General features: G+C 33.9%; 7 protein-coding genes across 18 annotated transcripts; 3 read left to right on the forward strand and 4 right to left on the reverse strand.

The window, feature by feature from the left end:
• Positions 1–7,393: 7,393 nt before the first annotated feature.
• Positions 7,394–40,232, forward strand: LOC132696409 (uncharacterized). The gene is made up of 7 exons (XM_060661225.1): positions 7,394–7,482; positions 21,185–21,434; positions 34,771–35,145; positions 37,271–37,563; positions 39,427–39,671; positions 39,722–39,858; positions 39,913–40,232. The coding sequence occupies exons 2-7, from the start codon at positions 21,185–21,187 to the stop codon at positions 40,053–40,055; spliced, it is 1,443 nt and encodes a 480-aa protein (XP_060517208.1). The 5' UTR covers positions 7,394–7,482; the 3' UTR covers positions 40,056–40,232.
• LOC132696419 (cilia- and flagella-associated protein 298) lies at positions 13,897–19,866 on the reverse strand. Its single transcript, XM_060661235.1, has 3 exons — positions 19,448–19,866; positions 17,256–17,512; positions 13,897–14,614 (listed from the first exon to the last, which is right to left on the reverse strand). Exons 1-3 carry the CDS (start codon positions 19,836–19,838, stop codon positions 14,378–14,380), a joined length of 885 nt encoding a protein of 294 aa, XP_060517218.1. The 5' UTR covers positions 19,839–19,866; the 3' UTR covers positions 13,897–14,377.
• On the reverse strand, positions 21,625–32,301 carry LOC132696430 (calmodulin-beta-like). Its single transcript, XM_060661246.1, has 3 exons — positions 31,993–32,301; positions 30,909–31,030; positions 21,625–21,808 (listed from the first exon to the last, which is right to left on the reverse strand). Exons 1-3 carry the CDS (start codon positions 32,287–32,289, stop codon positions 21,625–21,627), a joined length of 603 nt encoding a protein of 200 aa, XP_060517229.1. The 5' UTR covers positions 32,290–32,301.
• Positions 40,233–49,521: 9,289 nt separating the features above from the next.
• On the reverse strand, positions 49,522–80,245 carry LOC132708241 (ribosome-releasing factor 2, mitochondrial). Of its 8 annotated transcripts, none has more exons than XM_060680426.1 (12): positions 80,113–80,245; positions 79,844–79,914; positions 79,524–79,790; positions 79,285–79,473; positions 78,961–79,211; positions 60,766–61,113; positions 59,720–59,996; positions 59,328–59,668; positions 58,212–58,307; positions 52,189–52,335; positions 51,366–51,544; positions 49,522–49,627 (listed from the first exon to the last, which is right to left on the reverse strand). In XM_060680426.1, exons 3-11 carry the CDS (start codon positions 79,765–79,767, stop codon positions 51,383–51,385), a joined length of 2,055 nt encoding a protein of 684 aa, XP_060536409.1. In that variant the 5' UTR covers positions 79,768–79,790; positions 79,844–79,914; positions 80,113–80,245; the 3' UTR covers positions 49,522–49,627; positions 51,366–51,382. The 8 variants fall into 8 exon arrangements, 7 of the variants coding, with proteins under 7 accessions (XP_060536409.1, XP_060536410.1, XP_060536405.1 ...); XM_060680427.1 differs by having other exon boundaries at positions 79,627–79,790; positions 80,113–80,244; XM_060680422.1 differs by lacking the exon at positions 80,113–80,245 and having other exon boundaries at positions 79,524–79,613; positions 79,677–79,790; positions 79,844–80,069.
• A 2,478-nt stretch (positions 80,246–82,723) lies between these two features.
• On the reverse strand, positions 82,724–84,138 carry LOC132702146 (adenosine kinase-like). The gene is made up of 3 exons (XM_060670609.1): positions 83,757–84,138; positions 83,538–83,702; positions 82,724–83,490 (listed from the first exon to the last, which is right to left on the reverse strand). Exons 1-3 carry the CDS (start codon positions 83,909–83,911, stop codon positions 82,785–82,787), a joined length of 1,026 nt encoding a protein of 341 aa, XP_060526592.1. The 5' UTR covers positions 83,912–84,138; the 3' UTR covers positions 82,724–82,784.
• A 1,506-nt stretch (positions 84,139–85,644) lies between these two features.
• On the forward strand, positions 85,645–95,735 carry LOC132704279 (optineurin). Of its 5 annotated transcripts, none has more exons than XM_060674179.1 (9): positions 85,645–85,763; positions 85,919–86,116; positions 86,168–86,358; positions 86,419–86,527; positions 86,587–86,717; positions 86,790–87,407; positions 89,333–89,617; positions 89,670–89,876; positions 95,277–95,733. In XM_060674179.1, exons 2-9 carry the CDS (start codon positions 85,951–85,953, stop codon positions 95,385–95,387), a joined length of 1,818 nt encoding a protein of 605 aa, XP_060530162.1. In that variant the 5' UTR covers positions 85,645–85,763; positions 85,919–85,950; the 3' UTR covers positions 95,388–95,733. The 5 variants fall into 5 exon arrangements, with proteins under 5 accessions (XP_060530162.1, XP_060530153.1, XP_060530171.1 ...); XM_060674170.1 differs by having other exon boundaries at positions 85,727–85,829; positions 85,890–86,116; XM_060674188.1 differs by having other exon boundaries at positions 85,729–85,829.
• Positions 95,736–101,276: 5,541 nt separating this feature from the next.
• Positions 101,277–109,678, forward strand: LOC132708834 (uncharacterized). Its single transcript, XM_060659754.1, has 4 exons — positions 101,277–101,459; positions 107,647–107,751; positions 108,009–108,181; positions 109,586–109,678. Exons 1-4 carry the CDS (start codon positions 101,372–101,374, stop codon positions 109,676–109,678), a joined length of 459 nt encoding a protein of 152 aa, XP_060515737.1. The 5' UTR covers positions 101,277–101,371.
• The last annotated feature ends 10,670 nt before the right edge of the window (positions 109,679–120,348 follow it).

Below are 120,348 nucleotides of genomic sequence, written 5' to 3' on the forward strand. Positions count from 1 at the left end.
AATTTATTATTCTAATAAATTTCCGGTAGTAACGCCGCTGCCATATCACTTTCATTCACAAAACTCGTCTTTCTGTTACATACAAATTAGTAATTTAGTAATTTAGGAACGATTATAGTCGAAAACTAACGTAAACTGTAATATGGAAAACTATCATTGCAATTTATCTGACGTTTTCGATATAACCTTTAAGTTCTTAGGTTCTAGGTAAAATATATTGCAAATAAGGGCGGATAAATTATTGAAATGATTTCACAAAGTGCCAAACAAATTGAAAAATTATTATTACAGTTTTCTGCTAATAGATTTAACGGACAAGACAAAGAAAAGTCAAGTGTCTCTAAATAAAATTTGCTTCTCAAAATCGATATTGGCTGCAGAACATACATTTCCTCAATTACAAACACCCGTCGTCATAATAAAAGCACTTATTTCTTTAAATTTAACTAGATGCACGAAAAATGGTGGAAGATGAATGTAAGGATATATTAAAATAGTGAGATAAAATTGAATTAAGAACAAAGTATTTTCGCCATCATTAACATCCAAAAAAGAATACTTTTTCCTTAACCTGAATAACCACTTATCGCCATTTATCCATAGCCTAAAATAAAAGAAAAATATGTGTTTCTGACTAAGAATTTATATAAACGCCATTTAAGTCACTATTTTTATTTGAACTCTTGATTAAAGAAGTTTATCAACGTCTTGCCTTTCATACTTTTTATACGACCATTACTTTTTGCATATATTTTTGCAAATCAGCATCAATAGAGTCACTGACTGTGAGTCACACGACCGTCAGAAAACATCCGATCGCACCCAAACCAGTGACTAAAGTACTGTAAAAGTTCGAAGATACTGTCCGTACTCTTGATGGTACATAATTTTTGAGTAAAAAATTGTAAAAACTTTATTTTCTTATAGATTTTCAACAAAATTATTACCACATACATAACATAATTGTTATTTTAAAAACTGTAGGGTAATGGTATTCGTAGATTTCAACAAAAAAGTTACTTATGGTTTTGTGAAAGTTCCGAATCTATAATAAAATGTTCCGTTAGAAATTTTATTGTTTTTTTGATGAGATGTGGATATCCGGCATTTGGTAGATATATTTTTTTGATACAGATACATTTGGAACAGATCTTTGTTAATAATCTTTCCTTTTCGCAAAGGATCTTTAATACTCAAAAAACTTTAACTGTTATACCGATTTATACTTTTCTACTATCTTGTTATCCACTTATCAATTCCTTCTATTTAAAATAAAAATAATTTGAGCATTTGTATGTATCATTGACGTATTTTGTTTATTACATTAAAATAACTATAATTTTGTCAATACTAGTCTAAATATTGTGCAGGGTGTTTCTTATCTACAATATTAAGGTTAAATATACTATTATGTAGATAATATTAAATAGCATTTCATGTTTCTCAATTAAGTCCTTTTAATTTGTTCTTAGCATTTTTAAACTTCCATGGTTAGTCAAATTATTCTTAAAGTTTCTCTGTGATGGCGTTCATGTTTTTGATCTTTTTGCTGCCGGAAATAACAACTTTGGAAAAACGTTCAATTGCTTGCCTTTTATACACCGTGATCTACTTTACCTAGAAATATTGTATTTGTTGCTAATATCATTTATTATTGCGACCTACATATTTTGATCTCAAATGAATTGAAAATACTTATCTGTTTCCCTCGAAGTTTACTATAGGATTTATATTCCACGTGTTGAAGCTAATCCGTAGCCTACTATTGGCGATACTTCTTTTAATATGTTCATAGATATTTTATCGGTCATTGGACGTAATCTAAGAGTGAATTTAGAGTTGACTTTATATTAGCTTTTTTACATGGCACCTTACTATCGTGGGAGTGGTATTACCCGTTGCGATAAAATTAATAAATCAAAATAATTTGCAGTAATACTGAGTGTTCCAGTAAAGGCAGCGAGGTACGGCATGTCTCAAGAAAATGCTGAAAATTATTGTCAAGTTTTTTCAATGACCACCAATGGGCGTAATTGCCAAGTTGATTTTTAAAGTCCGTTTTCTGCAAAACGTTCTTAGATTAACGGTGATTAGAGTGAATCGGTGAATATTAGGAATGTATTACTGTTAGAAAACCACACTTTCTGGATGAGTAGACGGGATAGAATTAGACTAGAACTATCATTCTTCTTAACTAAATTTAAGGAAAAACTTATGCAATGTTTCAAAAAATATATTTTTTTATTGAGTGTTTTATTTAGAACCTTTTGTTTCTTGCAATTTTTTCATAATACTAATAAAAAAAAATTCAAAGCACAGCATAACGAGATTATTTCTTTTATGTTTTTGTGTTATTTATTATATCTTATCTAATAATTTAATTGTTCAATTATACAAATTTTAATTGAAATATAGTAAGTCAAAATTGGTTGTGGATATCAAGATGTCTGGGAAGTTCTTGGGTTCCGACTAATAATTTGCATCAATATTTCTAGATAAAATCACCTTTTATGGAGACATCAAAAAGGATTTTGCAGTAGTGAGCTGCACTGTAAGATAAATACATAGTCTTTCGAGATAATGTTTTTCCATCTACTGTGTTTATGTAAATCATTGAAAATGTAGTCTACTAATCTACTGTCTAAATTAATGAAAGCCAATTGTCATAATATATATATATATATATATATATATATATATATATATATATATATATATATATATATATATATATATATGATGACACTATATTCCGGGATATCATCCGTTCGCTCGTTGAACTCCGACTGGAATCCTGCATCCGACTGGAATCCTGCAGACGTTTCGCCAAAATCGCACTTGGCATCTTCAATGCTCGCGCTCCGAAAACACTTCGAACACTCTAAATCCTGCATCCGACTGGAATCCTGCAGACGTTTCGCCAAAATCTCACTTGGCATCTGAACACTCTGTGTTCGAAGTGTTTTCGGAGCGCGAGCATTGAAGATGCCAAGTGAGATTTTGGCGAAACGTCTGCAGGATTTCAGTCGGATGCAGGATTTGCAGGATTCCAGTCGGATGCAGGATTCCAGTCGGAGTTCAACGAGCGAACGGATGATATCCCGGAATATAGTGTCATCACATTTTTCCATCCGTGAATCAATACGTGAAAATATATATATATATATATATATATATATATATATATATATATATATATATATATATATATATATATATATATATATATATATATATATATATATATATAATATTTTTAACACTGCCCTGATAAATCAGTAATAATTCTAAGGTCTTTACTGTTATTGTAAGTTAAGTACTGTAAGATTTTCGATTTCAAAACTTTATTAAAAGCTTTTTTATAGTCTAAAAAGCATATGTATAGATCCTGATGTCTGTCGATGCCAGTATATTTAAGGTATATTGTTTCCCCAAAAAAAAACTTCTCGAAAACCATACTGCGTCTCGCTGATATCCTGTTCCAATTTTTTATATATTCTGTTATGGATCATTTTGAAGAACGCTTTGAAAGTATGCCTGAGACACTTATTGTACGATAATCCGCACACTGTTTAGAGATTGGGACTTGGATCCGTTTTTCTCTTATTCGCTGATCAATTCGACGTTTTAGATTATGGTCTCCAAAAGGCTCCTCCATGTATTTTTTTCAAGTCTTGAGCTTTTCCTTTATTCCAATGAATATTTTTTCACTTTCATTTTTTAGTAAATTAGCTTTTTACTTTTTGTATGTTCCTGCGACTTTCTTAATCCCTTTATAATAATTAAAATAGTCATGTTTCGACTTTAGTAGAGCCTTAGCATTATTACAGACAGGACAAATTGTACAATAAGAACTTTATAAATATATTGCTTGGCGCTTACGAGCTCGCGATTAGCACCTGAGCACATTTAAAAAATTCTTCGTTAAATTATGAACAACCATTAAGTAATAAAAAATTATAATTTGTGTGGTAAAAAGTCTCCAAAGTTTCATATGGAGTACCTCGGAAGCATTGATTTTTTTGAACTGATTGTATGTATTGTATTGATTGGAGTCTAAGACCATCTCTTCGGTAAAATCTCTCTGGCAAAATCGATTTCACATGATAAAACAAGAATTATGTTAACTTTTGCATTTTTTTCTTTTGTACAAGCGCTAAATTATTTTGCGCTTGTTACTTTGCAAAGCTTATCATTGACTTCCATTCGGACAACTATCTTATATTCCATTTAACATTAGATAAGAAAAAGTCTGGTTCAATATGTCAAAGGAACTTCCACAGGCTGCTCTAATACTATTTACAAATCTTCTGGATTCCTTCTCCTCAAACTTGTTTGATATATAAACAACCGATGCAGGGGGAATCCAGAAGATTGGTAAGTAATAAATCTCGTTCAAACTAACACGGTGATACGCATTTATAAGCCAGATTACATTTCACAATACTTTGCATTCGTGGCGATTTCCGATTCAAGGCGAAATATGTTATAGACGGTACATTTTAAAATATAAACGTCAATGTCTTGAGAATGTCCGGAAAGGGAAATAAAAATTACGTTCACTTTTCTGGTTTTTAGTTTGTGTAAATAACTAAATAGAGAATTGTGGGAATAGATATTTCACTGGATTGAATTAAAAAATATCTAATTTCCATTACAGACAGGACCAGAGCAATTATAGGGAAAAAAAACACTAATGTAAAAATAAATTACCCTTACTATCTTCAAAAAATCTAGTAAAAAATTTGCCAAAATAGTCTTACTTGGTTCAGTTAAAACAGCAATAAAAAAAGGAACAAAAGAGGAATACAACTTATAATAGTTGTCTCGAATCTTTTAAGCCATCATTTAAGCCAATAGTTAAATTATATATAAAGTACAGGTACAGATCGAACATAATATGCTATAATCTTGAATACATACATCTGTCGTTTAATGCGTGTAGTCACTATTTCATAGTTAGGTTAAAGAATTACACGCTTTTTAAAGCTGGCCTTTATTCGATTGTTTTTAGTTTGACATCTTTTTATCCATCTATTTAGATTAAATGGTGGAGGGTGATTCAATGTTGTTCTAAATAAACAGTTGTAACTGAAAAACAAATCAACAGATTTTAAAAATCATTTATTTCTCCATCAATATCTAAAAAAATTAAATGCCATGAAACGACTTTTTTTTTTCATTAAAATTAAGTGATATGATATATAAAGAGAAAATCGTATCTCGATATCCTATAATTAGAATAAAATATCGAAGCAACAAAATTTAGTGTTCATCAAATTTTAAAAAGCTATTAAGATGTTATTGTTATTTGTCTTTCCTTTAATTTTATAATTTTCAAATCATAAAAGTATTTATTGTTCAAAATTTAAAAAAAAAACATGTATGGCATAATATGCTAGTGTAAGGAATAGCGAAATATTAAGAATACGTCTGGAAGGGAAAACAAATACATAATCAAATTATACACTCACCTAAAAAAACGGACAATTTCAATATCGGCTTCCTAGTGCATCGCAGTTTAATTTTTTATAAAAAAAATTGTAGATTGGCTACTCTGTAACAAAGCGCATTATCTGCGAATTGTACTTGGGAATTACATTTCACAAGAATTTGTTATAAATATGATGAATTCAGTTTAGCACGAGTAGGCCACACTATATATTAGCCTTAGACTTTAAATGTTTTTTTATCTTTATGTCTTTTAAGTTTTTAATTAATCTATTCTACTATTAATTTTACAAGTCATTCCAAATTTCTGAAAAAATAACTTCTTCTCATTCGTCTCCTATATGCTCCAACTGAAATCAGAATAAACGTTTCTGACAGCATCGTTACACCATAAAAGCAGATTTAAACTAACGCCCCAGACAAATAGACCGCAACCATCTCGACATTTGTAAAAAGCTAATAGGGCTCACTTATGTGTGCAACAAATAAAAATTACATTTTCTGTAGAAGTTTACTTTTATATTTAATTTTAGGCATTTATGTTTCGTTTCTGACCTACTCTTCGTATTCTGTTTCGCCTTGAAGTTGCATATTGAGCATTGCTCCTTTTTTGAAGCAATGTTGTTATTAAATATTAAAAAAAAATAGTATTTTAAAATTTTTAAGAACACTCAATATTCTTTCTTCGATATGATAGGCTAGTTGCCACTAGCCTATTTAAGTATCATCTCAATACATTTTTATTTATATTATTGAATTTATTTTTTAAAGAATATTGCAATTCTTTGATATTTTGTCAAAAGACGTGCTCTAGTGGCATCACTAAGAATTCAAAGACAGATCAGATGGGTTCGATGAAAAGATAAATACACTTTCCAACGAGGCCAAGTGTTACAGCTATTAATTAATTACCCTACCACTTTACCTTAAACCGTAGAAGAAAAAGTAGATATTTTTTAGTATATTTACTTGGTGGCTATCAGCGAAAAACCACTTTAAAAATGTAAAATGCCGGTTACAACTTTGAGGATTTTCAAAGAAACTTCCACAGGCTACTCTAGTACTTCTTACAAAACTTCTGGATTCCTCCTGCATCGGTTTTTGCTGAGTCGAACTGACTGACGTTTTGCCAATCATCCTGTTGGTTTCAGTTTCAGTCAAACTTTGAAGAAGCCAACAGGATGATTGGCGAAACGTCAGCAAGTTCAACTCAGCAAAAACCGACGCAGGAGGAATCCAGAAGTTTTATAAAAAGTAACTTTGGGGATCTTCTTAAAAATCCGAAAATACCTTTCACGATCTTCTTTTCACTTATTTCGCCAACCGAATAATAGCTCGTTCGGATTTGACTTTTGACATTTTATAAACACCTTTATCAAAAATATATTTTAATAGCTAAATTAAAAATATTAATTAAATCAAATTAAAATTTAGTGTTTGGGTTCGCAAGGAAATCTGAAAACTTTTTTTTCTTCGTATGTGGAAAGTTTCGGTTAAAGATGTCAGCTTCGTTACTCACTGTTGCGAGCCATTTCGGGTGTTTCCGATACTTTAGTCATGGATTTAGGAGCGAGCGGATGTATTTTGACGCTTGTCAATTCTGGCAGTCACGTTGCTGTCACAGAAACGCGTTTAAATTAAATGAATAATATTTTGTAGATGAATATTTTGTAGAATAGGTGTTTATTCATGAATGTCAAAAAAATAAAAACACTTTTTAAGTATAGTATATTCCTTGTGAGCCCATTTAGCCATGAATATGTAATTATAAGCTAGTATCTAAGACCATTCTTCTTTGTGCAGCAAAACGCAAGTTGACCAAAATGGCACAATGAGTGCGATATAAAATTGCTGAACAGCAATTTCAGTAAGCGTTATCTAAGATATTATATACATATATAGACCACCGGTATCAGCCAAATTGTTCATTGCCAGACCAGAACCTACAAAATCGGTACCGGTTGTGAGTGTGTGCGTGCATTTTTCGTTATCAGCCGATCGAATCGATTTGTACACTATCTTTTGTTTAAGGTACGTCGCTTTTGTCCTGTTTCGTCTATTTACGAAAAGTAATGCAAATACTGAAATTTTGGATTTAGTTAAACTATTAATGAGTAATATAATTTGCTGTAAATATTTTGTGGAATAAATTTTAAGTTTAATATAATTTATTTAAATTCGGCTCTACTATATACCAGGTGATACAAGAAAATGACCAAGCCTTTTCCTTTTCAACATTTTTCAAGATGGGGAAAATTAACTTGAGGATATCATGTGACGTCAATTTTTGAGGTTTTTCTGCAAGGAAAAGAGCCTCATCAATTTTCAAAATAGACAGAGATAATACATTTTTTTCAGATTCAAAAATTAATATTTCTATTTCAGTTAACTTAATCTTAATAAGTCGCCTTTTTATTTTTGGAAGCAGCATCATTAGAAAAAAATTTAAAACTGTCCAAATTTTATATCTGGGGCACGATTGGACGTGGAATTTTCCAAAAAATTGAAAAATGTAATAATCTGTTTACCGTGTTAAAAATTATTCCTGGTAAAACGGAATTCATCGGAAGTCACGGTATTTGTCTTAAAAAATTGTCAAATTTGACCGTAAGATGTTATCGCTTGGATCACCTTATACAGGACAAAACTAAAAGTTGACCCAGATATTCTTCATATCTTATTTGCAATTATTTGGTTGCGTTTGAAAAATGACGTTCAAATTTATTTAATTTTACGAAATAAATTATTGGGCAATGTGTTTTTCGCATGCGTTGTCCTAGTAAGGGCAACGAGGGACGGTACAGTATTAGCGTAATATATTAAGAAAATCCGCCAAGCGAAAATGTTGAAAATTATTTTCGACTTTCTGAAATGGCGTTATTGCTATCTTGATTTTTGTATAATTCGATAGTCAAATAAGTAATTTAGGTATTTAAAACTCAAAAAAACATTCTCCCTTTACTGGTTGTTAATGTGAAATTATCCGGCATTTACTAAATAAAACGCAAATTTTATACATTTTACTTTTTAAACAATTCAAAATTGTTTAGTTTTGGTTGGTTGGATAAACCCATTTTTTAATGAAAAAATAATAACAATAATTAATGAATTAAAAATGACAAACGAACAATGTAGATTTTAAATATCATTTAGCATTGGCATTGAGTTATTGAAATTTATTTGGAGTCAAGAGCATTAAACAAAAACCATTTTAGGTTGTCGTTGGTTTAAAACTATGGTTTATATAAGAAAATTTTGCATAAACCCGGTTTAAAAAATTGATTAATTGAAAAATTTAAATAATGTAAAGTAAAATAATTGACAGCATTTTCTTTAGCCTGATTTACGTCACGTGCGGGTTCAGATCAAACACTTTTCGGTAGCCTTTTTATCAAACTTTGTTTCTTTAATATTTCAAGTTGGGTGCTGAAAAGTGCCGAACTTACAAAAAGTAGATAAAAATAGAATAGCAAACTGCTTTTTGTTTGATATCCCTGCTTAAAAGAGGGAAAATGTTATTTTATTCTTGATTAGCAAAGGTAATTCAGAATTTTCAAAACACTCACTGGGAAATTTTGACTAAACACTTTTGACTGAACATTTGATGTTTCTACCACCTCAAAAATGGTTAGTGTATGTATTGGTATTTCGTCGATATAAAAGAAAAGCGAAAACTATTTTGAAAAGCGATTTAAGGTGGCTTTTAAATTACGCGTCCTTTAAAAAATGTTCCAAACTTTACTTTTTACTTTGCGAGGGCCAATGGATTGGATTGGATGGAATATCGTATTTTGAAGAGATTCTTTTTTTCTGTTTTAAAATACCAAATTATGCATTGGTCAGACGTACGACGTATGTATTTGTCACTTCAAGACGTTAACTTAACGTTAACGTTAACTAAAGTTTTCAATAGATTTTACTTTTGATAATAAATTTGAGGGTTTTTATTTGTCATGTCATAAGTCAGTCAGTAAATGTATTCGTGCTTTTTTTGCAAAAATCAATGCAAAAATTAATAGTCGGATGAAAAGTAGGGTATGAAAACGTCACCGGTTCATTAAGCAGTCGCTCGGCTCGCGCCAAATTAAAGTCTTGACTAAAGTGGCGTTTATTAGACTTATTCGATAATATACTACTAAAGCATTACTTGTATGTGCAACAAATACAAGTTAGCTGATAAAATTTTCAGTATTGTTGAAAAGTTTAGACATTTGTTCTATCCTCCATGGGACTACTCGTCAAATACTTTATGCCCTTCCCACGCATATTGATTATTATGCTACTACACGTTTTTTTTTTTAATTTCAACTAATAATACTTTTGATGAGATGAATATATGAACTGTAATCATTGTACCTTAAATAAACACTAATTAATAAAAATAAACAGCGCTGTAATAATCGGTCATATAGGTAAATGTAACGCAAATGCAAATGTAGCCAATAGGTAAAATTTGTGAAAGAAAAATCATTTAGGCGAAAAGTACATAGTACTGAATAAATTTTTGAGCAGCTGAATTTTGCCAAACTTTCGCTAGCATATATTTTTTTGGTATATTTAAAATTTTTGAAAAACTTTTTGCGGTCTCTTACGTCTCGATGGTGGATACCTTTTGAGAGACCGTACTTTGTCAGGTTTTTTGGTCACCCTGTACAAAGTGATCCGTACCTAATTCGATACAAAATAACCGTCTTCTTATTAGGTTTAGAGTATTATTATTAGTAAATGAAAAATACTTATTAAAACCGAAAAATCCTCTCTTTAAAATTTGATAAACATGCATTTTTAATTTTTAATAACATACATGCGGATACCTTTTAAAAAACCTGACTTTTGAAACATTGTAATGTAAGTTAAGTATAATTATAATGGGATAATAGAAAAACTGTCTAGTATACCTTGATTATATAAAGTTTTGTTAATTTTTTCGCCCTTCTGTTTATAATATCAAGTTAGGGCTGTGAGACATGAGACACCCCATATAATACAAACTAACTTCATGATATTCAATGTGATTGTAATTACGATATCCAAAGAAATTTTCGGTCGATTCGCTACTTAACAACTTTTACGTACATTTCTGATGGGCTCATATTTCTTGTGTAGATAAGCTCACTTCTGCCAGACTAAACATATTCGGCACAGTTGAAACCAATCTGGGTACTCCGACTTAAAAAACACTTGGGTCGTAGGCAGCATTAGCATATAATGTTTCCTGGGGCACATTAAGACATCCTGTGAATGGTACTACTGGTATAATGCAATTTCCGCAGAACGACTCCCGAATGTGTTCTCTTGTTCACGTCAAACTAGTTCCGGATATGTTTTAAATTGCTTTAGATAGCTATTTTTTTAAATAGTGACATGAACAAAAATAAATACTGTATAAAATTAAAATTTATTTTAAAGAGGGAAGTTGTTCGTTGTTGTCCCAAGATAGAAATAGATATTTCATTCTTTCATTAGTTTAAATTACTTGCACAAAATTTCAATAAATTAAGCGCTTCAGGAAAAATTGTTTATAATTTTTTTGGTGACAATTTCTTAAGGTTGGAAATAAGCGGGTCTGTGTAGACTAACTAGAAAGCGATTTAAATAATCTTGGGTATAATCATTTCTTGAAAAATATAATCTGTACCTTTTAATGGCTTTATTTTTTTGCCTGTTCACACAGTTGTCCGATTGGTAAAAGAAAAGAGTTTATAATTTAAGACTGGTAAATTAAATCTTCTTTCTGTATTTATTGAATGCCTATTCACACAATTGCTCCATTGTTAAAATAAAAGAGTCTATAATTTAAGACTGATGAATTATGAGCGGTAAGGGGCATAATGTAACTTTCTCCGATGATAATTCTTGGAGTATAATATGAAATCTTGTGATTAAATTCAAATCGATTTTCGCAATTTCAGATACATCATCAGAACTACCGAGAATGTGCTTTGATTTCCCCACAAGTCCAATTCTAGAACGTAATACTTTTTTTTTAGAAATATTTATTTCTATGTATTGCAAGTTATGCTAATATGTTGACTGCCTAAAGTGGAGGTAAATGGAATTAAACTTTGTATTTGTTGGGCCATATTTTTTCCACTTTTAGAGTTAATTCCACAGATCCGTTAAGAAATTGTAACACAATTCAACTGAAAGACAAAATCTTTCTATAATTTTACCACACCACAAAATTTTTGATCAGTAATTTTATTGCGGCAAGAGGTGTAAAAAAATCACTTATGTTTGAACTCATATTTCTGCCTCAAACTTCTATTCTTCTATTCCGAGTGTGGCAATTGTATTTTAATATATTAATTTATAAATCAATAAAATACTATTGTAGCATAAAAAACAAACAATACAATAGTATAACCGTGGCAGCCGTAAATAAACCTAAAATTCATTGTTAATACATAAGCTGCAGTTAACTACTAACTGACTCATAATTAATTAATTAATAGAACGCAAAATTCAAAACTTGATAAGATTTAATTAATTTATAACAAATGCATATTCAAAAATTGATTTAAATTGGTGGCGAAAATTTGCATAAAGTTGTATTTCATTTCCCATAACTCAAATTAAAAAAAAGGTTTAGCACAGAGAAACTGATGGGACAAAAAAAAATCTAACATAGCATCATTACAAAGGATATAAAATTAAAAAAAAATCATTAAAATCAAAGTAACGGTTTACGAGGAAGCTAACTCGAAGTTGTTTGCAGTTTTTAGTGGCCGGTGACGTCGATTATTAAAATAGATGCAGTTAAAATGTGCAACAAATCAATAATTCTTATTAATAATAACCCCTCTTGTTATATGTTATTCAAAAAATGCCAGTACTTTTAAATGTGCAAGCAAAAATTGTCATAAAAATATTTTCTTCGTTTTTATGTAGGTATCTAACCAAAACTAACCAAACCTGTTTTTGCTAGATCATTCATATCATGCGAAGCCTATAGACTATGTCATTTTTTATCTTTGGTCCTGTATCTTTATCCCCGCGATAGGTAATTTATTTACTGAAAAATACAATATTGTTGAATATAGAAGAGTTTTCGTTTCTATTTCCCTATTACATTAACAAATTTGTTGCAAAACGCAATATTGAAGTAGGATAAAACGAATGGTGATTTCCGTTGATATGCAATTGGCAACTGATGTGATTCCGATAGCCGGTTTATCATTCAATAAAAAATAAGGTTAAACAGATGTATCGTAAATTTTTTGCTTATCTTCTTTAACCTTGAATATATGTATCGAAAATATCACGTTATTTTCCAAAAACCCCCAGTCTTGAACTGGCAGACGAATGCATTCTTTGTTTTTTGCTCTGGCGAATATCTAAAATGAAGGAAATAAATTTTTTGTTAATAATATTAATGTGTCTATTTTATATGCGGGGCGTCATTTTCTTTGATGACCAGTATAAACGTCATCTTTGCTCTTCCTCCCCTAAAGGAGGAAGTTCATTGGTAGTTTGGATAGTTCTTCACACTGAGGTCGATTACTAACAAATGGGTTTTATATAGTCCATTTATGCCTTACCTGTCAGGTTTCTGTTTATGCATTTTTTTAAAGTTCAATTTCGTTTCGTAAAAGGATTTTTATTGACTTCGCCACATTCATTTATGAACTATTTTCTTAATATAACCATAACTAAGGTAATCAAAATGAAATAACTGAATAATAAGTTTCACTATTTTTTAAATTTTATAAAAATCAATATACTTTGCTGGCAAAATAATTTCAAATAAAAGGTGAGGAAAATGTGTTGTGCAAATACAAACTGAGTAACGTCTCGGTCATATACGGATCAATAATACAAAAATAAAGTAAAGTCAAAAGAACGAAAGTAAAGTGAAAGTGAATTTTTTTGTGTGACTCTGCATATAAATCTGTTTTTTCGATGAAAATCATCAGGAATGACTTCCGGAAAATTAAAATTTTTGTTCATCAACCGGTTCGTCATATCCGGAAAAGATCATCACCACGACTTAAAATTGGGGTTTGTGCATTCAGCACTTCCCCTCATGGGCAGTTCAACTGGGATACATTTTTCCATATACAGAATCGGTCGAAAAGATGGTTCAACCCGTTAATGCTGTAAATCTTTGTGTAAAATTATTGAAACTCATATTTTCGATGAATTTTGAATAATTGTTCCTGTCTTGTTAATTTTAGATAACAATTGTATTTTCTTACCAAAAAATGCAAAATTTTGGTTTTTCAATGTGATAAAACAAATATTAAATCTTGTTAAAAATAGCATCTTATTGGCAAATTCGGTCTACTCTTACCTTGTATATGACTGTAGCTTATAAAAAAAGCCATTAAAGAGTTCACGTCGGCACACTTATAAAGATCTGTTCTACAATATTTTTTATTATGAAAGGCATTTAATTAAACAAAATGTTAATTTTGCATATTTACATTGTATATTGAAGCAAAATATCCTGTTGTTGGGACAATTTTGTTTTACAAAATAGTAATTAACATTTCTATTTATGTTCACTAAGCTATTTTACTACATCACCTTTTTAAGGAATCTACTATATCTAGCTTAAACGGTGCCAGCCATAATGAAACACGCTGTATGGTGTCTCTGCTCCAGTTCTAACAAAATCGTGCCAAGGATTGGCGTCGCCAGGCTAAGCATTAAATATTATCTATTTCCGTCAATTTTCGATTTAGTTAAAAAAATTAATGGCCTCCAAAATCTTAAACAAATACAGTTTTTTTTTACACTTTCACAAAACTACGCAATTGCAGCAATTTGGGTCGCGAGTAATTCAGGAATTTCGGTAAACAAGGTAACGCATCACGAATCGATAAGATTAGGCCTAGGACAATGAGAAAAACATTAACAAATTCGATGCTGTATGTACACTGATAAGGCGCTGATCGATCATGCTAATTGACAAAAAAAAAGTTCAACACTTTCTCCCCACTCGCCAGGATATATTTTGCAAGCCGTGGAAGGATTTCTTCAAATTGGCGCCGTCCGCCCATTCGGAGTTTAAATACTCATCGTCGTCATCTTCCGTCAATCTCTTTAGTTCCTCTTGACGTCTATAAGAGTGCAACATCAGTTGTTTCCTTTCTTCCTCGGTCATGATTGGCTCCCTGCCTGGTGGTCCCTCTCCCCGTTTAGTCAACTTTATAATAACCTAAAATAGTAGTATTATGCAACAAGTTTGATAAAAGGCACGAGTTTAGTTTGGCATGAGCGGAGCGAGTGTTAAATAACCGTCTGACTGAAGAACTTTCGCATACTGTACTTTTCCTACAATCATTATAGTTGGAGCAGTACCTAAAATCTATTGGTTTCTATTCCAACTATTCCCTAGATATCAAATAATGTTTTCTTTCGAAGTAAGTTCGAGTTAGTTTATGGAAGATTTTTGTAAAACAGGATTCCTTAGTGAGTAATTTTTGGAACCTGAAGCGATTAGAATTGATTTTAAGTCAATTCGACTCAGAGGTTTGGTGGGCACTATATTTACTGGCCGAACTGCTTCGCAACTCATAAAAACCAAAAAGTTGCGCAAGTTTAGTCATTTTCCTGTCTCTTCGGAAAGCTATGTTCAAATATGATGTTTAACTAAATAGGTAAAGAAGTAGTGTAGGCGCGCATTGAAATTGAGCTGGCAAGTGCATCTCCTTTCGTTGCTTGTTCTCTGTAGCGAGCAGGTGTGGTTCACGAATAGGCATTTCAAAAATGCATGTAATCTAGGCAGCGCATTTGATATTTTTTCATCCAGTGCATGAATTGCAATTTTGTTTACTTGAATTTGCAGAGCACTGCAAGCCCAAGCTTTTACAGTTCATCACCGTCAGTGCTCTGTCACAATCTTTTTAGCACTGTATATGACATTTACTTACAGCAACATGAATCCGTCAGGCTTCTCCATGTTGTTGAATGCACTTCTGAGGAAGATAACCTAATCTTTCTCTAGAACTGTCGAAATGTACAAACACAAAAGTGTTTCTTACAGAGTCAATCACAGTCACACATCACAGTGACATATTTGCATGGCATATAGAGTGCTTTCTTTTCCATCTTTGATATTTGGGTAACTGTAGAAATCCCATAACAATTCTTTCTTTACCTTTACTCTGATTTTACGTTCTACAGAAAAGCCGCTCTATCGAAAATTACCGTATCACTTGGATCTCATCACACTGAAGCTTTAGTTTTTATGAGTTGCGTAATGATTCGGTTACCATCGTTAAATATAGCGAGATGAGTCTAAACACAATTTTGAAATCCGGATACTGCGAAAGGGCGAATTTTTCTTTTCAGTATACTGCATACCCGTTTTAATCGTGTAGAGTATCCTTATTCTGTACATCGCCAGGGATTTGGGTTAAATCACCCCTTCTAACCAAGCGGGGCTGGGGTTGCTTCCAAGGGCACCGTAAGGAAATCGGGCTTGGCTGGATCAACTGGGGAGCAACAGAGAGTCTATTCGCCTATTATTAAGGGCCTAACTTCGCGTACAATTTTATTATTTCGCCCCTATCCGATTTTGTCGGACCATGACCCGCTAATTCTTTTTACCTAGTCGGGATCACAAATCACCACATTTCACACATTTCACTGAAAAGCAATTCTAGTTGCTTCAGCGACCAGAAATTACTCGAAAATGATTCCTATTCTACAAAAATCTGTTTTGAAAAACGATTATCATTGAATTCCTAAGGAAAATATAACTATTTTAGGTATCAAGAACCTCTTCAGCGGCACGATATGCCACATTTGTTAGCGATTTGGAGTGTACCGTAGCAAATATTACGTTTGAGACGTGACTCAAATTATTTTCATATTTTTTTTAGTACCAGCTCGCGGGCCACTAATACTCATTTGCACCAGAGCTAAGCTTAGCTATTTGAGTAGTTTTAAAACTAAACATGTATAAAATTTTATTAGATTATTTGATAACAATAGGCTCGGTATGACGATCTAAAATTTTTTTTTTGAGGTTAAAAATTCATAATTGTTTGGTGGAAATGACAATGGGTGTGTGAATGAGTGAGTTGCTGTCTGAACTAAATTAATTTAAAAGCGTAAGTGAATAGCAGTCACAAACATCTTTTTTAATCATGCTGCGATTTATCTGAGAATTACAATACGAACGCTAATTTTCTTGTTACCATGAATATATAGTTTTGTGTGAAGGTTAAAAATGACATAAAATGACTAACAGCGGGAATACCCGTTTCATAAGAAAAGAGTTTTCAACAGAATTTATAGAAATTTATAAAAGTGCTCTGTGGAAAATAAAATCAATTGGTTCCGTTCACAAAAATTTCAAGAATGAAGGTTATGAAGTTCTGACCTAATATATTGGAAGTGCAATCAAATTTCAGGTAAATACCATCCATCCATCCATCAACCAAAACTTACCAATTTTCCACCAATTTCCTTCGATATTCTATAGTTATAGTACACAAAGTCTTTGTCATAAGATATATTTCAATAATACTCAAACACTTTTTATAATTTATATTTCTCCTGGACAGAAAGGATAAAGATCTCACTAAAACTTTTGTCAAAATTGAATTCCATTGAAAGATTTTAGCTAGTAGCAGACAGATTTTTTTGCGACAAATTAAGTACGCGGACATCTCTTTTAAGTTAGTGTAGTCTCTGATAAAACGGTTCGTGTGTGGCACGTTAAAATCTGATCATCAGGTGACAGGTCCACCATCATTGTCTTAAACTATCACTTTCCGCACGCCCGATAAGTGCTTAATTGCGAATTTTAGAGTAGGGAATAGAAAAACTTATTTTAGATGTTTACTTACTTTGCAGCATTCTATTTTCCCCACGTAATCACCGACAGTTTTCCCGTCGCGATACATTTCCTTTCCACTGAACCATAGCTGTGCCGTACTTGGGTCGATAACATCCAAAGAGGCCTGAGTACCGGTCAAGTCTTCAACGTTCTCAAATTCCATACGGATCACGTCGTGTGGAGGCAATTTCATCGGGTAGACGATGAGAACTGCTCCTTTCAAGATATTGAGGGCTTCTTGGACGATTTTCATTGTTAAGCACTTCCCTATCCATAGATATGGTACTATTTAATATTTTACTGCAGGTGTAATTCGAAACAACGCTACTAAAATTTAAGCGAGATACATTCCAATGATAAAAGCAAAAGGAAAATTTTGAACCAATGAATTCAAACTGGAATGATTCCGGTCATGCAGCGAATATTAATTTTATAAGGAAAATTTTATTTAGAGGCCGGGTGTTCTATTCTTTGTCATAATACTGACAACAGATTTTTTGCTAGAGGATACTTTGTGAAATAATTTTAATCGTTCTTAAAACTATGAGGTTGGTTAGTTGTATATTAATTTAAGTTAAAGTTATAAGTTATATATTTATGTATATATTTAAGTATATTTTGACTATTTTTGGGAATGAAGGAACCCTACTACTCATTTGAAAGAGAAAATAAACAGCCTTGTCCGCCTCCATATCAGTAACAAACATCTTTTTATTGGTAAATTTTTTGTGTTGCATGTGCTTGCAGTAATGTATACGGGGTGTTTTTCAACATCAAATAGAAAGCAATTGGGAACCAACATCGATATAAACTTTTTTTCTTAAGTATATAAGAATTAGCATCTTATTATGATGTGCCCTGTATATCCAACAAACCAAATTTTTTTGTTTGATTGATTACTACTAAATAATTTTTAATGGCTGGTAGCCTATGGAAACAATGTCGGGGTAGTCTAATTCAATACCCTCCATTCATTTAAACAATATAAAAAAATTGCAAGAAGTGTGTTTCTATTACAATAATACTTCGAGATTATTTAATTGTTCTATCTATTTTCGTTTTTAAAAACATTATCTTTTGGCCATATTTGTAGCGCGATATCTCCCTAATAGTTGTTTATATATCAAATTACCCTTTATTTAAACAATCATTCGCCTTCGTAAGTTCGCATTTGTTTTGAAACTCCCGTATAGTCAGTCCATTTATAAAACGATAGTCTTTTGTTTTTTATTCAAATGTTTTTTGTTGAAGTTTATCAAATCTACCGATGACGTTGATTGGCGGACCAAACTGTTCAAGTAAATGTGGAAATTTCGGATTTCCCGTTTCGACATACAAACATTTTCTTTATTAATACTTATCAGTAGAATTGACTCTGTCTGGTACCGATTAAATATTGCAAAATAAACTCGACCAAATTTATCAAAAAATAGATAAAAATCAGACGATTTCCATTTTTACTAAGAGACATCACCTGCCCGGCGAGTGTATCCTCACCACCAAATATAAATAATTTACTCAAATTCTAATCGTAATAATGAAAGACACAAAATTTAAAGTTGCACTGAATTTAAGGATGAAGGACAAAACAAATGAATGAAGAATCTCATTTTGAACCCAAAATAATTTCTATAACTTTTTATTGGAAAATTAAAAATATATGTACTAGGAAGGAAATCCTATAATGAATCGATTTGATTTTTGTAAAATATTTGTTAGTCTACCTCTGCTCATTGCCCTTTGGTAGCTTCAAGATTCTGTATTATCATCATATGCAATTTTTTTTAAGAAGGGTCAATAAAATTCTTTTAGGCGATTGTTTTTAACCAATAAGATCTGCCATTTCAAATCCCAGCTTCAACCAATAAAACCTGTCATCTAAAAACCTATCTTTAACCAATAAGAGCAGCGGCGTAGAACAACCAACATGTTGGCTAATAGTTCGACAGTTTTCAGTTCAGTCATTTTTACCAGATCCCATTAAATGTTCTTTGAAAAACGAGTTAAGGGTGTAGATCTAGATCACGGTTTAGAACGAAAATGGCGCAAAGCGCGATTGAGTGAGCCGAACATCATTCATTCCCTTCTTTGACCAACCCTGTGACAACTATTGCATTAATAAATATTTAGGTAAGACAGATACAAAAAAATGTGTATTTTTCATCAAACTATAATTTATTCGTCAGTAGCAGTAGAACTCACCCATCACTATCAAATTTTTACTAATCATCTCCTTCGCTTCGTTTATAGCCTTATGCAAAATATCCCCCATTTCTTTTTTAGGTGCTTTTCCGTTTCTTCTTCCAATAGGATCCTTGCTAAAATCAAATCCTCCACTAGGTATGCACTTCTCGCCCCACTCGTCCTTCAAATTCATCTCCTCCACCTGTTCGTCGGTTAAACCCAGAATTTCAGGTGGTAGAAGAGTTCCGTGTTTAGCCAATTCTTCTATTTCCATGCACACGCGCTGAATCTTCAATCTGCCGTTATAAATTGCAGCAATGGATTTGACTACCTCGTCGACGGACATCTTCAGAGTTGTCTCGAACAGAAACTGATTCTGATCTTTGTGTTTTATATGTATAATCACCATTGTGTTAAAAAAAGACCTCTTTAGGGACAGCAACACACTGGCATTTAATTGACAAAACGCAATCGCGTCACCAAGGAAACTGTAGTGCACTTTCCTTTAGATTTTGTACCGGCTGTCATAACGACTGAGTAAAATAAGTTTTCAACGATTTTACCAGTAACAATGAACAATAAAGAAATATAAAATTCGAGACGTTGATCGTGCGCTGACGGAATAAATATGTGTATCAATAAGTCACCTATTTGAATACTTATTAAGACCTAGTGTAAATTAAAAACTTGGTTAATTATATTGGCTCTAAATAAAAACTTAAAGCCAGACATACTTATTCTACAATACAATTTACAATCCAAAAAAAAACAAGCCATTTGAAATTTCTAGATACACTGACGATAGGTAAAGGACATAATCTATTATTTATTATTATTATATATTTTTTAATGTGTGTATGTCACTGTGTTAAATCGATGAATGAATCAACTGTTTACACCAGTGTATATTTCTTAAGTCACTTAGGAACAAAATCACTAATTTTAAAAGAGCGATAAAAAGAATACTTGAAATAAATTTTTCAAAAAATATTAAAGTTATATCCTTAAATCTATTAACATATTTTTTTTGTCCAACGTTTCGTTTAATTCGTTTAAACTTGTTTGGCGACTATAAACCAAAATACAAGAATGTCGTTGAAAATATAAAATTATCGGGTTTCAAAATATCTACTGTAAAAAATAAATAAATAACTTAAAAAAGCGGAAATATAACTAAATGTGTTAAAGTCCCTTGATAAAGCTGGAATAAATTTTGTTTAAATAAGAACTAAAAGTTCAGATTTTCACGAAATGCTCGCCATCAGAACCCGCCCCCCCGGGTTTCAATTTCTATTTAATTATTTTAATCATATTTTTTCAATTATTTCTTAGGATCTCCGACATACATTTACTTACACTTATACATTTAGCAAAAACTTTAATACTGTTTAACATATCCATGTCATGTTTAGCGCGAATTGTTGATACAGTATACCCTACTGGACAATAATAAATAAACGTTTCTGGCTATTATCCGAGGAGAACCACAGAGAAACGTTTCTGTTTGACTCTCTCCAAATTCTACGCCAGTGGCGGGATTGCCATTTTAGCACAATTTTATGATTCAGCAACACTTTGTGAGTAAATAACAAACACTTTCAATTGTAACGATAAAATCATTATTATACTTATTATATGAATATGTTCAGTCCAAAATTCTACTGTTAGAATATTTCCAATTGTTAATGAAACCTTACTGTATTTTTTCAACCTAGCACATGCCGCTGCGCTATAAAATGATTTTATTCATTTTAGATGAAATCTCTATTGCTCGTGCTTGTGATATTTACTGTGGTAGAGATACAATGCAAACCAAGTCCTTGTGCTGAACTAAAAGCCGAATTAGAAAAACAATGTCAATCCACCAGGCACGAAAATTATATCGAATGCATCAGGCGGCACCGAAAGAAGCGATCACTGAGCTGCAGCGATAGTGAAGACAACGAAGTTCCTGAAGAACGATGCGACTGCGATTGTGATTCCTGCAGGTACAGTAAGTGTGGAGGTGAGTGTATTATATTATTAAAAAAAGAACATTCAAAACATTGTCCTATATTTATAACGTAATTTGAATGATCATATACAGGTGAATTCACTGAAGCGATAAAGCAACTGACATAGGAAAAATGCGATAAGCCAAAAATCGTACCATACTGTCACTAGTTCAAAAAAGACCAGTTTTGTGATAAATACATTTATTTATTCTTCGAAATCATCATTTCAAGAAAGTCAGCAAATGATACTTGACCATCTTCATCCAAGTCAGCGGCCGTGATCATTTCTTCGCATTCTTCATCGGTCACTTTTTCACCAAGGCTAGTCATGATGAATTGAAGATCATCGGAAGAAATATGGCCTTTTCCATTTCTGTCAAATACTCTGAAACGGAACTATTTTAAAAATCATTCTTGGCAAATTACTTTCGATATAAGTATAATATACTATTTATGCAACAATAAATGATGAACACCACTTTAGTCAAGAGTTTGGTAAGGCAGGAGTAGAGCTGATGAGGCCTAGTGTTTATTAGACATCTTGCATACCTATACCCATTTTACGACCATTAGGTTTTGGGTGCATTTTTGCAAAATATCACGAATGCATTTGTAGGAGACTCAATGTTTCCTAGACTTCCTTTTAGAAGCCGCGTGTGGAATAATAGTATACAAGTTCATCGAAATAAATTTTTAATTTAAAATTTGATCACAAACAAAACAAAACTACGGATAAACCCTCGAATTATAAAATAAACGGCCTACCTTATGTGCACTCTAGTGTAAGACCCCCGAGGCCTCTCGGATTTTCTTTCTCCACACCATGTCCATGGCAGCAATGTAGTGGGGGTTACCAATCGCAAACACGCGAAAACTATGCGCGGTAATTCGGCCAAACAAAACCCGAGGGCTCATATTATCGCGGTGAAATGACACGCGTTTTTTACCATAAAGTATATAAAAATTAAATTAAAATAAAAATTGATAAATGTATTCGATTAACCCCGAATCATAAAGAAATCAATATATAGAAAACCCAGGTAATGAATTAATATTTAGTGTCAATATACAAAATAAATAACCAAAACTGAACATACCGCCCACCAAATACAACGGTATTTCAAAAAACAACAAAAAAAAAAGAAAATAAACAAAATATGCTAATATTAAAGTTTATCAATTGTGATTAATTGGCCGGCAGAGGACATACCTTAATAACCGGTCGTTTGATTAAACCGTTTTGGGTTCTGACAGTGACTACTCGTGGAACACCGTCAGCACCAGGGTGAATGGAATCAATCCGTCCCAGTCTCCACTGGAGGGGAGGTAAATTATCCTCCTTCAGTACAACTAGAGTACCCGGCGTGATAAGAGTGGTATCTTTATCCCATTTAGCTCTCTGTTGTAAAGAATGAAGATATTCCATATGCCATCATTTCCAAAATGATTGATGCATTTTGGTCAGTAACTGCCACCTATCAAGTCTATTCATAGGAACACAAGTGAGGTCGTGATCGGGAATAGCTGATAAAGGAGCTAAGGAGAGAAAATGACCTGGTGTTAAACTGGATAGATCGTTGGGATCACTACTCATAGCGCAAAGTGGTCTAGAGTTGAGTACGGCCTCAACTTGAGTGAGAACTGTGTAAAATTCTTCATAGGTAAGTAATTGTTCCCCTATGATTTTAGTAATGTGGGTTTTGACGCTTTTAATGCCAGCTTCGTGTAACCCACCAAAGTGAGGCGCTGAAGGAGGGAAAAATTGCCACTCGATTAATTCCTCAGCGGCTGCTTTAGCCATGCAATCTGCTAAATATCGAGCTGCACCAACGTAGTTGGTACCGTTATCACTGTGCAGTTTGGAGCATCTACCACGTCGACTGATGAAGCGACGCAATGACGCAAGAAAGGCAGAAGTGGATAGGTCTGATACCAGTTCCAAATGCAGGCACTTTGTAGAACAACACACAAAGAGAGATAGATAAGCCTTTTGAGTACGGCAACCTCTATGTCTTGACATCAGTATCTGAAAAGGGCCACCGAAATCCAAAGAAGTACATTGAAAGGGCTTGGCTTTGGTAATGCGGAAACTAGGCAAATCGCCCATTTTTGGTTCTATTACCTGAGGATGTGTTCGAAAGCAGCGGAAACACTTATGGACAATACGTTTTATAGCTCCTTTAGCACCCAAAATCCAAAACCGTTGAGATATAAAATAGCGCAAGGCCTGCTGTCCACAGTGAAGGTATCTTTTATGAAAATCCTCTATTATAAGATCAGTCAACCTATGTTTGTTGGGAAGCAAAACGGGATGCTTCTGATCGTAATCAAGTTGAGAGTGAGTAAGGCGTCCGCCTGCCCTGAGAAGTCCTTGTTCATCGATGAAAGGAGCAAGCTTTCTTAACGGCTTGGAACAAACACTCTTGTTCGAAAGATTGGAAATGTCTTCATAAAAGGCTTCTGCTTGTACTTGCTTCACAATGCGGAGAAGACTCTGAAATAACTCGTACTCCGTGAAAGGACCCTTTTTAACCACTGAAACCACTTTAAAACGAATGCCAAGAAAACGACGCCAATAAGTAATAAGGCGAAGTATTTTCTGTAAGCATGAATACCTATTCAAAATATCACCAACAGGATTATAGCCTTTTATTACCGTGAGAATGGTCGCTCTTTCTTCTGGTAGTGGTTCGTCCAATTCACCAAGTTCGTGTTTGGGCCACTCTTCGGAGGGACGCGACAACCAAGCTGGTCCCGCCCACCATAAGGGACAGTCAACTAAATCAGACGGAAGGACAGGGCGACTCGCAAGGTCAGCTGGATTGTCTTCTGATTTGATGTGAAACCAACGTTCAGGTGCTACATTGTCTTGAATCTGACTCACCCTGTTTGAGACGAAAGTGCGCCAACGACAAGGCGGTGACCTTATCCAACCTAGGACTATAGTCGAGTCAGACCAAGCATAAATATTTTGTACGTCGGGAATGTTGTAGACATTTAAGGCATATTTAAGCAATTTGGAAGCCATTAATGCAGCACTTAATTCCAATTTAGGAAGACTCAATCTCTTCAATGGAGATACTTTACTCTTAGCATAGAGGAGATAAGTAGAAATTTGGCCATCTGGAGACACGAGGCGAGAATAGATACAACTTCCATAACCTAGCTCTGAAGCATCCCCAAAAGCATGGAATTCTAAACTAACATACTTTGAAATAAAACAATAACGGGGTATTTCTAATGCTGACAGACTTGGCAATTCATTTTTGTAGTCGGTCCACCTTTGGGCAATATCTGCGGGCACTGTCCCAGTCGATACCTCTCGCCCATAAAGATTGCATTAGCTGCTTAACTAATAGAGTTATGGGACAAAGTAATCCAATTGGATCAAAAATTCTGGAGATTTCAGAAAGTATAGATCTCTTAGTACATGTCGAGTTGAGAAATTGTATGGCGTATGAGAAGATATCCTTCTCTGGAGACCATCTGAGACCCAAAACCTTCAAGTAAGGATCGGATTTAGTGTCAAGTGCGAGAGGTTTCTGTAGAATATCTGAAGGTATAGTAGCTAAGAAGTCAACACAATTGCTAGACCATTTTCTAAGGAAAAAACAACCCTCATCCAATAGAGCAATAAGTTGTTGTTTGATATCCACAGCATCCTCTAAAGATTTACAAGATACACATATATCATCAACATACACTTGGGACGCTAAAATTGCTGCGGCCCTAGGAAATCTATCTCTACCCTCGGTGGCTAATTGTAAAAGACATCTCAGAGCAAGGAAAGGAGCTGAATTTAGTCCGTAGGTTACGGTTTTTAGGCGAAAATCTTGAACAGGTTCTCGAGGGGAGAATCTCCATAAAATACGTTGGTAGTCTTGGTGGCTGTCATTAACAAGTATTTGTCGATACATCATTTTGATATCGGCAGTAAATGCTACAGGAAACCTTCGAAAACTTAACAGAATACTTACAATTTCATTTTGTAGTTTGGGACCAATCAACAAAGTGTCATTCAACGATCGATCCCGCGGACTGCAAGATGCGTCAAAGACTACGCGCAATGCAGTAGTCGTACTATTCGAATTAGTAACCCCATGGTGAGGGATGTAGAAGTGGCGCTGGGTAACGTCAGAGACAGGAGCAGACACGGGTTCCATATGATCCAGCTCTAAGTATTCCTTCATAAATTTGGAATATATCTCAAATAATGGAGGATCCTTAAGAAGACGGCGCTCTAAGCTATAAAACCTTTTTAGGGCTATGGAGCGTGAGTCAGAAAATAATGGCTCACCACTGGAAAACGGTAGAGTAACGATAAAACGTCCTTCAGGAGTTCGAGAATGAGTCTCGTTAAAAGAAATTTCAGCGGGATCGTCAAGGGTTAATGAAGACTTGCTACTTGGAACTTCCTCCATTTCCCAAAACATTTGAAGAGTTTTATTAATATCCCGGTTTTCTTCCAATAGTGTGCAACAGGAATATGAGGACTTGCTTTTTATACGATCAATTTTACCCATCACTACCCACCCAAATAATGTATTGAATGCGACAGGTTCCAACTCTTTACCGCACACCTTCTCAGGCAACAAAATTAAAGGGAATAACTTGCACCCGATGAGAGCATCTATAGGTCCAGGAGTATTGTAGGTGTCATCAGAAACGACTAAATTCTCCAAATGTGACCAGTTCTCGCGACTGAAAGATACAGAAGGCATGTAGGAGCAAATCTGCGGTAAAACGATACATTCTATGGGAAAAGAAGGTGTGTTCTTACCCACCGGGCGGACCGTACAACAAGTAACACCATTCGACGATACAGATGTCATATTACCTAACCCATTAATTGGAATGTTCAAACGAGAGCGGGAAAGTCCTAATTTCTTAAAGCATCTTTCGGATATAAAATTGCCTTGGCTTCCACTGTCCAGTAGTACTCTAACTGTGTGGGAATAACCTTGGCTGTCCAGAAAATCCACTTTTGCAGTCGCAAGGAGCGTAAATGCACTATTAGAATTTATGGAAGTGGTGCCACAATGTGGTTGATCTACGGAAGAGTCATTAGCACTGGGCAAAACATCGTCATTAGGTGGACTACGTTCATTACCATGTGCCGACTCGAAATGTAGTAAAGAATGATGGCGTTTCGTACAAGAAGAACAGGTCTTATTAGAACGGCATTTCGAAAATTTGTGAAACGAACTCAAACAATTCACACACAAACGGTTGCGTTTAACTAGTAAATAGCGCTCATGAGGAGTCTTACTTAAAAAGACGGAGCAGTTTATAATGGAATGCTGGGTCCTACAGATACCACAATTCAATGTAGGAACGTTATTAGAAGGAGTATTAGTAAAAAATGCTTTGGAGTGATCACCATTATTCCTAGAACCTGACTTATGTTGACGGTTACTGGCAAAAGACTTACTATTATAAATGGTTCCGGCATTTTTTGATTTATTTTCTTCCTGAGTATAGGTCAACGTATCTAAAACCTTACACCTGTTATTCAGAAATAATTTCAACTGCGCAAAAGTGGGTATATCAAATTTTGCGTGCTCCATTTCAAATCGCTGTAAGGTATCAGAATCGATTTTCATTAAGAGTAAATTAAAAAGCAAAAAATCCCATTCCGCAGTAGGAAAGTTCAATAATTTTAATGCCTCCACATTTTCACAAAACTTATCAACAACATTACGCAGTGCTTGATTCGATGGATTTGAAATTTTGGAAATGTTCATTATTTCATTGAAGTAATGAGTCGATAAAAGCCGTTTATTGTCGTATCTTTTTATTAAAGTATCGTAGGCTACTGCGTAATTGTCATCAGTTATAGGAATATTTCTCAATAAACTGAGCGGTTCTCCGGTTACGAGAGTAAGCAGTAATTGAAAATTTTGTGAAGCGGAAAAGTTCATATTATGCACCGAACTCCTGTATAAATCAAAAAATGTCGGCCACTGTTTTAAATTGCCTGAGAAAACAGGTATATCTAAACGGGGAAGATTAAAATTTAGGTAAGGCGGCAAATTATGGCTCTGGCCTGGTGGCGAAGGTGGTACCATCATGGATATTTCAGATTTTATACAAAGTTCACTATAAATGCTTTTAATTGAAAAGTATTGATCATCAACTTCCGCTCGAATTAGCTCCTGCTGCTCAAGCATTACATCCGTTACTCTTTTATCAGAAATTATGTCCAAATGCAACCTATCAAACTCATTATATGTTGATTCTAACGCCGAATATCGTATTTTAAAATCATTAATTTTAGCTGGGTTCTGTGTAGCAGCAGTAGCTAAATCGTAGATTTCTTTCAATCTTTGTATAAAAACGCTTCTTCTATTTACTTTTGAATCTGCCATGGTATTAAAAATATTTTTAGAAATTTTCTATATCATAAAAAAATGGCAAGAAAGAAGAAATTAAATTCAATTATATTAAAATATGCGAACAACCTCGTAAAATCCACCAAAACCACAATTGATAACAAAAAACAATCAAAATATCGTACACAAAATCAAGATCGCAAAAAACTCTAAACGATTTAAATTCTTTACCTGTTTTCCGATACTTCGTCAAATTTATTCAAGGTCGTCTTATTTAAACGCCTTTATAGTGAATGAAATCAAAATTATTTTTACCAATTTAGTATTAGAAAATGAATTTAGAAAAGACAAAATAATTTTATTTTTGAATTACTGATTCTTTAAAAATCCGGGCTCGAAGACCATATGTAAGAGACTCAATGTTTCCTAGACTTCCTTTTAGAAGCCGCGTGTGGAATAATAGTATACAAGTTCATCGAAATAAATTCTTAATTTAAAATTTGATCACAAACAAAACAAAACTACGGATAAACCCTCGAATTATAAAATAAACGGCCTACCTTATGTGCACTCTAGTGTAAGACCCCCGAGGCCTCTCGGATTTTCTTTCTCCACACCATGTCCATGGCAGCAATGTGGTGGGGGTTACCAATCGCAAACACGCGAAAACTATGCGCGGTAATTCGGCCAAACAAAACCCGAGGGCTCATATTATCGCGGTGAAATGACACGCGTTTTTTACCATAATGTATATAAAAATTAAATTAAAATAAAAATTGATAAATGTATTCGATTAACCCCGAATCATAAAGAAATCAATATATAGAAAACCCAGGTAATGAATTAATATTTAGTGTCAATATACAAAATAAATAACCAAAACTGAACAGCATTCTCTCTGAGTGCAATGTTACTAAAATCTACTGAAAATATCCATCGCCCCCAAACCCGTGGCCAAAGTACCGGAAACGTCCGAAATGGCTAGCAATCATGGTAAACCAAGCTGACGTATTAAGTGACACTTTGCGGACACTTTATTAGGCACCTGTATCTTTTCTCAGGAACTACTGATTTTAGGAAAAAAGTTTATACAAAGCTTTTATGGTTTAAAGTAAATTTAGTTTTTTTTAATATTTTCAGGGTGTGCCGAAAGTGCTGGACGGACATAAGTTTTAAAATTTTAAAGGGAACGCCATAGATATTTGGATATTTTTAGAATCCATGCCAAAAATAGAGGTAACTTTTATAGAAACCACTTATTCGAATTTTGTGTGGTTTAGATAGAAATTGAGATTATATAATTTTTTATGCAAAATTATGGTCGTAGTAAATATGGTCTTCCACGGCTGGCAATAATGACTGCTTGATCAAATTTTAAACCCATTTTTGGAAGAATTCCTTCTAACGATATGCGATGATTGGGAGGACATTTTTTTTTTAAATGAGACGCCAATGTTTTTGATCTTTTTTCTCAAAGCGGGTCAAAAAATTTTTTGGTATATATATGTCCATTACTTAAATCTAATGGTTTTCGAAATTTTTAGGAATAAACTCGCTGGCGACACCTACTAATTTTAAATAATTTTATAATTCTTTCTTATATCTTATTTAATTTTAATTGTTTCAAGAAAGGATGGGACAATTTATTAAGATTTAAATTTTAAAATATATTTAAATAAGATTTTCATTAATATTAAAAAACACCCATTTTTTTAAAAGGCATAATAATATTATTATGAAACTTAACGCGAGTAGGCTGCGGTAACCACATAAGTGTTAATAATTTTTTTAAGTGAGGTTATAATAGTTAGAGCTAGGCAGATGTGATTTTAGTATTATTATTATTACTTAACTAAAAAATGTATGTAAATGCTTAAAAGTTTTTTATCGAATTTGAAAAGTCCAGCTTTTCCTCTTACAGAGTATCAAAGAAAGTTTCCTGTACGGCGGATTCCAGAGAAGACGCTGTTTCGAAAAATTTATGCAAAGTTTAGGCAAGATGGTAGAATTCTGCCAACGTCAAAGAAAAGGCCACGACAAGTTCTAACAGATTTGAAGCTATTGGATATAGTATTACATTTTGAGAATATACCAGAATTCTCCACTCGTCAAGCCGCGTTGGGGTTGGATGTTAAAAGAACTAGCCTCAGAAATTGTTTAAAATGAAATAAGCGAAAAGCATTTTAGTTTTTACCAGTGCAAAATCTAGAGGAACGGGACTATGACGCAAGATCATACTACTGCAATGTTTTAGTGGACATGGACCAATTTTTATTCAGAAAAACACACATTACTGGAGTAATGAAGAAAAGGGTGTTGAAAGTAAAACGACAAGGTACACGATCTGTGAAAGTGTGGTGCGGAATATACCGATCAAAGGTTATAGGCCCAATTTTCTTTAATGAACTCTAGACGATATTTAAATATATATATATATATATATACATATATATATATATATATATATATATATATATATATATATATATATATATATATATATATATATATATATATATATATATATATATATATATATATATAAGATCAAAAACATTGGCGTCTCATTGAAAGTATTAAAAAATGTCCTTTAATTTAAGACACCCTGTATAATTATAAAATACATAGTGATAGCAGATCGTTAGAAGGAAGTCTTCTAAAAATGTGTTTAAAATTTGATCTACTGCCGGCCGTGGAAGACCATATTTGCCAAGAACATAATTTTGCATTAAAAAATGTATTACTCAATTTCTGTCCAAACTGCACAAAATTCGAATGAGTATTTCTATAAAAGTTACCTTTATTTTTGGCAAGGATTCTAAAAATGTCAAAATATATAGAGAGTTCCGTTTAAAAGTTTAAAACTAATGTCGATGCGGCACTTATCGGACACAATTTTTAAATTTAATTTAAATCATAAAACTTTTGAATAAACATTTTTTCTAAAATTCGCAGTTTCTGAGAAAACATATAGGCCCCTAATAAAGTGACCATCCTGTAAGCTTGTTCTGTATTGAGAGTATAATTTTCCGTGCTCTCATAAACAACATATTTTTTGAGTTATAACTAAATTTTTAATTTTGATTTTTTGCTATTTAAGTAATAATAAGAATCGATTGTAGAAAAAATATACTTTATTTATTTATTCCTTACTTGAACGCTGCTTTAATATCATCTTCATTGTCACATTCTTTCATAACACCCTTCATAATGCAAACAAATTCATCGAAATTTATTACACCGTCCTTATTTTTATCTGCTTCTGCCACAATGTCCTGCAATAAACATTTATCTCTATTTGGCATATTTCGCATAGTATTAAAACGAAAGCAGTATAGTATGTCTCAAAATAACCTGCTGACTACAACAAAACACTGTTTTCTTAGGACAACACACCTGATAGGAACTTAAGGATGTTTTAAACTTAAGTACCGATCCTACTCTAGGCGCAAACAACCAACGGATGAATACTCGGATCAACACTAGTACACATACTTTCGTGAAGGACCGCACACAAATATTATGTACGTTTTTGTCCAAAATCTAATTTTGTTGCCCTCTCAGATGTCATAAAGATTAATTAGAATGGACTCTAAGTAATTGTGTATGCAAATATAAGCATATTCAATTTTAATTTATATTTATTTTAATTTTAAATAAATGTATTAGACTCGAAATTTTGATTTTCCCTTTCTAGAGAAAAGAATGGAATCAACTTTATACACTTGATATTAGTGTAATCCTGTGAGAGTGTGCTCCTCAGAAGACTGTGACGGGCATAGTGAAAAAATGAAGTAAGTAACATTCGTACAAGCTGTCAGAAATTTATATACTGGTATGATAATAAGCTAAAACAACGTTGCGTTTGCCGATGGCCAGGTTAGTAAAAACCAAAATCAGAATGTGTAAGACCAATGTAGAGAGTATGGGAAATGATTGAACATTTACTAAAGACATTGCCGGCAACGGAAAAGGTATACTGGAGACGCTGTCGTAGACTAACTGCAAACTAGAATGAGTAACTATGAAGATAGACAGAACTGATATTGCTGAAGCTAGAAATGACAAAAAATGTATTTAACTGGGTACAACCAGAAAAATGGAAAAAAGGACGCCCTGGAAAACATAAAGAATGGTATAAGAGACGCAATGATCCAATATACAAGAAGAAGACTGAAAAGACAGAAATCGTGGAGGATGCGAGAAAACACTCTAAGTTGTATTAAATATAACTAACCAAAAGTTCGGCTTCTGTCGGACTCTGGCCCAAAGTTTTCATGACCATTCCAAGTTCTTTGGTGGTTATCACTCCATCACCGTCTTTATCAAATAGTGAAAATACTTCCTTAATTTCCGCCAATAACTCTTTATCTGTGTCATATTCTGCTTCACTGTCTGTTCCGGATATAACTGATTGTTGATGAACGGCGTTCAACGGTTTTTCATTTTGTTCAGACGTAGGATTTTGATTTACTATTTTGGTCGTGTGGGTAATCCGATTGCCTATATTTGGGGAAGTAGCGGGCACGTCCATTTTGTTGCTTTGAGAAATGTCATCAGACCGATTACAGAGAATTTTCAGTGTCAAAAAGACATTCTCTAACAAGTCCCTTTGTTTTTATACTTGTTTGACTATTTTAAATTGTTCGTGTTCGTCCAAAATCAGCGTTTCGAGTTTTAGGTCGGTCTCGTGGTTTGCAATTTATTTTTAATAGCAGTTTTTTAAAAAATAAAATGCACTACCAATAGCAGATAAAAAGAGGGGATGGACTTGTACGGTTTTTTAACTCAACCCCCTATATAAGAAAAACTAATGACTATTTGTTGATATTTTTAATGTTTATTCGGGACAAAGAAAAAATACATTATCAAAACAGACATCTCAATCATCATTTTCAGCATTTGTGGTATTCCATAATGTCATGTCGTAATAGAATTCCAAGGCTTCACCGTGGGTATACGTCATTACCTTCTTTGATAAGCCTTATTATTGGGCAGAGGTGGGCTGGTCTTATGTTCTATGAGTAATTTAAAAATATAGGAGTGTAAACCATCTATATACTCCCAGGTTTTAACATATCCTTGATTAGCACTTTCATAGTTTGACAATAGTTTCATACAGCAAACGTTTCCTTATTGGAACCGGTGCCTCGAGAGCTACACGTTTTTTTACAGTAATTAGTCCACCAGTTCTTAAAATCAGTAATGTCAGTGTGTCGGATTCGCTTCACAGTAAATGATTGCCTTTTTTTGGAACTCAGTATTAAATTCTCATATTCTTCTGGAGTGTAAATTCGGTCATGTTTTCTGAAATTCGGTTTTGCATATCCGAAATCTCGTTCGCAGGACAGAAACGAATGTCCTCTTACTGGAAAGTAGTGATAGATTTTGTCGAACTTCTTGGTTGTTTGTAATGCTAAAAGGAAAGGAACCATTGTTCGGTTTCGGTTCTGCCCGGCACATCCATCGGAAAATAAACCTCGTTCAGTGATTTCACACACAGAAATGTACACACTTCATTAGGTTCCTTCTGACCTTCACTTTCATGGTAAGCATAAAAATGACCAATATTCTCCATAAGATTATTTATTTGAAATGTAAATACTCAGAGCTGAGTAAAACGAAATATTTCCTGGACTGGAATATCCGGTAGTGGCATATTCTGCATATAATCAAAAGCTAGTCCATTACTTCTGGCCGTTGAGTGCACAGGTTTTGCACTTCTTTAATTTTATTGTAAAATTTCTTTGCTCGCCTTTTATGGACCATTAGTTCCGCTGCAATCAATCTTTTTTTTTCTCCTTATTCTACGGGAGCAATCAGCTGTGCTATCTTAACGACTATGTACCTAGTACAGTTTTTACGCTCAATTGATGAAGAGACAAATTTTAAACAAAATGGCTATCTTACCTTACAATGTCCAATTTGGGACTTGTACGGTTTTCGAACTCACTGATTCAATTACCGACTAAATACACATCTGCTTGTTTGCTTATTGCCGACAATTTACAAAAACGAACTACTCTTAAAATCAATTCAAAAACTTGAGCACACAGAAAATGCAAACGATGGCCTACTACTTAACAACACAAGTGAGCTACTACAAAGAAGCAAACAGACGCTAATGGATGCTTTTTTCCCTTTGTTGTATTGGCTGGTAAAACTTATATGACCGAACAGAACATCGTTGATATTTCAAAGTAACTAAATTCATAATTTATAAAAAAGTCAATATCAACAAACATAAAATGTTATATTTTGATTAGTTAAATTGTAGAGAAGAGTTGATATATAAAAGGTTAATTCTTGTGCATTTTAAAACGCATTTTTTTTCTTAGTGTATTCCCTTCGATAATAGTATATTTTGTAACAAGTGCGGTAAACAGCATTGGACTCAAAAGTTTATTTGACACGAGCGGAGCGCAGCGGGGCCAGTGTTTAATAAACGGGTGACTTAAAAAGTTTACCGAACGTGTTGCATACTATACTTTTTCTATGACCGTTAGTTTTTGGGTACATTTTCCCAAAACAACACGAATACATTAACGTGAGAATCAGAATTACGGTAAAATCCCGGATCCCGCTCGGATCCATGGAAAATGAAACTGACGTGGTAAAGTGACGCTTCCCGCAGGCTAGGTCGGTGTGTAATTAGGTATTTTACAGACGGGAGTAGAAAAAATACCTAATTGACACCGATGGTGGGTGCGGAAAGTGTCGTTTTGGTTAGTTTCGTTTCCCACGGATCCGAGCCATTTCGGACATTTCCGAATAATACCGCACGGGTTAAATTTTGACGTTTCTCAAGTCTGAAGGTCGCGTGCCCAAAAACTAACGGTCGTAAAAAAAAGTCTAGCACAACACGTTTGGCAAACTTTCTAAGTGACGAGTTTATTTTTTCACGAACGAAGCGCAGTGGAGCGTGTGCTTAATACACGAGCTGTTTACCACACTTACTGCATAATATACTACTATCATTGACGAAATGCCTGCTCTTACAGTAAGCTTTTTCTAGGTACCTGCAACAACTGTTGTAGCCGCTGCTGTGACGACTTCGTCCCTTGCCGCACCAATCACTGTTGTCACAAAACCTGTCACGCTGAATGCCGAACGTCTTCCTGTAGGAGTACTTGCAGAAAATCTTGCTATGAAAATCTTAGCCAAGGATCCTCCGTCAACGCCGGAAGCGCGTCTGGAAGCGTATCCGTAAATGCCAGCAATATCAACAATAACTTACCGAACGTCACGACGATAATACATGTGCAAAATGTCATCAATCAATCAAATATCATCGATGTGCCGATTAATTTAGGCTACACGAGCAAAAATAATATTTCGATCATCGACGGGAGCGGAAACGGAACTTCAGAAAACTGTTGCATCGTCATAGGTAAATGCTTTTTATATTTCAGTTAGTTTCTCTGAGCTTATAATATTTTGTTTATTAAAACAAATTGTAGATATTAATTAATTTCTTAATTAGCACGAAGAAACAAACCCTAAATTGTTTCAGAAATGATGAGAAAAAACAGGGTGATTATACCTCGAAAAATTAATATTAAAGTTCATATGGTATTTTTTCAAAAACTCAGAAATAATGAAAATACACATATTGCTAATGCTCTTTAATTTTTTTAAAAAACCAAATTTGATGTAAAATGCCTGCTATGGTATAAAGGAAAAGCTTTTTTCTGTTAAGTTTCTACAAATTTTAAATCCTTACAAATAAAGACCAAAATTGTCATGAACTTGATTTAACTGAATTAAATGTAAATTAAATCTATCGGCCAAATTCTTCAGTCGGTCATCAGAAGTTTCTTGTGCCGAGTTAAATTTCTTAAGTAAATGGTATTTATGAATACAGTCTTTATTTTTTTCCGATCCGATACAACCTTTTTTATTTTGAAAAGATCACTCTATATAATGCTACATGTTGACACGTTCTGCGTTTTGTTAAGTTACTCATTTTTTTAAATGTCACCCCCTGTATATTACCTTACAATTAAGTTGAGAATTAAAAGACCATTTCCACGACATTTAGTAGTCGACAGGGGATTAAAGTCTAAGATAAATTTTGGTTAGTTTGACAATAATAATAATTGAATAATTGTGTTTATTTCGGAACCGATTATTTTTGATTTCCTGTTTCTATTTTTTTAGAAGAAAAACAAAGCGATATAGGATTTGCATAGTTGTTATAGCCAGCAAAAAGTCATTTAGAAATAAAACTTAATTTACAAATAAAAACATTTTATGTATAAACAAAAAAAAATGCTAACAGAGATTTATATAAGTAACTAATAGTAAAAATTAGAACACGGGTCGCATATATATATATATATATATATATATATATATATATATATATATATATATATATATATATATATATATATATATATATATATATATATATATATATATATATATATATATATATATATATATATATATATATATATATTTATTACGTTTGTTGTCGATCTATTTTTCCACTGCTTTTATTTTCTACTTTAATTTTGCAAATTATTGCTTCTATTTTTGTAAACTCCTTTTTTAAAAATTTCCAGTAAAAAAGTTTACGAGTGCCGGATCTCTTGTACAGACCCAATTTTAGTGCCGCACTATCCTATCCATGTATTAAAATTATTATTTAGACCGTTTACTGCTTCCGCCACTGCATGAGAAACTAGCAACCTGTAATACGAAAATGTTTTATTGCTGTAACATCCTATTCCAGAGGCTCAAATGTTAGACTGGTGTTTTCTAATCTAATATATCTAGATTCGTGGTGATTTTCGCTATTACCTTTTTTTGTTTCACACGAAGTCGTTCTCTTTCTTATTATCTTTATTTTTGAGCATGATTCGCCCTCACTGTTCAATTTTCCTGGGCATATTTTGCATAGAGTTGTTGCATACTTGCCTACTTTCTTCAATTCCACTTTCAATTTCGTCACTTGTATGACTAAATCACGTATCAATTCTCGGGTAGGTTCTTAATCAATACCATTCTTATTTTATTTGCGGACGATCAACACAAAGCCGATCTCTTTCCTTATGATGTGATTAAGTCGTTAAGGCAAATAATTATAACGTTACTTTTAATTGTGGTTATTGACTTATAAACATGTCGACAAAACCAAGGTCTTCGACAACAAAATATAAAATAAAGTAATTGTGCTTCTGGGCAATTTCAGGCATGAACTCCTTGCCCTAAAATTGCTTAAAACATCGTGTTCGCGATCTATTAATAAAGCCTCTGTCTAGTTCATTTGTCGCACCGTGCTGCCACACCCTCTGAAAATTAAAGGGGCCACACTCGTGTACTACAGGGTGTTGGACTTGCTAGGTGTAGGATCTTCTAGGTGGTACTTTGAACAATGTGTTTTTAATTACCCCAATTGGATTTATGTCATAGTTTTATCATAAAAAAAGGATCAAACTAATCATTATACAATTTGAGGATTCTCATTTGATTCTTGTAACTAAATTAAAAACCATTTATTATTCGAGGGCCCAGGCAGTGCTTCCCGACCAACACTTATCCATTTACCAAATGCTACCACACTCGAGCCAAGCAGTGCGGATGGTACTGCACAGCTTCGATAGTGCATGAAGAACAGCAAGAGATTTGTCAACGGGACGTACTAGGTCAGCCCATAAATTGCCAACAAGAAAAGACCTACATTCCGCAGCCTCAACCGCGTTGTACTTACACGTCATCGTGGCCATACGTGTGGTGTGGAATTCAGAAACCAGCATCATGTGAAGGTTGCTACAATCACTACTTCAATAGCGACTCCAAGGTAATTTGATTGATTTTTTTTAAATTAAAACATAATAGAAAGTGACACAAAATAAATGCGAATAAAGTGACCTTTGTGATTTCGATATTCCGTTACTACTTTGTTTGCCAAACGTGATGCATACTATTTCTACGATCGTTAGTTTTTGGATACATTTTTGTAAAAATACACGAATAAATTCACTGACATGACCGTCAGAATTGACAAACGTAAAATTCAAGCCGTGTGGTAATATATCCGATAACACTGCATGACAGAGTACCCGTTCATGGTAAAAATTTTGTTGCTTACATAAGTGAGAACGATCTATCGACAGCAATGCGATGGTTATTTTTATATAATATCTCCCCTATACCAATCTTTAACAGTTTTCGAAAAATTACTTATTTTCTTTACTGTTGGTTCAAAACTTACCTGTTTTTTAATACAGCCATATTTGAATTCGTAGAAAGCTGAACTTATGACCATAGTTGACGCAGGTTTCATGCAATAGTTTATTTATAGACAAGTTAACTCTGTATCGTAGAGGGGCGCTCAAAATATGCAATTTAATTGGTTGAAACAAAAATAACGAAAATTTATTTTTTCTAAATAGGACATCATCCTATATTTTATGAATTTTTCTGAAAGACAATTAAAAATCCTCTTCAAATGAGATATCAAAATGCCAAGGACTCCGAAATAGCAAAGTTCTTTAAAAATGTGACAATTTGGCAAATTAGACTTAAAATGTATTATTTGTCAATGCAGTGACTATGGCTATTGTCAATTTTTTATAAATACATCCACCATGATATTTCATGGCAATCTCTCAGAATATTTCATAATAAAAAAATACCCTTTTGCTACTTTCATGTAAAACTGTAAGTTCAGAATTTTGTAAACAACCTTTACCCAGGATACTGAAACATTGCAGTTAACATTTTAACTTTCCAAATATGTAACTTAATTAGCAATAATAATTTAAATTGGGGGTGTTTCAGTCGAAAAATATGAAAAATAATTAATATCTCAAAAACCGCTAGAACAACAGAACAACAAAAAGGTTTTCAGCAAGTTGCGTTTATCCAAAACGTTCCTGCAAGCCTCACATACAGTGCAAAATAATATTGTGGATGGATGTCCTATGGTCGTACATCCATGTCCAAAGAATGTCCATTTTTTTCTCTGAGGATGCTCCGTGGACGTTCGTTCATTGTCCCGATGACATACATAAGTGGACCACTGATGGACATATATGTATGTCTGTATCTGTATGAACTTGAATAATTACACATTAAATATAAATAAGCATTTATTAAAACACCATTTTTAGTCAGAAAAAAATCCAGCTTTATATTTTTTCTTTTTTTGCCTTCTCAGCACACCTTCTCAACCATTTCGAAATTACCAGTAGATAAAAGTTTTCCTGGAAAACCCTAAAAACATAAATCTATGTACAAACTTTGCCACATTTTCTTAAGGCAAAAGTATTTCTAATCTATTTATAAAATTTGTATTTTTTTATATTAACAGTTAATTTAAGTTTATTTATGCAAAGTTTTTTCTGTAGTCCATAATAGCTGGAGTCAGTAGGAAACCCCTTGCCTGTGGTTCTGCAAACACACATTCATTCTGGAAGCTAGAATTGAAAAATGATATCTTTTTCCTTTTGAATTTTGACTAATATACAATTTGTTCAAAAGAAAATATTTAAATTAAACCGGAATAAGTAAATAATATACAAGCCCGTGAAAATACAAAGTAAACTATTAGTATTGTTAAGATGTAGCTGTATATTAACAATTCTCCCTTAAGCCAGTTTTTAGTTTTCACGATATAAAAAGTTTGTGAAGACCTGAATTTCATATATTTTTTTAATAGGAATATCATAACTGTTCACCGCAATGCTACGACGAAGGGTTTGGTGTGGGTCCATATTACAGACAAGGACCATTTTATCAACAGTCTTTCTCGCACGTCCCCCCTTGTTCTTATTCCCCAAGTGGATGCGGAGCTTACGGAGACTACGGAGGTGCTCCGGTGTTCGGAGGTTATCCAGGATATTACGGAGCTGCTCCGAGTTACGGAGGTTTTGGTTTCCAGCCAGGATATGGTAGTGGAATGGGGTAATGTTTCTAGTCAAAGTTTTTATCGCACATTGAGTGTTTATTCGCAGCTTGACTTCGGGTTATGGGTATGCACCACAAATAAGAATGCCAGCGGGACCTTTTTCCGCAGGATTCCCTTCTGGGCCACCATTGCCATGGAATTTCGACAGTGTTAAAAATCTGACGGCGTTTAATAACAAAACCGGTAATATTTTCGGTCGATTAATTTTTAACCATAATAATACGATTTAACGCGCAGGACTATTCAATCCAATTATAGATACAATGCCCGTCAATGGTGGCGTTAGACCGTTTTACGATCTTCCGGACAAAGAGGTGGAAATTGACGTGGATATTGCTGGTCCAACAACAAGAGCTCCCGATCAACCACCGCCAGCTTGAATCGGCAAAGAAACTGTTACAATTCACTGCCTACTGTCAGTTATAGCTAATTTTTACTTTTTTTTAACCCAAGTTGTCTCTAAAATCCCAATCCGCAATTGCTCGATTTCGCTTTAAATTTTTTGAATGATTCTCAAGTTTTTTATTTTTGTATTTGCTAGTCCTTAATAAAAATTATTCAGCTTTTTTCTACTCATTCTTATTGATAGTCTAATAAACTATGCTCCCTCTAAAACAAAATGCGTTACCCGTCATCAACCAGAAAATTGACCCTCTAATCAAGTTGTGCCGGAAATATCTTACTTTTTTTTAGCAATAAAGCACTATAACCAGAAAATGTAAACATATACATAGTGTTCCATTTGAATTTACAATGCTGTCGTCTGTTTTAAGTTAAATTGGCGGCACTGGAGGGAGGTGTGCATTAAATTTGAAAAAAAACCATTACAGAATTTATAGAATTTTTGAACTGACGATGCAAAATAAGACCTAGGGGTCTTCAACAACCAATATGACCATTGACAGTTCGTCAATTCGTCAGGTACCAATTTAGATGTAGCATTTTTAAGGCAGTGTTTTCTTAAAATATGCCCACATATCGTTAAATGTTCTGTGGAAGTGAGTTAAGTGTGTTGTGTAAAGTGTGTAAAGTCAAACGGTATTAAGTGTGTGCATTAATTTTCGATATAACAAATGTAATTAGATAAAAGCGTTTTCTAATTAATAATATTACATAATAATTACAAGCTTTTTTAAAGCTGACCTTTATTCGATTGTTTTTGTTTTGACACTTTTTTATCCATCTATTTAGATCAAACGGTGGAGAGTGATTCAATGTTGTTTCAAATAAACAGTTGTAACTCCTAAATAAATTAACAGATTTTAACAAGCCTTATCTCATTGGAAAAAGCATTTGTTGCTCGATCAATCTCTAAAAAAGTGTGCAATAAAATGACTTTTTTTTTCATAAAAATGTAATGAAATGATAGGCCAATGAAAATCATACCTTAACATTCTATAATTAGCCTAAAATCGATATTTATTTATATATAAAGTTTAGTGATTAATAAAATTTAAAAAAATTATTAAGCTGATATTGTTTGTTAATATTAAAAAAAACGGCTAATTTCAAATTCGGCTTCCTAGTTAATCGCAATTTTATTTTAATAATGTTTTATTAAAAAAATGTAAATTGATTCCTCTGCAATGAAGCAGTACTTCGGGAAGAATACTTTTTTTTTTTTAGTTTTCAGAGTTTAATCCGAGGCGCTCACTTTGAAACAATATATATATATATATATATATATATATATATATATATATATATATATATATATATATATATATATATATATATATATATATATATAATAGTTCTACCACCATTGTTTCATCCTACAAGTTATTCCAAATTTCTGGAAAACATCTTCGTCGCATTTTTGCATCTTATACCTTGCAAAATTTCTGAAATTGCATCGTTAAATCGTAAAAGCTGATTTAAACTGATGCCGCTTATCAATATTTGTAAAAACCATTTTAATATGTGTGCAACAAAACAAATAACCTTTTTTTTATAAGTATAATTTTATTATTTGATTTTAGGCATTTATTTTTCCCTGCTAGCCTACTCTTCAAATCCTCCCTCGCCTTGCCATAGCATACTGATCATTGCTCACCTTTTTTATATTTTCATTTTTGAACCAGGAATCCTTTTGTGATTTAAATATTATAAAATTATGAAATGTTATTATGCAGTCTTCAAAAAAAAAAATTATAATAGCAATAGCGTATTTTTAAAAATTTATGAACACAAAATTTTATTTTTTCGATATGTAAGACTATGAAAAAAATATCATATATTATTGCATTTATTTTTTACAGATTTACTAAGAACTCAGATACAGATTAGATGGGTTCGATGGAAGAATAAATGCATTATTTTGTAACGAAACAAATGTGTTAACATCCGTTTAGTCGTTTAGGCGTTACAGCTTTTAATTTAAAAATATATTATTACCCCAGCACTTTATCTTAATATGTAGGTGCAAAAGTGTTAACGGAAAAAGTTAATATATTTTTTTATATTTACTTGGCAGATTTCAGAGAAAAATCACTTTAAAAATTTAAGATGGAGGTTACCCTCTCGCCGACCAACTTAAAAATCAGAAAATCTCTTCTACGGTTTTCTTTTCACCACCTTAGTCAAAAAATTTCCTAGATGCAGTACTATGCACACTTATTTGGCCAGTCTGCATATACATGAATAAGAGCTCATTCGATTTGTTTGAAGACTTTTCACATATTATAAACCGTTAACTCGGTCGCGAGACATTTCGTGTGCCCGCTATGGTATTTGACGCTTGTCAGTGTCAACAAAAACGTTAAATTGAAACAAATAATGTTTTGTAGATGAATATTTTGTAAAATGATTATTTATGAATGTAAGGGATAAGAAAAATAAACAATCATACATCAAAATAAACACACAATCAGTGCGGCATAAAACAGCTGAATAGGAATTTTCAGTAAGCCTTATATACATAAGATAGGCCAACAGTATCCGCCAAATTGCCCATTGCCAGGCCAGAACTTACAAAATCAATACAGGTTGTGCGTGTGTGCGTGAATTTTTCGTTATCAGCCAACCGAATCGATTTCTACACTATCTTTTGTATAAGGTACGTCGCTTTTGTCCCGTTTTGTCTGATAACGAAAAATAAAGCAAACATTTAAATTTTGAATTTACTTAAATTACAAATGGTAAAAATTATAGCCCTAGTCTAAACAAAATTTTAATCCACCCTGCTCTTTCTACGCATTTTTCAAGATGGGCAAAAGGAACTTGGGGATGACATCATGTACCGTCAATTTTCAAGGAAAAGAGCCTAATCGATTATCAAATTAGACATATTAGATATATATAGGCATATTTTATTAACAAAGCAAATTTTGACAGCTTCAAAGAAAAAAAAAGTTTTTATTAGGAACAAAAATTAATATTTATATTCCAGTTAGTTTAATATTATTTTTGTTAAAGAACCAGCATCATTAGAAAAAAAAATTAAAACTGTGAAAAGTCTATATCTGTAAGCAAAATTTTCCCAAAAACTGAAAAATGTAATAATCAGCGTAGAGCGTCAAAAATCGTTCCAGCCAAAAACCGCAAATTTGACCGTTAAACTCTGGGAATTTATCGCCTGGATCACCTGATATAGACCAACACTAAAAAGTTGACCTTTTATGCCGGTATTGTTCATATCTGATTCGCAATTTCGCGTTTTTTAATTTATTATTGGATAATATTATTGCAATATCTGTGTTTATTTTTTTCTTTTTTTCGCTTGCGTTACATACTGGGTGTCCCAGTAAGGGCAACGAGGTACGGTATTAGAGAAACGGACGATCCTAGAAATTTGAAGAAAAATATATTAAGTAAATCAATCAAATGCTTTAAATTATTTTCGACTTTCTGAAATGGCAAACAGGGCGTAATCGTTATCTTTGAATTTGTAAAACCAAGTTTCTGCAAAATTTTCTTATATTGAGTACTACTTTAAAGCAGACCAATTAACATCTTTTTTTTAATGCTCTTTGCTCTATCGCGACAGGGAAAGTTTTTGTTGGTGTTGGAACATTTTAGGAAATAAATAAATAAATAAGTAACGGTCAAATTTTCGGTTTTTTCTGGAACGATTTTTAACGCTGTAGACTGATTATTACACTTTTCAATTTTTTGGAAAATTTTGCTTACAGATAAGGAATTTTCACAGTTTTTTTTTTTCTAATGATGCTTCTTTAACAAAAATTATATTAAGCAAACTGGAATATAAATATTAATTTTTGCTCCTAATAAGCTGTCAAAATTTACTTTGTTAATAGAATATGCGGAGTGTCTAATTTGATAATCGATTAGGCTCTTTTCCTTAAAAATTGACGGTACATGATCCTTCCTTTTGCCCATTTTGAAAAATGCGGAGACAGAGCAGAAAAATTGTGTTTAGAAAAGGACTATAATTTTTAACATTTGTTATTTAACCGGTATTAATTTTGTAAGTTCTGGCCTGGCAATGGGCAATTTGGCGGATACCGTTGGCCTATCTTATGCATATAACATATTAGAGGCACTTATGGTGTGTTTATTTTTCTTATCTCTTACATTCATAAATAATCATTTTACAAAATATTCATCTACAAAACGTTATTTGTTTCAATTTAACGTTTTTGTTGACACTGACAAGTGTCAAATACCATAGCGGGCACACGAAATGTTTCGCGACCGAGTTAGGGTTTATAATATGTGAAAAGTCTTCAACAAATCGAACGAGCTCTTATTCATGTATATGCAGACTGGCCAAATAAGTGTGCACAATACTGCATCTAGAAAATTTTTTGACTAAGGTGGTGAAAAGAAAACCGCAGCAGACATTTTCTGATTTTTAAGAATTCTTGATAATGCTTTATGATCTTGCTAGTTTGCCATAGACATGCTTGTCATTTTAATTATAAATTGACTTACTAGAAAAGCGAAGACTATTTTGGAAAGCGGTTTTAAGTGGCCATTTAATTACACTTCCTTTAAAAAATATTTCAGACTTTAATGATTCCACTTGCGGTATATTTTCACATTTGACACTCAGTGAATGTAGGTGGGTATTCGTGTTCATATACAGAAATTTACTCAAAAACTAATGGTAGTAGAAAAAGTGTAGTATAGTATGCAACACGTTGATAAACTTATTCAATCACTCGTTTATTAAGTACTCACTCCGTTCCTGCCAAAACAAACCCGTTGCTAAAGTGTCGTTTATCAGATTTATTGCTATTATTAACCCACCAAATCCATCTTGTAATACGTCTAATTATTAGCGATGCCGATAGAGCGCGCTTTTTGATAACAAAATTAATTAATAATACTAATCCATACATATAATACGCAAATCTGAAGAGTGTGCGATGCACGGAGAAACTATACTTATATAGGCAGTATACTTTGTATTAGTTTTTGTAATTATACGATATACGAATAAATTGTTGGTAGTTTCGCTGCGTGGCAATGTTTACGTGCATTTCTGATGGGCTCATATTGCTCGTGTAGCTCACGTCAGTGCTTCCAAACTAAGCATATTTGGCACAGATGAAACGGACCATAAAGCTCTTGGGTTGTAGGGAGCATTAGCATATGTTCCTTGGAGACCATTAAGACATCCCGTGAGTGGTACTAGATACTTCGGATGGTTCGGATAATAATCGAAAGAAAATAATCAAATAAAATAATATTTGTATTAATAACTTTAAATAACTAATTTAAATCGCATGATCCTATGTTACATAAAGAAAAAAAAGTCCTATATAATTAAAATTAATTTTAAATAAGAGAATTCTTTTAGTTTATTCGTTTTTGCGCTGAAAGAGAAAGAAACATTTCGAACCATTATTTAAATTGGAAGATTTTAATAAATAAGGAAAATTTTACTTTTCTACATCATTATCGTTTTCAGATACCTCATCAGAACTACTCTGCCCATCAAGCTTAACAGTTTTGAATGCCCATTTTAAACCCTAGATGAAAAAAGTCAGAAAAACGTATTCAAGCATGTATTATAGATCTATTTTGTTGAAACTTACAAAGTTACACTTTTCTAAATTTTGTAAATAAAAACGGCACGTTATGCAGAAAGGAAGCGCTGTCTTGTACCCCTGTCCCATATTCTCCATGTATTTTGCATAATTTTTTGTCTCTCGTTTATTTTAGATAACAATTCAATTTTTTTTTCAACTCCGCCTGTGGTACTGGTTGGGTGGGATGAGTAGCCCAGTTGGTGCCACTGCCAGTCCCAAACCCTGATAAAGGAGGAGGGTTGAGCATAGGGCTAACAACCCTATCTCGTAAAAAGCACCCTTGTTATGACAACAAACGAAATGTCTCGGATCAGGACTGGACTGATACACAACAACGACCCCGGCTAAAGAAAAAGGACATGAAAATAGGAACCCTCAATGTCTTAAGTTGGTATCGAGCCGCAGCAGCTGCTAAAACTATAGAAAACCTTGAACAGGCCTTCATGGATATTACAGCGATACAGAAAATACGATGGACAGATAATGGGAGCCAGAAAATTAGTAAATTAGTAGTATTCCATAGTGAAAACCCTAACCAACAACATACATTTGGAACGAGCTTCGTAGTAAGATAGGATTTACTAGAATCTGTTATTGAATTTAAACCAATTAGTAAACGTATCTGCTATATAAGACTCAAGTGCACGCCCCTAGCGAACTAAAAAGAGTTTTTGCTACATTACCAAAGCAAGGAGACTAATGCCAAAATAGGAAAAGAAGAGGTTTTTAGACCCACCATTGGTAAATTTAGCCTGCATGAACAATGCAATGACAATGGACTCCAGGTGGTAGATTTTGCAACATCAAATAATCTTCTTATTAAATCCACAATGTTCGATCATAAACAAACATGGGACTCAAGTGATGGCGTTACAAGAAACCAGATTGATCATTTCCTGATTGATGCCAAGACACGATAGTACCGTTATAGACCTGAGAAATCTTCGAGGGTTGGATGCAGACAGTGACCATTTCCTGGTAAGAGCACGTTTTTAAAAAATTACAGGAGAGTAATTTTAAAATTAAAGTATGTGTGCCAATTAAGTTATCCAACTCATGCTAATAAGGGGTGTTTTTTTTCGATGTATAGAACTTTAAGTTGCAATAAAACAACAGTGGATTATTCGATTGACATGAATTTTATTTATCCGAAAAATAATTTTGTGGCATTACATTTTAAATATGATTTCTGGCATATGACCGCCACGGCTGGCGCGGATGTAGTCCAATCTGAACGTCCAATTTTCGATGACTTTTTCCAACATTTGTGGCCGTATATCGGCAATAACACGGCGAATGTTGTCTTCCAAATGGTCAAGCGTTTGTGGCTTATCCGCATAGACCAATGACTTTACATAGCCCCACAGAAAGTAGTCTAGCGGTGTTAAATCACAAGATCTTGGAAGCCAATTCACAGGTCCAAAATGTGAATTTAGGCGGTCACCAAACGTGTCTTTCAATAAATCGATTGTGGCACGAGCTGTGTGACATGTTGCGCCGAGAAACCACATCTCCTTGACATCATAATTATGATGAAAGAGTTAGTAATCATAGCTCTATACCGATCATCATTGACTGTAACGTTCTGGCCATCATCGTTTTTGAAGAAGTACGAACCAATGATTCCACCAGCCCATAAAGCGCCCCAAACAGTCAGTTTTTCTGGATGTAACGGTGTTTCGACATACACTTGAGGATTAGATTCGCTCCAAATGCGGCAGTTTTGTTTGTTGACGTAGCCATTCAACCAGAAGTGCGCTTCATCGCTAAACAAAATTAGCTTATGAAAATCGGGAACGACAATCTCGTTTTGGGCCCATTTTTACTGATTTTGATGGAGAACAAAAGATTTCCATAGACGACGTAGGATCTTTTTTAAGTTGACGATAGGATCCGTCTGTAAGAATTTTTTTCTGGTATTCACTTGTTTTCATAACCACAGCAGCATTTTCTTTTTTAGATTTTAGAGCAATGCGATCTGGCTTTGGAATATTAGATTTAGGAGATTTATATTTTTAAACGATTTTTGTGGTTTCAAATCGAATTTCATTAGCTGATTGAAGATGGCAGTTTATTTAGGACAGACTCGACATTTAAAATGATCTCTTTTGGTTAGAATCATGCGCTCATTCCCATCTCTACGAAAATAAGAAAGGCAACCGAGGCGCAATATAAGGTCAAAGAATTTGTTTTCTCCGTATCAAAAAATTAGGGCAATGATACATTTATCACAGAATTTGGTTGTTGAGAAAAGTATGACGTGTTGATGTTAGTTTTTCAAACAAGAAGAATTTGAATTTATTGATTTGCTGAATTTCTTTATGGGTGTGATGACTTCGTTCTCGAAGTATGGTAAAAATACAGGGTGCTTCAAAAAAAACGTATACACACTTTAAACTTCCATAGAAAATTTATTTACCGTTCTACAAAGTTAAATTTCAGGAAAATAGAAAGCTGAACGTCCAATGTAAATGAAACATAAATTACAAATGTTAATACTGTTCAAATTGGTGACCTGCAGCATCAATACAATTCTGAGTACGAGTCACCACTGATTCTGTACATTGTATCAAAACGTCCAATGAGATTTCTCTACACACTGCTTGAATCTCATTCCAAAGAATGTCTAGGTTACGTGGTTTATGTTTGTATACCTCATCTTTTACTGTGCCCCACAAGAAGAAATCCAGTGGTGTAAGGTCTGGAGAGCGTGCTGGAAACTCGAGTGGCCCCCTGCGTCCTATCCACCGGCCCGACAAATTTTGATCCAGGTAAGCTCGTACGTCCTTGTGATAGTGCGGCGGAGCACCATCTTGTTGAAAATAAAAATCATCATTACAGTATAATGCACGAATGGCAGGAAATATGCAATCAGCAAGCATTGTTAGGTAATTAATACCAGTTACAGTGCCTTCAAATCGAAAAGGTCCAATGAGTCCCCTTGAAGACAAACCGCACCACACATTTACACCAGGCAAATTTACAGCTTTTTCAATTGTAATGTGAGGATTTTCTTCACCCCAGTAAACACAATTGTGCTTATTGACAGTTCCATTAAGTTTGAATTGGGCTTCATCCGACCAAATGATGCTACCCATAAATCCCGGTTCACGTATCACCATCTCCTGAATCCATTCACAAAATTGCAACCTTCGATCTGGATCGTCGTCATTTAGCTGTTGCGCCAGCCTTGGAATGTAAACACGATACTTGCCTCTCTTCAGAATGCGTAGCACGCTGCTAGCACTTACATTACTTTCACGTGCCCCTTGCCTTGAAGATTTGTTAGGAGAGCGTTGAAACAGTTCCAAGACTGCCGTTGATGACTCATCACTTGTAGCTGTTCGAGGCCGACCTGAATGACCTTTATGCACATCACACACTGTTCCATGAACTTCGAATTTGTCTCGTATGCGTGTAATTGTTAATCTTGAAGGTGATTCTGTATCATACTCCCTTCTCCACTGTCTTTGAACTTCATTTACATTCTCAAACTTCCAGTACCACTTAATAACCTGCTTACGTTCTTCAAAACTCAAACGTACGTTCCCCATGTTGATATTACAAATTCCAACTGATAATATAACATAGAGGGACGATTATGCTGGCACCTGGCGAAGAAATATAACATTAGCCTTGTAGAGCGGGAAAACTACAATAGTTTAAAGTGTGTATACATTTTTTTGAAGCACCCTGTATATTTCAGTCGGTGGTGATTTTCTAACTTTCTTCTTCTTCTTTCTGCTGCTTCTACTTGATATCCTCTACATAGAGACTTGTTAATTTTTCAAGGAACGTTCAACGGGCTACAGTAATACTATTTACAAATCTTCTGGATTCCTCCTGCGTTGGTTGTTGATGACTTTTCGCCAATCACCCTGTTGGCTTCTTTAGAGCTGAACTGAAACTGGCTCGCATTCCACCTGCTTACATATTGTTTGAGAGTGGCGGAGCTAAAGAGAGACCGGACGAAAATATTTAACTAGGCTCAAACAACATGAAAAAGCTTTAAGACTACGACAAATAAACTCATCAGCAGTTACACAATCGCGAAACCGGACATCAAATCTCCACACAAAAATCCGAGTATCTATAGAAATCTATAAGCAACCAAAGAATCTTAAAATAAAACTGAGTGAAAATAGCACGGTGCATGTCCAACTAATGGTTGTGGTTGTGCATGTTGTGTTTGGAGTACTATACTTAATTGGTTTACTAACGTGATATCAACAGATTAAATGCAGACTATCAAAAAGTGCTCGAAATTTTGTTATATTATTGGACTGTTCAGATTATTTCACCTTTCATAGATGGCATATGTGCTGACCAGCGGAGTCATTCGCCGGTGATAATCTGGTCTAAAATTATTTTTGCTTATTGCTAAGCGTCCCACAGATCCGAACTTCTTCGGACATTTCCGGGATATTACCACGCAGGTTTGGAAGGAATCGGATATTTTCAGAGATTTTCCTCACGGCTTGAACTTTAACGTTTGTCAATCCTGACGATCATGTCAGTCGTGTTGTTTTGCAAAAATGTACCCAAAAACGAAGGATCGTAGAAAAAGACTAGCATGTAACGCGTTCGGTAAACTGGTTTTTCTACTCCCGTCTGTAAAATCCCTCATTACACACCGATCTAGCGTGCGGGAAGCGTCACTTTACCACGTCAGTTTTGTTTTCCACAGATCTGAACCATTTCGGGCATTTCCGGGATTTTACCACACGGGTTTGGGAGCAATCGGATGTTTTCGGAGATATTTCCCACGCCTTGAATTTTGACGTTTGTCAATTCTGACGGTCATATCAGTAAACCCATTCGTGTTGTTTTGCGAAAATGTACAGTCGTAGAAAAAGTATAGTATGCAACACGTTCGGTAAACTTTTTAAGTCACTCGTTTATTAAAAACTTGTGACTCAAATGCCGTTTACCGCACTTGTTACATAATATACTATTTTCATTTGTCTTTTCTGTTTTGTTTTGTTTTGCATTGTATTGACTATACTACTTTAATATTTTCAATAACATACATATTTCCATAGGTAAGGTACATTTTCAGAAACTTCAAAAATGAATAAAAAAGCTAAACATCTCGTGAAATAAAAATTGCATTTTTATATTTTTTCGTGATAGCAGGTACCTAGTTTTGGTATATATACTTATATACGCGGACACAGATGTTATGGTCTCAAATCGTGTCAAAAATATAAAAGAAAACATAAAAACAAAAGATGTGTGGATGCACTTACAGGATGCTGGAATTTCTTTACACGAGTAACACCTCCTGGCCCTTTTTTTTTAAATATTTTTTCCAGGTTTTGAAATAATCCCAATTTTTCCAAAAAGGTTTCACAGACTACGGCAATAATATTTAAAAGTGTTTTGGATTCCTGCCGCGTCGCTTGTTGGTGTATCGAACTGTTGCTTTCTTCAGAGCTTAACTAAAACTGTTGGTGAAACGTTATTTGGTTGGTGATACCTTATTTCAACCTGGGAAAACTATCGAACTGAATAGTTTCAGTTAAGGCCTGAAGAACCCAAGAAGAGAAACGTTTCAATATATCGAGTTCAATACATCCACAACCGACTGATGCAGAAGATTTGTAAATAATAAAGAAGGTATCATCCCATAATAAAACAATGGTGCCAGATTTAATACAAGAGAATAATTAAGTAGTCATATTTACTAACAATGTAATGTTAACATTTCAAAATCCTCTGACTTGCTTGATAGCGATATGCTCATCTCCTGAACTCATTTGCTGGTATTCGAAAAATTCGGCTGTGAATGTGGCAGTCCCCGAAGACAGCGTTCTCAAATAAGTCGAATAACCCATTAGTTCAGAAAGCGGCACTTCTGCGCTTATCACCTATTTAAAACCAATGACGTTACAGGATAATCACCATCTAGCTACTGGTTATGTATACATAACTCATTCCAAATAAACTTTTAGTCACGTCGTAGATGACACGATTCCTAAAACCATCCTCGCCAATCTGGAATTTAAAAATCCAGCTCGCGATTCAGTTGGTAGCCCTACTTTAAAAAAAGTGGGAGGTTATAGTTGTATCACGAGTTTTTGGTTTAAATGAAATTTTTAATCAGGGGGCTTTGTAACACTTTGTTTTCTTGCATGAGAATTTAATTTTTCAAAATTAACCGCTCTTAACAATTAAGTGTTAAAACTTCTAAAGTTACACTTCAAATATTCAAATTTTCATAGTATCCAATTATTAATATTTAGAAGTACTGACTGTTATGTTTTTTTGTTATGAATGACAAATAAGAAAATAATATCGATTTGTTCATCAAGAAAATCAAGATTTGAAACATAGTCTATTTTGTAAGTCACAAATATTTACATGTTTATAATATAAAATATTTTGATTAAAGGAAAATATGAATATGACGGCAACTCTGTGTCGACCAAGCTTGATGAAGCGGTTAAAAGTTTATTTGGTATTATTTCATTAAGGTCGTTAGGATTTACGTATATCAACAAAATAAACTTACTCGCGTGTTTCCTTGGGTCGAAACGTCTTTTACGACCGCTCGCCTCCTTGCCAAATCGTGCAGTATGCCTGACGCGTGTTCAGATGGCGCAAGTATTTCCAAATTCATAATCGGTTCTAGTATATTAGTTCCAGATTGTTCTAAGAGCTGCATTAAACATAACAGAGTGACATAAACAATGGTATAGCCTTTTACTTATATTAATCTATTTGTGGAAAAGAGTGTAATAACAAAGCTTCAGTTTACACAATATACATCGCATAAAATTACGGGCGACATGGGCAATGAAGATTAAAAAGAAGAGATGCAAAGTGTGGCAATTCCAAAGTAACCACTTTGTATTTAACGCTTATGTGTCGGGAAAGAACGAGCAGTTTTAAAGTTGTTAAATTATGATTTTATATTTTAAGAGTTAAGTTAACAATGTCTATTTTGTATTCTGTGCCTTTTGGTTGTGGTCTGTGTCTTTTGTTTTGACCAGAAACTAAGAGGAACGACGGAACTGTGGTGGTGGTGCACATGTTTTAAGGAATAAAGATTAAGTTAGAAGAATTCCGTTTTTATCATTTTTTAACATGGTAGCAGTCAGTGGTTGTTGAAAAATCAAAAAGTAAATGAAAAGAGAAGTAAAATGGCTACTGAAAAGAAAGACGAACTGATCTTGCAAGTGTTTGATGGATCGAGGGACAAATGGAAATTTCGACTTATGTTGCTGCTGCAAATGAAGGATTGTGAAGATGTAATTAAAAAGCAAGAAAGACCTGAAACAATCACCGAACTGGAATGGAACAAAAAGGAATTGAGAGCAAAGAATTACATAGTAAGCAGTCTCAACAATACACAACTGGAACTAGTTATATCACAGCCTACGGCAAAAAAGATGATACAAAAATTAGACGAACTATATTTGGTAAAGAGTAGTGCTATTAAGCTGTTATGTAAAAGAAAGCTGTTAGATATAAAAATGAATGAAAGAGATAACCCAACGGAATTTTTCAATGAATTCGAGAAACTATGTAACGAACTCAAAAATACAGGAGAAGACATAACCCACGAAGACAAACTAAACTATTTACTGCTTGCGCTGCCAAAAAGTTTTTCTCATATAGTCGACATTGTAGATGCTTTACCTGAAAAACAAAAATCGGTAGAGTATGTGAAATCAAAACTAAATATAAAATTTCAAAAATGAAAGAGTGACAATGGAAATAAAACGTCACAAGTGTTCAATGTTTCACGTGGAAGACATCAGAGAAACACCTCAAGAAGTCAAGGAAGTTCAGCAAATTACAGACAGAGTGAAAATCTACCAAAATGTTACAAGTACAATCGGATAGGGCACATTCAAAAATATTGCAGAAGTTATTCACGAGGCCGAGGTAATTATCAACGAAGAGAAGAAGACAGTCGACATGTTGCAAGTACATCAAAAGTAGAAGCAATTACACATTCCATGTGGAGGTTATGATGACAAAAACTGAAGAATCCCCAGCAAATGAAGATCACATTGCATGGCTGCTGGACAGTGGTTGTTCGGACCACATAGTAAATACTGAAGTATTTTTCAGAATTCATAAAACTTACAAAACCAGTAAATGTCAAGGTAGGTGACGGTTTTTCCTTAACATCGGAAAAGGTAGGTAATATTAATGCTTTGCAGTTTGTGGCAGAATCATAAAAATAAATATTAAAAATGTATATTTTGTGCCAAATATGAAAAATAATTTGTTAAGTGTGTCTTGTATTACTAAGCAGAATAATTTTATTATGTATAGAAGTAAAGCAAATGATATACTAGAGATTATTCATACAGACTTGCACGGTCCAATAAAACAGTAAGGTTATGAAGGTGAAAAATATTTTGTAAGTTTTATTGACGATTTCAGTAAAATTGCGGTAGTTTATTGTATTAAACACAAAAATGAAGTATTTGATCGTTTTGTGCAATATGTCAAATTAGTTAAAATCAAACGGGAAAGGAAATTAAAGAAATTCATTGTGATAATGGCAGAGAATATATAAATAAAGATTTTTACCAGTTCACTAACAAAGAAGGTATATATCTACGACCAGGACCCCCTTATACTCATGAGTTAAATGGCGTAGCGGAAAGATACAACAGAATAATTATGAATCGTGCTAGATGTTTACTAGCTGAAGCAAAACTTGATAAATCTTATTGGCCAGAATGTATTCGAACGGCTGCCTATATAGGAAATCGTTTGTTGGCAAACACAAAAGTTCAAAAAACACCTTATGAAATCTTTTTTATAAAAAACCCAATGTATCTAATTTACGCTTGTATGGAAGCACCGCATTTGTTAGAATTCCAGAAGAATGCAGAGAATCAAAATTAAATCCAAAAGCAGTCAAAGGAATCTTAGTAGGATACACCGACTTGGGCTACAAAATTCTAGTTGACGGCAAAGTGATAATTAGTAGAAATGTACAATTTATTGAAAGTGACACAAAACATATAAGCTTAAGGAAAAGTATCTCCTATGAATGTGACAATTCAGAAGAAAATGAAGAAGTTAAAGAAACGGACAGGGATAAGATTCAGGAGGTAGAAAGCTCACTGAACAAAAAAGACAATGAAGAAAGCACAGAAAGATTAGATTCAGGTCGACCAAAGAGACAAGTTAATCTACCAAAACGATATGATGATTACGATGTTTATGTTAATTTTGCAAACGTTTTAATTCCAGAAAGTTATGAAGACGCAACAAATGGTGCAGAAGCAAAGAAATGGAAGAAAGCAATGAGTGAAGAAATAAGAAGTTTAGAGGAGAATGAAACATGGACAATAGTTGATATAACCGAAAATAAGAAAATTATCGAAACTAAATGGATATATAGAATTAAAACAAATGGACAATATAATGTATGAGTAGTCGCAAAAGGATTTCAACAATTATACCAAGAAGACTACTCACCGGTAGCAAGAATGTGTACTTTAAAAGTTTTATTGTCAGTAGCATGCAATCAAGGATGGAATATAGAACAAATGGATGTGCAAACAGCCTTTTTAAATAGAAAAATCAAATCAGAAGCTTTTATTTATCCACCAAACGGCTACAAAGTGGAATCAAATAAAGTATGTTTATTAAAGAAAGCTCTTTATGGTCTGAGAGAAAGTCCACGAGATTGGTACGAATGCTTTCATAATTTCCTGTTAAGTTTTATCTTTGTTCGCTCAAATTATGACTATTGTTTATATCCGAGAAAAATTGATCAAAAGCCAATATATGTAATTTTGTATGTTGATGACTTACTAATTTTTAGTCACGATTTAAATGCAATAAACGAGGTTAAGAGTAAATTAAATAAACATTTTAAGATGACAGATTTAGGCAAGATAACAAAGTACTTAGGTATTAAAGTGACATACATCAACCCGAAGGGAAAATGTTTTTAGACCAGCAAAATTATATAGAAACTTTAGCGCAGAAATATAATGTTCATGGATCAAAAACTTATCACACTCCAATAGAAATTAATTTAAAATTAGAACCAGCAGAAAATCCAGAAAATCGTTATAAATATCAGTAAACAACAATTAAAAGTAACAAATGTGTTTGGCAATTAATGAATCTCTTTTTTACGATATAAAATCAAGGAGGTATGTTAAATTATGATTTTATATTTCAAGAGTTAAGTTAGCAATGTCTATTTTGTATTCTGTGCCTTTTGGTTGTGGTCTGTGTTTTTTGTTTTGACCAGAAACGAAGAGGAACAACGGAACTGTGGTGGTGGTGCACATGTTTTGAGGAATAAAGATTAAGTTAGAAGAATTCCGTTTTTATCATTTTTTAACAAAAGTAAAGTCAAGTGATAAGCCCAGTATATAAAAACTATTACAGATATAATAAAAATAACGGATTCCAGTTTACAAGTGAGCTTTTAATACATATTGCAACAAATATTGTAGTACTGGTTTCATAGTTGGATAATTATTGAGTTTCTTAACCGGGGATTTGTCATAATTACATGAAGACTTTATCCTGTCAGAGGACTGAGGCCTCTCGAAAAGCTTACTTTCTTCAGGCTGGCAGACAAGCAACACTGTTACTAGCTATTGAGCTAGTGAGAAAATTTTGTCCGAAATCATATGGATTGAAACCGATGCGCCAAGGTATCGAGCCATACAAAGAAACATTTACAGTGAAATTTAACAGAACTGTCCATTTCGAGATGCTTGTACTTAAAAAATGTTCTAACAGATTTTGTGGGAGGAATTGGGTTGAAAATTTCCAGACAAATTATTGAAAATTTAGCGAAGCTGCCACGGAGTCCGATTAGAGAAATCTTTAAAGCCTTTTGCGTTGTTGACTTTTTTTTCGTGGCTTGGTCTTCAACACCACATTCATTCAGCACCTTTTTTCGGTGCTATTTTATATGATGTATCATCATCATGTATAATTTCGCTGGCATTAAAAAATCTTGTCACTAAAAAATTTGTAGATATATTTAGATTTTTATATTATAGTTCATTATGATTTTCAATTTTGTTAGTAGTATACAGGGTGTCCGGTGGTTGATATCTCGGAAACCGTTGGCAATAGAAAGAAATTAATATATACGGACGTTGTATCACCAACGTTTCTAAGATATCAAACGCTGACGCACTATTGGGGCGGCCTGCCTAGCAACACCTAATATAAAAGGCAATAAAGGACATTCTACGGCTACGTGAAACGATTCTCAACGACGCGCCGTATAACAAGGCAATGCAAATGGCCGGACATTGACGACATTTCAAGTTTGATTCGAATGGACTAATTTTACGTTGTTGTAATGTAAACAAATTGTTCTTTTTAGAAAACACTATAGCAAGTTTTTGGATACCTACAGAGTGACAAAAAAATATAACGTTTTTAAGGTTACGTCTATATTGCTTAAGTATGGCAAAATATTTTCTTCATTTCAATAGTACAAAAAAATTTTTTGTTTTTGGAGTTAAAGTTTACACTTTAAGACACATTGAAAATTTATATCTAGGAATCATAAAGTGCATAAATATAATTTTTACACTCTCTCTGAATTCCGTGATACAAAATTTTTTCTACTAATGATTTTGAATTCTTAGGTTCCTAAGTTTTATTGATTTTTTAAAAAAATGACTAAAAATGGCTAAGCTGTTTTAGTAAGATCAAAACTTGTAAAAACGATTTCCGCAAAGATTAGCTGCGACAACTTGGGACCCTGTGAAATAATACGTACACAGTGTGGATCCGGTTACTATTGTATGTGACTTAACCAGAATGTATTTAGTAAATAGATATTAACTTTCAAACGCCCAAATTGCCAGAAAAATTAGAAGTATGTTCTCTACTTTTTTTTGTTTTAACAAAAATTCCTTGTACGTTTAAGGGTCGACTTCCCTCCGTCCATGGCAATTTTTGGTTTTAGGAATTTTTTCTTAATAACGATTCACTAACAAATAACATAGTTCCCTGTTTTAATGTTTTTTTTTATTTGCTTTCAAGATATACTAAAACAGAAACTTGTTGGAAACATACTCCAAAAGCGTTTTAAATTTGCTTTTTAATGTTTGCTATTACGTTTCTATAGCAGTCTTTGTTATAATGTGACAAATCAAAGGGGGTCCTGGATTTTAAATTTTTTTTAATAAGATTTGTAGTATCTATGTCTATCAGTAACAAGTTTCTATGCTAAATAAAAATGAGAAAACCGTCGTTAGCCAAGTATCTTCAAATTTGGTATAGAGGTTTAGAATCTAAACCATTTGTTTTAGTAATATACCGTACATATAAATAGGTTGGTCGAAAACTGAATGTATGAAAGTGTCTTTAACCCAAGCCGGATTAAACCCTATTAGTGAAGAAGTCCGGATTTTCCTATACTTCGATCCACTGTGCGACTCGTCGTAAATCCCAATATTAATTTTATTGTGAGAGATGCTTGCCGCAAACGAATGTCGAGTTTTTTTTTCGGTAACCGTACATTTGGCAATTCTCGACGCATTAATCCTACGAATATGGTGAAGTTGTGAGAAATACCTTTTTAATGAGCTGCGATGCAGTGGCCGACAAAAAAGTTTCGGAAGTTCCTCGCCCGACCTCTAGCCAGTGTAGTATTACTTGCGAATTCATAACCTGCAATTAAACATAAATATTTTTAATAATTCAGCAGCCATGTTCTTGTTCGAAGAAGCTGCTTTTGGGACTGGTCAAATAAAATGCCCTACACATTGTCTACAATTAGACAGAACATGAAAAAGAAATAACAAAACAAAAAAGTATATACAAGTTACAACATATACAAAATTACGCGCCCTAGAGATATTCGTAATGATCTGAGCTAATTTATTGTCAAAATTTTTTGGTCAATATTGCGTGTTTGCACTGATAGTTCCAGTGGATGACTGTGATACTTGGCTAACTGTTCTCGAGTTGTATTTTAATCTGAATTGTGCAAAAACATATTTTTCATTGCTTTTCATAGCACTATAACACACAGTAAAGAAGTATTTATAAGCATACGTAAATATACGAAACTGGCGTTTAGAATCACCCCCTAAATAAGTAGTGCAAATTTCCAGGCATGCTAGGTTTTTGATTTCCTTTTTTACAGAACGGTTTGGTAATTCAGAAAATTTCAAATTTATTTCTTTTTAAGAAAGCCATAATGAATTTTTGCAGTTTAATTATTTAATTATTTTTAATTAATTATCCTATACTAAATAGTTAATCAAAATATTATTACTACGATTACAGCATTATTTTTCATAATAAAAACCAAAACATATTTGCGGAATTTTCTGAGAAATCTTAATTGAGTGGTTCAGATATTTAAATTCCTCAAAATATTGCAGGACAAATTAATTTATTTGAATTTATTGAATTGTTAAAAAATCACTTTGCAAATAATCCACTTGCAGATTGATGTTATAGTTGGCTCTTAAATTGAACCATCGTAGATAAATATCACACATTGTAGGATTTTCTCATATTAATGGACCCATAATTAGTCTATCCTCAAATTGCACAAGTATTTTTTGTATTATTATTTTGTATTACTTATCGTTTGCCACTAATTCATAATAAAAAGAAAACCCTACAACGTTTTCAAAAATCAATATTTTGAAAATGAAGTGACGTTGTATGACAATATACCTGCGAGCTGATTTTGGGACCATGCGTTAAACCAATTAAAATTCCATGTTTAAGGGCCACAAGCTGTTTGGGAAATATAGCGGCGATGTTGCTGGCGTTGTCCGGCGATTTATCATACTTTAAAATATCTTTGTCATTCTGCGTTGCGCCCGGAACTATTGATAGATGGAGTTTTACATACTGACGGAATTTCCCTATTTTAGATTCGTTGACGTAAACCTCTGATACTTGTTCGACGGGTGTTTCGCGATAGGCAATTTGTAAAGGTCCCAGGTCTACATCGAGCTTGTATTCCTTAACTATTCTATCTCTTATTATGTCCAAATGAAGCTCGCCCATACCTACAACACAAATTAGCTTCTGACTCTAGACTCTGATCTTCAATAGTTCACCTGCCAGAATTGTTTGACCGGTTTCGGAATCATAAGTCACCCTTAAACTTGGATCCTCCCTTTCTAACTCAGCCAAAACATTTTCGAGAACCGTTTGCGACGCCATGCTGGAAGGCTCGATTGAACAGAAAAACACTGGCGGCGGAATGTAAGTCGTACCACCGAAAATACTATCGGACAGATCTGTTTGTGTTTCTTTGTATAACTTTGCGAAATTTTTCTGTGCTTTGTGATATGTTGATAACGAGGAGGTTAATAAATCGCCAGACATCGTTTTCTAAAATCCATTAAAGCCCGAAAAAATGTACAACAATCGAATATATACGATTTAACGATTTAAAAACTCAAAGAAGTTCAATTATAAAACATAATTTTGTTATTTGTTGCTTTCCACCAAACTAGAACTATTTACAAACAACTTGTTTTGTTTGAGTTATGCAAGTGCAAGGTAGTTTTCACTTCGATGGGGTGTTCCCTAGACACTGTGAGTGTATGTTTAAAAACCAACCAAAAAAAAAAACTAACCAAAACATTTTAATTGAACACATATTTTGACGAAACACGATCTTTTTGGTGAGTGGCAGAGTGTTCGAAGTGTTTTCGGAGCGCGAGCATAGAAGATGCAGGATTCCAGTCGGAGTTCAACAAGCGAATGGATGATATCCCGGAATATAGTGTCATCATATGTGTTTGGTAAAATATGTTGATATGTTGATATGTTGATATACACTGACAGTGTCTAGGGAACACCCCATCGAAGTGAAAACTGCCTTGCACTTGCATAACTCAAACAAAACAAGTTGTTTGTAAATAGTTCTAGTTTGGTGGAAAGCAACAAATAACAACAAAATTATGTTATATATATATATATATATATATATATATATATATATATATATATATATATATATATATATATATATATATATATATATATATATATATATATATATATATATATATATATATATATATATATATATATATATATATATATATATATATATATATATATATATATATATATATTTAAATTTGATACCTACTTTAAGCCCCGAAACTACGGCGATGTTGCCAGCTCCAACCGAAGATGCTTCTTGAAACTCATCCGCGTACGCTATGTAAACTCTACCGGCCGCCTCAGATTTCTCTCTTTGTACATTATAGATGGTTTGGTTTTTCTTAATCAATCCGTTATATATTCTCAAAAAAACCAAAGGTCCTCTTTGTTTGTCATGCCTAACTTTAAATGCCCGTCCGCAAAAATTATCTTCAAATGCTGAATAAAAATGTTTCGTTTGAGAGGGCGAGGGTAAATAAAGTATTACGGCATCCATCAACGATTGGACTCCAATATTTTTGTAAGAACTTCCCAAAACCACCGGAACGCCAGTCTAAAAATCCTCAAAAAGAAAATAATATATAATGATAAATAATATATAATACATATATATATATACACACACACACACACACGCGCGCGCGCGCGCGCACGCACACACACGCACACGCACAAGCACACGCGCACACGCAGCCGCACACACGCACACGCAGCCGCACACACGCACACGGAGTCGCACAAGCACGCACGCGTACACTCACCCGCACACACACGCACACGGAGCCGCACAAGCACACACACGCACGCGCACACTCACCCGCACACACACGCACGCGCACACTCACCCGCACACACACGCACGCGCACACTCACACGCACGTACACACACGCACGTACACACCCACACACACACACACACACACACACGCACGCACGCACGCACGCACATCGCAAGCACGCACACACACACGCACGCACACACATACGCAAGCACGCACGCACGCACGCACCCCGTTTAACGCAACATAAACTATATTCAGTCACAACGCGACGACGGTACAAAGCTATGGCTTCAATCTAAGTCAAGACTCTGTAGATGTTCGAAAGTCAATACTGTGTTTCCGACAATCCGCTTTCATGACACTTTCCCAAATGCCACTCCAATGTAGGGAACTTGGGAGTATGAATCTCCAGTTTATTTTGTTGGAAGCCCAAAAATTTCGAATGGAGTTTACATTATCTTTATTTCTGAAAAATTGATAAAGTTCTTTGAGGTTATGTCTGGATCCTTGGAAATTAGTAGCGTGATCACTAAATATTACAGATGTTTTTGCTCGTAAGGAATATCAACTTTTTCTAGTCTGCAACCGACTATGAAAATATCATTATCTAAGATCGGATTCAATGATAAAATTTGCTTAATTGAAATCCGCTTTCCAGATTTAACATCAGAAATTTCCTTGAAGAAATTTTGTTGTTGAATAATAGTTACTACTTTGTCTAATGCACGATTTGATTCTTGAATGGAGACGGGTCCAACGTGTTTATTTTGGTTTCGCGTAAACAAAAAGCAAAAGTGCGATGTAATTTAAAAAATCGTGAAAATTTTGAAAAAATTTGGTACCAAAAGTTATTTACTAAAGATTTGCTTTCGGCTATTAAAATGACTTTTCTCTCTTCTGGCAAATCAAATATGTTGCAACCAATATCAAACTTGTTTAATTTTAATTCGGGATTTAATAGGAACTTAGGGCCACTCCACCAAAGGTTGGATTTTAGAATGTCTTGAGGACCTAAACCTCTCGAAGCGATATCAGCAGAATTGTCTGCAGATGTTACGTGTCTCCACTCATAGATTTATGTCAACTCTTGAATTTAAGATACGCGATTGACTACAAATGCATTCCACAGGCTGGCGTGCGATTTGCGCCAGCTTAGAGCAATTTGGGAGTCTGACCAAAGACTGACAGAAGCAATGTCTAGTTTATTACAGTAAGCATTCACAATTTGCTCGTTTAATTGAGCTAAGAGCAACATAGCACATAATTCTAATTTTGGAAGTGACAGTGACTTGATGGAAGCGACTCTGGACATGGAAGATACAAGACGCACAGAGACTGCGTCATCATAATGCACAACTTTTAAATAAGTACAGCAGCATAAGCTTTCATGCTAGCATCGGCAAAACCATGCATCTCAATATTCTTGATTTTTCTATCCAAAAAGAGTGGTCTTGGTATGTTGAGATTTTGACAGAAGTTCTTCCATTCAAGAAGTATCGACTCTTCTGTGACTTCCGCGTCCCAACTCGACTTTTGAAGCCAAAGTTTTTGCATGAGAATTTTGCCCCTGACTATAACGGGATTACCCAGTTAGTCAACACACTGTGGCTATTGTGGACAAAATTTTTCTTTTGGTTATCAGACCTTTCTATGAATTCTGTGGGGTCGAAACTAAAAAACACACAGATACAGAGTTCCAAGTTAGACCGAGAATTTTGCTGGGGGAATCGTCTAAATTCATGATGAGAGTCAGATCTGCTGTGTCGGGAATCTGATTAACAAAATTCTTTGAATTTGAGGACCATTTGTGCGATTCAATAATATATTAAGTTTGTTGATCAAAATTGGCAAGTCTTGTAAACTGTTGCAACCAGAGAAAATATTGTCTATATAACATTGATTCAACGATGCATCAGTACCTAATGGGAGGTTACGACCAGAACTCATGGCTATTTTTTTAGTACACGAGTGGCGAGAAAGCCGGAGGGATTCATACCGTATGTTAAAACTAAAAGCTCTAAACACTGAAAGGGGAGCGACGGTTTCTCACGCCAAAGAATGTTCTGTAAAAAGGATTATTTGGAAAGTTAGCACAAACTTGCAGATTCTGAATTTGCAAAGTATATGATAAAGTTCCGGTTGTACTCGATAACCTTTCAAAGTTGTATCGTTTAGGGATATTCCAGAAAAAGTCGGACAAGAGGCGTCAAATACGACTCTTAATTTGGTAGTCACGCTTGAATCTTTCAAGACGCACAAATGAGGGATAAAACATTTGTTGTAACCTTCAGAGGTTTTCAAAGTTAAAGGGATTTTCCTAGCGTGTTCTAGTTGGACAAATTCATCGATAAACTTCTTGTATTCCAAGAAAAGAGAGGAATCCTTTTCGAATCTCTTTTCTAGGGTCATAAATCGTTTTGATGCTCTCGAGAAAGAATTTCTGAGTTTCTCGTATTCTGTGGGAGATTTAAGGGGAATACAAACTTGATATCTACCACTTTTTAAGATTTCAGTAGTCTAAGTGAATATTTTTTCGGCAACGGATTCTTCTTCATTTAAGAAGGTTTAGACTGAATTTGTTCCAGTTCCCAGAATTTTGCGACTGTCTTTTCTAACTCAGAGGTTTGAGCGAGTATGGAAACTTTTCCATGTACAACGGTCGTAAAGTTAGTGGCAACACTGAACGAAGTAGTCGCCGCTGGAACGTTTCCAGCTATCAAATAGCCTAAGTGGGAATTTTGAAGAACTGGCAGGTTAGATCCTAGCTTAATTAATCCTTCATTGAGAATGTCGTAATAAGGGTCTGCTTCAATGAGCATGTTTATATTTTCGGGGATATGAAAATGTGGATCTGCAAGTTCGATGTTTTCTAATATTTTTAACTTTTACTTGGGGTAATTTGCAAGTAATATTTGGAAGAACAGCACACGTGACTTTAAATTCCACATCAGGGTTGACGTCAGAGTATACACCATATACCATATATACCATTCTATGTGACGCTGCACAATTTTCGGGAATTCCGGAAATCGACAACACTTTAGCCTTGAAACTAACTGTTCAGTTACAAAAGAGCTTTGACTGGCAGAATCCAATAGAGCCTTGACTTGAATAGGAGTTGCATCTTTTGAATATACTGTGACTAAAGCCGTAGCTAATAGCATTTGAGAACTTGATGTTGAAGCGTGTGAAAGAGATTGATTTTTTTGGAGTTCTCGCGTCAGAAGATGTCGACGGATTCCAAGAGTTGCTCTAAAATGTTTGTTGGACACTGCTAGAGTATCTAGAAGTTTCAGCAATAGGCCTTGAAGCATTTGATACGTGTAAAAGTGTATGATGATTGGATTTTTGGCATATCAAACATTTTTTTGTTAGTCGACAATTTTCAGCAACGTGTTTACTGTATAAACAAATAGAACAAATATTGTGTGACTTTACAAATTCCTGTTTTTCAGACATCGGTATGTTATTAAATCCGTAGCACGTATAGATACGATGACCTTCCCCAATGCAATAGATGCATGAACTTTGATTTTGGAATTGCGAGCATTATTATTTGTATAAAAACTAGTTTTATCGTTTTTCTTTGAAAATTTAGTTTGCACAAACACTGTATAAAATTGGAATTATCTCACCAAACTTCCGAAGCACGACGAACGCATGTCCAACTCGTGTCGGCGATTTTTCGAATATCAAACGAACTTGCAAGTGGCTCCGCTGCAAACTCGTCGACGCGTCGACTCTATCGAGGAGTTTATTTGGTTGTCGGATTGTCTAACTATCCGACAATTCGGCTCGAAGGACCCAACTTTTCCCTTTGCTTCGCCATAAAGAAATATATTAATAGTGAAAAGGGCTTAAAGGGGGGTTTAGCGATAGGGCGATTGTCACGTGCCCATTGTCAAGGGCGGTCGTGATGGACTGGCTGCTTTTTGCGACGCATGTCTGGGAAACAGCGCCGTTGGGGCGGGTAGTCACGTCTATAAAGCGTAATCGAGGGAGGCGCTCGACGTTGCCACGTCTGACGCTATGTTAGCGTCTTAGGGTATTAGGTTGTTTCATCAACAGTCAACTATGACAGCCATATGTTTTTTTGAGAGATCAGGCATTTTGTATTTCGAAAAATGTTAAAAAATTTGACAAAATATTTTATTATATGTATATATGCAAAACGGATAAACTAATTAACTTATAATACATATAGTATAATAACGATATAGTGTAATTTCCATGATTCGTTTACTTTGTTTTGCGGTAAATGCCAAGAAAGTCTAGTAACCTCCCTAGGCATTACCAAATACATTAAGGTACGACAGAAATAATCAGGTAAGGCTCAAAAACTCAAGAAAGAGTACCGGGTCGCATAGGCGCATGATCGGACCAGATCCCTTTTGTCGAGTAGCTAAACCCATTGCAAAATCAGCAATTAAAAAATGTATGGAAAACGAATCCTGGAACTGATATGCCAGAACAAAGAAACGCCAAGGAATTCTATCTATAAATCTATAGACCAAATTTACAGCAGACCACCTGAACTACAAAAGAAACGTTGGAAAAATTACTGAGAGTGGAAAAAAACAATAAATGCCGATTCTGCCAAGAAGAGGAGGAAACAGCTACACAAGTGCTATGCCAATGTGAAGGTCTGTCGAGAGTGCGTTTTGATCTGCTGAGCGTAACCAAACCAGAGGCAATGAATTACACCAATGGGCCACTATGGAATCAGAGAGACGAACCTAGATAAAGCCCTATAGCTATGGAGCGAATCCCAATAGATCCATTGGATCGCAGTGAAGGTCTGGGAGAGTTATCTCGAATCTCGCACAGGGCATATCACATTAGTGAAGATGGCATCAACAACCTCTCGCATGCGACATGCCCTGTCGAGATTCGAGAAATCACCCCAGAAAAAATTGCTAAGTTTTTCAACTTTAACTCTTGAATCTTCCTTTTTTTAGAGGGGAACGGGGACTAATGGGTTATCTTTTCTTTGTCACACACGTTAATATTAATGGCAAATATATGTAATGAGAGATTGTTTTATATTATTTCTCAATTTTCCTATCTGGCTGCATTTTTTGGGGTTACATCTTTTATTAACGAGTAATTGTGGAATCATTTTAATGGTTTATCCGTGGTTAAAATAGGTGCTTGTGGTATATTTTGACCGTTACTGACGGTGACAATCTTGTGTATGTAAAATTCTATTAATTAATAAACGTTTCTTAAAATTGACTACTAGTTAATAACTATAACTAAAAACATGCTTTATTAAAAAGAACTTAAAGACCATTGGCAATGTATGGAAATGAAAAACGGCGATTTTTTCTTACATCCTACAATTCCGTTATTTTTCAGTTTTATAAAAACTACTATATGAACTCTAATCTTAATTTCTCGAGTAAAGCCCTTAAACTTGTTGCTAATTATTTCCGAACACCCTGTACATGACGTATAATAAATAATAACTCAGCGAGTTATTATATAAATAAAAGATGTAAATATGATTATAAAGGGTGTTTCAAAAATCGTCAGTGTGCAAGCAGCGTCAGTATATTGATGCTCTAAGTTTTAGCAATGTTTTAACATTGCCAACGCAACTGTTACACCATGAAAAGCCGATTGAACGAATAATCTGAAGATGCCATATTTATCACTGAATAAACGTGAAAAGTATAATTTAGTTCCTAGCGTAGACCGTGCGCGGCGCTACCGAAGATTATGTGTATGTTTACATTGAGTATATTGTATGGACACTTGTTCGCGTCTAGAGCGTCACACATCTTGGCATCAATGTTAAGGGTAAAAGATATACAAATCTGTTTTAATCATATACTTATTCGCGTATGAAGCGTCATTATTAACTTATATTATTATTTCGGTTATTTTCGCCAGTTCTGGTGTGCGTTGAGTGCACCAAGCGTCAAGTATAAAGAAGAATAGGTAGGTACGTATAATTTTCTTCCAGTAGGGGGACTTTTCAAATTCTCGTGTTTTTTGGCATTTTTCTGTTCTATTTCTAGATTGTTTCAGAACGAATAGGAGTAGCAAAATTATAATGCTTGCTCGTAATAAGATTGATAGTGATTGATTGACATTGACATTGACATTTTAGAAGTTTTAAAAGTTTTTAAAAGTTATAGCGTATTCCCACTTTCATATGGCACCCGCATATTGAAGAAAATATAGAGAATTATTCGGTTTTTGCTTTTAGCTTGCAGCGCTTTGCAGCTTTCATATTTTGAACACAACAAATTGTTATATAGAGAAACGTAGAAAAACCCCAAAACATGAAAAGTTATTTGGTCTTTTATAAATAAAGCGGACAGCGCAAGCACACTCAAAATCACCTAAAACAAAAAGTTTCTATTAAAATTGTATACAGAATACACAAAAATAAGGTTAATTTTGGAAAAAAAAAAAGGTGCAAATACTAGAAATAATTCTGCAAAAATGGTCATTTATTTACCAAAAGAACACCTTTGCTTAGCTGTGTTACTCTAATCTTAGCAGGATTTATACACCGTGCTTAAAAATATTTTTTTTCTGAACATCTTGTATGAACGATATTTTTAAAAGATAAAATAAAAATTGATCTACACGCAAAGAACGTATATTCCCAACTGCTGTAATAAATAAATAAAAATCTTTTTTTTTTGGATACTTTCAAATTGTAACCAATCATATATGGAAAGTGCTACTATAATCGAAATATTCGGAATTTTAAATTAATAAAAATTAAAACAATTTTAAAATATCAATAATAGACAAAGTTTTTCCAGAATCTCGACTTCACTAACGAGTAGACGCATGCTTTTTTTGTTCTATTTCTTAACATTTAGGCCATTTAATTGCTGTAATACTTCAAACGTGCATTCACCATCTACAAATTCAATTAATTTTTTTTAGCATTAAACAAATTAACCAATTTAACAATTAGCAAATTAATTCAATTTAAAACTTTTACTGCACATAACAGAACCAAAGTTTGGCTAAAATTTTAAAACCGCTAAAATTTTTATTTTTGAAAAGTAACTAATTAATTCAGTTACATGCATAATAATTATTTTCTTTTGTAGATACCGAATACCGCTGAAGAAGAAGCGGCTTCCATTGGTTCTCGACAAAGCTTAAATGAAATCACTGAATCCAATCCATCACAAAATTTGGGAGAGTTTAAGCAAAATGGGGAAAGAAGGAAAAGAAACACAATAAAAGGACTTTTGTATGTATTCTGAAAGCTATCTATTAAATTTTGCTCGACATGTATGTAGGGACACATACTAATGAAAATAGCGTGCAGAAAATTATCTCTTTGCCAGCTAGAGATCCTGAAAGAAGAAAATTGTTGAATTTCTTAAGAAGAAAGGGCAACTTTTTAAATAGTAGTGTGATTCAGAAGCCTGTTAGAAAACAACAATCTAGCCAAAAAATATTACCCTGCACAAACTGTAAAGGTTTTTTTTGCCTCAAAACAGCTTTGGCGTCACAGGAAAAAATGCATGGGAACATCGGATTAATTACACCAAGCGTATAAATAAAATGTCAACCTCCCAAATAGTTGGAATGTTTAGCACTGAAAGAAAAATATCCAGGACTGTTCGACAATAAAGACTGGCCAAAAATCAAAGCCTTCGTTCAAAATGAATATATAAAGAAAAGGAGTTTAAAGTAAAACCGCAACTTTTTTGTTTGCAAATGCTTTTATGGATGGATAGATCACTGACGAAACAAGTGTAAATTTTATTTTGTTTTGTCTCTAGCTTTAGTTTTTTTTAATAAATAATATTTTTGTGGAACAGTACTAGTTTCAATAGTGTGTGTGTGTGGGTGTGTGTGTGTGTGTGTGTGTGTGTGTGTGTGTGTGTGTGTGTGTGTGTGTGTGTGTGTGTGTGTGTGTGTGTGTGTGTGTGTGTGTGTGTGTGTGTGTGTGTGTGTGTGCGCGCGCGCGCGTGTGTGTGTGCGCGTGTGTGTACGTGCGTGCGTGCGTGTGTGTACGTGCGTGTGTGTACGTGCGTTCGTGCGTGTGTGTACATGCGTGTGTGTGTGTGTGTGTGAGTGTGTGTGTGTGTGCGGCTCCGTGTGTGTGTGTGTGCGGCTCCGTGTGTGTGTGTGTGTGTGTGTGTGTGTGTGTGTGTGTGTGTGTGTGTGTGTGTGTGTGTGTGTGTGTACGTGCGTGCGTGTGTACGTGCGTGCGTGTGTACGTGCGTGCGTGTGTACGTGCGTGCGTGTGTACGTGCGTGCGTGTGTACGTGCGTGCGTGTGTACGTGCGTGCGTGTGTGTCTGTGCGTGTGTGTGCGTGTGTACGTGCGTGTATGTATATATATATATATATATATATATATATATATATATATATATATATATATATATATATATATATATATATATATATATATATATATATATATATATATATATATATATATATATATATATATATATATATATATATATATATATATATATATATATATATATATATATATATATATATATATATATATATATATATATATATATATATATATATATATATATATATATATATATATATATATATATATATATATATATATATATATATATATATATATATATATATATATATATATATATATATATATATATATATATATATATATATATATATATATATATATATATATATATATATATATATATATATATATATATATGCGAAAATCCTTACGTCATATCATGCTTGCAATTACACTGATGGTGGTCATTTTCAACATATTTAGTGTTGATTTTTAACTTTTTAAACTTTCCTGTATATCAAAGGATCCGAAAAATAAATGTTCACCAAAAATACATTTTGTTAATCTTTTGATTTTTATTTTTTCGCTCGGAAACGAGTTAGGACACGAAAACAATTTAAGAGTAGGGGAGTTAGTATTCAAAGCAATAATATGTATTTTATAATAAATTATTATGCGTTTATGATGTTCGATGTACCTATAATCCTCTTCAAAGAATATCCAAATACGATACTTAGCGATTCGGGTAATCCCTATAATAATATCGGCTCCATTTAGTTCTCAGAACAAAGCGACGGCGACGTAACGCACATATAAATAAATAAATATAAAATTCACTGTATTTTTAAAACTATTTCTATCAATTGATAGGTCAGTTGCCAAATGTCAACACAATCGAGAAAAAAAGAATCAACGCATTGCAAAAAGATTTTTTTTGGATGATTAATGTTGGTGCATGTTTTCTGAAACGCTCTGTATAAAGTATATTCATCTAACGAAAAGGATTTTATGACATGGAAATGCATATTTATTGATTTAGTTTAGTTTTCAAAAAATAAAATATGTTGGTTAAATTTACATAATATAATTATATATATACATACTACGGTGGTTAAGTCTTCCTTCAATAGACCTTTTACATTGAATAGCTCCTCCGGTTGCGTTAAGTCCTCCGTATACGGAAGACCTAACGCATCCTACGTTAAAACAACCGAAACATCGATCTGGTTCGTTTACCAAAATTTGAGAGGGATGAGTTTTAGCTGTTTTTCGGCTATTTTGTATATATTAGTTCAGCGGTTTGACACCTCGACGATCGTCGCTAGCGGCGCTCGTATATTTTCATGCGTATATGTTATAACTACACTTCGGTGAATAGGTCCTCCCATGTATACCAAATTGTCGTTTTACAGTATGTTACTCCTCCATAAAAGTGACAACACTGTTTGACGTGGTATACTTAAATATGCATCTTTTGTATTTGTTATTTACATTTTTTCAAATTTTTATTGGTAGGTATATTGTTATTTAAAGTTTAGAGACGAAATAAAATGAACTAACATCTAAAATAAACGAATCTTTATTTAGAATTTGTTTGTCTTTGTAACACAATAAAAAATAAAATACAGATATCCTTTTGGATTTTTTGGTGGCTAGGGTATGGTATATAATAAACGTACCTATAATATGCCATATAATCCAAATACAACACATATACAATATACCGAGAGAATAGTTAAACTGAGGCCATATATTAAAAAAATTGCAGAACTTAACATAAGTACTGTTGAAATGAAAAATTCCTCTAAATTAATGGGTTTATAGATTACTTTTTTGTATATTGATTCTGAATGAAAACCTTTATTTTTAACCAGTTTTTATTGTGCAGAATTTTAGGATTTCTAGAAATAAGATTTAGACATTCACCTTTTTTAGGAGGACATTTCATTTTAATGTAACCTTTAAAAAAATTCATAACTAAATTTTTCTGCTCTGTTGTCCATGGAACTAGCTTTCGAATTTTTGGTTTTTGAATACTGTCCGAATCCAGCTTACTTTTTTCAGAATTTTCAAGTAGATCCTGTGCATTTGACGTGTCTAGATGTGTCTCGTCATTTTGTTTTTCAGTAGCCTCCCAATTTTCGTTTCCATGCTCATTTTCTTTTGATTTTGGTTTATCAGACATATCCATTAAATTTTCTTCCAAATTTATCTCAATCTCATCTAGCGATTTGCCTTTAAAATGACCAGCTTCACCATTTTCCATAAGTATAAGTAATTTGGAAATTCTAGAAGTTTGATAAATATCGTCGGGTAGGCGATACGACTGTCGATGTATACCCAAAGTGTGACCCATAAATGAGGCCAATTGCTCCATGTCGTTTTCAGACATGTTAAATAATTGAGTTAAAGTTGCCAAATGTTTTCGAAGTCGGGTACAGGTTAGAGCATCCGGGTTTTTAGCTCCACAGAGTGAAGCGTGTTTTCTTAATGCTTTATAACCCACAATTGGCTCAGATGACTTAGGATTTGCGAATAAGTAAATATTGGACATTTTCAGAATCTTACTTCTACACCTTAAAACTATGTTTAAGTGTTCTTGTAATTAATATTGGCACTCCCCTTCCCCTTTTACCTCTTATGACAATACGCTTAAAACTGCTCATTAGAATTTTTTCAGTTCTTCATATGCCTGAGAATTCTCATGATGAATTATTGATTTGTAAGTGTTTACTAAAAGTCTCTGCAACTCTCCCGGACGTCGTCTATTCAGTAAAATTATTCTGCAGTAGATGGTTTCTATTAAAGTAGTATATGATTTTTCATCACTGGAGTTTTCTTGCAATTTGTAGAGTGCATCATCAGTTTTTTTTATCAAGTAATCTTTTAGTAGTTTAAGTTCAGTGGCAAGGGGTACTAGAGTGACTTTATTCCATTTATTTATATTAAGATCACTAGAAGCTTGGTTGGAAACATCAAATTTCCAGTTACCATTTATTAACTGTATTAGAGTTTTAAGGTCAGCCTCTTGTGTTGCAGAATATGTAGATGCAAGGTAATCAGATTTTTTAAAGCTGTATACTAGTGCGATATCGCAACACTGTTTCAATGTAGTGCCCATATTTAATGCAAATGTTGGAGCTTGATATGTTTTGGAATCCTTGTCAAATCGAGATGCAGCTTTAGTTGCCGAGACTAAAATATCGTAGTTATCCGGTTTAAGGGCCTCAAAGAGGCCCTTAATAGCGGGTTTTATTTTTTTTATCTCCAATAATAATCTGGCTAATTCTCTCATGTTTCTTGAAGCCACTAGAATGAAATGGTTCTCTCTGTGAATTTTTAAATATCTAGATGCAAATGCACATATTAAGGGATCCTTCTTAGCAACTAGCGATATCTTATCGGCCCTCATTCTTGGGAAAACATTAATTTTTAGTTGAGAGTCCACTTTTAAATTCCGAATTAGAAAGTTTTGAGCTTCAGCCTGAGAATTTCTCATAGAGTATCCTTTATTTGGATTTTCGCTGCAATTTTTGCGGTGTCTCCATAAATTTTTCATTACCTTTTCTAACTGGTTTACTGATATCGCGACTACTCTGCAGGTAATTTCCTTTCTTTCTTAAAGCAAAGAGTTATTTTTTTCTGTCTTTGCTTTGCTTATCCAGTGATAATATTTTTTGTACATCAATTTCAGATTTATGGTTTCTTTCGATATGTCTAGGAAAATTTAAGACCTCCGTCTCGCAATAGTAACAAAACGTACTTTTTTAGATTTTTTTTAGAAGTTGTAACAGTAGTTGGAGTCGTATTGCTAATATCCTTATCTAAATTCAAATCTTCGCAGATTAAGGGACTGTGGGGTGGCGTGCAGCAGATTAAAGGGGAACTAACGTTAGAAAATATTTCCTGAAAAAACATTCATTTGATTTTTCTTACAACTTATTATTACTAATGCTGCCTAAAAATTTGGTAAAAATTAGTTTAGGACCGAAAGAGGATTGAGCTGGTATTTTCATGAAATACATAAGATTTTCTAAAATGAAGATACTTGGGTTATAGGTTACCATGAATTGCGTGGGATGGTTTTATTTTATACTGCAAATATTTTTTTACTTTATTGAAGATTTTATTTTTCCAATTAATTTGTTCAGACGTTCCTTTTTATACTTTTATATTTAATGAGATAACATTTTTTGTGAAATAATAAACGCCTTCTTAACATTTTAAAATCTGAAATAGATGTAGGAACGACAAGTTTTACAACCAGATCAGCATAGTAAAAAAAAGGAATTCGGAATTTGTTTAAGAAGAGAGACAAGTTATTATCCAAGTATGATTGAATAATTATGAATATTATTTATTCGACAATTTATAGTACCACCATAAATCATTCGATTCTTGTGGCTTCAAAAACAAATTGACAAATTAGTCAGATTTTAGTTGGAGACAAGAAGAGCAAAAGTACATACAAATTCCCACCTCTGCGTTCATTACCGACCACTATCTCGAAACTATGTTGCGCTATCAAATTTTATGCTTCTAATCAAGCCTTAGTATAAATAAACCTTAATATTCCACGTCAATATTCTTCAATATTTAAATATTAAATAAAACTGATTGTTTGTAAAAGATGTAGGAAAACTTTCTTTAGTGCAGAATAATCTAACGTAACAGATTACTCCGGGGAAGCAGGGTATGCAGGCTAGTTTGGTGAATATTTATAATCACTCTGAGAATATTCACGCAGATGAAGGATTTGGTGAAATTATTTTAGTGAAATTATAGAAAATTTATTAGATATCCCAGCAAAAAGGAAAATTTCATCTACGAGAATTGATGTGGTCTATTAGAAAACAACAATAAAAGTCAAAAAATTCATACGTCAAATTAAAAATTGTTCCCAGTATTTTCTTATCGCTCTCTGTCTAATGTGTATTTTAAAGAGAAACCTTTAGCCTATTTCTAGTAAACGCTCTCCAACGTGGCTTATTTATTGTAGAGAAATGAATCAAGGCGCCTATTACATTAAAAAATGTTTCCATTTTAACAAAAGCGGAGAAACATAAGTCTGAACAGATTAATTATATAAGGTTGAACATATCATAAATCTTCCTCCGAAGATGGTAACTTAGTTTTTAAGTAAAATTTGTAGAGATGCGCATATAACTTCAAGAAATAAAATATGTTTTTTTTTATTTTAGTAATTTATATCATTTCATGCCTTTTGTTTTTCAAGTAGCATAAGTTACTAACCGACTCATTATCACTAGGAAGATATTCTGGATCTGCTTTGGAATTATTTGAAGGCAAAGAATTAGAAGAGGATTCGTTTTCCTAAAAACATATGAAGCTCCAAAATCCTGCATTGGTTGCTGGTTTGATAATCTAATTTCTTCACACTATAGCAAAAGTAATCGCTTAGACGCAAATATAAATAAAAACATACTGTGTGTCGGAAGAGAAAGCAAAGCAAAGATCTTTTGAAACGGCATTCGGTGTAAGAGGTGATGGTTCGTCCAGGGGTTTGTTACAAAACCACCTATTTTTTTTCTTTATTGAGTTTGCACCACAAACTGCATACTATAAAAAGTTATATTTAGATATGGATATTTAACAATAATGTAATACTTGCGTATTCTTCAGGAAATAACCTTCGCGCCATGCTGAAATAAGTATCCCATTAATATTTTTTACTTAATAAAAATCATTCAACAAAAAATAGCAAATTTGCAATGCCTAAATGGAGATCACAATCTCAAATTTTAATTACTTACCTAACAATTTTCCTACTACGAAACATGCACAGAACCGTAAAAACACGTGAAAATTAAAGGACGCACACAGCTTCAAACAGAAGTAACCGCCTTCGATGCTCTAATAAACGGTTCCAAATTCTGAGACATTTGGCAACGCGGGTGGTGAACTTATCCACCGTAATCTGTAATATTTAAATATTTAAATATACTCGGAATATGTAATCCATTTATACATGAGGAGGATTCTTGACTGTGTTGGATAAGGAAGACGCATCCGCTGGAAAATATGTGAAAATTGAAAAAATAAATAGTCAATTATTTTGCAGAACACGTTTGTATAGTTCCCAATTATCCAGTATACGCGCAAAAAATTTAAATATACACTCTCCTTCTGGGAGAAGACCTATTGGTGCGCCACATGTGGACGAGCTATATCATTACGGATGTAAATATATATATATATATATATATATATATATATATATATATATATATATATATATATATATATATATATATATATATATATATATTTAAATATTTTAAGTTTCCTTTTAAATAATACTGAAAAAATACGTGAAGCTATTTTCTTACTAATAATTTCTTTTAAACGTTAGATATAACTCGCGAATTGGTTGTGGGGTTTTTAAAAGTTATTTATTGTATTATTATATATAAATTTTAGTTTTTGGAAATATACAAAGAAAATTGTTTGATCACCAAATAATATGTAAATTATTTCAGGGCGAAGTTTCGTGGTAAACAAAATAATTAAACAACCAGAACACCCCATGAATGAACCATGCCGACAAGAATTTCCATTACTAGCCCTCTTTTTCTATTGTACAATCTGTTTCACTTTGCCCATTCCAAGCTAGATCGAGTTCACTGATTACATCAGACATATTTTCAACACAATTCTCATTGAATTGAGTTGGAGATACAAGAATTTCTATTGGGTTTATGATATTTAACTAAGTTTCTTTGTCGTAATATTATGACTTTGGCTCAATATATTTGTGTCCTTTGTTGTGTGCAGTTGCAGTGCAGTCTCACAGTTTTGACGTGCGAACAGCAATTAAGTCAGATTTTGACACAGAATTTGAAGAAATAGTTTTGCTGTCTAATATAACAAGGAGAAAATTGTCATGATGAGATCATACACCAAGTCCTGCCAGCACACATCTAATTTAAGTTTCTGTTATTCTGGAGCAAAATTTCTACCTAGACCATAATAAAAAAAAGAAAAGTGTTTTTTTCAATCACTGAATAACCTAATACTGGTTATGAAGTAAAAACCTCACTCAACTTTAACCAAACCCTCAATTTTAAATCAATAGTAGTGCTGTTGATTGAGAGTTGTTCTTAAACCCACAACTGTGACTGACTTGAGAAACAGTAATTTGTACAGGGCGTTTCTGTATATTTTGCACAATACCTCTAAAAAGAGTTAGAAAAAGACTTTAATTACAAAAGATGTAGGATTTTTAATCTACTACCTTTTCGTAATTACAGAATAGAAAAAACTGAGTTACAAATGTATCAAAATGACATAACTTAATAAAAATAATAATAATAAAACATTATTGTTTTAAATATAACACCTAGTATGTTTTAATTTATTTGAAAAGGACTTTTCATTTTCATTTCAAGAATATAAAATTTGTCTACATTATCTTAAGTCAAATTCCTTCATTTATTTGCAAATTTATGTGACTTGAATGTGAATTGTTGAATTAATTATTTATAAAAAATTGCCAATAAAAATAAGCTTTAATAACAATAAAAAATAAATTAATTTTATTTAATGTAATAACTTCATAGCCTTTATTTCTTTACTCCATATGCTCAACATACAAGTTCTAGATTTACTTCAAATAGATTTTTTTTAAAATCCCAATAAAACATATTTAATGGATTGAGGTCAGAGCTAGTGCCTAGCTATGGTATAATCCCGCATTTGCCAATCCAAAGGCGGAATTCTTGTTAAGAGAGTTTGTTACTTTACTTATATTATGGGCCTTATAAGTTCATTAAATAATTGCAAAAGAATCTCCTCCAAAAGCACTTCGTTTTATTGTGAAACAATGTATGTGTCTAATTCAATTTTACATTTCAATGTATAAGAGAATGATACTGCCCTATGTTTTCATCACGCATGTTTCCTATTATTTGCTGACGACTTAAAATTTTATGAGAGTCCATAATGCTGATGACTGTATAAAACTCCAGTCCGATTTAGATCACATATCTCTATGGAGCAATTTGAATGAAATTTAACTAAATATTAATAAATGCCAACAAATGAACTTCTACTGGAGCAAAAACCCCATATATTTTACGTATAACATAAAAGGGAACCCGTTATTGCAGGCCTCCATAATAAGGGATCTTGGAGTATTACTCAATATTAAGTTGACTTACACACACCATGTTTCATTTATTGTGTCTAAATCACTTCAGATTTTGGGCTTTATTAAGCGTTGTACAGTGGACTTCCAGAGTGTTCTGTCTCTCAGATTACTCCCTCGTGCTTTATTGTTCCTGTGTGTGGTCACCTTCGTATAACTTCCACATAGAGGCCATAGAAAGAGTGCAGCATAGGTTCCCGCGGTGTATAGCATTTAAGGAGCACCAAGGACTTGAGGACGTTGATTACTCTGAATTGGAAAACTCTCTCCAACTTAAAACTCTTCAGATTCGTCGCATGCAGAGGGATCCCACCATTTTTTATAACCTACTGCATTCAAATTCCCATGGACCTGAACTGTTATGTAAGACTGGGCTTCGCGTTCCTCCCCGCCAGACCAGAATAAACCACTCCTTCCAGGTGGAGTTCCATCGTACTAACTATGGGCAGAGTTCTTTTCTTATTAGGTCAGCTGCACTAGCGAATCGCTTTTCTGACCAACTTGACTGGTTCCAGAGTGCAAGAATATTTAAGAAAGAACTTAAGTAATAGTATTGTATACCATTTTGTTGGTGCCTTGCTACTCTTATAAGTGTCCTTACTGTCGTGTCGACTAATTATACCAATATTTAACATTTTCAAAAACCAACTTTTGTTATATTAGGGTAAGTTCTTCATCTACCTATTTCATTATATTTTAATTTTGTTTTGTTTTATTTTATTTTATTTTGTTTATGTGAATCCTATTTTATATTGGCTGGTTGGCCCGTTGATAAATAAATAATAATAATAAATAATAATTTCCCTCAAAACTAATAGGACCTATAATCATCATGCCACACCAAACATATAATATTTGAAAAATAGCTATATATATTCGAATTTTATACTCTTAAAATCAGAAAATAAAAATGTTTTCAAATAAATTAAAATATCCTGGGTATTTAAAACAATCCTAGTTATGTCACTTTCACAGATTTGCACCTTATTTTTTCCTATTCTGTAAGTGCCAAAAGATAATAGATAAAATCCCAACTTCTTTTGTATTTAAAGTTTTTTTCTAACTATTGAAGATCAAGTTGTAGGTATGCTGCAAAATATAAACAAACACCAGTACATATATACTTTTTTAATTTAAGAAGTCAGATAAGACTGAAGTACATACTAACCTTTTGAACCACAATTTTGTTTAACACTTTTATAACATCAACACTGCTAATTGTGTCATAAGAATTAGATGAGATTATCAAATTTGCAAATTCATCATCAAAATCGCCCAATTTTTCAAGCAGAAGAGATCGTCCCTTCATAGCATCACACCAATATTTAGGAAATTCAGATTCTGATAATAGTATCTTAGTTACATTTCTCTCTTTCCTGCTATATTTTAGCAACTGCATAGAAACCAAATCTATTATTCCTAAAATAATCACAATTTTTGAGTAATACATTAAAAACCTAACCAAAAAAGTAGAAACAAATTGAAAACAAACCTAAAAATTTTCCATTTTCAATTAGGGGCAACTGCAGTAAAAAAGTTGGAGTCTCTAATTTCTTCTCAATTGATGTGCAACACATCTGAACGCTGGCATCACTCCTGTCCATTTTATTAACATAAATAATTCTTGGAATCTTGTGCCTGTCTGCTTGTCTCCAAACCATTAAAGTCTGGGCCTCAACGCCTTCAAATAGTTTAATTTGTAAATATTACAATGAAATGGTTAAGATAAACCTGCAGAGGCATCTAATATAATAATTGCTCCATCTAGTACATTCAAGGTTTGTTCAACTTCCATGGTAAAATCTATATGGCCTGGGGTATCTATAATAGTAACCTGATTGTTTTTCCAATAGAATGTTACCGCAGCTGATGTTATTGTAATACCACGTTCCCTTTCTTGGTCCATATAATCTGTTACTGTGTTACCATGATGTACTTCACCCATTTCATTAATTAAGCCTGCGTAATACAACATTCTTTCTGTGGTCGTTGTTTTTCCTAAAGATATCAACATTTATGGAGCAGTATTGATAGCTGAAATAAACTAGTACCGGCATCGATATGTGCAAGTATACCAATATTCCTTATATATTCAATGTCCACATTCTGTAACACCTTAGAACTGTAATACAATTTATGAATGGTTTTAAAGGAACTACAAAGTTTTGATATTGTCTTTAACATATTATAAAAATATCTCTAATAAAACATTTGAAAAATAATAATTTATACAATGAACCAACATTTAGGTTACCGATCGCAGGTACTAAGGTTAGTTTCCAGAATCAGAGAAAAAAGTTAGAAAATTCATCACTTATACCTTTAATAGTATATTATAACGTTATGCATAGAAGATGTTTGTATTTTCGTGGGCAAGCAACAATTTTTTTATTTTAAATTCAACAGCCTCTAGATTAAAGCATTTTCGAATTCCTAAGAACATTCTAGATATATTTCATAACTCCTATATACCTATATATGTCATCGTTTTTGACAACTTCTCTTTCTCTCGATTATTGAAAATTGGCTATAATTTAAATACTGTGTTTAAGATATATAAATTTTTGTATTTTAAGGTTTTGAACTATTGTACAGGGTGCTCGCAATATTTTTTTCAATATTAAAAACGTAATAGGCTTCAGATCTATATTCTTTACGTTGGGAGCAATCAAATACCGCAAAGTATTTTCTGAAAATTTTGGAAAAATTTTCTTTGGTTATTGCGGGTTGCAGAAAAACATGTTTTCCACCAAAACCACTCATCCGATCCGAAAAAAAATTGGAACGGTGATACGTGGGAAATCCGGCGCTATAACTTTTGCGTACAAGGTGCTTTAATTATGGACAAAAGTCTGAAACACCCTGAAAAATATTCTTTTTGGGAGTAAATTATTATCCGTAAATCAAAATTAAAGTAAAAAATATGGCTAATCCGTTCAAACACTGTTATAGGTCGCATAATTTTTGTATTTACGATTTTCGTCTATCACGTATGCTGGTCGAGATATTTGTAAAAATCCATATGAAAATCGCTATTCCTTGCGCTCAGTCCAGTCGCCATGATGTACTGCATAGTTCCAGAAAAAAATTATTTTCTCGAAATCCATTTACTCTATTGGAAATATTCTTGGACCAGGAAACGTGAGAGATCCAGGGTTATAACCTGTATTTTCGGCATTATGTATATTATGTACACGAAAATTGCCGTTTTCGTGGGTAAATCATTATACGTTAATGAAAAGCTATAAAACGTGAGATAATTTCTTTTAAACAGAATCGTAAATTGTGTGAAAACAGAGTTTCAGGTTTATTATATATTTATTGTATTACTTTTACAATTTTTTAAATTTATTAAGGTTTGTCGTTGCCTTTATGGGTGTAAGAAACAACAAAATTAGATCGATTTTGCGAAAGTTTCATAGTCGTCCGCAGGAGAACTATAGAAAACCAATGGGTCCCTCTATGACAAGAAACCGCAATGCGGTTTCCTTTTGGAAATACAAAGCTACCTACCGCTATATATGCGCTACAAACTTGCCCCCACTACCGATGATTTTGCTAAAGCAATTTTGTTTAGTATTTTTATATTTATTTATAAGAACATGACGGCGAAACATGGCAGAAAAAAACAATTGAGCACTACAGAAATGACACCTACAAATCATGTAAAACATTTTTTTTTTAAATATTGCTGAAAAATATCCAGATATACAAAAACCGAAAAGAAACAGTGTTACACGAATGACGGAAAAGTTGAAATGAGACATTTTTTTATTAGCCTTTAAAACATATACTTATTCATAATTAATTTTTAATAACAACGAAAATAGTTTTTTATTATTAATTCCTAAAACCATACCTAACTTAAATTGTATTAAATTAGCTCCTTGAATTCTGGGCCGCAATTCCTTTGTCATTATTGGTCTGTCGCTTTATACAGTATCTTTTAAGATGCCACGAGAGTCAAGTCTGGACAACTAGGTGGCTGTTGGATGCTGTCGTTGCTTAAGAGTTCAATATATCTATTATTAAGAAATTAGAGTGAATTCAAAACCAGTTTCAATGGTTGTTCCGTTAAAATTCAAGTCTAGCGCTCGTTGTCGGGTGGGAGTTTCAGGACACTCTTTACAATACAGTAAGATGTCAAATTGATTTTCATAGTTTGAAACAGGACGCGTTGTGTTTTTTTTAATAAACCTTGATGTTCTCGAACGCACAAAAACATATTTTTCAGAATGACGTCTTAAATAGCACTTGGTGATGTAACTTTTTTTAGCGACAACACTGGCCTTTTATTGTTCGTTAATTACCATTCCGGCATGTTGGCGGTTTCATTTAGTATTACTAGTATTTACTGTTTACTTTAGTATTATAAAAAAATATATTTTGAATTAATAATAAATCGACAATAACAATAAAAAAATGATGTTGGGCGGCATAAAACGGTTAAACATTAATTGGAAAACTCATAGAAAGTCAAAATAGTAGTTTCTTTATTGCTCGATTGTTTATTTTTTATCGAAAACTGCAAATATTTCCAAATCTACACCTCTTTGTTAATGCTAAATACGACAAAAATATAAAAATCAGGTGCTTCCATTTGAAATAAAAACGTTTAACATTTAAATTTTTAATTATAGTTTTTGACCACCCTAGATTTATTTTTAATTTTAATTTCTAGATCCTCCTTTACAATGAATTTGAAAATTTGATAAGACCCAACAATATAATATTTTAGAAGTATAAAACTGAATCCAAACAACTCTTTTATCTAAATTTTTTCACACCATGTACATGATCTTAGATAAAAGCACATATTTATAGCAATGCGTCTTCCTTGATTTTTTTTCTTTTATGATTATATTGAGCAACATGCTAAATGTTATTTTTCCATACATTTAAGCTTTTTATTTGTTTATATCTATTTTAGAAATAAGAATAAATTTTATTGACAACATTTTATTTTTCAGAAACGGTACATAAACATACAAATTAAGGAATTTTTGCTTCATGTTTTGGAAGTGTGCAACCTATTTCTTTTATAATATTTTCCGAGGCATAAATTCCAATTTTCACACACTCTTTAATTTCCTTTGACAGTAACATACCAGCTAAAAAGCCCCCAATAAATGCGTCGCCTGCACCTGTAGTGTCTACGATGTTCTTATCGCTTAAATGTGATGGCATCATTTTAAAACATTCGCCGTTGGAATAGTAGCATGTTACTGGATTGGGTCCATTTGTTATTATGAAAATTCTTTTGTATTGAAACTTATCTTCTGTGACCTTCAAAAGTTCTGAGATCATGTTTGATATACTTGCATAATTTAGCAGCTTCATCAATGCTTCAAATTCATGTTGATTGCCAAAAATAATATCTGAGTGCCTTACTAAATAGAGTATCTCTTTTGGAACAATATTAAAAATATATTCGCCACATAAATTGAATGCTAAAATTTTTTTATTGATACTACACAAATCCGCCACATATTTTGCAACGTCAGCTCTGTTAGTAAGGAAGAAGGCTTCCATGAAAATCAATTCACTAGATTTGAACAAATTGATAAAATCTTTATCAGAACATAAGATATTCTTTGGAAAGAATTCAGCAGCGCCTATATAAGCAACTAAAGAACGGTAAGGTCCACTGATTAAAGCGATAATTTTTCCTGTTGGCATTGTTTCATGCTCATTAAATCTACAAAATTTTTGCAAATAACTACAGAACAATCTTCATCAATGTACCTTGAATTTACGCCATCCAATTTAAGGGAATCTCTTAAAATATTTGCTTCTTCATCTTTTCCTACAGTTCCATATAGGAATAAATTTGCTTTCTTTTTCAAAACCCACTGGAGAACTCTAAATGTATTTGAACAACAACCTCCGGATGATAAGTGTTGTTTCAATCTAGTAACGAGAATATAACAGGATAAATTTTTATAAAGAACTTTAAAGTCATACCCCTGTATATCTTTGTACAAACTAATCATATCACTTTTACAAATTTCTTTTTGATCATCTTTTTTAAGAGAGTATTTTTTTAATAAATAATCGTCATTTAAAAAAACTGAAATATCCAGTAAAGGATTACCGAAACCTAAAATGGTCGTCGTCATGAGTTTGGTTATTAGATATCAATAAAAAGCTTTAAAATAATGGACGGACAAAACAAAATGAATTTCAGAGTATGACTGCTGAATTTCACAAACAGTAAGGCACACATTAGTATTATCATTGGCTCTGGGATGGTACACCGGTAAATACAAAATCACAAGTTTAGGCGTGGTAATATTCTGTGACCAAATTACAGGCGTGCATAGAAAGCGCTAAATGTTTGCCTTGTCACCGTTGTTGCCAAGTCTCCTTCTCCCATGTATGTATTTTTAAATTAGTATATATATAAAATAATATATAGTATAAATAAAAATAATAAACACTAACCAAATATTTGCCTATTTCTATACAATTAAAATGCAGATAGCCAATAGCAGCTTTGGATTCTGGTCAAACATTTAACGCCTTCTCACAACTGTTGCAAATAGTCACTAAATAGGATGACTCCGCTGTTTCTCAACAGTTTCTCGTTTACAAAGATAGGTTCATCGTTTTAATCAGTAACTACATAAAAAGTTTCAAAGAAATTTCTTGTCCCAATATAGTAGTACCCCAAATTTTTGAAAGTTTTGTATGACAAGCATCGAATTTAGCACAGAAGGCATCATTTTTCTTCACTGTGATGTTTAACGGTTGACCACATTGTTCAGCTGGTATTGTTGGGCTATCACAAAAAGTGTTGTGTCAGTCGTTCATTTTACGACAAGCGAATCAATCAGTGACCGATTTCGAAAATGAACTAATGTTTTTAACCACTCATTCATTTCAGTACTTTTTGTTGCCAACTGCAAGCTATAAACCATAAGCGACAATAGTCACTAAATTCGAACAGTCCGAACGATCGATTCAGATTCATTTCAATTTGAATTATTGTTGTGTCTATATTTTCTGTTTTGAGTTAGAATCATAGTTGCCTGTGTTATGTGTTGTGCTTTGTCATAATTTTATCCAAATAGGTGCTACGTATTGAGTTGTACGAGTAATACATTAATTTGTTTAAATTAGATACCTGCGTGGAAATATATATTTCATTCAACATTCAATTCAACACATAAGCAGATCTACCAATCGATATCGCAAATCAATACTATACAATAAATTTAATTATAACAATACTCCCTTTTTCGTGGTCTGTTTCTGTCATGCATTTCAATCTTAAACATTCAAATGCCGTATTCCGTAAGGCGAATTCGACTTGTGTTGGTGCGGTCGGTGGATCGGTCGTCCTGTAATCGGTCAGGGCTGCAGAGAGGGTGAAAAAGGTGATCGAATCGTTACGACAATTCGGTCATTTGATCCTATGAAGTTATTGAATCAAAGTGACCGAATCAATCGCGATTGACACAACTCTAGTCAACTCAAACAGTTGTGCACGCCTGCGTAAGGCAAATGTCATAATTGACCGCCTAATTTTTTTGCGCACTTTGGGTTCAAAGTTCAAACTGCTAGCCGGGGTATTTACAATTTTCGGATTTGCAGGGTGGTTTTCTCACTTCTCACTTTTTTAGAAGGCTCTTCACCAACTAAATTTGAATAAGTTGTTTTTTGCCAAATAAATAGAGACATTCAGACCAGTTAGTTTTTGTTATATCGACTGCATCATTTAAGCTGTGTCACTGTATAGTGTATATTGCAAGTTAACCTATTTGATCCTTCTGTACAAATACCCTATTAAACTGGTTTGGAGTTGGCTAGATGACGTAATCAACAAAAGTCATTTGTTTATGGGTCAATGTTTGATTCTTCTTTTTTGAAATATTTTCTGTGATGTTGGATCATTTTTACTCCTAACCGGCCAATTTCGCTTCTATGTGGTACTGTTTTTATGGGATTTTTGTGTGTGTGTTTTTAGAGGTATGTGAAACTCATTTTTGTTTTTAAATAAAAATTGACACATAGGGAGGTTATCTGATATATAAAGTAAGTGATATGATTAATCAGTAAAAATTTGATATTACATACTATCTTGCTAATCTTTAGGTCCCGACTGCGCTTTTGTTTAATTTTAGCGTTGTGTTGTTCCCTAAAACTCGTTGAGACAATGGCGACTAGTGGTACACATCCTTTTTCATCTGAATCATTACAAATGCCAGCAGAACCACCACCAGTTCCATCCATATCAAGATCAATTATTGGTTCTGATGACGAATCATTTGTGGTTCTTGGACATTCATTAGTTCCCGATTCGGACGACGCAACAAGTATTGGTAATATGATAACAGAGTACTCTTCTTGGTCAAATATTGATAATTATATAGATCTTGGCATTGATCTCCTTGGTGATGGTATTATTCCTGGAGCACAACAATTAATTAATCAAGAACTGGCCCGAATGGAGGAGGCTTCTCTATCAAAGAATGATCCTATCTTATCTGAAAGTCAATGTTCACAACTGGACCAATCAACAATTTTGCCTTTAATGCCGCAAGTTGCAAATACAATTCCCAAGGTATTGTGAATTTGGATTTATTGTTAAAAAATTTGCTTAATCTAAACTGTCATCTTCTAGGATGTTAATGGTACTATCAGTATTGTTAGCTTTGCACCCAGTGAGTTAGTTTCCGAAGAATTGCAAGTTAAAGTTTCTACATTAATAGATGAAAATATCCGCTTGAAAGGTAAGGTATTTAGAATGGCAGTTGAATGGCATAAATTGATAATAAATGATTTCGAACAGAAACAATCATGCAGAATAATATGAGCATGAAGGCGCAATATGAAAGGATTGTAGCATGGCAAGATGAAGTGCAAAAGGTGCATGAAACCCATAAAGCAAAGTTTTTACAGGCAAAGCAGTGCATTGAAGGGGTAAGTTATATATTTTTAAAGCAATATTAAGCAGTAATATTTTAAGAAATTAATGGTGCTAATATATTTAAGCTAAAAACTGAAAATAATCTGCTTAAAGAGGAACTGATGGTACTTAAAGAAACTGTAAATAGACAGACTAAAGAGATGGATCAAAAGTTGGTAGAAGTGACCGAGAAAAACATGAAGGAGTTTGAACTAGACATGGCCAACAAAAAACTAAAGGAACTTGAATTGGAACCCCAAAATGTTATCCCAATAAGTGAAGCTGGTAAAGGCAAAGAAGATAGCTTGACTGCTAAGTTCGAACAGAAATTGCTGAATTATGAGAAATTACTGGAAGAGTCTTACAAAAAAATTAGAGATTTGGAAACGGAATTAAAAAATGCAAAGATATCTGATGAGAATGTTGAGTTGACTGAAAAAGTGGAATTGGACAAGAAGTGCTTGGAAGAAGCGAATGAAAAAATTAGAACGATGCAACTAGCTCATGATAAAATTGTATCTAATTTAACACAAGACTTGTACATTCTTAATGGCAAAACAATAGAGTTGGAGAAAATGGTTAAATTCAAGACTGCTGAATTGGAGAACGTTAAGAAAGATGGTGTTGGAAAATTATCTCAAGTAGAAGAAGCTAAACATCAATTGGATATATTGGTTAAAGATTTACAAAGACAATTAGAAGAGGTGAGTTTGTACTTGTGTAGTATATTTAAGATGAGTATGCACCACCTGGAGATCTTTAACAGCTACAGGGATCAGTTAAACTAAAGAAAAGATGTGAATTTTTAAATCCAATAATATGTTTTGTACAAAAGTTAGAAAAAAGTCAGAATTATAGAAAATAGCATTGGTTAGTTTTTTGGTTTTGGTCACTCCTCTTGACCCAATTCAGTGATGTCAACATTTTTCTTTGAAGTTTAACTCACTGTGACAACAATGAGTTTTTATTTGATTTGTTATTTTCGGAAAGCAACTGCAATTTTTTGGTTTCTTATTGCGTTTGAAAACATGGTATTAAGGATTATAGCATTTCCATTAATAAAAAAAGATTCAAATATAACCAATAAAAAGGGTATGGATTGCTATGAGTAGAATTTTTCGAATTCCAATATTTCCAATGTTCCCATGCTGTGCATACTCATCTTCTTTATAGAGCTACATTTTCTGGAAATTTAATTTTTTCAAATAAATATGCTAAATAAAATAAGATTTGGTAGCCATGAGTCTTAAATAATGTATTATCATATTTTTACCTAACCTATGTCAATTAGAAAAGCCAAACCTCAATATGAAATTATTCGAAATATTTTGAAAACGTCTTTCTACTCCCGTCTGTAAAATGCCTAATTAAACACCGATCTAACGGGGGCACCACTTTACCACTTCAGTTTCGTTTCCCACGGATTTGAGCGAGTTCTGAAATTTCCGGAATTTTACCGCAAGGGTTTGGGAGGAAAAATACAGTATGCAACATGTTCAGTAAACTTTTTAAGTCACTCATTAATTAAACACTCGCTCCGCTCGTGTCAAATAAACACTTGTTGTATAATATACTACTAATGTATTTTAAAGGTCTAGTTGGTGAAGATAATACTTTCTAGTAATATACAGTTATCCACTGTGCATTTATTGACTCTTGTATTTTTATAATTTTGTACATAAAAACGGTATACCAGAATATCCAGAAAAAGGAGTGTCCTATCCAGAATCCAGAATATGCAGAAAAAGGAGTGTCCTATTATTACTGTTAATATCCCAAATTTTATCGTTATATCACTTTCATTACATTTTAAACCGAGAACAAAGACAGCTTTAAATATTTATAAAGAACTTTGTTTCTTTATTTTTTCCTTTTTAGTCAAGACATCTAGCATAATATAAATGCTATTAATACTAATATTATGGCCCCTAAAGTTGTTAAAAAAAATGAATAAGCTATGCATATATGTGTTTTGAAATATTTAAGTTTATATTTGCATTTATTAAAAATTGATAATAGTAATAATATTTTCTTTCTATTTCTTTCTTTATTATGTCGTTTTTATAATTAAATATATCTTAAAAATCACAATTGCTGTCAAAAAATAAAAAAGAGCAAAAATATGCAAACGAGTTAATTAAACCTGGTGGGCAGGGGTAATAATGATATATATTTTAAAGCTCATGAAAACCTTAAAAAAGTCAGGCGATTTGAAAATTTAGATTTATTTTGAATAAAATTATCGCACTATAAGACTAGTTACGGAAAAACTATCCAAAACTAACATAACTAAGAGATCAAGTAAGCTTACTCAACATTTTTGGATTGGCGTTTTCATGGGCGCAGTTAAGAATATTTGCAATTAAAGCTTCTCCTCCGTAAATAAAGTACAAAATTTATTAATGAAAAGTTGTTGGAATTTAGACCAAAATGTCCAATCCTACTTAATGGCACATAATAACACATAAAATGTGCCTCCAAAAAGGTTTGGTTAAAAATTGTTTATTTGCAAGACCATGAATCAACCATTGGAATACTTGAAAACCGTCTGAGATTTACAAATCAAAAACTTCGTTTTAAGTATTTAATGTGTAATTTAATTTTTGAGCCATGGTTTTTGTACTATTAGGCCAAAATTGAGGTTTGGAGGGTCAAATCTAGAGAAACGGAAAAAGTACAGGCTCAAACCCACGTTTATAATCAACCTGCGGTCGTCGCTGCCAGCTATGAAGAGTTGGCACATCTTAGACATCAGCTGCAGCAATCCCAAATGGTTTTAACACACTATGAGCATGGCAGGGTGGCGGCCAATCAACAGATCGAAACTCTGACCAACCAGGTTGAGGAGTTGAGGTGCGAGTTGGAAAATAAAGGATCGTATAATCCCGACGATCTGTACGCTTTCAAGACTCAGGTAATGGGTCAGTAATTTTTTGGATCATTCCTTGCTTTACAGGCTGTTGCAGGCCGAATTGTACAAAAGCGATTTTGAGTCCGAACGCGAATCAAAAAACGCTATCAATAGGGAAAAAATGAAGCTAACTGAAGATTTGCAAGCTTTGCATCGACGTAATCAGCAGTTGCAGGAGGAAGTGGAATTGTTGCGAGAACAGGCTTTAGCTAACGCGCCTTCAACGACACTTCGCAGTCAGCAGTCGCACTGGGGAAACAATGTAAGTCTCGTAAATACACCGGGTGATTGATGGCCAAGAGATTTATTGACAACAAAAAATAGATTTATTTTTTTTCAAAATGTGTGTGCCAAAACTGGTGTCTACTTGCGCGACCGATTAATGACCACCAAAAAAGGGAGCGTCTACCTTCGTTCCTAGCGGGGTTTTACGCAAATTGGCACATTTTCACGTCGAACCACACTTAAATTTCATGTAACGTTTAATTCATCCGTACAATACAATACAACTTACAATTACAATACAATTTGGGTACTTAGATTTTTGGCTGAAGTTGCTGCTTTTAACAATAATGACAACCGGGGTATCTTAAATAACATCTTATTTTATTAGTCATTGTTGTTTTGTGATTATTTTTGCTTAATACCCATGCCAATCTCGGTTTTCAAAAAATTTTCGTTTATTAGAGCAGATCGGAGAATCCAAGTACCTAAACTAAAAAAAAAAGCATTTTTGGTTCATTTTTCAAAGGGACTTCCACAGGCTACAGTAATACTTTTTACAAAACTTCTGGATTCCTCCTATTGGCTTCATCAGCAGTTTCAGTCAAGCTCTGAAGAAGCCAACAGGATGTTTGGCGAAACGTCTGCAAAAACCGACGCAGGAGGAATCCAGAAGTTTTGTAAAAATTATGCATTTTTGGTTCTCCATAAATGTCTAACCTACCATCGATAATGAATCAGTAGGCCTTTCTATATATACAAGGTGTCTGGTAAACTGCCATACGTTGTTAGTATAATTTTTGGATTAAAATAATCTGATTGAGATATATTTAGCTATTATTATAATTTACTTGATATTAGATATAATACTATAAGTAATACCAGATGAAGTATTCAAATTTAATTCCTATCCAAAAAAATTAAACACTAAAGTTATTTTTGCACCTTGCATGTGAGTTGAACATTGTTCGTCATATATATTTGTCACGGGTCGTTATTAAAAAATTAAAGTAGGACACACCCAGTCATAGAGATTTCAGACCATACAAATATGAGTGTTGCGACTTCTTGCGAGTGTCTCCGTCATTGTTCTGAAGAAGTCCTAAACAATCCAAGAGACAGAGGGTAGTTCTAATTTAAGTGTAATACATCTTATGAATTTTCGCTGAATTCTTTCTACTCTGTCAACATAAACTTGAAAATCCAGTGAATGTTAAACAATTTGAATGCGCCAGTTTCAGCGAGGAAAACGAGAAGAAGTGTGCTTTTTTGTTCAAATTCGCTAAAAGCGCTCTCATTGGTCATGACGTCAGAATTCGTATAGCCACCTTCCCACCAGCTAGCAGTTATACAAGCACGCAAACATTTTTATCTATGTGATACTAGTTACGGGTTTTATCAGATATTATTTTTAGACAGGCAAATATTTTATTTCTCGTCTGTCGGCCCCAGGTCGGACAACTAGCAATAAAATAAATTTGCGTATGTTATTAATTTACTTTTTTTTTTTCATTGGTAAAGTCAAAAAACCATGATTTACTTTATGAATACCTATGTACAAAAAATGCTCCTTGACTGGATCTGATTATTTTGCTTATCTCCCACTGTTTTGCTGTTCTCAGTATTACACTTTTGAAACACTTTTTTGGTTCTATCTATGCTGATTTCTGCTCTATTTCTGAGGATGTTTCCATGTTCGATAAGGCTCCTGCAGGTTCATCATTAGACAGTACTGCTGGCATTCCATCAATCATAGTTTTGGATAGGCATGCTTATTCCTTGTCTCGTAGGCAACTGAAGTTAGGCAACTATATCTGATCTCATTTGAGCTGCAACATTATTCACTTTGTATTTCTGAATTTCTTGTTGGTGCAGTAAACTATTTTTTCTCCCGCACTAAATTTCGCGGTATACATCTTGTCTGCATTATTTTTGCACAACAGCCGCCTTTTTCGTTGTGTTTCAAGTGCATTTTCTAGCCTCGTCAATTAGGTTGTTTAACAATAATTTTAAATCAAATTTATGGTCACTAGGACATACTAGGCCGTAAAGTCTCTTGATTATTATAAAATCCTCCTAAGTGGCTACATAAACAGGGGAAAGATGAAAACCACAATGCATTAGTAGATAGAAAGTCTTGTGTATGCCTTTTCTTTTGTCATAAATTCAAGCATTTTGAAAGCCCGTTGATAAAAAACCCAATCAATATAGTCAGAAAATATCAGCTTGCTGTTAATTAATATATCTGGATGATGGATCTAATAAGTAAGAATGAGCTAAAATTGAATTGCATATTCTTTCATTTATTTACATTTTAACGCATCCTATTGTTGTTAAAACAGGGTTATACACCATCAAATAACCATATCTTGCTATAGACAAACCAACAAAACTGTCTATGCATTAGTAAATATATTAAATATAAGAGAGCCAAATGGTCCCCTTGTAGAGCTCCAGAGGTTACATAAGTGAGACCTGAAAATAAATTATGTGGTGTATCTGGCCCCGTGTATCTATCCTGCCAGTGGTACAGAATTAACAGTTTTATGAAAAGCAGTTATTAATTTTTTGAAAAGTTTTCAATTAGCAAAGATGAAGAGTATGATGAATGTAACAGTTTCAAAAGGGCCCGATATCTGAATCAAGAAGAAGCAAGAATAGTTTCTAAAATAACTACAAATAATTTAAACTAAATGCAGAGGGCCCATATTTTACGAGACACCATGTATAAGTGTTATGCTAGTTTCAGTTTCTTTGAAACAAAATTTTGCTAATATTGGTTCCCTTGTATATCGTGGAGTTTGATAATGTGATTTTTTCCCCCATACAGTCGCCAACAGCCAGCAGATACTATTGTCCCATATGCAATATGAAATTTCGATCCGTGCGGCTTGTCCAGGATCATCTAGAAACCTCTGTGTGTCATCTCTGGTAGGAAGTTTTGGTTTGTTTTTAAAATAGCTTTTTCTTTTATCTTGACTTTAAATGGAAGTGATGATTTAATATGTTCATGACTAGTTTGTATTAATTGTTACCTAGAAAAAAAAAAGAAAAAGTTCTTACAAAGCTGCTCATAAAAAGTTATTGTCGAGATGATTGCTTTTAGGCATGTGGTATAAGCTACGGGGTATCTCAGTTATTAGGGAAACGGACGGTCCACGAAATTAAAAAATAATTATTAAGTAATTTGGTTAAGAGAAAATGCCCAAAATTATTTTCGAGTTTCTGTTTTTCAAATCCACTTTCTTCAAATTCTTCTAACTGTTGTTAAAACAAGTACTGTTTTAAAGTTTAGACAACTTGTAAATCAATCTTTTTGCTAAAGTTTTTCTCTGAAAGGAAAATGCTGTGGCGTGTTTGAGCAATTTCTCTTCATCTTTTGTTTTCAAATTCGCTAATTCCTTAATACTGGGACACAGTATATTGAATCCGCGTTTGCAATACGTTTATGCATTGTCTTGAGCGTATAACTTTTTATTGAAATTAAAAATTAGAGTGACACAAAACGTTATTGGTCGATAATGACCATTTTAACTTTAAAGAATAACAGTTATGTAGCGACTTGAACTTTGAAATAAGATGTCCTCCTTGAATGGACATGGAAAAAGTTAGGTCATAATTTACCAAGATTTTTTTAAACTTTAGAACCTTTGGTTAAACTTGACCAATTTAAATTTTGACTCATTTAAAAAAATATATTTTCATTTAGATTGGTTTTGGGTATTCCTCTTCGTCTGAATAACAAAAGCAAATGTTTTTGTAGATAATTTTATTCGACATAAAAATTTTTGTCGTTCAGAATGATTGTCGAATCCTCACTGATCTGAGTGAATAAAAACAGCAGTAAACTGTGAACTTCGATTTTGCTGAAGGCCATTTGAACATCTATTATGATTAGTTTTTCTTATGCATTCGGATGTCCGAGAAATTGCACTTTCTTTCGGTACGTACTATCGTTAGGACAGCGAGTTAATTAAAATAAAAAACTATTGGCAAGGTGGTATTGACAAAAAAAAAGCAAATTGTCAATGGAAAACATGTGTTAATCTATTGTTTCTGCAGTAGGTTTGTTGGATTTTGTTAAATATTCAAGGTGTTTGAATAAACATGCACCATCTGGAGATTCATGGTCAAAAAAAGAGAAAAAGTGCATGTGCATGTAGGTCCGGAAATGCTCCATTTTGAACATACATGGAATGTGTCTCCAGTGTAAATGTAACAAATTAATATCAGCACAGATATTAATGACACTATACAGGTTGTCTCAGGGTATTCCTTAAAGAGTTTTAAGAAGTTCAAGTAGTAAAACAGCCTAGTAAGTTAATATAATAATCTAAAACAAGACACAAATTGGTATTGGTATTGGATTTAAAATGGGGTGCTCCCGCGGGCGTCCAAGCACTTAGCCTACCAGTTGTGCCCCCCCGATCGCTCTAGAGGGCGTCCAGAATTCTGCCCCTCCTATAGAAGGTCAGCAACTCCTTTAGCCCAATACCGTGCACTGAGTCTGAATTGATCAGGGCCGTCCGAAGACTCCAAATCTTGCCCATGTCAAAGCAGGGCACTCGGTGAGCAGATGATACGGGATCTTCTCCCCAGCAAGACACAAAAGTATTGATTGTAAATTTATTCATACCAAAAAAAAATTCTATTCAAAACAGCTTTTACAAGTGTACCGAAGGAAAACTCTGTAATTGGAACTTTTTATAATCTGTATTTTCTAAACTAATATGTAATTAATTTTTATGATAAATATATGGTTTTTTAAATTCTAGGATCACTCATTAGATAACAAAATAAGAATAAAAAAATAATTAAAGAAGTTGCCCGACTTCCAGTTGCATTAAAATAGGATTACCCTTTGTCTAAATTACGGGTGTGGCATTGTAAGCAAAAAGTAGCAGCTAAGCGCATTAATAGTTTATTTAAGAATTTTAGTTTTTAGTTTATTTAAGAATAACGTGTATACAACGACTTCGGCAGAATTTGCTACTTTTTATTGGTCTGAATTAATATGCTATTTTTTAAATAAATTTTTTGCAAGTTTTAATATTTGTTTTATCACACTGACAATCTAAGGTTAATCTGATTTGAAAGGAAGGATTTTTCTAGCAATAAGTTTATCATCTTCATTCATTTCATTTTCATTTCAACATGGTTAATATATTGCAAAATTTTTTTTTTTATATTAATACCCCCAGTAACTTGGAAACTCAACAATTTTTTCTTTTTTGTTTTTTGGATGAAGAATCTCCAGCCGAGCGTCATCACATACACAGACATTTCACTTAACAATTTACTTCGGATTTATTTTACTTTACAATAAAAACAGATTCAGCTATCGAAGGACTAGTTTGACCCTTGCATGAGTTCTTAAAGTATTAAAGCAATTTGTCTCCTTTTTTACGTTACGTTACGTTACGAAATCTTTCTTTTTCAGAAGCAACAGAAGGTGTTTAAATGCCCAAAGTGCGATTTTGGGTTCTACACGCTCCAGGCAGTGGAAAACCACGTTTTACGCTGTATAGAACTAGATGAACCTTTGCCATAAATTTATTGAGTTTCAATATGTTTTGGTTATATTAAAATAGCAATTAAGCATATGTATAGGAGTCTAAAAAGTCGAAATATGTCGGAAACTATTATGCATTTTGTATACAAAGTCAGGTCAATCTACAAATTCAAATGAAGAAGGGTTTTTTTGCTATTGTTCTCGATGTATTTTACTGTTTCCATACTTTTTAGACATACCATAAAGTTTTTATTTTCTTCTTCTTTTTTAATATGTAAGATGGTTTATTGCATTAGCATTATTTTGATAATAAGATTAGTTGTAGGCACATGTATAAATTCATATTCCTAATAAATGAATTATTCCTATCTCATTCACCTGATTTCGTAATTTTGCGTCGATTGCGACTTGCGCACTTGGTCTTGGTTATTTATATGTTTGTTGATAATTCCTTAAATACTAATAATGAAAATTAAAAATTAATAAGGCAAAAAGAAATCGTTTTTTTCTACTGTCTGAGTAAGTCAGTAAGTATTCATAAGACCATCTTAAAGAAGAATACATACTGGAAATAGAATCTTTTCTATTCGATATTTTCAAATTTACTGGTATATAAAAAAGTCTCGGGACTTAATTCAACCATCATTAACAAATCAATTCGAATTGAAGCTGGACTCACAACGCAAGATACGGTCATAGTAGAAACAATAACGTCCTATTTTGAAACAGTCAATAACACCTCAAATTATGATCCCAATTTCCTGCAATTAAAAGTCAGTCAAGAAAGAGACTTAGACTTTTCTGAAAATGAGTTGTGCGAATCCAATATGCCCTTTATAACAGAGGATATAAATAAGCACTCAAACAATGCAGACAGACACGGAGCACACCGTTTCTAATGATATGCAGCATTTTTTTTCATTAAATGCCAAAGAAGCACTGCTTGAATTGTACAATAAACTCTTTAATGAGAATGTTTACCCCAACTCCTGGATAGAAGCAATAGTGGTTCCCGTCCCTAAATTAAATAAAAATAAATTATAACTCTCAGCTTAACCTGCTGCATTGCAAAACTACTTTGGAGAATGGTAAACAACAGACTTCAGAACTACCTAGAGAGTAACAATTTATTTGTCTCTTACCAAGCAGGATATAGAAACAATTGGCAATTGCTTACCTTGTACTGCTTGAACATCATATAGAGGAAGCTTTCAGAAAAAGGGAGGACTTGGTTGACACCAAGTGCTCTCTTTTTCGTACCTTTCGTACCAAACAATACTGATGTATTGTTTGGTATAAAAAAAGCTTTCGACATGATGTGGCGTTTCGCAGTACTAAAAGAACTCAAAAAACTAGGTCTAAAAGGCAGACTTCCGTTATTTATTAAGTCGTTTCTTTCAAACAGAAACTTCACGGTCGGAGATTATGATACTTACTCTACATCTAGAGTATTGGAGAATGGCATACCACAAGGATCAACACTAAGCTGTACGTTATTTGCCATTGCAATAAATGATATATGTAGAAGTATAGATCCAAAAATAAAAAAGTGTATATATCTAAATGATATAGCAGCCTTCTGCAGTGGTAAAAAAGAAGAAGCTTGAAACAGAGAAACATATCCTGAAACTTTTATAACACACAAAATGGGGAGCCGATCCGATAAGTTTACTTTAAATCTACAAAGCTCTCATTCTGTCAGAAATTGACTATCGCTGTGTCGTTTATTCATCTGCGATAAAAAGCTTGTTAGATCTACTAGATCGTATTCAAAATTTGGATGCCTGGGTGCTTCTCCAACAACACCAGTCCAGAGCCTCTACTGTGGATCTGAATTAATGCCACTAAACCTACGAAGATAAACAAAAATGACAACATATGTAACGACTGTAAAAGCATATAAAAAAACCGGAACAATAAATTCTTGCCTACTTCAGTCGAAGTATTACACGTCCTTTAGCAGTGAGATATAGAGAGTATCTAAAGAAAATTGAAGTTAACCTACCAAGAGAACTGATAGATGATAATGATGAGGTGACAACTGCAAATAAATTCGTCAATACTGGCAAAGCATCTGGATTGAATGTAACACCTTGCTTCGAAAAAACAAGACTTGAAGTAGTATGAGCTTTTAGAGTATCTACAGCACACACAAACCTTACCCACAAACATCTCCTTTACGGTGAACGTCCTCCTAAGTGTCATATGTGTGAGGTATATTTACCGTCGTTCACATAATCAGTGAGTGTCCAATATATAGTTCACAAAGAGAACAACAGATTTTTGAAGGCAGCTTGAAGAAAGAACAGATTAAACATATATTGACATACTTAAAAGAGCTCAGCATGTTTAACAATATATAGAAAATACTAGACTATACGAGGAACATATGTGTGAATGGAAATAGAGATTAAAGAGATTAACAGCTAAGGGCCGATGCTGTAAATTGAGGGTGGAAACCTGAATTGCACAATTTACGAGGCAGTCCCACACTTCCGTGCGTTTGCCACGCAGGGCGTCCGTAAAGGATTTCACTTCCAATTCCTTAAAAAAAAGATAGTAATAAAAATATTAACAATAGTAATAGTAATAGTATACGTGGTCAAATTTGCGAAGTTAGAAATAAAGCGACAGTAAGTATTCTGAATTTTCCATAGCCGTTAATTGCAATATTGCAGTAAGACAAACCAGAGACAACAAAACTCTTATATAACTGTATTTTCATGTCATATTTCGATACAGCAAGCTCAAACTCATATAACACTGTGTGGAGACAAAATTGAGTTATTCTACCAATATGACAGCTAGTTTCTAAGTCCCGTTTTCCAAAAGGCACTAATGAACCATCAATCATGAGACACCCTGTATATATTGTATTATGAACACACTGAAGTCTTTATTATGTTATCTTACTTCAAAAAAAAAACTTCATCTGGATATTTTTCACCAAACTATAGGGCAAAATCCAGAAAAAATTCTAACCCCTTTTATTATTGAATTATAGATGACTATAAACTAAAGAAAGGTTTTCCCAATAAGCTGATACATTTGTATATATGTATACCTCACACGCTCGATATTAGCTGTATTACCGGACGCATTCCAGTTTAGACTAAATTTATTGTTTAAAACTTTCAAATTGTTAAATCGATTCACGTTTTATGTAAAAACTGGAAATGTCTAGATTTGAATTGATGATTGATCATTTACGGTTTGGTTGTTACCGACAAAACATGAGGCGGGTCGCACTCTTGAAAAATAAGACTAGGTAATAGTAAAATGCATTTTTTTGACAGAAAACACATGATAAGTTGATGAAAATTTGCTAGATGATATTACGAGATTGTAGACAAAAAAGTGCAGGAAATGGCAGAAGGGGCCGTCAGCGGCCGCTAGTCTTTTGAAATACTTTGCAATAATTATATTACTAGTGCAGTTCTGGCAATTCTTGTACTTATTCCGTAATTCAACACTAGATTGCTTGTAAAAAGCCAGAAGCGGAAGATCAAGGGCACCGTTGCCAACTTGCTGGATCACTTTATTTACTTGGTTATGGTGATTTAGCAACTAAATTTTGAAATATTTCATTATAACATTTCGTAAATGCCAGATGTGAATTAAAAAGCACCCTTCACTTACCTTTTTGCAAAATGAATTTCGTCCAACTTTTTAAAAACATTAATATCCTGTAGTTGTTGGCGCTCTGAACAAATGTTTTCATGGGCCCAATGCAAGTTTCGAGATACTGGTGGTCAAAGTTGGACAAAGGAGGAATAGAATCCTTACTTTTTTGACAAAATTGTTTTAGGAGAATTTTACTTATTGTATGGCCTTTTAAATGTTAAATTTAACCAACCGAATCAAAATATTTATTTTATTTTATTACAATCCAAAAGTATGAAAATTATCGCACCTCATTTTGTTCTGTAACTGGGAAGCAAGCTAATATTTTCTATAGTATTTTTGTAATTGTTAATATCTAAGTTACAGTATTAGCAACCACTGTAATTATTCCATTGAATTATAAATAAGAAATATAAGTTCATAATAGCATATTGCTTCACACTTTTAATTAATTTATTTAAAAGCTATGTATTTTTTGTTGAAAAATTCGGTTGAATAAAATAGTTTTGTTGTGTTATCCTGAATTAGATGCATCCAAACCCTTAGAAAGTTTTGAAGTTACTTAAATTGATACTTTAAGGTCCTGCAACTTTTTACTTATCAACTTTGGGCTGACGGCTTGGCTCCGGATTCCTCGTACCCTCAGCAACAACACTATATAATTGGCTTGCCCTTTTGAGATAAGGTATCATCCTATAATAAACAATCCACCCCGTACCGATACCTATGTTATGTTTAAAAGCATGCTTTTGCTTATGTAGAGATATGACAGAAGTTTATATCTTTTCACTCGAAACTACTCTATTCACGTATCCTCATAGCAGGAAAAATGCTTGCCTATCGGCCAACATGAGAAGTAATTCCTGCTTTATATACTCTGCATGGTCGGCAATAGTCCCGGAACAAAGTCATCGCGAACCGTAATACATATTCACTCCCAGACAAAATCTCCCATTTTAAGGTTACAAAAAAAACTCATGCAAAGGACTGCCTATCGAACTATTACGGTGTGAACCAAGAGGTTTGTTGGTAAATCCGACAAAAATGGTGCTATTTCTGTTCACAAAGAACTGTTCTGTCGGCCGTGACGTTGAAACCGGTTCGGACAGTGAAGTATCTGGGAGTGACTCTTGGCTCTAAGCTGTCCTAGACGGGCCAATTCAATGAAGTAAGCTCAAAGACGTGCGCATTTTTGTGGATGTTCCTCTCGGGACACCACTGGAGATTGAAGCCACAAATCATATTCTGGATAGGCGTAGCTTATTATCTGCGCTGTCTTGGTATGGTGGCACTCTAATGAGAGACAATATATAAGGGCAACTGTAGGACGAGCGCAAAGATTGGGCCCTAAGATTCAAGCTTCTACACCTTAAGGTGGGTCTCGAGGCCCATAGAACCCAACTAGTATCTGTCTCAAGCAGGAATCACGATGTCCTTTCTATAAAGAGGGACAGCATTGAGCTCTAAAAATGACGGTGCGATGCCTTTGTACGATATAAAATATTCTTATGCCCCACGGGCGAGATGGGTCCAAACAACAGGAGCTGGTATATACATGACGACTCTCCTAGGACATTGATGTCTGTACCTCTGGGGATCTACCCTAGTGTATTCCAAGCAAAGATTTATGCGATGTTATTGTATGCTCACCTCTACAGAGTGTACTGAGACAAGGCATATTTGTAGCAATGGTTGAGCGGCTGTCCTCTGTGATGGTGAGCCTGAACTACGGCGAAACATTAGCAAGACTGGCGGGATGTACGCCTGAATACCCGCTTATGTTGCTATTGAGGGAACGAGATGGCTGACAGCTGGCCGGGAATGCGGCGGTAATGCTATATCTTGGACCGCACCCTTCCGATGGTATATCAGTACAGTGTGCTGAAGAGCGAGTTGAATGAATGTCTCGGGAGGCAGTTTACTCTTCAATGGAAGAGCCCAATTCATTTAAGACCAGGAACTATCCAAATTTCTTATGAAAGAAGTACTATACTTCCTGGAGAGTACAGGGCCCTTTGAAAGGAGGCAGCGAAAATATGTGGGTATTATAAATCGGAAGATCTGAATTCAGTTCCCTGCCATTTATGCATTGTCATATCATTTATTTTTACTGTTTGCTCTTTCCAAAGGTGAGATTTTGTTTTGTGAGAAGTACTCTTTCCATTTTTCGATACGAATACACTTGAGACGGTGATGTATTAGATATAGATTATACCTAATTTCAAATGTCAGACTACTGATACCAAGATTTTTTCAGTTAAATTCGTGGATTTAAAAAGGTGTTAATTGTGCCGGCAGATTCGGTATCACCTTATTAAAAAATTGATAAGGCAATTTACGTGCGGTGGACAAATTAAACTTGAAAAAGTTTACCATCCTCAGGTAACGTTCCGTCGAAGATGGCTAGTCTGTTTATTAGGAATGTACTTTTCAGTTGTGTGTTGCTTGCGGCGGGAGGCTATGCTGATGTCGATTTTATTGATTGTGGTAAGTACTGAAAAAAGGCAATATATTAAAGAGTTGGAATCGGGAGTTGGTTGATCAATGTCGTATTTGCAAACTAATGGGTATCTCAGAAGACAGTTTTAGGTCAATTTTTGTATCGTATATATCACAGTTAACTTTGGGAAAATCAGGTGCATAATAATATTTGCTAAACATAATTTTTTTCCATCTCCTATTGTTTAAGTGATATGGTGGATATTGAATGATCCTAAGCTGCTACAAAATAAATCTCAAGAATATATATTTTTTAATATCTGCTATTTTAGAATGAAATAATACATTAACATTTTGTAGATGTAAAAAAAACATGCGGACAAAGGGATATTGTACCCAAATTAAGCAATTGGGCTTGATTTTCGACGAGAGGTTATGTTGAATGGATCATATAGTGTCAGGGAGAAGATTCGTGTTGTAGTGTTTTCCAAATAATGCGTTATATATGTATAAATTATATCTGAGCAACTTTTTTTTTTAACGGAATCACCTAATATAAAACAATGTTTGAATTTTTTGAACTATAATTTGAAAGGTATGAAGAAAGAAGTCGAATAATGCTGCTAAAAGCGCTTTTAATGAATGTTAGCTTTTCGTTTCAAATCGCTTCATGTGGGTTTCGAATTTTAAACAGCGAAGCGTCGACATTCATTACTTTTAATTCTGTGTCTATTTTGTTCAACAAAATCCTTTTGCAATTGTGTTCTAATTCGTTATGATTTTTGGTACGTTGATGCTGCATTCCATGGTTTACATATTGTCGATAAATGAGTAATTTTTGCGCTTGTCAATGTTTTTAATTATTAAATAGACCAGTGTTTAATAACATCTATGCTGTTTTATATGTGATATAAACTGTTACCAATTCTACTTTCTTGGTACAATTGGTTCACCGTGTACAATTTTTTTTGAGATCATAGATAATTAACTAAATTAATACCTAATATTTTCTGTTTTTAGAGCTATACCAATTAATTTTAAACTGAAAATATAGAAATCTATTTTGGCATTTTGTTTTCGAAACCGTTATAATATTTCATTTTTCTTGGGAACGCCATAGTATATTTTTATGTATTTGTGTATTTTTGTATTTGTGGTATCACCATTCTGAAAATTCATAAACACATCGGCTAGATCTAGATCTAGATCTTGCAAACGGACAGCGGCGTTTTCAAAACTAGGATAAAGCGTAGAAGAAGCGCTGCGGTAGGTTTCATTACTAGATATTAATATGCGACTGTAACATAGACAACAGTATCGGATATTAAATTGCGATGCAGAAGGCAAGGGGAAAGCACTCTCAAGAAAAACTACTATGGCAATGAATAAAAATCAAGCAACACCCCCAAGTTTCCGGCGTCCCTTGAATGGGATAGGGACGTGAAGAGTCCCCGGGTGGAAGACAAATAGTGTTTTAAAAAGAATTGCAAAGTGGAATTTTAGGACACTATATCAGGCATGGAAATTGACATTAATAACATGAGACAGGCAAAGATTAAAAATCGGGATCTTAGGATTGGCCATTTTTGGATTATTTAGTCTTGGGCCACTTGACAAGAAATTTAAAGAAACGTGAAATAACTATAATCATGGGCGACTTTAACGCAAAAATAGGAAAAGGAAAAGTGATCCATAACGTGGGCAATTTCTGATTGTACACAAGGAACGAATGAAGAGACAGATTGGTGGAGTACTGCCAAGAGAATGACTTAGTAGTAACAAATTCATTCTATGACCTTCATCCTAGATATTCGTGCCTGATGATAACGAAGCGAAGTGAAAACAGAACCAGATTGACTTTATGCTAGTCAACAAGTACAGATGGAAACACAGATCATAACCCGTTGCTAGCAAATGTAAAATTACGGCTGAAAAGGCAGCAAAAAGTACAAGAAACCGCACGGATGTATGTTGAAAAAGATTAAACCAAACACAGATTTAATGAAAACCTTCAGAACAGACTAACAGGAACGAACAACTGGGAAGATATAGAAAGAGCTTTACTACGATCAGGAGAAGTGCTCGGGGACCTTCCATTAAAACGAAAGAAAAATTGGATGACTGATGAAATCTTTGTGCTCATTGAAGAAAGACGAAAATATAAAAACATCGATTAAGGACAATATAATGCCATTGATAAAAGAATTAAACGTGAAATCAAAAAGGCCAAGGAGGACTGGATGAAGAAACAATGCACAGAAATTGAAGAATTACAGAAGAATCATGATACATTCGGTTTGTACAGGAAAATAAAAGAAAGAACTGGTAACGTCGAGAAAAAAATACTCTGTAGAACGAGAGACAATTTACTTTTGGAACAGAATGATATAAAAAAAATATTGGATGAGTACAATTGAATCAATTGTACAGACAGAACAAACTAAGACGAACAACGCGAAGTCTTAGAGATACCTCTGGAATCAAGCACTCCCAAAAAAAATGTAAAAACAAAAAGACTCCAGGTCGAGATGAGATACAAATTGAACTTCTCAAATCACCGAAAGATGAAAATATAATCACACTCAACAACATACTTAATAATACGCGGACGATACAGCAGTCCCTGGAAGACAATTCTTGGTGAACAGGATCGATAACGAAAGCATTAAAATGGGACTTACAATAAATAATGTAAAAACTGAATTCATGATTGTCTCGAAAAACCCAGTCAATCGAGGACAGCTGTAGAAACCCGTAGAGCGCGTTGAAAAATATAAATATCTAGGAACTTACATAACTTCAGACCTAGACCAAGATCACGAAATAAGAATCGAAATTGCGAGGCAGTCTTTCTTAAGATTTAAGACACTATTCAAAAATATGTGCTTTAAACTAAAACTTGAACTTTCAAGGCTCAAACCAAAAAGAAATTAGAGTCTTGAAATGTGGCTGTATCGCATAACCTTAAAAATACCCTGGCCTGCTAGAATTACTAATGAGGAAGTGTTAAGAAGAATAGGACAAGAAAGGAAATTAGTGATTACGATCAAACTAAGAAAAACAGCTTATCTTGGTTATATTCTATGAAATAATAAGTACTAACTACAGACTATCACGCAGGGACGAGTGGCTGGAATAAAAGGCAACAAAGAAGGAATCCTGGCTAAGAAACATCGGAGACTGGACTCAGATGATTGTAGGAGAGCTGTTTCACGTTGAAAGAGACAAAGACGCATTTTGAAAAGTGGTTAGGGGATGGCACTGGAAGAAGAAGAAGATTTTGCTCCACTTTCCTTCAAAACGACGATTTTCGCAAACTTAACTTATTTGTCCCTAAATATTCAACTGGATCTGGTTGTACTTTGAGAAAATACTTCCCCAAAATGCCACATTGAAAATAAAAACTGTCAAATTGGCAAACGCCGTTAGGTCTTATTGATTGAAAGCTAGATTTGAAATGATAGCGTGTGCTCATATTCCAAAAATTCTCTCCTGGTTTCTATTAATAAAAAATGCTAATAAAACCAGGCACTTTTGAATGTTGAAATATTCAATTAGACTTTGCGGCATTTAATATTCAATACGGACGCTGATATTATATTATTTTGTGAAAATGCGTAAAAGATCACACTGCCTGGTGTACGAAAATGTCATAGCCGCCTATTTACGGTCCCTATATTATCTAATAGCTATATTATGACTCGAAATATTTGTTAATATGTGTTAAACTAGCAATTAAAACTTTACAACCAATAAATGTTTTATTTTCGAAAAAAAAAAATACACGCCAACCCGCCACCATAATTAGACAATGAATGTTGTCGAAGCGACCAATATGAAATACTCTCGCCACTACTCCTACAGTGCTCACGTAACAGCATCGGAGGAATAATGGGCAACACCAGAACCTAAACAGCAGAAATAATATCAGCATAGAGGCAAATTTCTTCCCTTTTATTTACTTGTTTATTTATTTATTTTTTTAATTTGGTGAGCGTATCAAAACAAGATAAACTAAAGATATATGTAGGAATAGGTCCATTATCAGCTGTCCCAATATCGCTCCCCTCCGGGAAGCAATTTTTAATCTATTTCACAGGTACATCTTACAGTCGTCTTGTCCAACTAGGAACGAAAGTAACACTTCTTTTTTGTCTTTCTTTCCTCACAGGGCATACGATCTAAGGAAGCTGACAACAACCAACGTACTGAAATTCTTATCTCTCATATGCGCAATACTTCTTAACTTCTCCTATCTCCGAGAAAGACTTTGATCATTGTGTAACTATAACACTGCAAGGGCATTCACCACCACAAACTCTAGTCGTCTGCCTTGTCTCTCAAAAATTCTCTTTTTCGCAAGGTCGATAGCAAACGGGTTTGATTCCTCTTTTAATTTAATTTCCAATATACAATCCTTAACAGTTCCTAACACCTAACAATTCCGCCATTTATTTAGCAGTTTCACGATGTTGAATTTAGATTCTAAATCCAATTCTGTATTATTATCGATTTCATTTAAATCAGATGGTCCCAAATAACCGCGTTCAATTAAGTTCACCCTGTAACTTTCCAACGTCATGGAGTTAGTACACCCTCTCCCAGCGTCTGCCAATTAGCTTTGTTTCCTTCTTTATCGCCCAAATTGGAAATTAGAATAATACGCTTATGGGCATGACGTGCCTGGAAGAAATAAAAAGTCACCCTCCCTCGGCGTTGATCACCAATAATTAACCCAAAATTGTCTGTTTGCAATAGTCAGCAAAGTCGAAGTTTCTATCTGGAATTTGTCGATCTTCAGCGTAAACTTAGTCTCGTCATAGACCGATATTACACTTCCTGCGAAACATTTTAACGAGTTCGACACGGGAAACATTGGGACCTAAAGTTTCTCAACAATAGACTTGTGAACTAACTTAACTGAACATTTACGTAACCTTCTTTTATAATTATTAATTAATTAAGATGATTTGGTAGAGGAAACGATTGCAATAGCAACATCTGATAGTTCCTTTGAATGGGCAATCTTTTCCTACACTTTTAAACAGTTAAAACACTCGCGGTTCTGACGTGCACCAACGTCGATCTTAAGTCGTTTGGTTTTTATTTCGTCTTGAGGACTTTGATAATTTTCGAGAGGGGCGACAAATCCGGTATACAGTTGACTAGTTGTTGAAAACTGAAGAGCTCTAGCTTTTACCGGCAGTTCTAAAGGTAATTTTGTAATAAGACTGGAAATTGCTGCGTCTTCGCCTTATCTCTTCTGTTGTATAAGTGCCAATTTATCTTAGTAATATGGCGCCATTGTCTCACCTGGCTTCTTTATTTGCACAACTAACTCTTCTAATACATAGCATAATCGGTGCATCTAGAAAATCCGCTCTTTAAAACGGTTTTACACTCATCCCACAATTTTCGGTAGCCGTCCATCCTGTTAAATCAGTTTCGCGCTGACCCTCTCAATTTTTGTTGCATAAATGTGTATTTTTTATATTCATTCCAACTATGAATATATTCTAGTTGATCACTTTTCTGTGTTCAGTCCGTAACTGTTGTGAACCAATTAAAACTAGTCACTTTTTAATATAAACGTTTTATTTACGAATAAAGAAATACACGTCAGCCCGTTTGTGTAATTAGTCAACGAAAGTCATCGAACCGCCCCGTATAAAATACTCTCGCACTCCTTTACATAAAAACCCTTGCTGGCGTATGGGATTTATCTAAGCCAGGTACTCATGGAGCATCGGAGGAACAATGGGCAACATATTTATAAAAAAAATTATGCACGGATCAATCAGGGTTGCGACTCATTTCGGATTTTTGCGGTTATGGATTTGGTAGCGATCGGGTATTTTCGGTAGATATGGGGTTTTAAAGATTGCCTTTCACGTCGCGTCAAACGTCACTCAGCGAATGTATTCTTGCTGTTTTGCAAAAATGTACCCAACCAGGGATGATCGTAGAAAAAGATGCAACTTCTTCAGTTAGTCGTTAATTTATTATATTCATTTCCTCTCTTGCCAAAAGTCGTAAAAAATAATTCATTTGGTAGCTCATGGATCATTTATCTTTTCATTAAAAATGGTCTTTACTAATGAAAAAAGAATGGATCCAAAAAAATAAGAATAATTCTAATTACTAAATTATAATACACATTTTGTAAAACATTTAATTTGATTTTTATTGACACCAAACTGTAATATGTTCAGATCATTTTATTTTCTTGTTTCAGGATCTGACATAGCTGTTAAAGAAGTATATTTCGATAGGTGCAGATTTGCGCCGTGCCAAGTATTTGCAGGTACTTCATCGAGAGTAAAGATCATTACCAGCAAATGTAAGTAGCACTCGATCGCCTATTTAAAGTTTAGTTATTTTCAAGGAACTTAAAATAAAATAAAATAATTTCGTTAGTTGTCAACGACATTTACTAACAGAGTTTTTATTATTATTTTATTATAATATTTATGAAACTTTTAAAGAGAACATGCACATAAGTTCTAAAAGTTTTGACTTTCAAATCTTGATTAAAGAAAAAAAGGTTTTTAATTAACAAAACTGGACGCTTCTTTTCTATGTGTTTGTTTCTACTAGTTCCAACTATCAGTTACTTTTACATCGACGCATATGTGAAAATATTCGGGCAAAAGTTCTATGATCTGGCAGTTGTGCCAAACGCGGAGGCTAACGAACCCAAGCATTCGACACCGTTTAGGGATAGCGGCCTCTTCGACGTAGTGATCCACTTCGGAAGTAATTTAATACTGGTAATAGTGTCCTAATTTATTGAGAAACATATGCTCCGAGACGTATGTATCGTACCAAAGGATTATATTAACACTATTTCATATTTGTCACTTATATAATACTTCTCTTATTACAAATCCATTAAAAATAATTAATTATTACCTGGTATCAAATAAATTTTGCCGACTTTCTAGTTACTCTGTTAAGCCTGTTTCCCACTAAGCAACTTTGGAAAATGCACATAAAAATATTAAGCAATTAAAACTGCTAGTGCTACAGCCTATTTCTATAAAGCGTAGAGTAAGAAAATAGGAAATTCTGTACAGTTCCACTCAGTTTCGTGTGGGTAAATTGTGTGCAATAATATCATTATTCCTTTTTCTTTAAACATACAGTTGCGCCACAGTATTACAAGATTAGAAATAAAATGGCGTCATGCACATCCACGAAAACATAAATTATTTCACGATTTTTCAATACCGAATTACAAAGGCGGTCCAAAAGAGGCAAAATTTCTCAAGTTCACATTTCAAAGCAGCAGTTTAAGTGGATCCTCCCAAGAAAATTTCAGCTCCACCCGTAAAAGTAATTGGTTAAGATACCAAAACTGTAATTCCAAGAAAAGATGACGAAGAATATTATGATCTTTGCATTTTAAGTTATATTTATTAAGATATATTTTTTGTGTAATATTTAATAAACAATAACGATACCTAATACAATGTACCGAATGATTAGTTTTCGTTAGTTTTGGCAATTGTCATAAACCTTGGGATAAAAATACTTATGACTAAATTGGCCAAGAGAAAATGCTGGAAAATTATGCAATTGATTTCTTGAATTTTAAATCCCGTTTGGTGAGAAATTTAGTCAAACTTGGACTTGTTTAAAAGAGATCTTTTGCTAAACGAACGAATATTAGTATTCCGAAAATATTCCGAATGATTATGACGTTTTGTTTTTATTCCTGTTACTGGCATAGGTTAGTAAAGAGATATCGAAATGCTGTTTTTGTTAGTTCTTTATTTGGCTATCTTTTATTGCAGTCAAAATAATATCGTTGTATTTATTTTTTTGCAGAAAATAAATTTTATTGGTAGTTATGCTGCAAGACGACCCCTAGCATTCAGTCGTTCTGAAGTTATTGCCACTTATTTATTTATATTTGTAATATAAATATTTATAAGAAGTATAGCAAAAACTATTATACGAAAAAGAATCCTAAACTTGTTTCTCAAAAAAACGGGATTGAAATTCAATATAAATTTAGAAATAAATTCCATCATTTTCTCTTGGACGCTTTAGTCATTTCTTTCGGAGATCAGTGGTATCTTATGTTGTATGGTCTTTCAAAATCCAAAAAAATGTTGGCATATTTAAGTTTTCAATATTCCCTTGTCCAGTTGCTGTTGTTTTTGTTTTAGAGACCAGCCGTTCTACTCATTAATACAACTTATAGGGATAACGACTTCAGGTGGGGCCAGGTTTGCATTCAACTTGAAGTAGACATATATTAGTGAGTTAGTGATTAAATATTTATTTAAGCTTAAATAAACTTGTATATTTATTAGTATATATTTTGTTCCCTTTATTTATAATTAGATAATATGATTCTATTTACTACTCCTATTCTATTTGTGGTGCGTTTTTGTCCTTTATGGCCAGAAGAGCTCTGTACTCTCGCTGAAGTACAGTACTTCATTCATGGAGAGTGTAGATAGTTCCCCGGGCTCAATGATTTAAGCCCCTAGTACTTTTAATCATTTGCGCAGCTGGTTAGAAGTTTCCTCTACTTTCCAAACTCAGCCTACATATGCTCTCATCGCCCACTCTAATGCTCGAGGACTTGCTAAGATTTCTCAAAGCGTTTGTAGTCGTGCGCGACTGAGACTGAGAGCTGAGGCGTAGAGGGTTCCGCAATTAGAACCCTCGACTTCCTCATTCCCGGTAAGGTCTCCGGGAACAGAGCCTTTCGTTGGCGTGGTTTTCAGAGAGCCGGTCACCATTATGCAGCACTCGCGCTAGAGCTGCCCTGCCCTGATGTTGTGTCTCTCATCGCCACCATACCAAGGCAGCGTAGGAATGAGTGGTCGAATTTCTGCCTTCATTCCCCAGTTGTGTCCGAGAGGCGACAACACATTTACAGAGATGACGGCTTATTTAATTAACGTGAACCGTCTAGGAAAGCTTGGAGTTTACAGTCATCCCTTAATATTTCACTGTCTGAACCGGTTTCAATTTCACACCTAGTTATGTTTTGACTTACGTTAAACTTGTTTACTAGTCTGTTCCAATTATACAGACAGAAACACAAGGTAACCAATGTTCCTACTACGCAATTTATCCGATTAGAAAACACTTTGAACAAAGTAGTTCAACAGAATTATCGATCAATCAATCAATACAGTGATAGTAATTGGTGTCGATGTATTTACTATCCATTATTTAAAAATAAAATTTTTGGCGCCACTTTTTAATGCACAATCATAAAGGCTGATAATTTTCTTACATATCAGTTGGGAAGATCTCATTGCATCAGTTTTATCTTGTGATTGCGAACTTGTATTATTAGAAATTTGTTACTCAGCATTGATTATTTTCGTTTTAGGACAGTTTGTTATACTTGCGAAGTGTGGGCTACAGTTAATTTTGCTACAGATCATGTCCTTAGACCACTTCGCTCTTAGTTCTAATAATATCTGTGAGGACATGGTCTGAAATCTATTTTCTATTTCCATTTTGCTCACATATGCGGGTTATCGCAGTTCTTAAGTTTTTTGACATTCTTTCTTCAAGAAATGATCACCGACGAAGTCATTTGTGGCTTTTAATAAACAGTTATGTCCCCAAAGACGACGATAGTTCCACAAAGATGCCTTCCGATTTCATTCAAGTGATCCATCCATGAATGCTTGTGGTTTCGAGTCAGCCCCGATACTTCACTACAGAGCCGTTTTCACCATCATTCATTTTTTGTATGTGAACAGAAGTAGCTCATTTTTGTCGGATTTATCCACAAGTCTCATTGTCCACACCGTTCGCTAGTTCGATCGAGAGCCTTTTGCATGAGTTCCGTTACTGGTCCTGGATGGTCTTGTGGCTCTGACCAAAATATTCAAAATTTGCATTAGATCTTTCGCTCTCCAGCGGTTGTTCTGACGACATTTCCAGTAATCTCTAATGGCTTCTTGGGATATGGTTATGTATTACTTAATGAATTTAATGTACTGGTCCCCAAAGAAGAGTTTGGCGTTAACCATGCTCTAGATGACCAATCTTCACTTTAATTAAGTGCATTGGGTTTAACAATATGATAATAATTTTCTACAGTATTAGCGTAGTTAAACGAACATTAATCCTATAACACTAGCACTTAACGTAGGAGACGAATGACCTAATGCTTAATTTTAGTTGGTGTCGCAGGATTGAGGACACAATAATATCATAAACATAACATAATTTTTTTTACTAAATGGTTTTCAAACTTCTAAAAGCTCCCATTTTTATACCTCTTTTAACTAGTTTTGAATTCACAAATTTTTATTATTTGACAGTGGGTCCATGCGTAGTTGCAGTTAACGTTATTCTCAGGAATGTTAGAGAGAAGAGAATTCTGAACCATTGTTCACAAAGTTCTGCTTGCTAAAAACCCTTTTACTTGCGCCCATACTAATATTATGGGATTTAATTCACAGCAAAATTGCATACAAACTTACAATCTCCATGAGCTTCTTCTTCTTCAAATGTGTGTTGTTTCGGATTTTCTTGAGTGGTAGCCATCCGACTCAGGAGAAATAAGATTCAGCATTTGCTGTAACTAGTCTTCAGTTGCCAGTCCGTTTTGATCAACCTTGCCTCGCGATTTTTAAATTTTTATTTTTTCAAGTTCGGCCATAGTTTACACAGGTTTCCTTCAGATAATAGATATTCCGGTTTTTCCTTCGAAATTGCGTAGCTGCTTTCAAATATCATGAGCTGATTCTATTAAAAGTGATTTTCTGTTTTGAGATTTCGCAACGAAAATTCATTTTGTTGAAAGTTTACCACAATTTCTTCTTACCCATGGATGAAATTAAATCATCATTTCACATTTCAAACATTATTTTGTCTAAGACAGTTATTTGTTTTTTGTAAGTAAAATTATCTGATGGTAGTCTTTTCATACAGTTTCTTTTCTTTCTCATTGGTCCAATTCCCCTCATATTCAATTCTATTCAAAGTCACATTCAAAACGTATTACTGTCGATTTTCACTGAGAAATTAGGACTAAATTTTGAAAAATCTTCCTTATTGCAATCATTACACCAAAACCATTTCCAGTGAATACACTGGAATTCTTTTTTTCGACAGACAGAGTGTTTTCTGCGGAGTACTAAAACCACTTGTTACATTTTAAACTCGCTTTTTTATTTGGAGTTTGGCACGGGCGATACATTCGCTACTGCGTGTCAAACAGTACTAAAAGGGTTGTGACTTGCTAGCCGCTTTAAGGCATAGGCAGCGGTGCCAGCTTTACAATATATATAAGTTATACATTATTGCCACAGCTATAACAAGAAAACAATTTGTTTTCTAAGTCCTTAACATGCCCCCGCCTTGAACTAACTGGGTTAGTTAAAATAAAAGAAAATTGAACAATACTCTCCGAGAAGCACTAACTCTGCTTTGATTCACACACTACACATTGCATGAAGTATCTTCCTCCATGGGTAGAGGACAAATTTTTGTGAAAGCCCTCTTGATGGTCTTACGCGAGGTGCGGATTGTCGCCACTCTGGATTGATTGTCCCGCCCGGGATGCAGTGATAAAACTCTGCCTAATTTCCACTGGAGAGGTGGCATGTTATCTTCTTCGATAAGTACCAGAGCACCCTCCTTAAGTTCAGTGGAACTAGTTTTCCATCGATTTCGTTGCTGAAGTTCGGATATATACTCCTTGCTCCATCTAGTCCAAAAATGTTCCTGGATTTGTTGAAGCTTTTGATATTTGGATAGCCGATTTTCTGGCATTTGCTGAAGATTTCCATCTGGGACGGCAGTTAACGTTTTTCCCACAAGAAAGTGTGCGGGAGTTAATGGAGTGAAGTCATTAGGGTCGAACGATAGAGGTGAAAATGGTCTGGAATTTAGAATAGGTTCCACTAACAACGAATAAAATTCTTCGAATGTTAAGCTTGCGTTTCCCATAACCCGTTTCAAATGAGGTTTGGTGCTTTTAATCCCAGCCTCCCAAAGGCGTCGGAAGTGCGGTGAATTGGGTGGTATGAATCGCCACTCAATACCTTCGCGAGAAATAGAATCTTCGGGAGAATTACCTTGAGATACTAGAAAATTTCCTGATGCCTTGAGATCATTTTTAGCACCTCCATAGTTTGTACCATTGTCTGAGTAGATAATTGACGGTTTACCACGACGAGACACAAATCGCCTTAAGGCTAGGATAAACGCATCACTGGTCAAATCTGACACAAGTTCCAAATGGATAGCTTTGGTCGCGAAACAAATGAATAAACAAATGTAGCCTTTTGATAATTTAAAAGAACGACCTTTGTGACTTATAATTAAAAATGGACCCGCATAATCCGTGCCTACCACATAAAATGGTGTGTCAATTAAAAATCGGATACTTGGTAAATTATTTGGATATTTTGTGGCTTAGCGCGAAAACATTTTTTGCATTTTCGAACGGTTTGCTTTGCAAGATTTCGTCCTGCTGCAGGCCAAAATTTTTCGCGGATTGAAATTAGAAGCAGTTGGGGACTTGCATATAGCAGAAGCAAATGTTCTGTTTCGAAAATTAATGTGGTCAGTCTGTGCTTTGTGGAAAGTAGAACTGGATGTTTCCTGTCATATTTAAAATTTGAACGATCTAATCTACCACCGACTCTTATGATTTAGTCTTCGTCCATAAATGGACTTAAACTTAGAATTTTACTTTTCGTGTGCATGTCTTTTCCGTTTAATAAAGCATTATATTCAGTGGCAAAGCTTTGAATTTGGGATATTTTAATCAACCTTAACAACGCTCTGTTTTTAGTTTAAAGCAATTATTTTTGAAACGAAGTATGTAAGCTACTAATCGAAACAGTAAATTTAAATTTGGATATCGCTCAGATAAAGACGAATCTTGAATGCTTATAGTGAAAGACATTACTGGTTTGTCTCGAAATTCTGGCAATTTGACCTAGATAGACTCCACGCGAGAGAAGGTCTGCAGGATTGTCTTTGGTAGAAACATATCGCCACTCGAAATTAGAAGTTAGGTTTTGAATTTTCGCTACTCGACTACAAAGGTTTTTAGAAGATGTGAACTAGTACGTATCCAACTTAGAATAATAATAGATTCGGTCCATAGGACACAACGAGTTACATTTAGATTTAAAGAATATAGAACCTTTTCTGTTAGCTTGGATAAAACTAGAGCACCACAAAGTTTCAAGCGAGGAAGAGTTAATGTTTTTATCGGAGCCACTTTGGATTTGGCAAATAATAGAATGATGAATGTACCATTCGAGTTGCTGCTTTTTAGATAGATGCAGTCCACATAGGCCAACTGCGAGGCATCTGAAAAGCCATGAATTTCTACATTTCTACTTCAAGATTATTTAAATTCGAAAGTTCGCATCGAAATTTTGTCCATGTTGTGTATATGCTAGGTGGGATGGATTCATTCCAATTTAGTTTCTCCAGCCACAATTTTTGAATTATGATTTTTGCGATTACAGTGCAACGTGACAAAATATCAAGTGCATCGAAAATTAGACTTATTTGTGACAAAATAACACGTTTCGTAACTGGATTTTTTCCATCACATGCATTGAGTTTGAATATTAGTTTATCTAAAACACAATTCCAAATTAGACCAAGAGGTTTTGCGTTTTGATTTGAGCCGAAATTTAAAAGGTTATTGGAAATGTTGGAATTATCTAAATCTCTTAAGATAATAGGTACGTTGGAACACCATTTGCGCAATTCGAAACAACCATCTTTTAGAATTCGTGTTAATTTTTTACAAATATGTGAAGCATCTTCAATAGTACCAGACCCTGTTAGCAAATCGTCGACATAAAAGTCATGACGTATAATTTTCTAGATCTTAGGATATTCATTTTCGCACTGATTTGGCAAGTTCGAATAAACATCGCATAGCTAAGAAAGAAGCGGAAGCTTGACCATAGGTTACTGTTACTGTTACTCGCTCGTATATTTTTAGCTCCTCTGAAGGGGATTCTCCCCACAAGATTCTTTGCAGGGATCTATCCTCAAGTTTGACTAGAACTTGACGATACATCTTTGTGATGTCCGCAGATACGACATATTTGTGGCATCTGAAGCGTAAAATGATAGAAAGTAGATCGTCTTGAATAGTAGGACCCACTAACTGGATGTCGTTTAGTGACATGCCATTTGAAGTAGGGGCTGATGCATCAAAACTACTCTTAAAGCAGCGGTTAGACTATTAGAATTTAGAACGCCGTGATGTGGCATGTAATAAGCCATGTCTTTTAGAGAATGGGGATTTTTAATAAGAGACATGATATTCCTGCATAAAGGAAATGTATTGAAGTTTTAGTATAGAATCTCGCTCAAGCCTTTTTCCAATAAATAGAAATCGTTTTTAGAGGTAATGAATCCACGAATCGGTTATTTTCATCTCGTACCGTGTTCTGCAGGAAATGTTCCTCGCAAGCACGCTCTTCACCCGACATTTGTTTGATGGGTGAGATCTCCCCCACTTCCCAGAATTTGCAAAGTTGATGCTGTAAGTCGAGGAGGTTAGAACTGAAATGACGTTTTGTACCTTTGGAATTTGTTTTGCCTCTTGGGCCGGACACAATCCAACCTAATCCTGTTTTTTGTAAGATAGGCTTATTCGTACCTAAATCGATTCTACCTACACCTAAAATTTTCCAGAACAGATCGGCACCTATCAATAATTGAATTTTGCCAGATGTATGGAAATTGAGATCAGCAAGATGAATGTTTCTTGGAATGTCCAAAACAGACTTGTTTAATTTGATATTTGGTAAATTGCCCATAATTTCAGGTAAAATCAAGCACAAAAGTTTTGAACTGAAGTTTCCATTCGTAGAGCGAATAAAAACATCACATTTTTGCAGAATATTTGATGTCGAATTATTTAGACCTGAGACGGTGACAGTAGTCTTAGATTTGTCTAGCAGTAGACGGTCCACAAGATCAGCTGAAATAAAACTCGATTGGCTACCACAATCTAGTAAAGCGCGTATGATGTGAACATTTTCAAATTGATCAAAAATTTCTACGCTGGCTGTAGAAAGCAAAATTTCACTTGTTTCTAACATCGAAGAAGACAATACAACTTTATTTGCTTCGGTAGAACGACTTTCCTCCTTCGAAGAATCGTTATTTGGATTGGACGCCACTGGAATTTTCAGAATTTTCAAACGCGCTAGTAACATGCAGCATGTGTTGTGTCGCCTATTACAACAAAATCATTTGTTTCGTTGATGATGATCACCTTTACAGTAGACGCATTTGAGATTTGCAGCGTAAAAACTGCGAGTATTGCCTTGAATATCTTTGAATTTGGCATTTTTGTACGCGTGTTTTTAAAATTTCCCAAGTAGTAATCTTGTTACTAATTTTGTATTGCTCCCACTCTCTAGCAGTAGTTTTGTCTAATTTTGTAATGATTAGATAAATAACTATTGTGTCCCAATGCTCGGTGGGCTCTTTTAGTTATTGTGAAGATCGCAAATGTTAAGAAACGCAATCAGTCTGGTGGGTTTTAACGTAGGTCCACGTTATTTGCTGCGCTGATTGTTGTTCGATTGAGTGGACTGTATTTTTCGATAACTTTATTTTTTAACTTTTACAACTTAACAAACTTTTACAACTAACAAACAAAGGAAAAAACATATGAAAATGAATAACGAAGCTTAACGTTTGCTAGCACGGGTTGTAATGTCGAGACCCAGCGTCCCGTGGTCTCTCTTAAGGGTCGGCAGCGCCGATCCCTTTTTTGCAGGCAACCTTTTTTTACGGTGCTCGCGATGTTGCCGTTGCTGGGCAGTTTTGAGGATTGACCATCCCGCCGGCCTTGAACTGTCCAGCGGACTTCAAAGCGCAGAAGTATTGATCTCGTCCACGGGTAACGGGCATATCTTGTTGATTGACCGCTTGACTATCCCGTTCCTTGTGCGTATGGAAACCACTCGCACCAAGTTGTCGGTTCCAGGATGGACTGCTACAACGCGACCCATTGACCATTGTAACGGCGGCAAATTTTCGTCCTTGAGTAGAACTAACGCATCCACTTTGATGTTTTCGCATTTTACGTGCCATTTTCCACGCTGCTGCAAAGTATGGAGGTAGGAATGACTCCAAAGCTTCCAAAAATTTTGAACCAATTGCTGCAACTGATGGAAATTTTTCAAACGATTGCTGGGAATTTCGGTTACGTCATGTTGAGGTGTGGCTAATAAATTTCCACCTATTAATAGGTGCCCTGGCGTCAGAGATTGTAGGTCCGTGGGATCACTTGATAAAGGAAGGAGAGGTCTCGAATTTAAGATAGCTTCAATTTGTACAACGACTGTATATAGTTGTTCGTAATTTAACTTTGTTTCACCAATTACCTTTTGTAAATGATTCTTAAATGACTTTATAGCGGATTCCCAAATTCCACCGTGATGCGGAGATCTCGCGGGTATAAAATGCCAAGTAATGCGATTTTCCAAGAAATAATTACTTTGAGTTTCATTGTTAGCAGTTTGAGCAACGCTTTCGTAGAATTTGTGAAAAATGTTATTCGTACCCACAAAGTTTTTAGCGTTATCGCTGTAAAGATGCTTTGGAAGTCCTCGACGGGATACGAAACGCTTAAACGCGTCCATAAAGGCTTCAGAAGTAAGATCTGTAATTATCTCTATGTGAACCGCTTTTGATGACAAACAAACAAACACCGTCAAGTAAGTTTTGATCAAAATTTTTGTTCGAGTTTTGGATGCCTTAGTAAAATAAGGTCCAGCTAGATCAATTCCGGTGAATGTAAAAGGTCTAGAGGGAGTAACGCGAGGTTGAGGCAATGAACCCATTTGTTGAGTTATATTAAAAGGTTTTACACGAAAGCATACCATGCATTTTCTCAAAACGCTGCGGATCTGGTTTTTTGCGTTCAGCGGCCAGAAATCCTCTCTTATTTGCGCGAGAATAAATTGGGTACCAGCGTGTAAATATTTTCTGTGATAATGTTCAATTAAAAGCCTAGTGAAATGATGTTTGCTGGGCAAAACAATTGGATGCTTATGATTAAAAGCAAGATGAGAATTTTTCAAACGTCCTCCTACGCGCAGTAAACCAATTTCGTCGATAAATGGACTTAAAGCAAGCAACTTGCTGCCTTTTGGAATGTTTTGATTTGAATTTAAACATTTAATTTCCGTCTGAAAAACTTGATGTTGAATATTGATACATAATTTGGTAATTGCATTGTCAAGCTCACATTGAAGCAGTGTATCAAATCGCCTTGCCTTTTTGTGCCTTAAATTGTAGCCAAATCGCAATACATATGCGGTGATACGAATCAATTTTCGATAAGTTGAAAAACGTTCTATTAAGTCAAGATTATTTAATAAAGTAAAAGATAAAATGATGTTTTCTTTTCGCGCCTCAGGTAAGTCGGGCATATTAACAATATGCGTTTTAGGCCAGGAGCTTTCTTCCTCGATAAGAAAGGTAGGACCTTGAAACCATTTTTGGCAATTCTTTAACTCCGATGGGTTTAAACCACGTGAAATAATATCAACTGGGTTATTTTCCGATTCAATGTGTTTCCACGATGAATTTTCACTTAATATTTGTATTTCCGAAACCCGATTCGAAACAAATTTTTTCCACTTGTTCGGTTCCGAATTAATCCATGAAAGTGTTATCATAGAATCTGTCCAACAGGTAACTGAGGAAATTGGGACTCGTAAAATTCGTACTACTTTCGACATTAACTGGGATAAAAGTAATGCGCTTGATAATTCTAGTCTAGGTAGTGTTTGTGTTTTTAAAGGTGCAAGTTTCGATTTTGCACAAATTAAATTTGATTTTCTTTCCCCATAGGAATTTTCGGACAATGCATAGATGCATGCGCCGTACGCGTGCATGGATGAATCGCAGAAACCGTGTAAAGCAATTTTAGTGTAGTCCGGGCTAAAAATTTTGCGATCAATCTTTATGTCATTCAACGAGTGCAAGTTTTCCAAAAAATTTGACTAATTTTCTTTTATGCCTTGCGGTACTTCGGAATCCCAATCTGCTTGGATTTGCCAAAGTTGTTGTAGAATTAATTTTGCCTTCACCACACACGGGTTAATGAGGCCTAAAGGATCGAATAATTGTGCAACACCGGAAAGTATACTTCGCTTTGTAATTAGATCGGCTTTAATAGATAAATTAAAAACATAACAAAGCGTATCACTAATCGGATCCCAAATAACCCCTAGAGTTTTAGTCTCCTCGCTGCTTCTTATGCAAAATTCTGAATTTGTGTTAAAATTATCATTTTCTAGAACACTTAGATCATTCGATCTCCACTTACGTAAATTAAAACCTGATTTTAACAAGGTAGCCGAAACATTTTGCTTAAGTTTTATCGCGTCAGAAACATTTTCTGCGCCCGAAATAAGATCGTCAATATAAAAAACTTCCATTATGATTTTTCGGATTTTTGGATCTGTTGAATTTCTCCCGATTTCATTGAGTGTACGCGTTGCTAAAAAACTTGAACTTTTTAGTCCATATGTAACCGTATTTAAATTAAAATGAGCTATTTCGTGCGAGGGATCCTCGCGCCAAATAATTCTTTGCAAAGGTCTATGAATTTTGTTTACTGAAACCATCCGATACATTTTCTCGATGTCCGCCGTAAGAGCTATCTTGTGAGTACGCATTCGGACAATAATATCAAATAAATCACTCTGCACCTTCGGACCTAATTTCAATACTTCGTTTAAACTTAAGCCTGTTGAGGTAACGCACGAGGCATCGAAAACTACGCGAGCGCGGGTGGTGCAACTTTGATCCTTAAAAACTACATGATGTGGAATATAATATGATAAGGCGGGTTCATTTATTTCCCTTTCAGTTAAGCGAGTCATGTGACCCATTTTTTCATACTCCCGTAAAAAGGAAATATACTGAGCCTTTGTGTCGG

Source organism: Cylas formicarius, unplaced genomic scaffold, assembly GCF_029955315.1.
Source record: "Cylas formicarius isolate icCylForm1 unplaced genomic scaffold, icCylForm1.1 PGA_scaffold_10__41_contigs__length_53128322, whole genome shotgun sequence".
Classification (NCBI taxonomy): Eukaryota; Metazoa; Arthropoda; class Insecta; order Coleoptera; family Brentidae; genus Cylas; species Cylas formicarius.

Coding starts and splice junctions, on each gene's coding strand:
- LOC132704279 (XM_060674179.1), top strand. CDS start 85,951: ATGGCGACTAGTGGTACACATCCTTTTTCATCTGAATCATTACAAATG. Junction 86,117..86,167: donor GGACGACGCAACAAGTATTG/GTAATATGATAA, acceptor ATAATTATATAG/ATCTTGGCATTGATCTCCTT. Junction 89,877..95,276: donor AGTCGCACTGGGGAAACAAT/GTAAGTCTCGTA, acceptor TTTCTTTTTCAG/AAGCAACAGAAGGTGTTTAA.
- LOC132708834 (XM_060659754.1), top strand. CDS start 101,372: ATGGCTAGTCTGTTTATTAGGAATGTACTTTTCAGTTGTGTGTTGCTT. Junction 101,460..107,646: donor TGTCGATTTTATTGATTGTG/GTAAGTACTGAA, acceptor TTCTTGTTTCAG/GATCTGACATAGCTGTTAAA. Junction 107,752..108,008: donor AAAGATCATTACCAGCAAAT/GTAAGTAGCACT, acceptor TGTTTCTACTAG/TTCCAACTATCAGTTACTTT.
- LOC132702146 (XM_060670609.1), bottom strand. CDS start 83,911: ATGACGACGACCATTTTAGGTTTCGGTAATCCTTTACTGGATATTTCA. Junction 83,703..83,756: donor TTGTACAAAGATATACAGGG/GTATGACTTTAA, acceptor TCTCGTTACTAG/ATTGAAACAACACTTATCAT. Junction 83,491..83,537: donor TTGGATGGCGTAAATTCAAG/GTACATTGATGA, acceptor AAAATTTTGTAG/ATTTAATGAGCATGAAACAA.
- LOC132696430 (XM_060661246.1), bottom strand. CDS start 32,289: ATGGACGTGCCCGCTACTTCCCCAAATATAGGCAATCGGATTACCCAC. Junction 31,031..31,992: donor CGACAGAAGCCGAACTTTTG/GTTAGTTATATT, acceptor TGTTTATTGCAG/GACATTGTGGCAGAAGCAGA. Junction 21,809..30,908: donor GATATTAAAGCAGCGTTCAA/GTAAGGAATAAA, acceptor GTTCCGTTTCAG/AGTATTTGACAGAAATGGAA.
- LOC132708241 (XM_060680420.1), bottom strand. CDS start 79,976: ATGTTAAAGACAATATCAAAACTTTGTAGTTCCTTTAAAACCATTCAT. Junction 79,791..79,843: donor ACTTGCACATATCGATGCCG/GTACTAGTTTAT, acceptor TGATATCTTTAG/GAAAAACAACGACCACAGAA. Junction 59,669..59,719: donor CGGTCAAACAATTCTGGCAG/GTGAACTATTGA, acceptor TTTGTGTTGTAG/GTATGGGCGAGCTTCATTTG.
- LOC132696409 (XM_060661225.1), top strand. CDS start 21,185: ATGAAATCTCTATTGCTCGTGCTTGTGATATTTACTGTGGTAGAGATA. Junction 37,564..39,426: donor ACTTCAATAGCGACTCCAAG/GTAATTTGATTG, acceptor TTTTTTTAATAG/GAATATCATAACTGTTCACC. Junction 39,672..39,721: donor GGATATGGTAGTGGAATGGG/GTAATGTTTCTA, acceptor GTTTATTCGCAG/CTTGACTTCGGGTTATGGGT.
- LOC132696419 (XM_060661235.1), bottom strand. CDS start 19,838: ATGGTGATTATACATATAAAACACAAAGATCAGAATCAGTTTCTGTTC. Junction 17,513..19,447: donor TAAAAATTTGATAGTGATGG/GTGAGTTCTACT, acceptor ATCTATGGATAG/GGAAGTGCTTAACAATGAAA. Junction 14,615..17,255: donor GGAAAATAGAATGCTGCAAA/GTAAGTAAACAT, acceptor CTACTATTTTAG/GTTATTATAAAGTTGACTAA.